General features: G+C 42.7%; 7 protein-coding genes, 1 long non-coding RNA gene and 2 other non-coding genes across 11 annotated transcripts; 5 read left to right on the forward strand and 5 right to left on the reverse strand.

Annotated features, from left to right (window-relative positions):
- The first annotated feature begins 1,211 nt into the window (after window positions 1-1,211).
- Window positions 1,212-34,605, forward strand: LOC108702807 (proton channel OTOP3). Its single transcript, XM_041577970.1, has 9 exons — window positions 1,212-1,283; window positions 8,483-8,551; window positions 14,611-14,708; window positions 26,006-26,362; window positions 26,455-26,591; window positions 30,284-30,342; window positions 30,522-30,631; window positions 30,820-31,868; window positions 34,345-34,605. Exons 1-9 carry the CDS (start codon window positions 1,216-1,218, stop codon window positions 34,513-34,515), a joined length of 2,118 nt encoding a protein of 705 aa, XP_041433904.1. The 5' UTR covers window positions 1,212-1,215; the 3' UTR covers window positions 34,516-34,605.
- A 1,309-nt stretch (window positions 34,606-35,914) lies between these two features.
- hid1.S (HID1 domain containing S homeolog) lies at window positions 35,915-53,949 on the reverse strand. Its single transcript, NM_001105274.1, is given in 19 exon segments — window positions 35,915-36,293; window positions 37,204-37,362; window positions 40,055-40,146; window positions 41,997-42,062; window positions 42,161-42,294; window positions 42,632-42,859; window positions 43,031-43,195; window positions 44,106-44,184; window positions 44,397-44,548; window positions 44,674-44,764; window positions 45,438-45,578; window positions 45,882-45,938; window positions 46,019-46,241; window positions 46,401-46,520; window positions 47,314-47,420; window positions 47,566-47,682; window positions 48,619-48,789; window positions 48,934-49,083; window positions 53,852-53,949. Coding segments are annotated over 19 exon segments (2,382 nt in total). The 5' UTR covers window positions 53,918-53,949; the 3' UTR covers window positions 35,915-36,229.
- A 770-nt stretch (window positions 53,950-54,719) lies between these two features.
- cdr2l.S (cerebellar degeneration-related protein 2-like S homeolog) lies at window positions 54,720-62,672 on the forward strand. Its single transcript, XM_018238506.2, has 6 exons — window positions 54,720-56,593; window positions 58,584-58,696; window positions 59,502-59,650; window positions 59,737-59,901; window positions 60,081-60,351; window positions 60,554-62,672. Exons 1-6 carry the CDS (start codon window positions 56,515-56,517, stop codon window positions 61,124-61,126), a joined length of 1,350 nt encoding a protein of 449 aa, XP_018093995.1. The 5' UTR covers window positions 54,720-56,514; the 3' UTR covers window positions 61,127-62,672.
- A 4,424-nt stretch (window positions 62,673-67,096) lies between these two features.
- On the forward strand, window positions 67,097-71,678 carry mrpl58.S (imitochondrial ribosomal protein L58 S homeolog). Of its 2 annotated transcripts, none has more exons than XM_018238508.2 (6): window positions 67,097-67,370; window positions 67,608-67,638; window positions 67,735-67,794; window positions 68,620-68,702; window positions 69,260-69,429; window positions 71,201-71,678. In XM_018238508.2, the coding sequence occupies exons 1-6, from the start codon at window positions 67,239-67,241 to the stop codon at window positions 71,283-71,285; spliced, it is 561 nt and encodes a 186-aa protein (XP_018093997.1). In that variant the 5' UTR covers window positions 67,097-67,238; the 3' UTR covers window positions 71,286-71,678. The 2 variants fall into 2 exon arrangements, with proteins under 2 accessions (XP_018093997.1, XP_018093996.1); XM_018238507.2 differs by having other exon boundaries at window positions 67,141-67,370; window positions 67,605-67,638.
- A 5,380-nt stretch (window positions 71,679-77,058) lies between these two features.
- trnar-ccu lies at window positions 77,059-77,131 on the reverse strand. Its single transcript has one exon. It is a non-coding gene; the product is annotated as a tRNA-Arg (tRNA).
- A 417-nt stretch (window positions 77,132-77,548) lies between these two features.
- Window positions 77,549-77,621, reverse strand: trnar-ucg. Its single transcript has one exon. It is a non-coding gene; the product is annotated as a tRNA-Arg (tRNA).
- A 3,261-nt stretch (window positions 77,622-80,882) lies between these two features.
- Window positions 80,883-89,699, reverse strand: atp5pd.S (ATP synthase peripheral stalk subunit d S homeolog). The gene is given in 6 exon segments (NM_001091277.1): window positions 80,883-81,125; window positions 81,328-81,390; window positions 81,837-81,908; window positions 82,318-82,414; window positions 83,453-83,583; window positions 89,682-89,699. Coding segments are annotated over 5 exon segments (486 nt in total). The 5' UTR covers window positions 83,575-83,583; window positions 89,682-89,699; the 3' UTR covers window positions 80,883-80,993.
- Window positions 89,700-89,960: 261 nt separating this feature from the next.
- On the forward strand, window positions 89,961-99,775 carry LOC108702809 (BTB/POZ domain-containing protein KCTD2). The gene is made up of 6 exons (XM_018238509.2): window positions 89,961-90,409; window positions 92,210-92,318; window positions 93,007-93,098; window positions 94,923-95,018; window positions 95,548-95,673; window positions 98,431-99,775. The coding sequence occupies exons 1-6, from the start codon at window positions 90,125-90,127 to the stop codon at window positions 98,458-98,460; spliced, it is 738 nt and encodes a 245-aa protein (XP_018093998.1). The 5' UTR covers window positions 89,961-90,124; the 3' UTR covers window positions 98,461-99,775.
- An 8,234-nt stretch (window positions 99,776-108,009) lies between these two features.
- LOC121398970 lies at window positions 108,010-116,061 on the reverse strand. Its single transcript, XR_005964661.1, has 2 exons — window positions 115,803-116,061; window positions 108,010-108,788 (listed from the first exon to the last, which is right to left on the reverse strand). It is a non-coding gene; the product is annotated as an uncharacterized LOC121398970 (long non-coding RNA).
- LOC108702810 (monocarboxylate transporter 6) lies at window positions 108,117-111,649 on the forward strand. Its single transcript, XM_018238510.2, has 4 exons — window positions 108,117-108,303; window positions 108,436-108,579; window positions 109,327-110,142; window positions 111,015-111,649. Exons 1-4 carry the CDS (start codon window positions 108,117-108,119, stop codon window positions 111,188-111,190), a joined length of 1,323 nt encoding a protein of 440 aa, XP_018093999.1. The 3' UTR covers window positions 111,191-111,649.
- Window positions 116,062-116,321: the final 260 nt, after the last annotated feature.

Here is a 116,321-nt window from a genome sequence, read left to right on the forward strand (position 1 = left end):
CGAGGGAAATCCTGGTACACATGTATCTCTGGCTAATTCCTTCCTGTCAAAAGTAGCAGCCGTACTTTTTTTTATGACCCTTGCTATCCCTATACAAAGCATCAAGTCAAACGTCCAATGCTTTCTCATGTAATAAACTGATAATCTGCCATGCCATATGTTCCCAGATCAGGTTGTAATCCCTTGGTGTAGCTTTATCCATGTCTAGGGTTGCCACCTGGCCGGTATTTTACTGGCTTGGCCCGTAAAAATGATGGTTGATCCCAATGTTATTAATAGGGAAAAAAGATAAATATATAGAAAGTCCAGTATTTTTTAACAGAAAAGGTGGCAACCCTATCCATGTCCTGTGAGGCAGCATCCAGCTGGTCAGCACTGTTTTTTAGAAGTTGTGTGGGTGGTTGAGGTATGAAGACTAAAGCACTATTTTTTGAAAGGGGGTGTAAACCAAAAAATAAAAGTTTTGCCTCATAGAAGAAAATGTAATTTTAAGCAATTTGTAAGCAACTTTCCTAAATGCAGCCATTAAACAACGTGCAGGATTTTAAATTGAAAACAGTTTCTGTCTGTGCATTTTTGCACTGCTGGTTCTGTCTCTTGACACAATTTAGCAGAAGCCAGCCTTGCAGATGCTTCATCACAAGACTGTAAAAGGGCACCTATCTTAGCACAATTGTTTCCCCACCGCAGGTGTCAGCTAATAGAGCCATATACTGGTTGGGTAAAACAATACTGATATGCGAGTGATATGCTGGCCACGACAGGAGCTCCCTCACGGCCAATGCATGTGCAGAATGAGTAAGTCTACCCATATTTGCATAATAAGTGAGCTGGGACACTCCTCATTATCAGCTGCCTTTTGCTACATTGTTTCAAAAGTCAGAACCACCAGGGCAGAGAATACAATTGAGCAGTGGCATAACAATACTGGACAGGACCCCTGCTGCACTGCCTTAACTATCCTACCATTCCTCATATCTTCTGCTGCCCCTTAAACTCCCCATAGACGCGACGATTCTTCTTGCCGAACGACTGATTTTAGGGTAGTCCGACCAATCCTTCGAAATTATCGTGCGGTTAGTGGGATTCGAACGAATATTGTATTTGTTGTTGCAAATGTTACTTTGTATTGGTTGCAGGAAGCCGCTTCTGACCTCCAGTTGTAAGATCCCATTAAAACCCATCAGGAGACAACTGTGACCTGTGAGACAGCAAATGCTAGCAGCACAACATCAAGTTGTGAATGTCACAATATACTGTACACTGTCCAGCATGGCTTTAATGTGAGTTCATCTGTAACTGCTACAAATGGTGCAACTAGGCAATTTGTATTGTGTTTTGCGTGACAAAGTAACAGCAACTTTCTATTCACGGATCTGCACACACACAATTTTCTGCAGTGGGGCCCCCTTCTTTTTATTTGTTTACACCACCAATATCAACATTTCAGGGGGTACAACCTCCCTTCATCAGGGGAGATACCATGATCTATTGGGTCTATGCATATTTCAGCTGTACAGCACTACAGGAAATGCATCATGTGTAAAAAGAAAGAACAATATACAGCAGGGCTTCATGGATGTGATTATTATATGCTAGTAATAGAACTCTCATTAAAGAAGCATGCTGTTGGCAGATGGTGGGAACTGTAGCCTTGGCTAGAATATAAGGACTGCACAAAATGATCATTAAGCAGCTTGCATTTTATTTAAGGCATAATGTACCCCCTAATGTAAATTATAAGGATATTAGAAGTCACAGAGGAGTTCTGTGATCATATAAAGGCACATGGCTGCAGGCTGAGTTATACAGGGAACACCGAGTATCATTCATTTATTATAAGGGATAATGTACCCCCTATTGTAAATTATAAGGATATTTAAAGGGCATGTAAAGGCAAAAAAAATAAAATCCCATTTTTACTTTCTTTAATAAAAAAAAAACCCATCTCCAATATACTTTAATTAAAAAATGTGTACCGTTTTTATAAGAAATCCTGACTGTATGCTGTGAAATTCTCCCTTCATTTACTGCTGTGGATAGGAATTGTCAGACGGTCCCTAAACAATCATACTTATTAACAGCAGGGGGAGCCCCCGCCTTACTTCCCAGCCAAGCAGAACTCAAGCAGCTTTGTTTGTTTCCCTGTAGAGCAGCCAGCGACTGTGTTTTGGATTTTATTTTTACCTTTACCTCCACTTTACTGTTTCCAACTCCAGCTGCAGGGACAAAGATCATGGAGCAGTCTGCCTATTCTTATTATTAATCAGTCTTGCTGTATCGGTTTCTGGAAGATATTATTTGACTTGTTTTGATAATTTATGACAGTCCCTAAGCAGCCCAGACCACACTGTGCACAGTCTTGGTCTTGTAAAGATGTTTAACAAAGTTACAAGATGGTGACCCCCTGTGGCCAAATTTGAAAGCATAAATCATTTGTTTGATTAGGCTTCTGGTGCAGTAAATTCATGTTTTGTTTATGTTTAGTATACAAAATACAGCATTTCTAGCCTTATTCTATTTTAGACTTTACTTTCCCTTTAAAGTTAGAGGAATTGCATGGTTTTATAAAAACAAAGGTCTCAGACAAAGTTCAGATTGACTTCTGACATTATTTTATGGAGTATAGTGCACAATTATTCATAATCTCTTACCATTATTAGGGTAGATTTTATGAAAGTGACTGTTGAAGAATTTCAGGACTATAAATGAGGGACTGGGACTGTAGGCAGTTGGTGAAGGGTAGAAGAACAGTAGCGAGGAACCACAGATATTCCCAGTATTTAAGGCTTTTAAGTATTAATACACAGGCAACAAATTATCCCTTGTTTCTTCTCCAGTGGTTAACCCAGGAACGGCTGCTGTAAAAACATACGCAAAATCTACTTTCTGAAGTAGCCGAAACTGTCCTCGCGAGGAAACTTCAGGCAACTTCACGCCACGTATGTTTCCTAAGTGGCGATTCCTATGCTACCTACTTGAGAGGAAACAAGGGACAATTTGTTGCCAAGACTAATTGTAGGACACAAAACATCCCATCTGTTATTGCCCTAATAACTATCATAATATGATATATATGGCTCTTTACTGAAATAATGTCCTGTTCTTAGCAACTTTGTTGTTTTATTTACCTTCTGCCTCCAGTTTACAATTATGTGGTCCCCCAGCAGCCAAACAGCTATTGCTCTGTGAGGCTACAATTTTACTACTTATATTTCTATTCAGTTCCTCTCTCATCCAAACCACTGTTTGGTGGCTAGGGACAATTGAACCCTAGCAGCCAGTTAGATGATGCCGCAGCGTAGATCATAGTAAAAGTTAATTCAAAGGAGAAATATTCCTATAGATGATCTGATCATTGACTCCGGGGTGGCCAAATTGAGCTGAGAGCCACACATGTGATCCCTCCAAACAGATCTGTCTATGGATAGTCACCTTTAGGTGCTTTTTTTTATATATATACTGGAAATTTTGGCTCTTTTAGTTGAAGAGAGAGAATTTGCTCTATCTACACTAACAACTCCCCCGTCATTCATTTATGAATTGATGCAGTCATGCCATATGTTGCTTGCTTAAACACCAGGGTCAGAGCTAGGGTAGAGGCATTTGGCTAGGGCACTTACCTTTTCTGCTGTCTACCCCTAGTCTTCCCTTTTAGTTTACCTTTTCTTCCCTCCCACCGTCAAAGTGTTAATTGACTAAGTTGACTTTGTTGCTTGGCCCAGCGTGGTTTAATACAGATATTCATCTATGTGTATTATGTCTACAATCAGATCTAGTCATTGTTGGGCGGGGGGGGGGCTCATCTTTATTTACGGTAACAATCAAGATCAGTAACAATGGCTAGCAGTAAGGCCCAGAATTGCTGGCCTCTCTCATACAATATCACTATGGACAAACATAAATAAAATAACCATATTGTTTCTACATAAGACCTGAGAGAGCAGTGCGGACCTTTTTGGCTTGTCTATACGTTTTTATGTATTTAAATAATGATCAAAAAAGCCTATATATAAAGGCTAATAACAATAACTGCCTGCCTGCCTGAATTGTTACAGATTTATGTAAAGCATATACTGTAACAAAATATCTTGTATATAATATATGACTTTCTTTCTGTATAGATGCACAGGGGCGTAACTACAGAGGAAGCAGACCCAGCGGCTGCAGGGGGGCCTGGGAGGTATAGGGGCCCCATGAGGCCCTACTCAATGAACAATTTCAATATATATTGGTAAAACAGGAGAACCTGTGGATATTTTGGGGACCCTAAAATAAATTTGCTTTGGGGCCCACTAACATCTAGTTATGCCACTGTACATGCATACATACATGTGTAACTATGTACACAGATACATACAATATATGAACAAACACACAATGCAGACACACAAGCAATCAAATTGCAATGCTAACTAGTACAGAAGGCACAGCCAACCTGTCACCCTCCTGAACTGCAACGCTCAGCGTCCCTGTCAGGGCAGATGAGTTTTAGTTCAGCAGCATCTACAGGCTGACTTTAGAAGTTCTGTTTTGGTCAGTAATCTGTTGGTTTCTATTGTACCACGCTGCAGAATATGTTGGAGCTTTATTAATACTCGTTAGCAATACTAATAAAAATGAGCCTGGCCATATAGGAAAGTTATGAGGCAAATAGCACTAAAGGTGCTGCATTTTAGCATTGAGGAATGTTTAGCAGCATGCGTATGTAACAGTCTGCATATACAGATATTAAGATCAAGTCTTACCTGCCGCTTCCACTTTATCTGCCCCTCTACTCCATGTAACCTGCCTGGTCTCCAGCTTCACCTGTAAGGTCCTCCTCTCTGGCTTTTGAGACTTCTTTGAGTAGAAGAGGGTCATGACGGTGCCCACCTCCAAACTCTGGCACAGATGGGTGAGCTCCGCTTCGCTTTGCCCACTTGGAGCGAATCCATTGAGAAGAGGCAGGGATTCCATGCTGCTCCTGCTGTAAATCCACCAAGTCGGGGAAGAAGAATCAGAGTCCAGGTTCTTCCAGGCAGGTCACCACTCCCCCAGCCATGAGAGGACAATGCAAAGCAGCAAGTGGCTGTGCCTGTGAAATCAAACCAGGGACTGGTGTGAGGAGTGGGCTAACAAACACATTTCCACACCCTCTGCTGGAAGGAGGAGTGGGTTGCTGTTATGGAATGGGCAGCACTCTCTCTTAGCTTTCTTAGTAACAGGGCTCTGGCCACAGCACCCCATAGAGGTGAGAGGAGAGAATTTCACAGCGTTTCACATGATGAAAGATGTGGTGTGTTACTATCACAAGTGGGATGTTTAGATGGTTTTAAAGGGCAGATTTATTCTGATTAGATAAAATGCCTGGTCTGGGGTAAACCTGATGATGATGAGTACTATATGTGACTTATAGCAGATTACTGAAAGTGTATGTAGTGATTGACTGTAGATTGCAGTGCAGTATCTATTAGGGTGGTGGCACACGCTATGATTCCTCACGAGGAAACTTCGGACGACTTTGGAAAATCAACAATCACATTTCAGCAGACCTCCCATTTGAGCAGGACAGTCCCGCTTTTGACAGCTCAACCTGCAGTCCCTGATTGGTACTGAAATGTCCTGAGTTTCTCTTTGATCTGCTGCACTGAACAGCCAGAAAAAGATACAACGTTTCTAACTTAATTGGCTCTTGGCAGAGAGCCCAGGATACATACATAAGATACTTTTGTAACAGTTTTAGATAAGATAAGAACTAAGGCTCACAGCTTAAAGGGCAATGCTGATCAATGATGAAGGGTTATACACTTAAGATCCACTTTTTGGACGAGGTTACCAAACAAGCATATTTTCCCCAATATGCCGCCCTTGGAGGACAATATCAGGATGATCCAATTGTTTAGCCCTGGGACCAGGTCCAGATATTGGTTGCGAGGGATTTTGGTCCAGGACAGAATCAGCAGCTCTCATTGGTCTTTGTATGACCATCGTTAAGGCTCTTACACACAAGTTTTTTTATGTGTTTGTTGCGTGTTTGAGACTCAGGTTTGAGTGCACCTTAACACATCAGCTAATTGATTCCATTATATTCTGCCTGGTTGTACTCATGAGAGTTGCATTTTTCATACACTTGACATGCATTCAAAAGCCAATAGAAGAATTGCTTTTGGAACTGACCAAAACACACTTGGCTGCATTAAAAAAACACATATAAAAGCAATACATGCTTTTTTGTTTTAGCATAAGTTTGTGAATAAAAAACAATTGCATGTAAGAGTCCTATGACAGAGCTATCAATTTTTCGGAGCCACTTGATTAACCCACTCAACCCCCCAGGGTATTGCACTGCACATGTGCAGTGAGCATTCAGTGAGGTCACTATGCATGCGGAAGACCCCCTTGAGCCATGCCCGCAATCCCCAGGTACGGCACCTGTCTATGTTGACAGCTTTGCCTTCTGGTTTTCACTGTATTTTAACTATATAACCATCCCATTTATATAGTTTTATAGTGGCAAATGTACAGTGCTGGAAATCTCCTCTGCCCCAGATCAGGAGGCCGATTGCATAGGGGCTAAACTGGAGTTGTGCAGTTACTTATAGCAGCCAATTTGATTTGATCAGTTTATTACAAGTGAGAAAATAAGTATTTGGCATGGGCTGGTGGGGGGCACTGGTGCAATATACATCTATGTTAGTAAATGGACACAGATATATTTCTTCTCATATTCGGTATAATGGAAAGAGACTTAGTAAATAGCCTTGGGGGTTAGGAGATTTCAGAACAGGCCTGCACAATGTGTGCTAAAAACCTGAAACATGTGTCTTGACAAAAACACGGGTCTTGAAGTGGTGAAGTTAAACTCAGATTGGTCCATGATAATGTACATACACATAACATTCCATGATCATCTGCTGCCTTCTCTTATTTACAATGTGTGGATTGTGCATTTATAAGTATTCCCTGAAGAGATATTTTTAAGGGGTTGTAGGAACAGCATTGGCCAGGTCAGTAGAAGTACAACATAAATGCGTGTTACTGTCGTTTTATATAAATAAAATATGCAGCTTACAGTGCCGGAAGATGAGTGATTACAACAGACACTTTATCCCTTTCATACACACTAACCATGGCAAACACCTTAAAGCTGGATGAGAGTCTAAAGGAATGCTGAACACACAAATTCCAGACGGAGTGGCGTAGTTCTGGGGAACCAGTGAAGGGGTTTGGGTGAACAGGTAGTGGAGCTTGTGAGCCCCTATTTTTGGTAAGGTCATAGGGGGGCTATAGGAAAATATTTTGGAATAAAGCTACAAATATAGCACAGGGCGGGTTTGGCTGATGACATTTCAGGGAAGTGTTTATAGTTTTATTCTGTATCCCTGAGTGATCACTGCCTGAAAGTGCCAGCAAAAAATACAGACCTTCGATGATGTGGCTCTTAATTTCTGGACCAAATGATTGGTTCAGCCCAATGTGGTTTGTTTTGGCAGCTTGTTAAGTGTATGACCAGCTTAGCCATCCCGTAGGTTTACTAGACCAGTGAAAAAAAAGATATAGATAACTGATCCGACTCAGCGCAATCATGTAGTTGGAAACCTGCAGCACTTAATACACAACTGGGTGCAAGGAACTCTTGGCGTCCCACGCCGCACGCAATAGAGGAAAGAAGAAAGGGTGAAGTTCCGCACACCAGACTGTTTGTTAAAAGTGTGTTTTTAATATGGACTGATAAAGATTTTGTCTTTTTACAAACTGTCCGGTGTGAGGAACTTCACCCTTTCTTCTATCCTTTACTAGACCAGTGATCCCCAACCAGTGGCTCAGGAGCAACATGTTGCTCACCAACCCCTTGGATGTTGCTCCCAGTGGCCTCAAAGCAGGTGCTTATTTTTGAATTCCAGGCAAGTTTTGGTTGCATAAACCCAGGTGTATTGCCAAACAAAGCCTCCAGTAGGCCGCCAGTCCACATAAGGGCAACCAATATCCAATCACAGCACTTATTTTGCACTACCCAGGAACATTTTTCATGTTTGTGTTGCTTCTTGACTCTTTTTAAATCTCTATGTTGCTCGAGGGTAAACAAGGTTGGGGACCATCAGGTCCATAACAAAACATAATTGAATTTCTCTAGATTTTCTAGATAGTCAGAGATAATTCCGTTCTAGTGTAAACCTTCCTTTTATTAGTGTTCAGGCCATTATTACGGCCAATTAGTATGTATGCAGCCTGAGGGTTTGGAGTTCTTCAGTTAGGCCATAGCCTCCTTTTCTGGAAAAAAATATTATTATAGTTTTTTCTTATTTCCTATTAATATAATTGACATAAAACATAAGTTTTGCAAGCCAGGTCAGTAAAATGCCAGCCAGGGAAAATATACTGGAGAGAAACCACAATCATTTGTATGGGATTACAGGGTCATTTCCCGCCCCTTTAGGCTCACAGTGTCATGCATGTGTTCCATTTTGAAGTGATTGATTCTGGTCTTTCTACTTTCTAGGATGTTTGTGCAGCACCCACTAGCAGAGGGACTTCAATCCCAGAATCCATCACTTCAAAATGGAACAAGGTGAGGGAGAGTTTGCATAACACTTTTAGTGTAAGAAGGGGTGGGAAATTATTTATACAAGTATGTGGAATCAGGTGTGTATGTGTAAAAAAAAGTTCAAATAGTGTTTCTGCACCATTTCTACAAGCCCATCTGAAGGAGCTCATGTCAAAAATTGGAGTTTTAATCCTTGTAATATACACTCAAGTCTGTTGAAATGATCTGAGGTACATAAACATTGTATTTGCTGTTTTTTAAGAAGAACAATGATGTTAGGGAACGAACATTACAGGACTTTGGCAATGAAATGCATTTTAATGTAGGGATCCACCGAATCCACCATTTTGAAATCGGTCGAACACCCGAATCCTTTGCGTACAATTTGGCCGAATACTGAATCCTGAGAATGTGAGTGTGATCAAGTGCATTCAATATGGCTTCTTAGTTGTAAAATGGATGTACTGATATTAGCAGGAGAACAGGGAATAGTAGGAGTTAAGGTAATATACTCATAAACAAATAAATATGTTTATTAAGGAGGAAGCTCATATCTTATTCACATAGTTTCATTATTTCAATTATTTTCATTCGCATGGTTATTTCCATTTTCATGGTCATTCTCATGGCCATGTCCTGGGCATGTAGCCATTATTATATATGTCTATGTGTAATGATTTATTACTTTGTTATTGTACCAATATAAAAAGGAGCTCAGCTGGGGGTGGGGCTTCGGGACTTCATCTACAAGCAGACGTGTTGTGTAGAATAGTTGGTCTTGTAAGGACCATTGGCCAATTGATGTGCTCTGGGAGTCGCTGTATTTGATTTGGGCCCAGGGTCCCCCAGCTGATGTTCCTCTCAGAAGTCTGCCAAGGGAAGCTCGGCTAGACGTTGCGTTGTCTTCAATCGGTATTGTATTACTTTTCTTACAATATATTATTCTTCTTTAATGATGATCAATGTGTGTGTGTTTTATTTCCACCCCTACAGTCTGCTGGGGGAGTGCTCAGTTAGACATTTAGGGGCAAATTCACTAAGGCGCGAAGCGCCGAACGCTAGCGTTAATTCGCTAGCGTTTGGCATTTTCACTACTGCGCAAATTCACTAACGAACGCTGGCGTAGTTTCGCTAGTGTTACTTCGCAACCTTATGCCAGGCGAAGTTTCGCTAGCGATGAAACTACGCAAATTAACTAACTTGCGCAGTGTACTGAACGCTACCTTTTACGCTAGACTTCCTTCGCCACCTCAGACCTGGCGAAGCGCAATAGAGTAGATAGGGATTGTTTAAAAAAAAAGTCAATTTTTTTTCTAAGTCCCAAAAAAACGCTGGCGTGTTTTCTACATGATGGCTGATAGGCTGAAAAAGATCGAAAAATTTTTGGGGCTCCCCTTCCTCCCCCCTACATTTCCTGACTCATGGCAACTTACCTAGACAGTGGGCACATGTGTAGGGCAAAATAAAATTTTTATTTGCTGATTTGAAGGTTTTCTAGGCATTTGTAGTGCAGATACGTGTTCCTCCATTGAAATTTGAATTTCGCGCCGCATGCAAATTAGCCTTCGCTAGCGTAACTTCGCTTTATATAGCGAATCAACGCTAGCGCAACTTCGCAACCTTACGCTACCCCTGTGCGCAACTTCGGATTTTAGTGGATTTGCGGAGCCCTGGCGAAACTACGCCTGGCGAAGTTGCGCCTGGCGCAACTTCGCATCTTAGTGAATTTGCCCCTTAGTTTGTGATAAGTCTGCCAAGGGAACTTGTAGCAAGACACTGTTTTGCCTGGAATAAATCCTTTTTGGTCAGGGTTGATTATCATGGTGATTACTTTACTAAGTCACTTGGCAGGTATTTTGGGCAGAATTTTGACATCTGCTGTGAGGAGGGAGATGGGTCTATATGAATCACACAGCTTCTGGTCCTTTCCTTTTGGTAGCAAGGCTATCGCTGCTTCATACATTGAGCACGGCAACCTCCCCTCTGCCAGTGCTGCGTTAAAGGTCTCCAGGAGATGCGGTGAGAGGGTTTTTACATGCCTTTTGTATACCTCTATGGGAATCCCATCCGCCCTTGAGCCTTACCATTAGGGAAGGACACAATTGCCATTACAATTTCCACTACTGTGATCTTTTCATCCAGAAAAACTCTATATTGGGGAGCCAGTTTAGGGGTGTTCAAACCGTCTAGAAAGGTGTCAATCTCAGAAAGCGGTTTTTGCAGCTTCGAGGAGTAAAGGTCTGTATAAAATTGCACCAGTGTTTGTTTAATTCCCTCAACATGAGTGATGGTATTGCCTGACATGTCCTGCAGTGCCGAAATTGCAGGTGGGGATGAATTCTGTTTTGCTAAGTGAGCCAGCATTTTCCAGCTCTTTCCCCTTGTTCATATATTTGGGCCTTAGTAAACAACTGGTGCCTTTGAGCCTTTTGAGTCATATACTGATTGTACTCTTGCTGTTTTAATATTAAGGGTATTAAGGTTATTCCCTGTAGGGTGGAGGGCAACTTGACTTGCTTTTTAAATGCAGATATCTCTGGCCCTAGATGGCCTCTTATAAAGGCATCCCAGACTGTGAGGGCGTCTGCGGTCCCAACGTTAATATTAAAGAAGTCGTGTATAGTAGCATCTAGTGTGGTTTCATTGTCTAATATTTTTAGCCAGACCGGGTTCAAAGACCATCTTGGCTTTTGAACCACACACTCCAATTGGAGGACTATTTCTAAGGGTGCATTGTCAGAAATCCCCCTGGGGAGATACTGCGCTTTTGTAATTAATGGCAAGGTTGGGCTGTCCACCGGGGCATAGTCGATTCTAGACAAAGACGTATGCGATTGTGAAAAACAGGAGTGCTGTTTAGTTTTAGGGTGAAGATGCCTCCAAGCTTCTACCAGTCCCAACCCTTCTAGGTTTCGCTGAAGGCCTTTGTCACCCCTGTGACAATTTTGTTCATGTCTACATTTAGAAGTGCATTATAATCTCCCATTGCAATTGCCTTTGCATGTGGATATCTGGCCATACTCTGCGTTAGCTTAATTAGGCAATCCTCCTTAAACGGGGGACGGACATATATATTCGCATGGATTAGTTCCACATTATTGATGAAGCAATGTATGAAAATATACCTTCCCTTAATATCCGTCTCAATACTTTCCATCACAAAATTGACTGTCTTGGATTAGAGATGTACCGTAAGGCCCGCATTTCAGTGGCGATCGGGCTGCCGGGGGGCTTTGAGGGGGTGCGGGCCCTGGCCCGCTCGCACCCCCTGCTCCCCCGGTAGTTCCGCCACTGGATTAGAGTGGAAACACCTGAGAAATAACCGGAGTGGGCAGATCGGTAATCCCAGCCCAACCACTGCTTTATTAATGCTAAGGTTTTTCCTCCAACCAAGTGGGTTTCTTGCAGGAAAGCTATCTTAACATTCTTTTGCTTCAGATAGTCCAGGACCAGCCTCCTTTTAATGGGGTAGTTGAGACCCCTCACATTCCAACTTATTGCTATCGTACCCATTGTCCCTTGGTGTGATATAACAGTAACATATGACAAGTATAATTCAAGGAAAAAAAACACATCTTGATCAGTAACTTAAACCATTGAAATTCCCACAAAACGTAACACTGCATTGGCTTTTTCAGTGTCCCATATCCAGTTCCACCCCAACCCCAACAGGGGGTAGAATTAATCCCAGAATTAACCAACAATTGTGTAGGTGTGGCGCTAAAACCAGATCCCATCTGTGGACTGTGAACAGGTAGTCTCAGTGGGGTAAGACTCCTCTTTTCAGGGCCAGTTGCGGGAAGTGTGCAGGGCCCAAATAGGAGAAGAGTGGCCTTGTCGTGATTGGCCTGCTTGGGGCAAGACATATGGGCAGCTATTAGTTGGCATCTCCATGAAGAAAAAGCTGTGGGGCAATTGGATACAACTGTTCAGAGCGTCATTTTGTTAGAATAAAGTACAGGCTGGGGATAGTGTATTCAAAACATAGTTATCTCATGGCCCCAAGGATGCCATGGTAGGATATTACTGTAGTGCCGGAATGTTATTCGCGTCCATCCAGTTGCTCGCCTCCTGTGGGGACAAAAAAAAATGCGCTGCTTTAAGGCCGCCCGGTTACGTGCCATGGAGAGGATGGTGTCTCTGGCGTTTAGGAGCCTCGCAATGAACGGCCGAGGGGTTGCCCCCGGTGGCCCAGGTCTTGTTGGGATCAGGTGTGCTCTTTCTACAGCAAAGGTGGAGGAAAGGTTCGCCCGGTCAAAGGTTGCAGCCAGCCAGTCCTCTATGAAGTGCTCCGGCTTGTCCCTTTCGTTCTCTCCGGAAAGCCCACAAACCACAAGTTGTTGTGGCCATACGTTATAGTTCCTGGATGCGCTGTGGTAGTGGCCAACAGGGAGGGAGGAGAGGGAGGCCTGCTAGCAGAGTTGCGGTCGCCATCTTGATTTTCCTCAAGTGCAAATTTATCCAGCCGCCCTGCCGTAGAGGAGGCCCGTTTCTGGGCTTTATTCTGCCCCATAAGGATTCTCTGAGGTTGCCGCTGCAGGTCCAGCTCTTCTGCAGCCATTGTGGCAATGTTAAGTGCCCTGTAAAAACAGAATTATAGCGGCCCTGAGAGAGGAGCTCTACTCCATGTGTCTGTTCACATTGAGCATTTGATCATTTCTTTATTATTTTGCTAATTTCAAATCGGGAACACTGACGCCATATAAAAGAAATGCTCTGTAAGGCGACAAATGTATTGTTATTGCTACTTTATATTACTCATCTTTCTATTCAGGCTTCTTCTATTCATATTCCAGATTCTTATTCAAATCACTGCATGGTTGCTAGGGTAATGTGGATCCTAGCAATCAGATTGCTGAAATTACAAACTGAAGAGCTGCTTAATAAAAAACTAACTTAAAACCACAAATAATAAAAAATGAAAACAAATTCAAATTGTCTCTGAATATCACTCTCTACATCATACCAAAACTTACAACTTCAAGTTCTTATTCTGGTCTCACACATTCAGTAGTTTGGCTATTAGTGGCCCAGGGGGAGCCCACAGGGGATTACCTTATAGGGACTCTGTGTTCCCTTTCAATGGAAAAAGTGCTTGAGAGTTGTACTACACCACAAGTGTCCTTAAAGGAACAGTAAAAAAATGAAAGTGTTTTAATGAAAATATCATGTAGTGTTGCCCTGGACTGGTAAAACTGCTGTGTTTGCTCCAGAAACACTACTATAGTTCATATAAACAAGCTGCTGTGTAGCAATGGCGGAAATTGAAAAAAAGGCTCTATGGCACAGGATAAATAATGGATAACAGATACCATTATGTTCTACAGAGCTTATCTGCTGTGTAACTTGAGCCTTTTCTCCTTTGAATGGTTGCCCCCATGATCCGTTATCTGGAAACCCAAAACCCGTTATCCATAAAGCTCCGGATTACAGAAATGCCGTCTCCCCTAGACTCAATTGGAATCAAATAATCCAAATTTTAAAATGAATTCCCTTTTCTCTGTATTAAAACAGTACCTTGTACTTGAGCCAAACTAAGATATAATTAATCATTATTAAAAGCAGAACCAGCCTATTGGGTTCATTTGGGGGCATATTTACTAAGCTTGAGTGAAGGATTCAAAGTAAAAAAATGTTGAATTTCGAAGGTTTTTTTTGGGTACTTTGACCATCGAATAGGCGACTACGACCTTCGACTACGACTTCGATTCGAACGTTTCAAACTAAAAATCGTTTGACTATTTGACCATTTGATAGTCGAAGTACTGTCTCTTTGACCACTTTTTGGCCACTTTAAACCTACCGAGCTACAATGTTAGCCTATTTGGGACCTTCCCCATCAGTTTTCTAAGGTTTTTTTGATCGAAGGAAAATCCTTCGATCGATCGATTAAAATCCTTCGAATCGTTCAATCGTATGGTGATCTCAAGCATCTGTGTATTTGTTTACTTTAAGCTCCTTCTGATCCTGTGCTCTCTATATACACTGGTGAAAACTAAGACTTTTTCCTTGAACTCCTTTGCTATTGTGAAAAGGTTACAGGGTTCCTTGAAGTATGACCTGCCATTTCCTTTTCCAAACAGGAGATTCGGTTGTATGCCACATTACATGTATGGATCTCTGCCCTGCCCTGGGGCACGCCAAGGGAGGATAATCCCTCATATATGCAGAGAAAGGAGGGGTGAGCTAACTGCAATTTCACAGTAGGGAGCAAATGGGCAATTAATGCAATGGGAAGATCATGATGAAAGCAAACAAAAAGAAAAAAGACTTCAGTGAACAAAAGTGGCTGCTATAAAGAGAGGAAACCACTGGGAGCAGTCAGAGGGAGCCTGCTTTATCTCTGGGGTGCCGGCATGGAGACATCACACATCACAGTTACAATGGAATCGACAAATACAGGTAGGCAAAATTCTATAAATTCTATATTCATGTATAATCACTAATACACTAAACTGGAGCAACCAGTAACCTGTTTGGGTGCATTTGCCTGGTTATTCCAGGGTCCCAACTAGGGGCACTAGTTTAGGGCAAACCCATTTTGGAGAAAAAAGGGAGGGTGCAATTGCAGAACAAAAAGTTGAAAGCATTGAAGTATCAATAACTACTGCTTCTTGTTTGTTCTCTCCTTCCTTATATAAGTTGTGTGATGTTTGCCAGTAGCACTGCCAGAGAGCAGGTAAATGCATGGTATTAGCATGCACAGATTGCCGCCATACTTGCTTTGGCTGCCAGTGATCGTTGACCTGGCTGTGGGTTTTCTGTGGGCTTGGAACTGCACTTGCACCAAATAATTGCTTCCCATGTTTCAGTATCTGAAACTCATATTTTTATAGTACAGCCTGTTTTATTTTCATAAGGAAGAAAATGTACAATCAAGGCAAAGATGAGTTTTGGGTTCATGGAACTACAAAAAACAAATTGCATGCAAAAAATTATGAAAAATATGAAATGTAAAATTGAGGTTCAATTAGTGGGATAAATAGAAGTTACTGGGCGATTATTTCATAATATATTCACATAGGAATAACTAGTGCATGTTATAAGCTGATGTATACTCTACAGCAGGGATCCCCAACCTTTAGAACCCGTGAGCAACATTCAGAAGTTAAAGGAGATGGGGAGCAACACTAGCATGAAAAATGTTCTTGGAGTGCCAAATACAGGCTGTGATTGGCCATTTAGTAGCCCCTATGTGGATTGTCATTGAGGCTCTGTTTGGCAGTACACCTGGTTGTAATGCAGCCAAAACTTGCCTCCAAGCCTGGAATTAAAAATAAGCACCTGCTTTGAGGCCACTGGGAGCAACATCCAAGGGGTTGGAGAGCAACATGTTGCTCACGAGCTACTGGTTGGGGATCCCTGCTCTACAGGATTACTTAGTGCAAATACACAGGTTTTTGTGCTCTAATCATTAGTTCTGCTCTGCAGTATACACAAAGTAATTTACCATGAGCAGAAAACAATGCTTGGTGCCACTCTAAGTCATATTTGTTGAAAGAGGAGAACACAATTGGAAAGTATTATTTTCACACATCAGGTATATTATGTATCATGATGAGGGGTGCAGAACCTGTGCCAGCAAAGAGCAAGCCTGATGCACCTTACCAAACAGGGGTTATTTAGCAGACGCAGCGCAGAATGTAAAGTGCAAAAAAGGTCCACAATCCACCATGTTTTTTTTTTAACAATTCTTTTATTGTGCAATCATAGCAATACAGAAATAAAGTCGTATAATAGCATTGCATCTCAATTTTCCTGCACATTAACCAAATAAACAATCATTACAAACATTAACCATCTTGATGTCATCCTTCAACACAGATTATTATACACAGGTTCATTCCAAATACTGTGCCATAGAAAAATAATAAAAGAAAAACCAAAAACAGTGTAATAGACAGGTACATTCATCTACTGCAGTTAGCCCAGACTCTCATCCTCCTCCGACCAAGGTGCCCAAATTTTATTAAATTTCTCCAAACAGCCCCTTCTCATATATGTGAGTTTATGCAGGGGGAGCGCATTGTTAATGAGTTGCTCCCAGCCCTGTACCGTTGGGCCCCCTCTAGATTTCCATTTCAAAGCTATAGCTTTTTTTGCGTACATACATAAAGTGATCAAAAGCGTCCTCTGCGCCCTGTTGTGGGAGATCTCCCCTAGCAGATTCAATATCAACACCTTAGGATGCAGTGGCACCGGGATACCAGTTTTTACACTAATGATTCGGCTGACCTCTCCCCAAAATGTCTGCATAACCGGGCAATTCCAGATCATGTGCATAAAATTTGCCGGCGAGTTAGAACATCTGGGGCATTCATCCCTCAAAGCATGGTTCATTTTATTCAGCCTGTAGGGAGTAAGATATATTCTATGCAGGTAATTCAATTGGGTCATTCTATCCCTACTGCAGATAATCCCATCCAGACTCAATTCCAGAATCTCCTCCCATTCCTCCGAAGTAAGCCCCGGGATATCCTGTTGCCATCTAGCTAGCAGTTTGGTGAGTGAGGGACTACCGACCCTGACCAATTGGGCATAAAAATATGAAAGAGGTTTCCTAATAGCCTCTGAGCGAATATCTAATTCTACTTTCCTGGGGGTAGTGTCCGGTGGGCCAGACTGAAACTGAATAGCTATAGCATGCCTCAGTTGCAAATACCTAAAGAGCATTGGATTAGGGAGAGAGAATCTCTGCTTCAAGTCTTGAAAGGAACTGAGGTTACCATCAGGCATAACGTCGGAGATGTACTTAATGCCATAACGTGCCCATAGCTGCGGGTCTGGGATAGTGCGGAGATGCTGGAGTCTGGGATTACACCACAGTGGGGAGAATCCCGAACAGTGTGGCTGACATTTGGGGTAAAATTGCAAAACAGTGCGCCACACTGCAATTGTGGTAGACATTAGGGGAGACAAGGTCTGAGAAAGGGAGGTACCCCTATATAGCAGATTCCTCAAACCTTCCCAAGACCCCACTATTTGTGCTTCCAGGAGCGTCGCCGCATTAGTGGGAGAAGGAGTAACCCAGCTTTTCGCCACCACCAATTGTGACGCCAAGTAGTACCAGAAGGGGTTAGGAGCCGCCAAACCACCCTGAGTAATAGGGAGCTGCAGAGTGCTCAAGGCTAACCTGGGTGGAGCGTTGTTCCAAAATAGGGACAACATCGAACTCTTTAGTTTGGTAAAAACAGCTTTGTGTATGCCAATCGGGGCCTGTCGAAATACATATGTGAGTTTTGGAAGGATTATCATCTTAAACAAGTTAATTCTACCTAATAGGGTAAGGGGAAGATGCACCCAAGCCTCCCTTCTCTCCAGTATATATTTAAGGATGGGTTGTACATTCAACTCAACATATTTCTGGAGATCCGAATGTACCCATATGCCCAAGTATTTAAAGGTGTCCGCCCACTGAAGACCATGGACATTCTGAGGTAGGTTCGGCGGGAGGGGGTCAATGGGGAAAAGCACTGATTAGACCAGTTAATCTTCAACCCTGAATACCTTGTGTGTAAATTTATAATGGCCAGTGCTCCAGTGAGAGCATAATTCGGATTAGGAAGATAAAGGAGAGTGTCATCCGCATACATGGAGATAGTTTCCCTACACGAACCCAGGTGTAACCCCTGCACCTCCTGCGAAAGTTTAATGCGACAGGCCAACGGTTCCATGGCAAGAGCGAACAGAAGAGGGGACAGGGGGCATCCTTGTCTAGTGCCCCTTCCAATTGCCAAGGCCTTTGACACTTTGGTGTTGGTTCTAATTTTGCCCACCGGGAAGCGGTAAAGTGCCTGCACCCATTTGATGTAATCTATGGGCACACCCACCCTCTTCATTGTGGCCCATAGATAGTGCCATTCCACCGAATCAAACGCCTTCTCATTATCCAATGACGCCACCACCCTCTCACCCCGGGTATCATGTACAACTGAGATATTAGTAAACAGCCGTCGGATATTAATGTCAGTAGTGCGGCCCGGCATGAAGCCCGTTTGATCCGGTGAAATAACCTTGGCCAGGTGCGGTGCCAATCTATTCCCAAGCACCTTTGCCAGAATCTTGGCATCCACATTAATAAGCGATATTGGTCTATACGAGGAGCATTCTAAGGGGTCCTTGCCTGGTTTGAGAATCAGTATAATGAGCGTTTCCCTCATAGACTCTGGGAGGGGTGCCCCCACCCTGACATCATTATACAAATTAACCAACAGAGGGGCTATCTTTTTAACATTTTGCTTATACCACTCAATGGGGAGGCCATCTAAGCCTGGAGTTTTACCCCCCGGGAAGGCTCCAATCGCCACCTCCACCTCCTCTTGAGTAATTGGCTCGGCTAGCTGTGCTATTGTACCTACATCAAATTCCGGTATGTCCGTGTCAAACAAGTATTGGTCTACCTCCGCATTCGTTACCGTCATCTTGGAAGTATAGAGATCTGCATAATAACTCATAAACCTACCATTGATACCCTCTGGAGTGGAATCAACAGCCCCATTGGAAACTTTTATCGCTGGTATAGCCATTGAACCCCCCGCTTCTTTGGACAATAGAGCCAGTAATTTTCCATTTTTATCTCCAAACTCAAAAATATTAGACCTCTGATAAAGGATATGCTTTTTTGTAAGCTCCACCTGGGCCAACTGTAGCTCCCTTTGTTTATCCTGCCATAATTTTTGAGTTTGGTCAGTTGGGTGTGCCACATATGTAATCTCAGCTTCCTGCACCGCCGCAGATTTTTGCATCAAATCTCTCTGGTAGCTATCTGACAGCGCCTTAATATTACTGATAAACTCCCCCCTAATAAAAGCTTTAAAGGCATCCCATGTTATTTGTGGGGAGACTTCTTCCTTGTTTAGTGCCAGGAAATTTTCTATGCTAGTATGAATGGATTCCTGAAGCTGGTCATGCTTAGCCCAGTAAGGACTCAATCTCCAAATCCGATCAGCTGGGGATTGCGAGGCCGACATGGTGAGCAGAATGGGGGAATGATCAGATATGCCTCGCGTGAGTATTTCTACCTTTTGAACCCATTTATTAAACTCAGGGCAACCTATCGCCAAGTCAATTCTAGACATATTATTGGAACCAGGAGAGTAACACGTGAACTGCCGCGCCCCCGGGTTACGCACCCGCCATAAGTCTACCAGTTGAAAAGTGTTCAGCCATCTATTCAAAATTGCTGAGGACACTCTGGGGGGGTGAAGTTTATCTATATCCGCATTAGCTACCGCATTGAAGTCACCCATGAGGAGTAGCGGAGTCACTGCAATGGTCAGAAGTTTGTTGGTCAGTTCCTGCAAAAAACCATCAGATAGCGGGGGGGGTGCATACACATTAATCAGAGTTATTTTCTTTCCCAACAAAGTGCCTTGCACTATTATAAACCTTCCAAGTCTATCTGAAATAATCGTTTCCGCTACAAAGGGGCACGATCTACATACCAGAACAGAGACCCCCCTAGAATAGCTGGAATATACTGAGTGGTACATCGTAGTTATCCAAGGCTTTTTCATGGACAGCGTTTTCCCGCCCACTAAATGAGTCTCCTGTAAGAATATCAATTGAGGTCTATGCCTACGTATAAAATCAAAGACTAATCTTCTTTTTATGGCGTCCCCCATACCCCTCACATTCCACGATAAGATGTTAACCGAAGCCATGTTTCTCAAGTTTCCTAACTGATATCTTACTAGATATCATGGGCAGTTGTCTGCCAAACCGCAGTAGTAGAACCCTACATAACCTTCCATTACATGTGACATCAAGCAACAAAACATTCATAACCAAAAACCCTTTTCCCCACCCCCACCCCACCCACTGCATAAACATAGTACAAGTGAGTTTACTGCCCATAACTGAAACAAGCCTTAACTTTGTCGTGGGGTTAGTACCCGCACAGAGTCCAGTCCAGGAGGTGCCCACCGACAGTCCACACCGGTGACCTCCAACCCGGGGCAAGATAGTTATACTGAAAATGTGTCCCATTAGGCAGTAATATAAAGACCATTACCTGTCCTGCGAGAAGTCACAGATGTAACCAAGTAGAAATTTGAATAAGCGAATGTGTCCACCAAACCCAGGACAATAAAGAAAAAGGGGAGCCGGATCCTTAATGCCAATCGCAACCGCCCACACACTAGGCATGGCACCTCCATATTCCAAGCTGCATGCAAATCCTCATCAATCTCTGCGCGGGGAGCCGCGTGGTCTCTCCTCCATCCATTGTATGACCTCCTCCGGCTTGGTGAAGAAATAGGCTTTACCACTGAGATTGACCCTCAGTCTCGCCGGGAACAACATGGCATATGGTAGCTGTTTCTGCCGCAGGAGCCGCTTTGCCTCTGTAAACCGTGCTCTCTGTTTTCTCACCTCTGTAGAGAAGTCGGGGTATAAAGAGATTCTTTGATTTTCATACAGAATCTCCCCTGCTTGTCGAGCCGCTGCCAGAGCCGCATCCCTATCCCTATAGTTTAGCAAACGTGCTATTAGGGGTCGCGGGGGGGCCCCAGGCGGAGGTGGCTTCCCTGGAACTCTATGAGCTCTCTCCACTATGAAAGCCGATGAGAATGACGATTGGCCAAAGGTGCTAGTAAGCCACTGTTCAATGAATCTTTCAGTTGCAGCTCCTTCTGCCCTCTCAGGAAGCCCCAGGATCCTGATGTTATTCCTTCGGAGCCTGTTCTCCAAGTCATCCGCCTTGGCCTCCAATAAAGCAATATGCGATTCTGCAGCATTTAGGCGGCCTGGAATGGGGTGAGCAAGGTCTTCCAGATCACTGATCCTCCTCTCAGCTTCCCCCGTTCTCTCTCTTAGCTTTTGGGTGTCATGTTTCAAAATCGCAAAGTCAGTTTTAAGCTCATCAATCTTCCCCATGAGCACAGTGTGATTAGCTGTAATTGCAGACAGAACCTCATTTAACGTGGGTTCTATAGGCTCAGGGCTCAGTGAGGCCTGGGGTAATGGATCAGGCACTGCGGCCTTCCCTGGAGTTTCAAACCGCGAGGAAGCAGTGCTCTGTGAGCAACCAGTCTCACCTTTAGCAGGCCGTGGAGCTTGCGGGTCTCTGACAAACTGCGCGAGCCTCTGTGCAGCCGCATCCCGTGCACCCAGTGTATGTTCAGGCGTCATGCTGCGTGCAGACGGATCGGCGCCATTTTGATTCGACATGGTGCGCCTCGATGTTTTCGCTTGTGCTGCGCTTTTGCTCCGACCTCTCCGCACCATCGGGAGTAGCTGCCACCCTGGTAAGGTACTTGCCTCTTAAGGGGATTGCAAATTTCGCCGGGTATCAACAGGATAAAAGCAGTATTTTTGCGCCCCAGGTCGGAGCTCACACGGCACACGTCCTAGCCGTTCCCCATGCAGGCCACGCCCCCAATCCACCATGTTTTTCTTTGTGCTCTGCTCATAGAATTGCTGCAGGTCTCTGTATTCATTCACACATGCAAATTAGGCACAGTCCAAAGGGGGCCCTGTATTTGCTGCTTTGCACCTGCCAGTGCTACTGTCTACACTAAATTTTTCTTTAACGCAAGGTCCAGAGCCAACGGACTGTGGACAGAAGTGCTTTTTTAATAAACACTGTAGGTTGTGCTTTTGTGCTCTTACACTTTTGTCTGTGGTCTGGGTAACTTACTAACATGATATATGTATAATTATGATTTTTACACAAAGGGTCTATTTGAGAAGGAGCTAGTCAGTGGTGTATAACTACAGAGGAAGCACACTCCGCAGCAGCAGGGGTCTGTTCCATTGCAGGGAGGGCCATCTTTGAATTTTTGATGTTCGGAGTGCAGGTATCCAGCAGTTTCACCCAGATGAAGTGGGGGCTTGGAAAAAATTGTGGGGGGGGGCACTGGTCCCCAAACTTATATTACAGGAGACTGTGTTTGCTGATACAGTAGACCAAGGACATGTGGATACACCAACCATATCCCTCTTTTATATTGGATCATTGTCCCACTGGGCCTCTTAGGGCCACCCAGATACCCCCTGCATTAATGACCCTCCTGTCTAGGCCCAAGGTTAAATAAGTTCTAAGGAGGAAGCAACAATGCAGGCAGAGGAGTCCAAAATGTGGTTTCCAAAGGGTTAAGAGGCTCAAAGCTGAGATTCAGGCAAATGTCAAGGCAGACAGCAAACAGCAAAGTCAGGAATAGAGCAGAAGCTCCCAATAAGACCTATATTCTGGCATTGAACTTGGGTCTTCAACATCTTTTTATTTAAAATTTTCACTCCAAAACAAGCTATGAGTGCCGCCATCTGGGATACACCAGGAAGAACCATCCACTGCCAAAATTTAAGAAAGGTTTGAAGGGAATTCTCCTTGGCTGGGAGCCACTGGGAGATACTCTGGTAATCTAGACTAGGGTTGCCACCTTTCCCCCCGGGTAACTTTGGGTGGGGCCATGACGTAACAGTGCAGATTGATGATGTAGCGGAGTGAGTCAAAGACGTGTCGGGTGATTACATCAGGGCCGGGGCTATGATGTGGTGGTCAGCGATTGGTCTCTCTAATCCTGTCACTGGACAGGTGGCACCCCTACTTCAGACTGTTCAAGTCCATATTCGATAGTCTGTTTTTTAAAATGTCCCTGAAAAAAAATACCCACTGTGATTTATTTATATTATACACTGGCAAATTTTGTAATTTACTAAATTTTATCACATATGGATTAATTTTTGCCCAGACTCCCAGGTGCTATTTCCAGATTAATGGCCTCTGATGACCATAAAACTCCATGTTCCCGATCAATAGCCATGGTTCTGATTTTGCTTCCAACGAAAGTTTGTAACTCTGGATACTTTTTTTGCCATAGGGCGTATGTGTAGCGTAAATAGTTCATGCAGAGTCTTTCTGCTTTTGGCATGAAGATCAAGTAGTAGACTAGTCCTTTATTATGCAGATACCTGGCCATACCTGATTTACTAGTAAAACAGATTGAAGATTGAAAACTGAAACAGATGGAAGCTCACATTATCCTTAAAATGATATAATACATTGAGTCTTCTTATGATTCAGTCATTAATAAGAAACCATCAATGATTACGTTAGGAAAGAGAGGTTATTAAATTATTATTATATTAGCAAAATATATAAATTATGGAGAGAGGATTGCTACTTTATCCACTGGGGGCATTATTGTGTCAAAGTAATTTATTAATATTTCATTTTTCCTGGAATCAGGGTCGGACTGGCACACCACGAGTAAAAGGAGGTGCTACGTCTGCATTAAAGGAGAATGTCCTGCTTGTCTGAGACACATTTCTGTAGGTTAAGGTGGTCATGCTTGGCTGAAAATTGGTTGGACAATCTGGCTGATAAGATGGTCAGCTTTAACAGACCATTCTGTGACCCTATTAACTCTCAGTCAGTCTGTCTACACAGAACATTCCATCTGACAATGTCCCTTATTGGTGTGTGGATGGAGCACTGGCAAATGAAAGGACCTACAGCTTCCCTTCACTCCCAGTCATAAGGGTCATTGGCCTGAAATTAGGGAATAATGCACTTTGACCACATTTACTCAAGGACACTCAGTAATGCTTCTACAAATGGTTGTGGATGTTGCTACAAAACACTAGTGCAGGACAGGCTGACATCACGGATATCCTGCTCTGCAATGTCAATCAGTCTAAGCAAACAAATTTGGCAACATCCCAAGTCATGTTACACCCATTTTTTTCACACCATCCTTTAGTAAATACCTCATTTTCACAAAAAATACTCTTACAGGTTTGTTTCCATGTCATATCAGTAGATACAAGGTCACATGTGAAGTCATGATCCATAGCCTGGTCTTGAAAAAGCACTCTGTGACCTTTGCTATTTTGCCATAAAATGGAAGTTAGGCTGCAGTACAGTACGTGCATTTCCCTCCAAATGTGATTGATTTTGCCAGAACGCGTGGCTTACCCAAGCACTAAATTAGATGGCACGTCAGATTATTGGCTGCCCAGGAACTGCACTACAGTCATCTAAAACTGCCTCATGGGATATTCCATTGTATTAGTGCAATTTTCCTATCTGTGTGTGTGGCTCTAATACCCAGATGATCGCCCCCTACAGGACAGTTGGAAATTAGGTAACTCTGCCCATGTGTGGCCGGTAATCTAGTCTTGGACACACATACAGTACATGGTGTTAGTATTGCTGGGTTTGCTGTTGGTAAAGAGCCAACGTGCTGTGTAACCACTTGTTAACATGACAGAGGCTTCACACAAGCTGCTTTTGAACATAGAAAACACATAGACCTATGCAGAAGTGTAAAGGAGCAGGCAAAAAAAACAAAGTCCTAGTTCAGGCAATTGGTCAGGGCAGTCTGCAAGTAAACAGAGTCCGTGAAACAGACACTAGACCGAGGCAGGCCTCAGAGAAGGCAGAAATTCAATACAAGGCCAGGGCCCAGAAACTGGAAATGAGATCCCAACGGGGGAATAAGGACAGGGCAGGAACAGACTCCAGTAGACAAGGACTTCAGGACACATAAATCCAGGATGCAGGAATACAAGATACTATGAACCTTGGTTCTAAACCAGGGAGTTCCTAACACAGGTGTGAGAGTACCTGGTGGGCTAGTGGGGAGGTGGGGACGCCCGATGTGCTCATGGCACGAACGATCGCCGCTTCCTCTTCCTTCAAGCGCAAATCTGTAAATGACACAAGCTCACGCTGACTCCGGGTTTGAGGCGATCGATGTGTCTGATGTTTGGTAAAAAATTCAAATATTTAAAGGGCCCACGGGCAATACCTCACTGCCCAACGTAGGCCTATTTTCAATCGTTCCTGGGTCCGATTTACTCTGTCTTGTCTGTTCCTGACATAGCCTGTACCTTACTATTCCTGGTGTGCTGCCTGTCCTGACCTCTGCCAGTCTTTCGGATCTCATAATTGTACTGCGCTACTATTGGTTTAACCCCGGCCTGTGACTCCTCTGATTTGGTTCTGCCCTGCCTGTTTGATATTGGCCCGGCCTGTCCCTCGACCACGTCCCTTGTTCTCCGTTCTTCCTGTACACGTTTGTTCCCTAGCTTGCCCAGAACTGTCCTTGGTCCTCTGATATAAGACATGGCGGCATCTGAGTAGCAGAGGGCTCCTCCCAAAACAAAAGGCAACAGTTATAGGCAGAAACGTGAGCTGAGGCCGGGATTTAGAGGTTTGTTCTGGGGTTGGGATACCTTATGTTACAACAGGTGAGGTCATTTCCAACAGAAGAGTATACACCATTGGGTCATCTCTGGGGTCCTCTCATGAACAGAGTTAATCTGTTAATCTACCCAAAAACAAGATCAGACAATGGGCCCAAAAGGAATGGTGTCATTTGCCATCCCTAAAGTTGACCTTGTGTGAGTCTCTATAACATTTATAGATGAAAGCAACACTCTGGTACCACCTGTCAGTGCAGTATTAGAGAATGTGGTTCTGTCAATGTCTCACCTCAACCTGCTGTGTTTTTATGTGCATCTTCCACCTAGGTGAACAAGCATCATGTAGAGACCAATATATGGACCTTGATGCCCCTGGGAGGAATTATGAGAGTTCATGGCTTCATCGTCACTGTACGTCATCCACTACTCTTCACAGAAGGGCAAAAAAAACTGGCAGACTGTTCTCAGGCCTCTTTGGTATGAATCTCATGTTTATGGGAGGTACTCTGGTCACCGGCGTGGCACTGAGTAACAATGCTGTGCCAGAAGGAGACTCACAAATCTTCCTTTGCATCCTAATGTTGTTTAGCTCAATTTGGTCGCTCTACCATCTACTGTATGTCCGTAAGATTAATTATGCTGCACTTCACCAGGACCACCATGCAGGAGCTCTATGGCTAAAAGGTTAGTTAGGAGAAAATACCCTGAAATACCCAGTTGCAATTTAAACCTCTATCACCATCTCTACATCTGCTTCTCTGTCAATATTTCCACAGCCTCCCTTGCCCTTTTTGGGATATGCAGCATCCTGCTGTCCATCTTTAAGATTGGCCACGTCGTGTTACTGCTGCACTGCCAATTACCAATGGATATCATCTACAACTGCATGGAAATACTATTTGTCAGTGTCCAGGTAATAAGCAGAGGTTCCTAAAATAACATGTGTAACTAGCAGCCATTAATTGCATATATTATAATAAAATAGATTATGCCATGCATTCTGTCACAGATCCTATCTGATACTCAGTTTAAGCAACAGCTCTGCCTTACTTTATTGCTGAGATTCTAGCTATCTTCATAACAGATCATTGTGGCACAGATCCTATCTGATACCCATTGTAAGCAGCAGTCCTGTCCTGCTTTGTGGCTGAGATCTAGCTATCTTTATATTAGTGTTTTAAAGGAGAAGGAAAGGTTAAAACTAAGTAAGCCTTATCAGAAAGGCCCACCTAAATATACCAGTAAACCCTCAAAGTAGTGCTGCTCTGAGTCCCCTGTCAAAAGAAACACTGCATTTCTTTCTATTGTGTACACATGGGCTTCTGTATCAGACTTCCTATCTTCATCTTAAACCTCCTTGCCCCGGGCGTGAGCATGCTCAGTTTGCTCCTCTTCCCCCCCCCCATCTCTGCTATAATCTGAGCTCAGAGCTATAAGTGAGCAGGGAGAGACTCAGGCAGGAAGTGATGTCACACCAAGCTAATACTGCAGCTGCTATCCTAAACAAACAGAGAGCTTCTAGAGCTTTTTACTCAGGTATGGTAAAGCATTCTACATAATAAATATAGCATTCTAGCTTGCACTATTGCAGATAATCTATTGGCAATAAAATGCCTCCGTAGCTTTCCTTCTCCTTTAATACTACAATATGACAGGAAGTGATTTACAGAAAAGATTATTTTGGAAATCACAAACTCATCTCACTTTCCATTGTTTGTGCCCTTTGGAAGATAGTTCCATCTTTGTGGTATTTGCTTTGCTTTATGGCAGCTTTGTAACCTGGCACTTAACACTTTTTAAGCAAACTAACCTTTGACAAGCTGCACATTATCAAGATATGCTTCTGGACAAATAAAACATATTTTACAATTCTGTTAATTTGAGCCACTATATGCTAACATGTAACATTAATGATATTTATTTTTAAATAAATACTATTTATGGCAGATGTTCTGCTACTACATTTATAAGCTAAACTACACAGGAGATTCAGTAGGATGGTGCCAAATTGCCATAATTGCATCCTATAAATCGCATGTAGTTGCATGAGTCCAAACAGGGGCAGATTAATGCACAGGCTACCCGAGGCTATAGCCTAGGGGCCCAGTGTGATCAAGGGCCCATTTCTATTTTTTTTCCTTTTAAAATGTATTTTTGTTTTCTCTGATTAATGGGAAAATATAGATTGTTATATTTAACAAAGAACTATTTCTTATATAACCTTAACATAATAATTATCTCAATGAAAAGCATTAAATATGAGGGTGATTTAGAAAAGATGTTTGTAGACAGTGTCTTCAGATCATCAGCTAAAGGTCTACTGGTAGATCCCAATCTAACTTTTGGGCACCCCTGGCCTAGATGCATGCAGATCCAGTGACGCAACTGGCGCATGCCAAACCCAACCTTGCGTAGAGAGCTGAAGTGCACATGTGCCTGGATCTGCATGCATCTGGACCCAGCAGTAACCTAGAAGCCGGCCCTGTGTGGATGTATCCTATGAATTTTGTGGTCACAGCCTCATTGCACCCCCACCTAATGGTTTTAAAAATTAGTGGTGAGCACAACTTTCCCTTGTTTTTTATAGTTTATACAGGAGCAGTGGCCAGCACCATGTTGTAGCTCCCACCCTTCCCAGATATAGTCAGGTGGTGGCCAATAAAAGGGCAACCATGCTTCTAAACTAAGGTCTGTTGGGCTTAATTGGATCAGAAACTGGCTACAGTATCGGGTACAGAGGGTGGTTGTTAATGCTACATTCTCTACTTAGTAAGGTTCTTAGTGGGGATCCCTCAGGGCTCAGTATTGGGTCCACTTTTATTTAACTTGGTCATTAGGGGAGGGTATTGTAAGTAATGTATCAGTGTTTGCAGACGACACAAAACTATCCAGCCCAATTAATTCCATCCAGGATGTGGCACAACAGAACAGAAACTTAACAAACTGGCAATCTGGGCAGCTAAATGGCAAATGAGTCAATGTTGATAAATGTAACGTCATGCACCTGGGATGTAAAAATATCCAAGCCACTTATACCCTTAATGGGACTGCACTAGGCAAATCCATAATGGAAAAGGACCTTGGAGTCCTTGTAGATAATAAACTTGGCTGTAGCAAGCAATGGCAGTCAGCAGCATCAAGGGCAAATAAGGTCTTGAGCTGTATTAAAAGGGGCATTGATTCATGGCAGGAAGGGGTCATTCTTCCATTTTATAGAGCACTGGTAAGGCCCCATCTAGAATATGCCGTACAGTTTTGGTCTCCATCACTCAAACAGGACATTATTGAATTAGAGAGGGTACAGAGAAGGGCAACTAAGCTGGTAAAAGGTATTGAAAATCTTAGCTACGAGGAAAGACTGGCCAAATTGGGGATATTCACGCTGGAGAAGAGGCGCTTAAGGGGTGATATGATGACTATGTATAATTATATAAGGGGATCATATAATAATCTCTCTAATGCTTTATTTACCAGTAGGTCTTTCCAGCTGACACAAGGTCACCATTCCGATTAGAAGAAAAGAGGTTCCTCATAAATAATCAGAAGGGGTTTTTTACAGTGAGAGCTGTGAAGATGTGGAATTCTCTCCCTGAATCAGTTGTACAGGCTGATACATTAGATAGCTTTAAAGGAGAAGGAAAGCTACGAAGGCATTTTATTGCCAATAGATTAGCTGCAATAGTACAAGCTAGAATGCTTTATTTATTCTGTAGAATGTTTTACCATACCCGAGTAAAAAGCTCTAGAAACTCTCTGTTTGTTTAGGATAGGAGCTGCAGTATTAATGTGGTGTGACATCACTTCCTGCCTGAGTCTCTCCCTGCTCTGGGCTCAGATTACAGTAGAGAAGGGAGGGGTGTGGGGAGAGGAGCAAACTGAGCATGCTCTTGCCCAGGGCAATGAGGTTTAAGCTGAAGTCAGGAAGTCTGATACAGAAGCCCATGTGTACACAATAGAAGGAAAGAAATGCAGTGTTTCTTTTGACAGGGGACTCAGAGCAGCACTACTTTGGGGGTTTACTGGTATATTTAGGTGGACCTTTCTGATAAGGCTTACTTAGTTTTAAACTTTCCTTCTCCTTTAAGAAGGGGTTGGATGGCTTTTTAGCAAGTGAGGGAATACAGGGTTATGGGAGATAGCTCATAGTACAAGTTGATCCAGGGACTAGTAGCTTCAGATTGGTTTTTTTTGCCAGTTAGGCAGGTTAAAATAGAGTTAAACGATTGAACTGGATGGACGTGTGTCTTTTTTTCAACCTAACTTACTATGTTACTATATTTGGGAGTTTTAACTTTGAAAGCAGCAAGTATGTTGCAGGTCAAACTTAGTCCCGGTAGCTGACAGAAATCTTTTAACTTGTCTGATCGACTAAACGACTGATCGATATGGTACGAAAAATGTCGGGAATCATACGAAACCTAAATTTGTACAACTATATCTTTGCGTCTATGGCCAGCTTTGTAATACAGCATAATTCTTTCTTGAATTTACCTTGAATCAGAGTCCACCCACTAACCCCCAAGATGGGACTTGGGAAATGTTGTGAGTTCACTTACAGATCAAAAGGTTCAGCAGGTTTTATATAATATTGTGTCTCTTCCACAGACTGTTCTGCTATGGATTTCCTGCAAGGATTGTATTCAGCTGCAGCACAATGTTACCAGGTATGTCTGATGGGACATGAAATCATGGAGCTTGTGGAATGGGATAAAGACTGTCGATGACTGGGAGTAGGAAAAAGTAATCAGGGATTGAGGGGATGATAAAAAAAATCGGAGAAGATAAACTGAGCAGATGGTGAAAGTGTCTGCTTTTCTCGCATTGTCTAATTGAACCATTCTAGGTACGGCATCATGTTGACACTAGCCACCGATATGCTGCTCTGGTTTACAGCTGTAATTGATGATTCTCTGGAGCAAGATCTGGCGAGCTTACGAGGAAACGCAACACAAGGTAGGACATTCCACCTCACATCCCCAAGCTTTTCATATTGGTTTATCTCAACAACGCAACTGCCAAGTACTAGACAAGTCACAGATCAGGTTTAATATTGGACCGCAACTCTTAAATCAATTCAGCAGTCTATTGATCAAGTCTGTACAAACCTAAATCTGATGCAGTGTCCCCTCTTTATTCCTCAGATCAAAGAGAAGATATGACACAGTGTCAGTGTCAAGCTTCCGCCATGTGTTGGGCATTTAAGCAGGGCTATGTAACCATGTACCCCTTCAATATTGAGTACAGCCTAATCTGTGTGTCATTGCTCTTTATTATGTGGAAAAATGTTGGAAGGAGAGAAATGCCTCATTCCAAACCACACCAGACTAGGTTCCAGCTGCGTGGAGTAATATATGGACCCCTGACAGGCGGTGCTGCTCTTCTGGTTGGGATCTGTATATTTGTTCACTATCAGATTGAGGCATCTTCTGGGTTGGTGTCTTCTCTGTCATTTCAAATGTATTACGGCTACAAGCTCATTATCCTGCCTCCCATGATAATCTGCAGTGTGGTGGGTATCCTGGTATACAGCCTCAGAGAGAAGGAAAAGAGGGATCAAGAGAAAATTAGCAAGAGTGACCAGGACTGGCTTCAAATGGAAGATATGGGAAGTCAAATCCAAGACAATGACTATAGCTCAAGGCACTATCAAAGCAGTGAGGAGCGGAAAAAAATTAAAGAATATAGCATTGCACAATTTCACTATACAAAACATGGGCAGGCACAGAGGACAGACCATAAACTGGAACAGGGGGAGAAATTAGACCATAGTCAGGAGAACATAAACAAACACAAAACCCACCATGGGAAGATTTCAAAAAACTACACCCGTAGATTGGATGTAACCCTGCTGCTTATTTCAGCAGTGGGCCAGGTCGGCATCTCTTACTTTTCAATAATAGCCTCAGTGGTCACCAATCCATGGACCATGATGAGTGTCCTCAACTTCTCAATCTCACTGCTCATGATCCTCCAGTATTTGTCTCAAACAATGTTCATTATTGAGAGCATGAGGGGCATACAAGAGGAAGAGAAGGAGAGACCAGGACATTGTGAAGAATTCTCCAATCAGAAGTCCATACAAGAGATGCGCAGCGTGTCAATTTCCTCCAGAGAGAATACTGGTCATCTCAGTCTAAGCCGAAGGGTGGTGAAGGAGACTGCAATGTTCCTAATGACCTGTAATATCATGGTAACTTAATTTTCGCAGTCAGCTTTTTTAACAAATTTTATATGATTTTTTGAGTTCTGGTCAACAGAATTTCTGCTCATCAGTTCTGGAATTGTCTGTGATTGGTCAAAAATTAACACAGCCAAATGGCATGCATAAAATGTTTGTACCATGTATATAAATTATGCATCAATATAGTTTGCTACAAGAGCTTACAAAGGTTTTGCACAAAGACAGGCAAAGGTAGCTTTGCAGTTAGCATCAGCCAGCCAATCACCAGTGAGCTTTTAATAGCATGCAGCCTGTATTAATAATGAAACTAAACCTCTGATTGGGTTACAGAAGCTCATAACATTTTTTCCATATGTCTTTAATAATTTAGCACCAAACATTATAAAGTTATGTTCAGAATAATAGCAGTGTGTTTAAAAAAAAGTGAATAAAGCTCAATATCCTTAGAACAGCTTTTATTACCATACGCGCAAATGCATTGGGAACACTGCACATTCTATTCCAAATCAAAACATGAAGAAAAATGTATCAAATTTGTGTTAATCCTTTACAGAAAGTGAAGAAAATGGAATATTAGGCTGTTCCAAAAAATAGCAGTGTCTGCATTCTTCTTTACTAACTCTTCTTTACACTGTATAAACTGAAACATGTTTCTAGATTAGTTTTTCTTTGAATCACTGAACTAATATTTAGTTGTATAATCAGTGTTTCTGAGAACTGCTGCACATCTGTGTTGTATGGAGTCCACCAACTTCTGGCACCTGTTACATTCCACAATTCTTCTGCATTTCTTAGTTTTGCCTCATAAACAGCATTTTTGATGTCACCCCACAAGTTTTCTATTGGATTAAGGTCCGGGGATTGGGCTGGCCACTCAATAACGTCAATCTTGTTGGAACCAAGATGTTGCTCATTTACTGGTTTGTTTGGGGTCGTTGTCTTGTTGAAACCCCCATAAGGCAACATGACCTCTTCAAGTATTTTGATGGATTGCAACTGACCTATGATCCCTGGTATGTGATAAATAGTCCCAACACCATAGTATGAGACACATCCCCATATCATGATGCTTGTGCCACCATGTTTCACTGTCTTCACACTGTACTGTGACTTGAATTCAGTGTTTGGGGGTCGTCTGACAAACTGCCTGTGGCCCCTAGACCTAAAAAGTCCAATCTTGCTTTCTTTTTAGGTCAGTCAATGTGTTCTTTGGCAAATTGTAAGCTCTTTCACACGTCTTTTTTTCAACAATTGGACTTTGCGGGGGCTTCTTGCTGATAGTTTGGCTTCACATAGTCGTCTTCTAATTGTAACAGTATCACAGGGAACTTTAGATCTTCCTGGAGCTGATCATTGGCTGAGACTTTGCCATTTTGGCTATTCTTCTATCCATTCGAATGATAGTTTTTGGTTTTCTTCCATGACTTTCAGGTTTTGGTTGCCATTTGAAAGCATTTGATATCATTATAGCTGAGCAGCCTATAATTTTCTGCACTTCTTTATTTGTTTTCCCCTCTCCAATTAACTTTTTATTCAAAGTCCGCTGTTCTTCTGAACAATGTCTGGAACAAGCCATTTTACTCAGATTATCAGAGAGAAATACACTATAACCAACATGCACAACATTTGCAGTTTTCTGCTGTTAAGAGCACCAGCCCGGGGTTTCACTACTAACATTTGGCACCCCAAGTGGTAAACGACTTTCCTTCTCCTTTAATAACATTGGGATGAATCTTAATTTTTACGGACCAGGCCAGTAAAATACCAGGCAGGTGTCAACCCTAGTTGCAGGTAAAATTTAGTCTCTGTGTAAAAAGTGTAATGAAGCAATAGAATTCTTAATGAATCCGATGCAAGTTGAGTGTAGGACTGGCCATGCCAGGAATGACTTTGACATGGATGGCCAGATTAAATATATTGAAATATAGAGACAAACAATCCGTTTTATTTAAAGGGTAATGCATTTTTTGGTTGTTAAAGGCACAAAATATCTCAATGTCTTAAATATATTGTAAATGAGTTGAGTGCAGAGGACTCATTGTACCCCCTCATTGCACCCTCACTTAATGGTTTAAAAATTAGCGGTGAATACAAACTTTCCCTTGTTTGTTATGGTCATTACTTTTGGGTCTGTTGCTTTTCTATTACTCTACTACACCTACTAGTAAATCATTTGCCGCGTAGAAATAGAGTTTCTTCCAGAAACAGTGATTTATCAAGTTAGTGATGTCAGATTGTGGTGTGCTATACAATTCAGAATAATAGCAATGCTTTAATATCTAATAATGCTTTAATATCTAAATCGGACACCTGCACACCATACATTCCCTTTTGCCCATAATGAATCTGCTCCATTCAGTCAGCGTATCCCAAATATCAGGATTATAACATTTATACAGCCTGCTATTCCTGCTGGTTTATCAAACACACACTCATACGAGATGTCACTGCAGCATTATAATATGTTCCCATTTTGTTCCTGCAGTGTTGGATCATGGGAGCCTTCGGAGCACATCCTTTGTATATGAATGGCTTAGAGAGGCAACTTTACGGATCTGGCATATGGTTAGCCATCCTCAATGTTGGACTGCCGCTGTCAGTCTTCTACAGAATGCACAGTGTGGGAATCCTACTAGAAGTCTATCTCCATGCATGAGGCGACATCCCTCCCTGAGCCCCCTAAGCACTGAAATAAAGCAGTTGGGGGATTTGTAAATATGAATCTGATAATAAAGAATAAATCATATTGTGTGTGTGTGTGTGTAATTAGCTGCTGAATTCATCAAAAGAAAAATGGCAGGGGTACCATATCATTGCTAGAAACTAAAGAGATACAATACTTTCTTGGTGACAATGTTTAAGGATCATTGGTAACAATGAACGGGGAGTTTCACAAGGGAGCTACATATACTGTCCAGACTACAGAGACCCTTGTACCACTTTCATTTGGCCACCCATTTTACATCAATAAAGAAAACGGTATCCAAAATAAGGATTTAGAAGGTGCAACTGTAGACCACGGTGCTCCCAAACTGCAGTCCAGATCACAAAGCGGCTGCACCTTGAGCCCACCATAAAAGAAATAAGTGGCGTGCAGAACTTAGAGCCAAAAAGATTAAGGGTGAAGGAAAGTTTCAGCTTGTCAATAGCAGCAATGATCCAGGACTTCAAACTTGTCACAGGGGGTCACCATCTTGGAAAGTGTCTGTGACACTCACATGCTCATTGGGCTCTGAGCAGCTGTTGAGAAGTTAAGCTTAGGGGTCATCGTAATTTATCCATTAGAAAATGAGGTTGGTCTGTAATATAAGATGATGCTACAGGGCTGATTATTAAATTCTGATGCTAATTGCACTGATTTCTGTGCTGCCATGTAGTAGTTATCTGTATTAATTACTAATCAGCCTTATACTGTGACATTTCTATTCTATTTGTACTGTATATTGTGAGTCAGTTCCTAAGCTCAGTAAGTGACAGCAGCACAGAGCATGTGCAGTGAATCAGCAGAAAAGAAGAAAGGGAGCTACTGGGGCATCTTTGGAGACACAGATCTTTACTGCTAAAGGACTGGGGTTGGTACAAAAGTCCAAAACATAATGTAAAACATTTCTAGTTTACTTCTTTAGTTTAACTTTCCTTATCCTTTAAGCACTCATGTACACAGATCCAATACCTATCATGTATTAACATTCAATACAGATTTCAGTGGATTAGGCACTAAAATCACAACTGCAAACACCATTTTTTGGAAAGCAAATGTCACATGGAATTTAAGCCTGGTGTTGTGTCACATCAAGAATGCAAAATGACTAAAAAGATCAGGTAATACCCCTTCCACCATGCTGCTGAACCCATTTTCCCATTGGATGCATCAGGAACACACACAGGCAAACATTTACTGTATTGTATATTGGGCCAATAACACCATCTTGAAGCTATATATATCAGGTAATTATCAGAACAAGCAACATATGGCTTTATAGAGCAAAAACTGTAACAATGCTCAACCTTTGCTCCCCATAAGTGGTCATTAAACTTGCTCAATACACATGAGGTTACTAGTTATAGATTTATTCATATAATTTAATAGTTTACATATGATTGTAGAGAGACTTGTAGTGGTACAGAGGCACTGTCATCACAAAAAGGGCTCCCACCACTAAGGGTGGATAGACAGAAGGATAGGGGCAAAGGAGGATTTATGATTGGTCACAACATAGAACATTAAAAAATATATATATAAAGTTAAATGAGGAGCTGGGAAAGGACTGTAACAGGCTGGGGTTGTGGGGGTATCCGAGACTCTGCTGAAGAAATCCAGTGTATAAGACCAGCTGTGGGACTGACAAATGGGTTTTGGTGGCTAAAGACTAAACTCTCTGAATCTCAAACAACTTGACGTCTGTGTCATACCAAATAGGCGGGTCCATGTTTCTACAAAACAAAATCCACATTCATTAGCTCAACAGTTTGGAAAACAGCTCTCCCTTCATCTGCCCCCTACTTAAAACACAGTCCAAAGCTAAAAAAAACAAACTTGCCTTCAATGTATAATTAAGGGTTGATATGTGTGTTGGTGTAAAGTATGTATCAAAATGATTTAGCCCAAAATATACCATTGGATGTCACTCTGGTTAAAAGATTTATTGCAGCAGGCTGCAGATGTATCATGCCTGACGCGTTTCGGGAATCACTAACCCAATCATATGATTAAGGGAGTGATTCGCTGAAAATGTGTTAGGCGTGATACATCTGCAGCCTGCTGCAATAAATCTTTTAACCAGAGTGCTGTCCAATTGTATGTTTTGTGCTCTATTGCTACAGTGGGGATGCTGTGGACTGAACACCTGGTCTCAAGGAGCTGCTTTGAACGGGGGGGGGGGGGGGGCTTGGAGTGGTCTCTTTCATCTGTTTGCAGCTGGTATACAAAAAGATAATCACCAGTCAGCAGCCCCCCCTTCCCTACAACACCCCTACATCCCACAGGTTACACAACTCAGTAGTTGGCCGTTAAACTGTTAAAGATACATTGTGTTCAAAAGCACTACACTTTATATGGGGGATAGAGTTTGGGTGCATGATAATGTGCAGTAAATATTTAACTGCACTGAACGCACTTGTCTATTGCAAGAGACATTTAAATGTGTGCAGGTGCAGTGTTTTATGCGGTTTCCCAACCTCTGACCCCAATAACCTGCTGAACACATGCAGTGCACCTTCAATGCACAGGCACCACTAAGCTTATGTTTGTTATCATACTGTTTGTTGTCTATGGCTGACTGCAAAAATACAACCAGTCACCGCATAGCAATGCTGATTTACACCCAAACGTGTCCTGGCTCACCTCAGATAGATGACTCCCCACATGTAAGTGCGAAACCACATTGCAGTGCCGGCATTAGCTTGATATTTGCGGATCAGGATTGGGTGTGGGACGGGCAGCAACCCCACCAAGGTGCCATGTTGCAGGAACTTCAGGATTTCCGATTCATCCGTCAGACCCCTGCAGGAGGCAAACAAAGTAATGCGTAATAAGAAGAGACAAAAAAAGTACAGGTGCCATACAACTATATATAAAAGAGCAGAAACGGATACCAACACTCAGTTAAATGTTGTTTTTGTGTAAAGGTTTATATATTTCCTTAAGGCAACAGACATGTCTGCCTTTTTTCTTTTCATTTTTTTTTGTTATTTGTGCCCCCGAGGAAGACCAATATCATCGAAACACGTTGGGCTCATTTTTGTTTTTTTGTAATTTTTTTTTCCCCTTTTTTTCTTATGTAATAAATATACTAGATCATTTTTTAAAATAATGAGCGTGCAATCCTTTCTTGATTAGATACATGTTAGATTTGGAGATCCACATGGGGAGTCTCCCGATGGATTAGCACCTCGCATTATACTTTTACGGGTGTGCGCCCTCTTCTCTAACTTTTATGCCCATGAGAACCACACAGATTGGTTTGAGGTCTGGATAGTAATGCTCCAACTGATGATAATGGAAACATCAATTTAGCATTTAACCCTTGTTTACTTTTAGAGCAGTTTTCCCATTTCTAAGCTCTGATCTGAACAGCAGAAAGGTGGCCATACTGTGCATGGCTAGTCGTATTGTACCAGTCTGTTTGATACCAAATAGAGTTATTGGCCAGTGTATGGTCACCACAAACGGTTGGCATTTGTCGACTACCATCACCTAGGATTAGCCAGGAACAAGACATCTGTAATGTATGTGGCAAGCCCAGTCTCAAATAAAAATGGGCACATAAATATTTAATATCTGGTGAATTTTCTCATCGCACTTTAGGAAACCGAGGCCCCGTGACAGCCTGCGTGTGTTTGTACAGTGAAGTAACCAAATGTGTATGAATCAAGAGTTACTTCCCTCCGTTAGATTTACTATGTATAATCAATGGACTGCCTAGGGAACATGTATAGTGTATACCAAAAAAACCTTCAACAATGGAACATGATTTTGCCCAGAATGTTTCTGCTAAGCACACTTTGCTCTCAGAACAACAATAAACAATATATTCCCACAACCCAATAAGCTGAAAGACTTGTCATGTCATGTCATGTGGCTTCTTAAAAATCACATGACCAGCTTTCTTAATTCAGCAATGATTCTTAGCAAATTGATATTGTTAGAATCTATATTGTAATGTACCCCCCCCCCCATCAGTGATACTAGTTGCTTGCTCTCTACTGCAGGCTGATGCTCCCATCTGGGGTACTAAGTCTACAATATTTTACTGCTTTCCCAAACACCCCTGTGCCTATTAATGCTTGGCTCATGCGCAATACAGATATTGCCAATGAAATCCTGTACGGTACATGTATTTGCTGAGGGTGTTGCAGGGTATGCCTGAGAAAAGCAAAGAATATGGTGTATGCACTTAAGGAAAAATAAGGAAATAAGTGACTAAGTTACTTGGGCATGCCTAACAACCTGACCATCAAATTACGCAATATTGTTTTCTGTAAGGAGCAGAGTAATTGGTACGTACTAACAATACACAAGCAGAATGCACATGAAAGCTTCTCACCTGACACCTGCTGGTGGGGCTAAAGGCTGGCGGCTACAATAGGTTGGGCTCTACATAGCACATTCCCATAGCTTATGGGGCAAATTCACTAAGCGACTAAGCGCCTAACGCTAGCGTCAATTCGCTAGCGTTGGGCATTTTCGTTACTTCGCAAATTCACTAACGAACGCTGGCGTAAATTCGCTAGTGTTACTTCGCACCCTTACGCCTGGCGAATTTTCACTACGGACGTAACTACGTAAATTCACTAACGCACGCAGTGTACTGAACGCTAACTTTTACGCTAGACTTCCTTCGCCACCTCAGACTAGGCGAAGCGCAATAGAGTAGATAGGGATTGCTTAAAAAAAAAGTACATTTTTTTTAAGTCCTAAAAAACGCTGGCGTTTTTTCTATATTATGGGTGATAGGCTGAAAAAGATCGAAAAAAATTTTGGGGCTCCCCTCCTTCCCCCCTACATTTGGACATGTGTAGGGCAAAAAAAAAGTTTTATTTGACGTTTTGAAGGTTTCCCAGGCATTTGTAGTGATTCTACGTATTCCTCCATTGAAATTTGAATTTGGCGCCGTATGCAAATTAACCATCGCTAGCGTAACTTCGCTTCGCTTAGCGAATCAACGCTAGCGCAACTTCGCAACCTTACGCTACCCCTGTGCGCAACTTTGGATTTTAGTGAATTTGCGGAGCACTGGCGAAACTACGCCTGGCGAAGTGCGGCGAAGTTACGCCGGGCGCAACTACGATTCTTGCATGGTAACTAAAGGTTCCAGGGTCACAGGGCAAAAAACTTGCACCTCCCACCACCATTGGATAAAGGCTACAGGTTTTACAAATATTTATTAAATGACCAGAGGGCCCTCCGTATTCCTGGGTGCCTTAAAGGCCGAGAGGTCATATATTGTTATATTCCTGGACCAAGGCCAGGAAAGAGGCTCATTAGATCTTAAGTTCCTAGATGGGTGGGAGTCAATTAAGACATTCAACAAGGAGTACTGAAAACAGGGTTTTCTTTCAAACAATGTGCATTTTGGGAAAAGTAGACACATACAATTAAAACAAGGTGCAGTCATAAAATATAGAATAATCGAACTGCTAGCACTCTAGCCTTTATGAAAGTGATATATATATATCCCTAACAGTGCTCTCACTTGTCAATGCAAATCTTCTCCACTTGTGGCACAAGGACTTGAAGGAGCCGCATAATGGTCTGAAGGGGCAACTTCACTTTCCAGGACATGACCTGAGGAAAAAATAGTAATGAAACCACCATACATAATCGATCCAAAGCATGTCCAACACTGAAGTAGGTTTAGAACTGCACAGCAGAAGAGTGTAGAAGGGAACAGCAACACCAACAAATGCAAGTGTATTAAATTAATGAAAATATAATGAACTGTTAGCCTGCACTGGTAAAACTGGTGTGTTTGCTTTAAAAAGAATACTATTGTTTATACAAAAAAAAGCTGCTGTCAGTAGGTCTGACACCATTTGAGCAACTTTGTCGGAGAGGTCCAGGACAAAAGAAAGTTATCTCTGATATTTATAGGATGTTGATAAGTCTACCTACAACGGATTTCCCCAAACACGATTACATGACATACTGGGAGAATACGTTCCCAGCAGATATGAGTCTCACCACTTGGGAAGCTATTTGGGATAATGCGAAAAAATCTTCTATTTGTGTCCAATACAAGGAGAACATATATAAAATTTTGTTCAAATGGTATTATACCCCTGAGCGGCTCCATAAAATTTACCCCACAATTTCAGATAGATGCTGGCGGAATTGTGGGCAAGTAGGTTCTCTACCACACTTACTCTGGGATTGCCCCATTATTACCCCCTATTGGGAGGAGGTGAGGGAGCTTCTCCGGAGGGTCCTTCAGTTGGAGGTTCGGAAGGACCCTTGGTCATTTCTATTAGGGAAACCCGATACCAAATTTATTAAGCCAGTCAGGAAACTGCTGAATCACATTTTGTCAGCAGCCAGGAGATTGCTCTGTCAGAAATGGAAACAACCCAACAAACCCACGATGGGGGAATTGCAGAATAAGATTGTGGAAATAAAGCGTATGGAGTACCTCTCGGCACTTAGTAACGCGTCAATGCCCAAATATATTGAGACATGGAGCTCCTGGGTCTCCTGCTTCCCCGACAGTTGATTTATATTATATTTGACACGCCTGTTACCACCTGACCTTTGATATGTTACTTGAATATCACCCTCAGCCTGCCTATATGATTTTTTTTTTTTTCCCTTTTCCTCTATATTGGATAAGTTTATCTGCAGCACTCGACAATGCTATAATTGTATTTTTCACAATATTTTCATGATTGTACCATGTGATTTTTCTTACTTGTTACTCAATAACTGAAAATTATTGTCACAGATACTTGATGATATCAGTTGTTTAATGAAAATAAAGTGTTTCAAAAAAAAAAAAAAAAAAAAAAGCTGCTGTGTAGCTATGGGGGCAGCTATACAAAGCTGAAAAAGTAAAAAAGACACAGCTGATAACAGATAAGCCCTATAGTATACAATGAGATTCTACATAGTTTATCCGTTATCTAACATTTGTGTTGTGTTCGAATGGCTGCGCCCATGGCTACACAGCAGTTTGTTTATATAAACTAGAATAATCTTTCTGAAGCAAACATACCAGTTTTACCAGTGAAGGGCAACACTACATTATTTATTCATTACTTAAAAAAAAACAAAAAACGTCTTTTTTGTCACTTTTCCTTTAAGGTTATTTTTGCAGCCATAATTCAATGACAGCCTGTTAAATAGTATAGGCAGGGCCGGATTTACCCTTCCTGCCCCCCTAGGCCCAGCTACTGTGGTGATAAAAAAAGAATGTCACTAGGAGTTCCTTCACCATATTAGGCAATTTATGCAAAAGCCCAAGAAGTTTTTTTTGTTATTCATCTCAAAGTGACTTCTTAAATCCCTACTGTTTCGAGGAATCATGTGACATGACTAATTACTGTCTAGAAGGAAATATTCTATACAGTGTGTTCGTGGCTCGTTTGTTCCTAGACAACTGACATCTCGGCCTATAGCCACAATTAAAAAGCATCCCCTCTTACCCAGTCTGTTGTTGGATTCCACTGAGATAAAGAGGAGCTGGAGCGCCGTCTGTTCTGCACAACTTCCTATAAGAACCAATCACATTCAGAGGTTAGGAGCAGTGCAATATAGACCTCGAACAAGCTACACAAATGAAACAATTCCTGTTACACCAACCACACACCCCACTATGGGACTCCGTGTCGCTCTGTGGCCGGGAAGGGCTGACTTCTCCTGGAGACAAAGGAACTTCAGGATCCAATGCTCGTAAAGTGCCATCCTCCGAAACCTGGGCTTTTTCTGTCAGTTTCTCAATTCCTGTTGGATGGGGGGGGGGAACTGATGTTATAGGAATTCAAAATCTTAGTTGATAACATATATATATTTTTTCTTTAGTACTGTTACTAACACCTAGGAATTTCCTGGAGAGGTTGCAGAACTTACTGCCAGCACTTCCTACTTGTGGACTGATCTATATCCACTGTTTAGTCAATGTTTTGGAATGTGTCAGTGACATCTTTGTTGAGCTATGCACCTGAGATGCCGGCTTTGCAGAAGTTGGGACATAGTAGATTTAGAGAACCAATAAAATGGCAGCTACTAAAAATGACAGGTGTTACATTTACATCCGCCTGACACACACACACAGACTAACCAGGGGTGGCCACCAGGCTAGTCTTCAGAGTGCCAGGTTCAGCAGGGGCAGCAGGGCGAGAACCTTCCATGGAATTGCCATCTTGCGAGTTAGTGCGGGAAATGGGCTCAACTGGTTTTTTCTTGCGTTGCAGGGCACGCTGTATGGAAGGAGTGTCCGAAGGGAGGTTTGCAAGCAGGTGAAAGACAGCCCTCTTGCGGATGATAGCATATACCAGGCTTGAATTTCCTAAAGGAGAAAATGGTGGGATGAAGTAGAAATAGGTGGCAGGAATGGAAGTATGAGGAGAAAAGGGTACTTTAAGGCTGAAATAAAGAAGGTCAGTACAGGAAAGAGACAGTTCCAGAACGAACACTTCATATCAAGGGGGAAAGTAAATAAGCTCAAGGTATTACTGACCATCAAACTGGTACTGGATGATGTTGTTAAACACTTCAAGCAGGAAAAACGCAAGATGATGATTCTGTGGAGAGGAGAAAAGGAACCAGGTGCTGGAGAAAGCTTCCAGTAGGTGCAGCAGCTTGTTAGAGGCCACCATTGACAGGGACTTCAAGTACGGGGAGACTGCCAGAAGAACAAAAACAGGTATGTGTAGCAGACAGGAATAACACATTGAGGGTCATTTATCAACACTGGGCAAATTTGCCCATGGGCAGTAACCCATGGCAACCAATCAGATTGCTGCATTCATTGTTCTACTTGCAGATGGCTTTAACAAGCTAATCACTGATTGGTTGCTATAGGTAACTGCCCATGGGCAAATTTGCCCAGTGTTGATAAATGAGCCCCAGTAAGAGCAAACACATAAGGTAAAAAATAAATATGGAGGACAGGCTAATCCTGCAGCTCACAGGGCCTGTCTTAGACAACTGGAGTGCAATTCATGAGTACAGCCAAAACTATCACAAAGTTGTATATATAATACGAATTACAAATCAGACACACTATTACACAAGAAACTCTGAGTATCACTCATGTATTATAAGAGATAATGTACCCCCTACTGTAAATTATAAGGCTATTTAAAGTCACTGAATAGTTCTTTGACCATATAAAGGCACAAGGCTGTTAAGGTTATCGACCTCAGGGAACACTTCTATTCCTATAAAGGGGATTTGTGACCTAGGAATTCGTAACCAATAATTGCTCCCCATGATATTTTGCAAATGTCTACACAATCCTGTTTAATATGGTGAAAATAGTTCCTACAATGGATAGGAGTTATTAAAGGAGTTGCATAATTCATTTTAAACCAAATACAGGATCAGAAAACTTAACTGACTCACAGACTTACTATGGATCCCTTGAATGGGTGGGGGGAATCTTTGCAAGGTAATCTACAAAAATACTTCTAGAAGTTCTACCTGCTGGACACACTCCTTTAATTTCAATTATCACACCACTAGATTGCAAGTATTACAGTTGTTTTAAACATTTACATGTGTTATTTTCAACCCCTGCATTAGGTATGTACCATTTACAATGATGGTTAGGAGACAGTCATATAAAGGCTGCAGTCTCTGGTGCCCACTGGTGATAATCTTGTGGAATACCTAGGAAAAAGAAAGATAGAGTAAGGTAAAAGGGTTGTTCTTCCTAGCTTTGGATTGGTCAGTACCTCCATTAGGCATTTAATCTAAACCTGTTGGGAACTGCAATTCCCAACAATGCAAAACAGATGTAGTGCACAACAACACAAGCACAGTGAGTCGGAGAAGCCTGCGGGTGACACAGCACAATGATATGCGGAAGTAGGAGCACTTACCACAATAAGGAGATCAGCATGTGTCCCTGTGAACACTGGGATATCCATAGGGACTCGCACAGAGTATGGCTTGTTTAAACGAACCCCAAAATTCCTCTCTCCGCTAAGCAGCAAGAGGATGAACACCCCAATGTGCATGAGGCCAACACGAGCTGGGGAAGAAGACACAGTATAGTGACACAGTATAGTGACACAGTAGCTGGAGGAAGCAGGGGAATTCGCAATATCAACAAGAGCAGCCAACACATTAAGAGAAGGGAGGCTGAATTAAACCTACACTGATCTGCCCGTGTATCATTCAGGAAGAAGAGAATGGGAACTAGAATGTCCAAGACATCGCTGCTCTTCAACACAAAGAAAAGGAATTTCTGCAAAAGAAAAAATTAAAAGACAATGAGGGATAAAAAAAAAAACATAAGCATATATAATGAAGCCTCTTAAGGCAATCACAGCTGATTTTGCAGATATCGGAGCTTGTCACTAGGTGATTGGTTGGATACTGTACAATTTGGCAACACATCTAGAAAGGAGAATTATGCCAAACAATTTGTTCAGCCAATAAGGCAGCAAGTGTCTGTCATTTCTAGGATCAGAAATGTCCCAATGCAAGCGTTAATGTGTGGAATTTCAGGAGAGACCAGCTGTGATGGGTGAGATTGGTTGACAGTCGGTCATAATGGTCTTCTGTGGAGCGACAAGGGCCGCCATCAGGGGGTCACAGGGGGGGACAGTTGTCCCGGCCCCGCAGGATTTTGTGTCTAAGGGGGGCCCGGTTAGCATTTTGTTTTGTTGTACAAGGCCCCATGATTTCTAATGGCGGCCCTGGGAGCAACACACAAATAATAGGTAGGAACAATCGGCCTACCCAACAAAGATGGTACTGAAAAACCGACATCACAAATATCTGCACACAGGCACTTTAAGTAGTGCGCAACTGGCAATTTGGGGTAAGTATCTAAGTCCTTGTCTGTCCACAAATATGTATGCATTTGTTGTAAGGAAACAAGGCCAGAGAATAAAGAGAAACAGGTATGTGGCCACCTTGTTGTAGTCACAGAGCTTCCAGAAGAGAACAAGTAATTCCTGGTGGAAATTGATTTTTTTGGTGGAGTTTGGCAGGTAAGTCTGATTGAGTGGATTGAGAAGCAGTCGGGCAAGGCCTTTTAGAATAAACTGAAAATCCTAGGAGGGAAAAGGAAAGAGACTGTGAGTATGTAAAACACAGTATAACAAAAGGATAAATAAAAGGTCAACAGTTGACCTAAGCAACACACAGACACACCTGAATCTGATACTTTTAAATCACCCTATATCTGACAGTATCCAGAACTTCTAGTTCATCCTCAATAAAGAGTGCTGGAAGTTCGGTTACTGCCTGCTTCCCCATATTGTGAACAGCCACACAACTCCTTGGCCAGGAATTTTAGCTGTACCATAAAAAGTGGAGCACACAAATAATGCACATGCTTCTATGCTTTTTCCTACCTCCTCCCGGTGGATCCGAGAAAGATAATTGACGAAAAGATTGTCTGGTGTTGGGCTCTGCAAGGAAACACAGTAATGATCAGTTCTTATAGAGAACTTGGCATAACAGGGACATCTCATGGACTCTGGTGATTCACCTCTGTTTCATCCATCGCAGTGCTAGTGGTGGTACCATCCATGCTAGGGCTGGTAGTCACAGTGGGGTCAGAATCCAACGTAACAATGAGCAGCTGAGCAGAGACCTCGACCAACGGTTCCCGCAAATCCCAGAACAGCAGGTGGTTATAGGGGATCCCATATCCAACAGGGTCATAGGCACACACCACATTTAGGAGTGAGGTAAAAAGAGGGAGAGCGTGTCTGCAGGGTGTGTGGGAAAGAAAGGAGATAAAGTGAGGAAACAGAAACACAGAACTCAACAAACTCAAACTCTAAAATCAAAAGAAAAAAGAGTGATGGAGTAGATTTAGCAGAGAGGAACAGACTAAAAGACTAGATAACTGTTGCCCCTCCCTTTACCTGTTCTCTGTAGAGCAGAAGAACTGTACCCAGGGGTTAGATGTGTTGCTGCTCTCAGAGGAGGGTGGCAGGTACATAGCCTCAGAGAAACATGTCAGTAACAGCTTCAGAAGTTCAGTCCTGAAAAAGAAGGGCCACCATTTCACCATAACAGCTTCCCTGTTAATTTCCCTCTAATACATTCCCACCATACATTCATTCAGTGTGGTACATTAGTATAGATGCATTTCTTAGTATAAATACATATCTTTGCTACTTACGCCATCATATGTTAGCAACTACTGCATGAAAACTATTGGCATGAAATGGAGGTATGATAGGGAGGCAACCTCTACTTTATTTATGCACACTGTATTCAACATTAGTGCGATGAATAGGGCTCGCACTAAATATGGTTTTTGCCTATTGTTTTCATTACAAAATATGTACTTTTTTTATTATTTCTTCCACCAAGAGCAAAAAATTAAACAGTAAAGTCACATTCTACATTCTGGTCTCAACTTTCACAATCAAAATAAATCAGCAATCGTCAGAGAAGCCAGTGTATAATAAGCTGTTCATTATTTAAAAGCCTAACATGCTCCAGTGGGACAGGGATATGTTTAATCATACAGTGGTCTGATAATTTGTTTTGATTACTCGTTGGGACCAAGAAAAAAAAAATATGTGACTTCGGCACAAGCCCCACTCATTAAGCTACTGTTAAAAAAGAGTATTTACTATCATTAATATGCATCCTTTATAAGTGAAGTATATTAATAATCAAGTGTGTATCAACTCTGCACCTCCTTTCCGGGTTACTGACAAAAGAACACAGTATGAGATGGATTTATTAACCCTGTGCCAAGGTTGAGCCCTGCACATGTATAGGACAGCTGTGGTGGACTGACCTGTAGAATGTTCTCTTACTCACCTATTGAGGTCATGAGTGTGGTTAAGAGGCGGGGCGTGAGCGAAGCCCACACCAGCCTCCCAGATGTATTCACAGCTGTCCAGTGTATGGATATCCTCTGTAGTATCCTAGGAAGGCAAAAAACATGAACAATTTACCTTATAAAAGGAGAGATATTACATTGACAAATAGGACAAGCTGCAATAGAGAAATAATTAGGTTCATAAATACTTTGATATGAGATATGTCAATAGATGATAACAGTTTTCTTACCGTTCCACTTTTCCTGTGACTCTGAACTGTGAAGTCTGGACAGAAAAGAAGATCTGCTATTGCGAGTAGCAGAGACTCGGCCAGGGGCTTTGAACTATCTTCTTCCTCGTCATCTTCCTAAAAAAAAAAAAGCAGACAAGTTAGACAAGGAATTAATGCAAAAACAAATCAACCACTCAGCCAAAGAAAGACCGTAGGGAAGACTGTAAGGCAGAAAAATACTAATGAACGGTGTATGTTCAAAAGTGTATGTTCAAAAGTTCCAAATAAAGTCCAAGGCACCTCACCTTGTATTTTAGACAATTTGTTTTTAAAGTAATAGTCCAAGGGAATTCCAGTTTTCACCCCAGTCCATGGGTGTATATGACAATTAGAAAATAAAGGTATTTGGTGTTTTTTTCCCAAGAAAAATCTGACAAAAAATGTCTAAAAAATGTAAAGCCATTTATTAGAACAAAAAAAGGTTCCGGCCTATTTATTAGGAAAAAAGGTTCTGTCCAGAACCATTTTTGTCCTAATAAATGGCTTTACATTTTTTGTCTTTAATTTGAAAAACCTTTAGTTTTAAAGACTAAAAGGCAACTGGACAATTTAGGATAGAGTCATCAGGTGGTTGCTGTTACTTTCCAAGTATCATAAGGCTGTATCAGACAAACTGTAGGTCAAGGGGTGCTAAAAGGAAAGCACTATTATATTTGGGGCCAAGCAGAGTCCTGGCAGGCCCTAGATTATGTGATAAAGGAAGTGGCCAAGCCTAGACATTCTCTGAGAAGAGGAAGTACTATACAGAGCCCTGGAACCAGTTTGCCAGAAAACAGAGTGTTGGCAAGTTATATAGGACGTCACTGGAGACAGTTTTGCCAGATGATAATGTAAGTGCTAGAGAAAAAGTATGTGTCTAGTAACAGACTAGAGCTATGGGGAGAGCCCAGAGAAAACCCTTGGTGATGCAAGTAGATCAAAGCAAGCAGAAACCCCTACAGGCACAAGAAGATAAAGATAGAGGTGCACCATAACAAAGGACATAATAATGCAGAAGGATCAGTGAATGACCTGACTACGTCCTGCTCCAGGAACCGAAGACCAAAAGAATCCCCTCCAATCTGGATCTTCAAATATGTACGGCAGAACACGGGTCAGCAAACGCGCACAGTTCAAAACCTCCTGCTTCTGCTTATCTGAATGGCACCCACTGTCCGAACCCGCAACAAGCTTCTCCACCGCCTGCAGAAACAGTTATATCAGCAGCTGCTCCATAGAGGACCAGGGAGCCCTTCGACAATTCCAGGCTGTTAAGGACTAATTAGTGCCAAGTTGCTGTTTCCAAATTTACATGGACCACAACCACCATCAATATCAATTCCCCACCTTATAGCAGAGTGTGGCGAGGTTTGATGGAGATTCTTCGCGCACTGCTCGGATCTCTGCTGCTGGGATTAGTGCAAACACGTCCTGCACTGAGGTGGAGGAGTCGGACCAAAACTGGTCCCAGAAGACATCATCTGTGGCTTCCACAGGCTGCATGACAATCAGAAGAAGGTGACAAAAAATAAATGGATAAACAAGAAAAGGGGAAAAAGGGAGGCAAGAAAGCAAAAGTAGGAGAGAGAGTGAGAGAGAGAAGACAAATTAGTGACAGCGAGTGGAGAGTTAGGAAGATGTTAAGAAGAAATTGAGTAGGAGGAGGAATGGAGTTGGAGATTTTAGGTAGAAGGTGGAGAGAAAATGGAGAGTGAGGGGTAATTTGATAGAAAGAAGTTGGAAAGAAAATGAAATTATTATCCATGGTAATAGAATCATGATGTCTACCTTTCAGGATATAGACCTGCATAAAGTTTATTACACACCTCTCACACAGAATCTATACGTATTGTAATGTCTCATTCTCTACACCGCCCTTTGCCTGTTATGGAGAGTACAAAGGAACAAACAACTTCTATGTCCAGTTATAAAAAGGACCTGTAACCATACACCTTGTACTGCTGCCTGTGATTGTGCATTAACTGATTCCTTGTGTGCAAATCAATGGGTGCCAGGCAGCAAAGGGGATTTGCTTTTATTAGCAACCAGTGGGGAAACAAAGAGCAGGCGTCAGTGAGTAGCAGAACCAAAGGTACGACGCTTTGGAAATAATATAATCCAATTTCCTAAGAAAGAAAACATTTTGTTCCTGAAACCTGTTCCTGTAACCTTTCTCCACTATATGAGTCAGAAATGGAGTAAAAGGAAAAACAGTAGCCTGAGGTATTACCAACTAGGGCAGGAGTAACTGCTAATCCTGTCCTTCAACACAAGAGGGCAAATGTACATCTACAAGTGCTGTTCTGGCCCACGCAATTTCACTCCAGTCAGTTGCATGTAAAATGCACTCCTTGTACTTCTGTATAGTTGCTCTTGGCGACACTTTTCTGATATCCATTCTGATTTGAGTGCAGTTGTGCCTATTGAACCCTTGAGCTTCTGGTACTTCTGGACAAGGCTGTAGCTCCAGAATTCCATCAGCACCCTGTGTCAATCACTGCACTTCAGTTGCACTGAAAGAATAGGGCACACACTTGCACACCAAACACAGTAAATGAAAGACAGATTCTACAATTGCCCAATTTGCGACAAGCTGCACACACAGTTGCACTGGTGCATCTGACACAATTACAGTAGGCGCAGCGCAACTGCATCAAGAGCATTGCCCCTTTGTGACCGCGATGAAACTGGAATTCTGGGAATAAACTCATTAAGCATTGTGAGAAAAGAAAAACATGGCGAAATCACTTAAAATTGCACTTCGCTTACTGCACTTGCAGACGTACATGTGCCCTAAGATGTAATACGACACATGACTCCCACAGTGTGTTTAGCCCAACTATGATAATGACCTTGAGTTGCTACAGGGAAGCTGCAAACACCTTAAAGGATCAGTAACATCAATTTTTTTTTTTATTAAAAAATGAGTTAGTGTAGAATGAAAAAAAAAAACACAAAGACATATTAAACTTTTAAATTGCTACGTCTTTATTAAGAAATAACTTAGCGAAACTCCACTTGCTCTCTTCTTCAGAAAAGGCGACGATTCATCATGCGGCCCTCGATTTCCCCTCCCTGGCTATCTCCTATAAAGGAAAGCAGGGAGGAGATATCGAGCGCCGCACGATGGATCACCGGATCGCCTTTTCTAAAGAGCAGCGCAAGTGGAGTTTCTTAATAAAGACTTACTGATTTAAAAGTTTAACATGTCTGTGTTTTTTCTTTCGTTCTACACAAACTTTTGATGTTACTGGTCCTTTAAACCACATAGTACATGACTGGATAAGACTTGACCTAGAGAGGTATAACAGCAACATTTTGCCCCACCACCCTAAATTTAAAACGTATATCAGTTATCCCCTCAAACAAACTAATAGTAATATCGCTCAGATGGCTCTTCTTAGGACTTTTGCCCTTTATATAAATTTTTCTCTAGTTTTCAAAATGTTAGCCATTTTTTTTTTAACTGCAAATATACTGATACAACAGTACGATCTGCTGACCATTTCATCCTTCTAATTTCCTTCGATGTGGCTCTGCACAATACTGATCAGAGAAACATCAGATGACTCTACTCCCCTCAATAACCTTTTTTTCTTAGTGGATCAACATTGTGTGACCCTTTTTTTACCCAAAGGGAAATTCAAGGTCATCTCAGATGACCAACAGTTCCAACGTTGAACGAAATTCAATATATTAGCGTATAAAAAGCGTATGTCTTGAAAACTAGAGAAAAAATTATTACAGCAAAAGTGCTTAGAAGAGCTCTCTGTAAAGTTTTATATTCATTTATTTTGAGGTCTTACATTTAACAGTAAAGCACACCTACCCAACAAGCAGGAAAAAGATCTAGGCAGGTATAATGGAGAGCATAACCCCCACCATGTGAGAGGTCTACACAGGTGAAAGAGAATAATTGTACTCCACCATCATCATCATCATCATCATCATCATCATTAAATCCTTGTCAACCTATACACATTATGACAGAAAACCTGCTGCCCAGTTGAGAGGTACCTGCACAGGTGTTACCAGGAAACTTGCCCACCAACATGAGAATTGACTACACAGATGCAAAAGGATAACTTACCCACCAAAATCACACTGGTCTAGAAAACAAAATACAGAAGAATTTCCCACATAATGACAGTGGCCTAGAAAGGTCTAACAGAAAGTTACACTTCCCTGCGACCTCGTTTGCGCACGGCTGCGCGGGGCACACACGAGGCCGGCTGGGTAGCCTCAGGCATCCAGCCAGCATTGCCAACTGGTCTAGACAGGTGTAAAGGATACAAATTCCAATCATGGGTGTATATCAGAACCAAATCTTGTCTCTGTGCAAGAATTTTTAAACTACACACATAACAGGAAGCAGCGTGAAGACCAATCTCCTGCATTTTCAATATATATATATATATATAATCTTCCAAAGCAGAGACCGCACTCACAGGGCGTTTACGAAAATATAAAGTATTTTATTGTAGAAAACTAACGTTTCGGCTGTGTCCCAGCCTTTGTCAAAGTCCTCAGTATTAGCAGGTAGTCTTCAATAACATATATTTCAAGCACAATGTACACGGGTGCCGATATATACAGATATAGATATATATATATATATATATATATATATATATATATATATATATATATATATACACACAATATATATATATATATATATATATATATATATATATATATATATATATATATATATATATATATATATATATATATATATACACAATATATATATTACAATACTCAGCACGCTGAGCCTGGCCCCTTTGTGTCTGAAGATCTGTTTCTGTGTCACTCTAGGGGTTATTTGTTACTTTTTTTCTCCTAATTATTTCTAGTATTAATAGCTTGGTCATGTCAATCTCAGTGCATCTGGATAGCCGCCCCCAAGTACACAGACTGTATCAATGCACCTGTATAGCGATACCCCTTCTCCCAAACACTATCCGTGCACCTGTTTGGCCAAATCCCTTCCCCCAAACAACAATTCCCCCCACCACCACCGCCGTACATGTCAAATGTCAAAGTACCTGCATAGGTGAACAATAGGAAGATCACTTACATGGAAATCCTGGCACCTTGCCTTTTCAAATCTGTCTGTGGCTTAAAGTAAAGGGCATAATTCCAGGATTTTCATTTAAGTATTGTTCCTAGTGATCTCGGATACTGTTTTGGTGATGTTGAGCCTGGCATCCAGGAAAGCACCACTAAAAAGCATCCAATACATAATCCCAATGATTGTCCCTGTAGATAGACCAATCAGTGCACCTGTACACAGACCTTATATGAGTGCACCTGTATAACCAGCCCCCCGGTACACAGACCCTGTATCAGTGCACCAGTTTAACCAGCCCCCAGTACACAGACCCTAGATCAGTGCATTCGTATAACCAGCCCCCAAAACACAGGCCCTATATCAGTGTATCTGTATAACCAGCCCCCAGTACACAGACCCTATATGAGTGCACCTGTATAACCAGCCCCCAGTACACAGACCCTATGGGGTAAATTTATCAAAGAGTAAAGTTCCGCCACTAGAGTGAAATTCCGCAGCTCTCAATTCATTTCTATGGGATTTTGAAAGGCGTATTTATCAATGGGTGAAAGTGAAAGTTCACCCTTTGATAAATACGCCTATAAAAATCCCATAGAAATGAATGGAGAGTGGCGGAATTTCACTCTAGTGGCGGAACTTCACTATTAACTTCACACTTTGATAAATATACCCCAATGAGTGCAGCTGTATAACCAGCCCCCTTGTACAAAGACCCTAGATAAGTACATTTGTATAACCAGTCCCCCAGTACACAAACTATATATCAGTGCAACTGTATAACCAGCCCAAAGTACAGACCCTAGATCAGTGCACCTAAATAACCAGCCCCCCAGTACAAGGACCCTAGATCATTGCATTTGTATAACCAGTCCCCCCAGTACACAGACCCTATATGAGTGCACCTGTATAACCAGCCCTCCCCGTACACAGACCATATATGAGTGCACCTGTATAACCAGTCCCCCCAGTACACAGACCCTATATGAGTGCACCTGTATAACCAGTCCCCCCAGTACACAGACCCTATATGAGTGCACCTGTATAACCAGCTCCCCAGTACACAGAGACAGAGTCATACTCAGTGCACCAGTATAACCAGTCCCCCCAGTACACACAGACAGAGTCCTACTCAGTGCACCTGTACATATATATGACGTGCCACAAGGTGCTGGGCGGTGCAGCAGGTACCTGAGTCTTGGTTGTCAACTGGATCACGGCCTTTCTGAAGTTCAGCTTCGTGTCCGTGTTTCCCATCCCGTTACCGGCTGGAACCCTGATATGGCCCGTCCACTCCCTCCTCCCCCGATCAAGAAGGATTTAATCCGCCTAAAACAGCTGGAAAACCGGATCCGTCAATCACCCGCGGTGATCCCTCCCACTGAACGTCTGAATGCACGCCCACGGATTCACGCCTCTCTACCGTCACCAACACCAAGGGACAAAACCACGCCCCCTTTGTCCTGCAGGCCCAGCCCATAAAGTTACAGGAAGTAGAAGAGATGACGTATCATGTGTGTGTAGGTGGCACTGGTTACACTGTGACAGAGTTAAAGCTGTGGGATACTACTGTGTGTGCTGTTCCAATAGCAACTAAATGCCCTTCAAATAACTTCAATAACTTTAATATGTTCCACCTCAAATCTACTGTGTCCTTTATGCACTGGATCCAGCAGTGGTATGAGCTATTGAGGCACTTTTACACTTAATAAAAGAGGCAGAAGATCTGCTAATTGCTCTGCTCAGTATAAGTAGGACAGTGACCTCTCACACCCTTATGGTAGATGTGATTGCTGCCCTACCACAAATAAATCATTAGAAGTGTTTCTAAGCCTTGCTTGACTAGCAACACAGTTTCACAAAAAAAAAAAAACATTTTAGATGGTATCAGTTTGGCATTCACTTTAAATCTCCCCCTAACTGGGCTTCAGGCTGGGCCCCGTTGGCTTATATAGACATTGCCTGTGAAACCCATCTGCAGAGAGAACATGAGCACAGGAAGGGTTAAAGATGCAGGCTCTGCTGTGACGACAGGGAGGCGGGGCCAGACGTAACCAATCAGCCGGTGCTTTGCTGTTACTGGTAGGATAATGAATGTAGCCGGTCCAGGCCCGGGGATGCTGCGGGGAACTGACTGAGGGAGCCGGGGAGACCGAGCTTACTGGTACATCGCAAAGGAAGTAGCGAGACACCGGCGGGACTGACGGCCCAGGGATTTGCAGATACACGTTGTGCCATTAGAGGGCGCAGGCATTAAGGGACCGCAGCGAGTTCATGTGGGGCTTATTTACATTGGGTCGGGATAAGGGTTATTTATTGGTAAAAATCGACAAAGCCTAAGGGGCAACTCAGAAACAGAAGTGTAAGGGCGGCTGTAGTTTCGTAACAAACGGGCTAGGGATATTGGATGCCAGTGACAAAAGGTTAGGGGCCAATAGAGCCCAGTAACATGAATAGGGGCTACAGGAGCTCAATAACAGACGAATAGGGGCTACTGGAGCAAAATAACAGATGAATAGGGGCTACTGGAGCAAAATAACAGATGAATAGGGGCTACAGGAGCTCAATAACAGATGAATAGGGGTTACTGAAGCTCAGTGATAGAAGGTTAGGGGCTACTGAAGCTCAGTAATAGAAGGTTAGGGGCTACTGAAGCTCAGTAATAGAAGGTTAGGGGCTACTGGAGCTCATTGATCGAAATCTGGGGACTATTGGAGATCATTAAAAAAGTAATACTGGCTTCTAGAGCTCAATAACAGACAGGGGCTACTTGAGCTCAGTTTTAGATGGTTATGGGTTTCCGGAGCTCACTAACAGAGCAATAGGGGTCATTGGATCTTATAAACTCACTTTAGGGGCTACAGGAGCTTGGTGCAAAAGGAGTTACAGGCCACCCAAGCTCTGTGACAGAGAATTGGGGGCTGAGGGACGTAGGTTACTGAATCTCAGTGACAGAAGGTCAGGTGATGTTGGACCCTAGTGACAGAAGGTTCTACTGAAGCTCAGTGACAGAAGGTTACAATTCTTCTGGAGCTCAGTGATTGAAGGTTAGGAGCAACTGGAGCTCAATTGCAGAGAGATAGGGGGCACTAGAGCTCAGTGACAAAGGGTTAAGAGCTTCAGGAGTTCGGTGACAGAGGAATAGGGCAGGTCTGGACTAGGATTCAAACTAGGCCCTGGCATTTCAAGTACACAGAGGCCCATATAGCCCCCCAATAAATAGTGACTGTCTATGGCATCTTACAGCAGCCCCTCTAGCATCTGCCAGAACCCACAGATTGCCTGCCAGGGCCTTGATAGGGGCCACTAGTTCTCAGTGAAAGAGGGTTTGGGGCTACTGGTGACAGGGTCTTCTGTAGCTTAATAATAAGGTTAGGGAATACTGGATCTCTGACACTGCACTAGACATTATAGGCTTCAGTGACAAATTTAGGTATTTGTGGGGCACAGTCATTCATTGACTGGATACTGGGACACAGGAGTAATTTCCTGACCGGATATATATATATATATATATATATATATATATATATATATATAGTGGAGCCAATCTCTGTAGAAGTGGTACAACAAATAAGGTAATAACCAGGGGCACTCACACAGCCAGATAAATCATTGAAGCAATCTAATGGAGGGTCAGAGGTCACCAGAGTCAATCACTGTCACTGAAGCAATCTGACTGATTGGTAGTGGCTACTACTGGTGGTTATTACTTAACTACGGACTAGTAGCCAACTGACTGCAGTGACTCCTTGACAGATACACAGGTTATTAGCGCACACACAGACATAGATAGAGTGATAACTGTTGGGACTATTAGCGGCAACTCCCGCAACTCCCGACCACCAGGACAAATGCTGGGAACAGGAAGGATGGAAGAGTTTCACAGCGAGGAGGAGGAGCCATGGTATGACCAGCATGACTTGGAGCAAGGTGAGTGATCACTGCAATGCTTGAATGGATTTTTAAAGGAATAATGAGCAACATAGGCAAAATAGTTAAATTAAAAGGATGATATACACCTATATTGAACCTGATCCCAAAAATAGGGTTGGTGTTGGATATACATGGTGTCTAGTTCTATAAATATATTATTTTCATGGTGTACTAAACAATACATACATGTGAAATGTAGAATAACTTTCCCTTTAGTCTCAGATTTCAACCCCTTGTACCATGAAATCATCTGTAGGCCCAAGAGAAAGGCAGCATTGTTGGGAAGTAAGAGACTACAAGTCCAGAGTTACATTTGTATGTACCTTTTTAAGGCCATTCATGCTTGGGCAGTAAAACTATTAGATATGTGGCAAGATTAAGGTGCCAAATACAAGGGGTTGTCACACCTGGGTTACTTTGTTGGGTTCATGTGTCTGATGCTCTCTTCAGCGCAACTCTTTGCTAGATAGTGAATGGGCAGAGCTTCTGGGAATTCTTTGGGAAATGACGAGACAGCAGTAAGGGCTTCTAGCTTTGATTGGCCAATGAGTAGGTAATGAATTACATAGTGTGACAAGGTGTCTGGGAACCTATAGTAGCGTCGCGGCGCGGAACCAATTTTGTAAGACCCGAATTGCAACCCGCATATTTACCCACTTTGATCCACTGGACCCGCAACTGCCTTATCCAGTGACGTCATCAAAAGTGAGCGGGGACAGAAACAAGTTTTGCAAACTTTAAAAGGAGTAAAATATAGACAATATTACATAAGATAAGAAATTTATTTGAGACCCGCAACCCAACCCACAGACCCGTGGGTATACCCGCACCTGAAAATCCTCCTCTCATTCCGCAGGGTGCCTGCTTTTTTGGCGGGTAACCCGACCCACTGCAGGACTCTAACCTAAAGGCTTAGAAATCTGCCCCAAGGCACTCAGGAAGGAGGAAAAAAAATAATACAGCAGCTGTAGGGGCAGGTTTACATAAGTCAGGTAGATTACAAAAGAAGTAGGAATTGGGTGGGCGTTGTAGTTTCACAGAAACACAGAAGAACAGAGCCAATCTATTCATTTCTAGCTGCTGGATGCAGCGTGAGACAACAGTTAGAGGCTACACAGTTGCCAGTCTTATACAGTTATACTGAGTGAAATTCATGATAAGCTACATCTGTAAGTAGGGTTGCCACCTTTTCTGGAAAAGGCCTTGCTTTATATTTATCTTTTTTCCATATTAAAAACATTGGGATCAACCATCATTTTTACCGGCCAGGCCTGTAAAATACCGGCCAGGTGGCAACCCTATCTGTAAGGGACTGCCCTAGCTAACAGGCAGGGACAGCATGGATGTGACAGGGAGCCCTTGGTGCCTGGAGGAGATGCAGCACAAGGGGTGTGGGTAGACATCAGGTCTAGGTGCATGTGCAGAGCAGATGGTAATGGTATAATGTGTGTGCAGGGCAGATGGGATGTTTTTGACACAAGTCCTGCGTACACAAATGCAGTATGACAGTATAATTAGGTCTCTGTGCAGGAAAGGGCTGCTGTTGGGGAGGAGAGGCCCAGCAGCAGATAGTAACAAGTTGCACAGATTAATATCATGGAACAGGAGCCATATGAACGAACAGCATTTTTCTCCAGTGTATAAACAGCTGCAGGGTGCAAAAGTTCAAATTAGTCATTGCAAGCCAAATAATTGTAGGGGCAATATAATAAGACTTTTCAGTCAATTTTAAAGGACACACTAACTTTATATTACGTTTAGCATGTATAAATAATCCAGTTTTTTGGTAGACCTGCTACCATAAATGCTAGAGGTGCTGCTGTAAGCTGTCATAGAACAGTGCTTAAGGTTTGGCCTTTGAGAGTCTGCTTTGTACTGAAATGCAGGGGCCAATTTTCAGTCCAGATGGTGCATTTGAGGGAGGTGTAGAGTAAGCCCCCGAAGCCAAGTTACAGTGTCACACTGATAGCCTTCCTGCATTTTATAGACTTGCATCTGGCAGCCGAGCTGGGTAAGACTCTCCTGGAGCGCAACAAGGAACTGGAGGTCTCACTGCAACAGATGTACCTGAGTAACGAGGACCAAGTACAGGAGATTGAGGTAATGGGGCAGTGAGGTGACTCAGAGGAGCAAAAATGACTTCCCTAGATAACCCAGGTATCCCCTTGAGTAATACTGTACATAAAGTAGGGATGCACCGAATGCCTGGCCGAACCGAATCCTAATTTGCATATGCAAATTAGGGGCGGGAAGGAAATTGCGTGACTTTTTGTCAGAAAACAAGGAAGTAGAAAATGTTTTTCCCTTCCCACCCCTAATTTGCATATGCAAATTAGGGTTCGGGTTCGGTATTCGGCCGAATCTTTCGCGAAGGATTCGGGGGTTCGGCCGAATCCAAAAAAGTGGATTCGGTGCATCCCTAACATAAAGTTAGGTTGAAATAAGACCCGCGTCCATCAAGTTCAACCTTTTAACTCTATTTTAACTTGCCTAATTGCTGGCTGAACCAGAGGAAGGAAAAGCCATCCAAACCCTTCTTAAAGGAGAATTCAACCTGTAATAAAAAAAACCCCTCCCCCCTACCCTGGGTAGACCCCCTCCCTCCTCCCGTGACTGAACCGTGGGGCAAATATCCCTATATCCTCACCTGCTGTTAGAAAGTTCCCCTGTGTTAACTGATCTGGAGTCTAGCAAAGGAATAATGGATACCCACAAAGAAGTGGGGATACAACTTAATTTCCACATACATTAGTATGTAGAATTGACTCCCTGGCTAAATGTGCTGAGCCAGTTGTTTCTGTTCTTAGATCATTATGGAATTCTGAATTCCCTTTAGAGGGAGCCGTCCAAGTGCAGAGAGTAGGAATATGCCTTTTAGTTATCCCTTTGCATCCTCTCTTCCCAGTATCTCAGCAAACAAATGGAGATGCTCAGGCAGGTGAATGAACAGCATGCCAAGGTCTATGAGCAGTTGGACACAGTGGCGCGGGATTTGGAAATGACCAATCAGAGGCTGGTACAGGAGAACAAGGCAGCCCAGCACAAAATAATGAGGTGAGCGCAAACACAGGCATAATTGTGCCTGGAGGGCTAGTGAGGTCCTCAGAATGTGTCATCATTGCCAAATCTGTCTCCGGCAGTCTCACAGACACTATTGATGGGCTTCAGAAGCAGGTGGAGTCTCTTCAGAAACAGGTGGAGGATCTACGCAGCATGGAGCAGGTGCGCATAAAGAGGGATAAACGAGAAAGGCGCCGCACTATCCACACCTTTCCCTGCATGCGGGAGCTGTGTGCCAACTCCAGGTGAGTTCACTTCAAGTTTGGGAGCACATGAAGAATAGGTAATATTCAGAAGACAGGACTGATATTTACATCAAGGGTTACATCAAGCGACAAGAAGATGCACCATTCACCCGGTTTTAAGGCACAAATAAACCTCTGTTCTCTCTAGCTTATTCATTTTTGTCTCTATTCCCTCATAGGCATGAAGAGACCCTGTACATGCACAGCTCCTGTTTAGATCTGTCCCAGAAGCCCTTGCTGAGGGAAAATGAACGCCTGCAGAGTGCTGTGAACTCTCTTCGTGCCCAGGTAGCTGAGGAAAGGCAGCACAAAGAGAGAGCTGAGCGGGAGTACCAGGCTGTGGTGCAAGAGTATTCCGATCTGGAGCAGAGAGTGTGTGAGATGGAAAACTGCAAGCTGCGAATGCGGGAGCTGGAGGCAGAGCTGGTGGAACTGCAGCAGATGAAGCAGGTGAGGGATATTGTGGCCTTTAGCAGTAAGTTTCAGAGCACTGCAAATGAACATTACAGAATAACAAAAAACATTAAGAGAAAACTGAAATATTTAGCTTTGTGGGTGGGTTGCGTAAGCATTACGTTGCATGTACTTGGTTTGCTGTGTGCATTTGTATGGTTTTATACATTAGATGTTTCACATCCTTCTCTGTTTACAGGTGAAACAATACCTGCTGGGCCGAAGTGACAGCCTTTCCCAGACTCTTTTAGAGCCCCTTAATAAGACCCCAGAGACAGATGATCCAGAACCCCCTGAAGAAGGCCAAGTAGATGTGAGCAGGGGCCCCGTGATTCCAAACTCAGTGGTCAGGAAAAGCTGCAGTGACACAGCCTTGAGTGACATTGTGGGAAGGGATGCAGTCAGCCGGCATGAGGGTAATTATACCCTACATGCCAACAGCACCCGGCGCCGAGGCATGTCCATACTGCGAGAGGTAGATGAACAGTACCACGCTCTCCTGGATCGCTACGAGGAGCTGCTGGCCAAATGCAGGAGGCACGAGGACAATCTTTGTCATGCTGGAGTGCAAACATCCCGTCCAGTTTCAAGGGACAGCTCCAGCCGAGACCTTCCGGCAGAGGAGGCCGAGCCTGAGAGAGCACTGACCTTGCAATTGGAAGCGGCAGACCGGAGACTGGAGCAGAGTCAGCCAGAATACAAGGCTCTCTTCAAAGAGATATTTAACCGCATACAGAGAACCAAGCAAGATATCAATGCCGGGGGCAAGTAAAAGACATTGTGCCTTCTTCTGCCTCCCCTCTGCAATGAATGCTGCCATGGGATGCCTACTTATAGGCCAATCATTATTTAAATACCTTTGTATTAATCTTTCTGCCTTGCTGTAGCAAGACTCTGCACCATGGACTCTGCTATGCATATATATTTATATCCTATGCCTAGAAAGTCAACCTTGCCTCTCTTGAACTACAACTTCCATCATACTCTGACAGCCATAGATGAGGGACTCAGGATGTATTTTACCGAAATGCTGGGCACACTTACACTTATTTATACTCACACTATGGTACACAGAATGGCACACAGTTTTATATAGATATACACACACTACCAAGCACATGTGCACGTGCAGATATTTAGGTGCCTAATTGGCACACAAGGCACCAGTGCAATATACACACTATGAATACACTCTTACAGTGCTATACAATTACACTACACAGACAGTGCTATGCTGTCATGAGCGTTTCTACTTTTCCTTACTAGTATAGTAATAGTAAGTAATAATATATTCTGTGCACTGGATCTCAGGGGCTAACCATTTTCATCCTTCTAGTTTCTAACATAGATCTTTGCGGAATGGGCCATTGCATTTTGGGTTACAGACTAAAAGAGAAAGGATCATGTGACTGTACAAAGTCCAAGTTACCCCTGTGCTTGCTGTCTGCCTTTTGTTTTGAGAATGATCATACAATTTTCTTTTACTGCACAATCTGGGAGTAAGGACAAAGCCATTCTAGTTGGCACCTGAGATATACTGTGGGAGCCAAGCTCTTATGCAAGAGTCTATACAATATCAACCCTCAGTGGATCACATTATCTGCTGCCATATGTAGGTCACATGAACTGGGTAATGATTAACCACAATCATGGAACCTCTCAAACACAAGTGTGTTGATGGGTGTGTTACACTGATAGTTCTATCACCTTGTTTTTCAGGGGTCATCCCCCTCCCACTGTTAAAATACAGTTGCCAGAAACCCTCATGTTGATGTCCTGCCCATAGGACTGGCTTACTGTACCAGGGTCATAATTACAGTGGGAGCAGACCCTGCAGTAGCGGAGAGTCTGAGTAGTGTAGAGAACCCAATGAGGCTCTAATAAATAAGCAATTTCAATATATCTTGGTAAAATAGGTCAACTTACAAATGTTTTGGAGCCCTAAATTGCTTTTGCCGTGGGCCACTGCTCTTTACCTCTCACATAGACCTGCTCAGAATTTTTATGAAAAAAATCAAGGTTTCAGGACAGTTGTAGAGCCTCTGCCCTCAAAACAAGCTGTAGTCAAATGAGGGGCAACAGTGACCCCTTTTGCAAAACTAATACTGGTATTACTATGCTAGGGCAATAGCTAACCCTATGTATTCCATGCATTCCATATGTGAAGACCTTTCCATTTTAAAACCCTGCTGGTTTGACTAAACTGACAAAGTATTAGCTCTGAAAGGCCATCCTGGTATAACATGGTCTGGATGAGCCTTATATGTCTATTTAAATGCCTTTTCTCCCATGTCAGTAAAGATTCTGGATTATTCTAATGGCCTGGTGTGATGAGTCTGTCTAACCTACCTTGTATATTTATATATAACCACAGATCGCTATCAAGCGCTGACCAAGAACTTCAGGAATCCAGCACAGTTATCATCAAACTTCGGCTTTTATTCGCACATAAAAAGGATTACAGTGGAGGGTGTACAATTCTAACGCGTTTCATGCCCCATAGCTGGGCACTTCATCAGATGAAGTGCCCAGCTATGGGGCATGAAACGCGTTAGAATTGTACACCCTCCACTGTAATCCTTTTTATGTGCGAATAAAAGCCGAAGTTTGATGATAACTGTGCTGGATTCCTGAAGTTCTTGGTCAGCGCTTGATAGCGATCTGTGGTTTTTGGATTGGAAGTATTAGCCGGTGAGGAGTGACCGGCTTATCGCGAGAGCTGCAATCAAGCAGGAAGACACGTTGATCCGGGTGAGCTCCGCCATTGACGCTCCGTGAGTAAAACTTTGGTATATTTATATATACATCAGTATAATGTACAACTGAGCACAATACGATAGAATCAGTGAGCTTCCATGCTGAAGTGCGTTCAATCCTGTGTCTCAAATGTGATTCAAACACATAAAAAACTTGTGTGCTTAAGGATCCAGAAGCAGGCTGGGAGAAACCCCAAACATTGCAAAAATGACAGGTGATATTCATTGTCCCTTGTATTTCAAGTACACAACTGCCTCACATAGAGCTAATATAAACTGTCAGTCTATGGCAGTGAGCAACATGCTGCTCTACACTCCCATTGATGTTGCTCCCAGTAGCCTCATAGTAAGTGTCAGTTTTGAAATTCCTGTCTTAAATTAAATTTTTGAAGGCATAAAGCACAGATTTACTCAAACAAAGACTCCTACAGGCTAGCACATGGAGCTATCAATTAGCATACCACAGCCCTTATTTGGCATCACCAAGAATGTTTTTATTGCTTGTGTGTTTCCCCAACCATTTTTACATTTGAGCGTGGCTCAGGGGGTAAAAAAAGGTTGGTGACCCCTGGTGTATGGTATCTAATGTTTGCCAAGCTTTTACTGATTGCCAGCCTTGGCCCGGCTGTGAAGACTGAATTGGACCATAAATGTTTGTGAAAATGTGTAAAATATATTAGCAAGAGGATTTCTGGAGAATCTAACAAATCATGTAGATCTTTTCTAGAGATGCACTAAATTAGAAATCAATCCATCAATGTGGTTTAGCCAAATCTAGGCACATGGGAGTTTTGAGTAGGAAAGACTCACAGAATCAGAGCTATACTATAGCTGGCAGAACTAGTCAGTAGCACAAATGGCAACAAATCTAATATCCATATACCCAGGGGTACTGAGACTGCAGCACATTCGGTATGCCTATACAGACATGGGATGCATTGGGTATGTACAAATAGTGCTTGTGGTGCCTAAATGAAATAGGGTGCAGTTCCAATAATACAGCACTTAAGTTGATGTCTGTGACTTGACATTAGGGCCTAAATGGTTCTGGATCAGCACTGAAAATCAATTCATACCCACGAGATGTTCTTTTCCTGAACTGAAGCATGGCAGTGGACACTAAAGGGTTATACAGGACAGGAAATTAACTAATTAATGAATTTAGAGTCCCCCCCCCACCTCCATTCGATACACTGTACAAGACATAATTCCCCAATTAGGGAAGGAAACCCGTGCCTACTGCCATGCTTCAGTCCAGGAGTATGAATTGATTTTCCTTTACTTCACATGGCAGTGGGCACTAAAGGGAAATCAAGGGCTAAACAATCTTTATTTAGGCCACAAAGCAGCCTGAAGGACAGAATGTCCAAAAGAAGCTCTGTCAGATGAACATAAATCAAGCTTGTAGAATTTGACAAAAGTAGAAGACCAAACAGCCTTGGCTTGGCATGCCCAAGATGCCACTGCAGCCCTAGTAGAGTGAGTCTTAATTGATTGAGGACAAGGAGCTGCACTGACCCTGTAAACTTCACAAATAGAGGATTAAATCCAGGTTGAAACTGTACACTTAGCCACGTGGGAGCCCACTCTCGGTCCTCAAGACATCATCAGCAGATTATCTAATTTCCTTATAGATTCAGTTCTTTCCAGATAGGTTTTAACACAATGAACTACATCGAGAGTATGCCATGTTCTCTCCTCCTCAAAATTAGTAGATGGATAAAAGGCAGGTAAAATAATCTCCCAATTGATGTGGAATTCAGACACAAAGTCGAAAGTCCTGAGGTAATCTAAATATCAATTTATCTTGAAAAAAATCATAGTCTTGATTAATCCTCAAATCTAGGATTTCTCCCACTCTGCGGGCTGACGTGATAGGCAATAAAAATTAAATTTTTAATGAAAGAAACTTAAATTAAATAGTTTCCAGAGGCCCAAAAGAGGTCTTAGTAAAGGCTAGCAACACCGGATTAAGATCCCAAGGAGGGGCTCTTGACTTGATCCTAGGCTTTAACTTCTTTAGGGCCAGAAAAAAACTGGCTACCAATGGAAGATGCCCAAGAAACTGGCTGGACTGACCTTCTCAAATTCTGCTTCTGTAGTTACGCCCCTGGGGCTCTGCAACCAGCTTATTGCTCATGCGCCTATTTGGCTTCGCATCTTGTAGCAGCTATGGGCAACAGCAGGCCATTATTCCCTAAAGGAGGTGCACAGAAGCCCAGATTCGGTTTGGGATTCAGCCATATCTGAGCTTTTTTTCAGCTGATAGGCTAAGCCTGGCCAAATCTGAAACCAGTGGCGTAACTACCGGGGAAGCAGGGGGTGTGATTGGGCCAGGGCCCGCACCCCCTCAGGGCCCCCCCGGCAGCTCACGCGCCACGATTCCCAGCCGTTTCCGGGTGTACGGAGGGGGGCGGGGCCCGGCAGCGCGTCCCGCGCCAGGGCCCGCCCCCCTCTAGTTACGTCACTGTCTGAAACCTTTAAATCATGCGACTTTTGGTTAAGTGAAGGCAAAAGTAGCAAAAATTTCAGTTTATTATTAACCCGTCAACAGATTTAATGCAGGATTCTGCCAAATCCATCATGAGTCAGGATTTGGCCAAATCCCAAAGGCAAAAGTAGCAAAAATTTCAGTTTATTATTAACCCGTCAACAGATTTAATGCAGGATTCTGCCAAATCCATCATGAGTCAGGATTTGGCCAAATCCCAAAATAGAGGGTTAGGTGCCTTCCTAGGGTTGCCACCTTTTCTGGAAAAAAATACCGGCCTTCATGTATATTTATCTTTTTTCCCTATCAATAACATTGGGAGCAACCATCATTTTTACCGGCCAGGCCAGGTGGCAACCCTATGCCTCTCTCCAGGGTTGGACTGGGTCGGCACCGGGAAAAAACGGTGGGCCCCTCCGGCCCAGTCCTGTTCCCTGCGGTAGTCTTTTTGCCGCAAGTCACGGCAAATACAAGGTGCATGCATGCGCGTGTTTGGCGAGGGGGGTGCGGCTCGACGGGGGAACCCAGCAGCAGGGGACCTGCCTGCCTCCCTCTCTGCTCAATTGGCTCTACAAAGTATAGGTTACAGTCAGGGATGTAACTACAGAGGAAGCAGACCCTGCGGCTGCAGGGGGCCCCAGGAGCCAGTGGTGTAACTACTGGGGGAGCAGGGGGTGCGATTGGGCCAGGGCTAGGGTTTCCACCAGGCCAGTATTTTACAGGCCTGGCCGGTAAAAATGATGGCTGATCCCAATGTTATTAATAGGGAAAAAAGATAAATATATAGGAAGGCTAGTATTTTTTCCAGAAAAGGTGGCAACCCTAGCCAGGGCCCGCACCCCTCTGGCATACCTCCCAACATTTTGGAAGTAAAAAGAGGGACAAAATGTTTTTTTCACACGCATCACAACAAAATGTTGTGGCCACGCCCCTTTCTGTGACCACACCCCCTAATTACCATGTTCATTTTACAAAATTTGGCAGGTTATGGAAGTTTGAAAATATTTCTCCTTATCTAAACTGTTTTTTTGTGTCTCAAAATTGTTACAAAGTATCTTATTTGCACTTGTTAGCTGTTCTGGGCTCTCTGCCAAAAGCCAATTAAGTTAGAAACTTTGTTTCTTTTTCTGGCTGTTCAGTGCAGAGAAAATAGGGACATTTCAGTACAAATGAGGGACTGCGGGTTGAGCTGTCAAAAGAGGGACTGTCCCTCCAAAAAAGGGACAGTTGGGAGGTATGCCTCTGGGCCCCCCAGGAGCTCCGGGCATACGGAGGGGGGCGGAGGGGCCCCCCTCTAGTTACTACTGCCAGGAGTTATATTAGTAAAACAGGTCAACCTCTGGACATTTTGAGGGAATGAAAAATAATTTGCTGTGGGGTTACAGTGGCTGCCCTTAAGAGTTTGGGGGGGGGGGGGGCAGAACAAATAGCACCAATTTGTAATACAGCTTCTAATTTATTTTGAATTTGACTACCCTTCCCTGTTGGCCACCTTCTTCAATTACAGAAGGGGGGATCTCGAAAATCTCAGCGCTTACAGAAAAGAGTGATATGAATGTAATTTCCCGGAACCTTCGCTTTGTGGCCTGTTTCTCGTAGGGACTCTTCTGGGCGAACACCGCAACAAACCTACCAAGATGGCGGCGCCGAGTGTCCTTGTGCTGAGTAGGGCGCTGCAAGCGATTCGGGGCTCCCGTTTCTCTTCCACTTACCGCAGCGCTTACAGCTTGGACCGTCTGTACCCAGGCAGCGATCTCCGGACTGTAGCGGTGAGTGGGGCCCACTAATAGGTACATATTGTGTGTGACAGGTGCGAAAACCATTGAGAGAAACTTGTGCAGGTAGGATCGATGTGGCAGCAGTTGTTCTGTTTACAAATAGATGACAGCCCACTAATTGGTTCGCTCTAATCACTAAGGGATATGATTTGCAAAGGTAACCAATCAGCAGTTAGCTAGTAATGTTAAATAGGGCGAGTAATCAAACTGTGCTCTTTATTCCAGCAGGGAGACCAGGGAGAGCCTGACATTCCAGTAGGTGAGTAACAAGAGGCAAGGCAGAAGTACTGCTCATGTATATATAATACATATATGGTCCAAATAAGCCTTTCCTAATCTCTTCTTGCATCTACAGATCGCCTGACGATCTCCTATTGCAAAAGTAGTGGCCCTGGAGGACAGAATGTCAACAAAGGTCAGCATGGTGCAAGATGGATAAAATAGCATTATGTTAATTCTGGCTCACCAGTAATATTGCTGGAACTGTCTGATAGAATAAGTGAGCGTCTCCCTGTTCCAGCCAGTGCCATAGTCTCACCTGCTGCAGGTTCCTCTGTTACTTTAAGCAGTGGTGCTGCTGTGCAGATGGCTAGTAGTACTGGAAAGCCGTGTAAGTCCACAGCCTTTATATCAAAGAGGAGTTAAATCCTAATTGTTTTTTAAAGGAGAAGGAAGGGCTTTTTTTTTCCTTTACTTTTGGGTGACAAATTGTTAGGCACCCCCAAGTGATTGTATTGACTTACCTGAAACCCCGGGCCAGTGCTCCTATCAGCAGAAAACTGCACCGGCCCAGTGAGCACCACGGATCGATCTTCTTCCGTCTTCCTCCTTCTCCGCGTGGCTGCGCATGCGCAGTAGAACGAAAAGTCGAACTTTAACTGAAAAACCGGCTATTTCGTTCAACTGCGCATGCGTCTGCCCCGGGAAATTTGAAGACAGAAGAAGACGGAAGTGGATTGCTACATGGTGCTCACTGGTATAACCACGGGCCGGTACAGTTTTCTGCTGATAGGAGCACCGGCCAGGCTTTCAAGGAAAGTCAGTACAATCACTTGGGGCTGCCTAACATTTGGCACCCCCAAGTGCTGCAAGCCTTTCCTTCTCCTTTAACATGCATATTATATGTGCAAATTTGTATGTGGAGCTGTTGCTATTCTGATATACTAGACCATTTTGTGTTATATTTATAGCTGTGTGTCTTGTTGAAGAATAAAGTTCGTATTGTGCTTTTCTCACACAGTTAACACCAAAGCTGAAGTCAGGTTCCACTTGGCCTCTGCGGACTGGATTCCAGATGATGCCAGGCAGAAGATCTCTGTACAGGTATTCAATCCAGGCCCAGCCGAAGTTTAGGAAGGGGTTAGCTTTTGGGAGCCCGGCTACAGTGCATAGAGAAAGAGTTATATGTGCTGCATTGGTGACCCAGTCCCAACTCAAAGTAGTGGCCAGTTTTTCAGCCCAAGAGATGGGTTAATTGAAGTATTCAGGTCATCCTGCATATAATTAATTCCTGACTTCTTAATTCTGCATTCATTCTTTTTCTTTTCTATGCATTGCTTATCCTCACCTCAGTCCCCTTCATTCCTTCTCTGTTAACTGTCACAAAGTACCCCTATTTCACTAACCCCATCAGATGCTCGTGTTTTTTTCTGTCCTGAACTCTCACTCACAGCTCACACCTGCACATTGGTTATCTGTCCCTCTATTATGTTCTCTTCTGTTTTCCTCTATTTCTTTTTCCTGGCTCTACTTGTTTACTAAATGTTTCTTAATTCTCTTCAATTTCCTATGATCTTTATAGCTAACTCTTCATGTGTTAAACTGATGTCCTGTCTAGGTATATTATTACTTGTCCATGGCGAATGAATGTTTTTCTCTAGTGTAAGAACCGGATCAACAGAAGTGGGGAGTTGATTGTGGTTTCTGAGCAAAGCCGTTACCAGATGGAAAACTTGTCTGTGTGTCTGGAAAAAATACGAAGTATTGTGTCAGATGCCATGAAAAGGCCAAAAATGCAGACCAAAGAGGATGTAGATGTCCGCAGGGCAAGGTACGCCACTTAGTCTGAGGACTCTTAGAATGTAAAATCTGAGTGTCAGGGTTTCTTGAGTGACTAACAATTAGTAGAGAGCTGCGTGACTTCATAGAAGTTTACTGGATCACCACTAGTATGTGTGGGCCGACTCGAAACCCGCGGGTTTGGGCCAACTCCTGCACAAAATCTTCAGGTTGCGAGGGGGTCCAGGTTGAGCTCTTATCCTGCTCTCCCCGCCCTCGACCTAGCAGTTTCGGCTTCCCGCGCCGGAATTTACGATTTCTGCCAGCCCCCGTCCCTTTTGTGGCGTCACTGCGGGGCGTGGCAGGCACGGGTCTATAAATAGAAGGCATCAACGGGCCAGGGTCGGGTGCGGGTCGAGAGATTCTCGACCTGCACCTCACTAATCACCACATATCCATGTTGATGAACATAATGTGCACAGCAGAATACTGTGATGCTTATCTGCGTGGAAGCATAAAGGGTTAACTACAGCTCACTAAGTCTATAGACAAGTAAACTGATATTCACTGTGGGGTTGCCATTGTGCTAGCTGCATCTAGGGTTGCCACCTTTTAAAAAAAAAAAAAAATTACCGGCCAGTGGTGGGGGCGGGAACTAAGGGGACGGAAAAGGGGCAGAGCCGGCGAGCCGTGACGCAAAAAGGGGCAGAGCCACGGGGTAGTGCTGCAAAAGGGGCGGAGCCACATCGTCAGAAGCCGAAGCAAATTTAAGTTTTCACCGGCGGGCAAGGGATTTTGTAAATGGTATTACAAATTACCGGCAGCTACATTGCCAGTAAATTTGTAATACCGGCCCCAGCAGGTGTTTTACTGGCTAGGCCGGTAAAATACCGGCTGGGTGGCAACCCTAGCTGCATCCCTCCCGAATATAATCATTAACCTTAAACACCAGGGTTGGTGCTCCTGTCCACTGAAAAGTGCATTCACCCAGGGTTATATCTCCTCTCCCTCGTCTGTGCCAATTCACCAGCGATATTCTCCTGTGTCCTGGACACTGTGCATGCACAGTAGAGTGAGGAGTTATGTAATTAAGTATACTAAACATTGTATACTAAAAGTTGCGACTTTTAAGTTAAGGTTATGACTTTTACCCCCATGTGTAATAAAAGGCACTAAGTTTGGCCAGGAGCAGTAACGCAAAGCAACCAGTCAGCAGGTAGCATTTACTGGTCACCTGTTTAAAAGCAAACCTGTTATTGGTTGCTATGGGTTACTGCTCCTGGGCAAACTTAGTGCCTTTTATTACATATGGGGGTAAAATTCATAACTTTAAATTTAAGTCGCAATTTTAAGTATACTGTGCATGTGCGCTATACTGAATAGGGCAGAGGATCTCTGGAGCATCAGAAAATATTGGCATCATGCCGTTCAGGGTATGGTACACCAGGCCTGTGCACTTTTTAGCAGATACACACACACACACACACACACACACATAATAACTGTACCTGCAATTATTATTTTTTAATTAACTCATTGGTTTTTGTAGATAAGGATAGATCTGTTGCTGATAAAGTGATTTTTGGTTACTACCGTCTTTGACCCCAGCAGCCTGTTGTAGATCTCTCCATAAAGAGCAGGGACAGTTGCTGGTAACCTACTACATTTAGTTATAGAACCGTGGAGCAAAAAAACTAATACTAATCATAAGCATACATTCCCTCTGGTAGTTAGCAAGGAAATATCAGGTTTTACTTTGGGGGGGGCGGGGTGAGCTGAGCTTTTAGGAAGTCTGTTGCTGACTAATTCTTTTAATTTTACAGAGTAGAAAAAAGTAACCGGGAGCGACTGCGACAGAAGAAGATTGAGTCTTCCTTAAAACAGAGCCGGCAATTGAGCGTGGACTGAGAGAGAGTGTTAGAGATGTTAGGACTGCAGGCTGAACATGCCTGATCGAAGTAGTATTTCCTTCTTATGGACCCAACTCTTCTATTGACCATGATTTTGGCTAGCAAAGGATATTATACACAGCATAATTTGGAACATATTAAAGAGATACTATCAACATATTAAAAAAGAATGTATTTGTACCTGAAAAGAATGTATAATATTGTTTAATATAGTATGGGGAAATGCATTTCCTTTCCTACTGAAGATGTTGTTGGCAGTGGGTCATATTGATACCTGAGTAGCTGAGGCTAAATGTGATATGTTGGAAAGTGGTGAGTTAGGGGTGCTTGCTGATATCTACACCCCAAAAATTCCTGAAAGCACAGCAAAATAAACTCATTGTGAACTTAATTGGTTTTGTTTGTTCATTTATATCTCAGCATCTGGGATAAATATCTATTTGTGGGTTTTTACCTGTTGTAATATACAAGTATAAGATCTGTTATCCAGGAACGTGTTATCCAGAAAGTTCCGGAAAGGCTGCCTCCCATAGACTCCATTATAATCAAAACCAGCCTATTTGTTTTTTTTTTTTTTAATGTTTACATGATTTTCTAGTAGACTTAAGGTATGATGATTCAAATTATGGAAAGATCCATTTTCTGGAAAACCCCAGGTCCCGAGCATTCTATGTAACAGGTCCAATACCTGTACACTATTTTATTTATAATAATCTGATTATGTTGATTTTAGATCTGGCAGATCCAGTAATCATGATAACATGAAGACTATACAGAATTCTACTGCTGTGCTGTCGGGGCATGTAAATGGAATGGATGGAAACTGAAGTCTACTTCTGCTGATTAACATCATTATTCTAGCACTGCCTTGCTAAAGCAATCACACATTATGCATACCTTCCAACATCTGAAAAGCAAAATTAGGTCAGGCCATAATCCAAATCTGCTACACCCAGTTACTTGGAACTTACCCAGCACTCCTCTCCCAGCTTTGTAATTTGGGACTGTCCCAGGGAAAGCAGGACCATTTGCATCATGGGCTATCTAAGCTAGTGGTGGGCAGGATAGGTCAATCATTCCACAACTACATACTCAACTTCAGGTAGCATCTGTTCTTCTACTTCCTATCTGCATTAATTGCTTACACATAATCCTCTTTACCAGTCAATGTCATTATTTCAGTGCCCTCAGTCTGTCATTTCTGTTCTGATGTATCAGTAATCTGCATCACAGACACTGGGGTGTAGTTCAGTAACAGCTGGACAGACTGCACTGCTAAGCACACATGCACTTATATACTGTATATTTACACACACACATAGATAGATTGGGTTGACAAAAAGACCAAAGTCCATCAAGATCAACCTCCAAATTAAACCCAGCATCCATCCATCCATACACACACTGACACTGACTCCTCCCTACTTTCACATAAATTCTATATACCCATACCTATACTAACTATAGATTTTAGTATCACAATAGCCTTTGATATTATGTCTGTCCAAAAAATCATCCAAGCCATTCTTAAAGGCATTAACTGAATCAGCCATCACAACATCACCCGGCAGTGCATTCCACAACCTCACTGTCCTGACTGTGAAGAACCCCCTACGTTGCTTCAAATGAAAGTTCTTTTCTTCTAGTCTAAAGGGGTGGCCTCTGGTACGGTGATCCACTTCATGGGTAAAAAGGTCCCCTGCTATTTGTCTATAATGTCCTCTAATGTACTTGTAAAGTGTAATCATGTCCCCTCATAAGCACCCTTTTTCCAGAGAAAACCTTGACAGTCTACCCTCATAATTTAAGTCTTCCATCCCTCTAACCAATTTAGTTGCACTTAGTCTCTGCACTCTCTCCAGCTCATTTATATCCCTCTTAAGGACTGGAGTCCAAAACTGAACTGCATACTCCAGATGAGGCCTCACCAGGGACCTATAAAGAGACATAATTATGTTTTCATCCCTTGAGTTAATGCCCTTTTTTATGCAAGACAGAACTTTATTCGCTTTAGTAGCCACAGAATGACACTGCCCAGAATTTGACAACTTGCTATCTACAAAAAAAATTCCTAGATCCTTCTAATTAAAGGAAACTCCCAACACACCATTTAGTGTACAACTTGTATTTATATGTTTTTGCCAAAGTGCATAACCTTGTATTTACCAACACTCTATAATAATGTAGTCTATCTTTTAGCCAGTTCTCTATCCAGGTACAAATACTATGTTCCAGGCCAACATTCTTTAGGGTCAGTCGACACGAGGAAACTTCGAGCGACTTTGGAAAACAAAGCTCCGCAGGTGATTTTCATTTAAGCCGGCGGAGGGCAGGGGGAAGGCAGTTCGGGGAGATTGTCGCCCTGAAGATGAGGCGATTTGTCGCTGGGGCGACTAATCTCCCCAAATCTGCTCGTGTGGACTGACCCTTAATGTAACCAGTAAACTTCTGTGTGGTACTGTGTCGAATTCTTTAGCAAAGTCTAAGTAGATCACATCCACTGCCATCCAAGAATCAAGGTCCCTGCTCACCTTTTCATAAAAGGCTGGGAACAGGAACCCTTTTTCAATAGCTGCACCATATATTAGCAATTTGCCAGTCTACAATAGACTACAGCTAACAAAACACTCATTACAAAAGGTAAAGGAAGTGTGTTGTGTACTGGTGATCTAATTTCTACCTTACATCAACTTCCCTCAACCCCATAGCTCAATAAATAACAAAAACTAAATGGTTTCAAGGTTCCTATTAGTACCCAACCTTTGGAACCCATCCTCCTTTCCAGATCAATAAACACTATAATTACCAAATAAAGTTGTGCTATATCACAGTGAACAATCTGGTTCCTGGCAGGTTAAGCAGCGAATCCTGCATGGGGAGGTTGGCAGCCAATAGGGCACTGTATCCGGGAGGAGTCAATTGCATCACAAGGTGTTCACATTGACCCTTCATACTCGCCTGCAGATTGGCTGGAGCGAGAATAAAAGGCAGCCGCAAGAGTGGCTTAGATCATTACCTCCTGCCAGGGTTGGACAGGGCCAGACACACTCCCTAATGCTGCGCTCCTTACCTCTCTCCATTACCCCCAGTCACTGCCCCGGCCTCTCTCCCTGGTCTGTTCGCTGCAGTGAATTATATAGGTAAGCGCAGCGGGGCCAAGGGAGGGTTGCGACTTGGATAGGTATCCAATTCATACCATCCTTTACATAATTTATATACCCAATTGGCCTGTCTATCAATGATGGAATTGATAAAGAACCATGTTCTATAACATATACGTCATTTGAATCTGCATTGATCATGCTCAATAAATGTGGTCCACGTGCACTAATGTCAAAAATTGCTATTGAATCAGCCTTTTGGTTCCTGTTTTAAGGGTCCGTGAAGCTATTTCATCAAAATGCAGAACAGGAGGTTTAAGCAGCACCTCAGTTAGCACTATTAAGGGAAGTCTTAGAATTCTCATTCCAATAATTGGCTAGGCCAGTTTGGTAATATTAAACTAGGCCTGTTAAGACTGTTCCAGACTGTAAGAATTCCAGGGCCGTTGTTTGGATGGAACATTCTTATCTGTGTTCTAGCTCAACATGGTCCTGGCACAAGGCAAATGGTCACCGGCTGAGATGGTAACAGTGGTGGGTCTAGTTTACTGCTTATGAACTGGATTATAATGGTTTAAGTTAGTGACCGGCAGTTTTGCTTGGTAGCATTGTTACTATTGCTAAGCTGATTATAATAAAGACGCCATGGCCTATTTTCTCCAATGAAGTCTTAAGGTATGTGTTTTATTGGGTACAAAAACAAAATGTTGTCTACCTTCCCCATGTCATCAGTCATTCTGTAGCCTGATTTAAGTTGGGCCAACAACAAGATATGGCTGCCTTTCTTGGGTATGTTAGCTGTGTCACTTGCAAACCATATTGTTCTGTTTTTAGCACATCCACATTGTAGCGCATTGGCCTTGTGTCTACATGAATACTGACCACAACTTTACCCTTGTACTTAACATGCCTTTACTGATGGACCAGCCTTACTTACGGGCATGTCTTTCATTCCAATGCAAAAAAATCCAATGGCACACAGGTCTGCTGAAGCACATCAAGTGTTTATTGCGGAGTGCATTGCAACGTCCAATCTTGATCAATCCTCCTGCCTTCATAAACAAGAGAGTTGATCAAGATTGGACATTTTACACTGCTATTTTTAAAGGATTTTAAAGGTTTTTCCCTAGGTTTTTCTAAGTGTTCTAGCTCATAATGGAGGGTGTCCCCCTCTGAAAGTTGCACCTTAGCGTTTGGTGGATCAATTATGACATGTTAATCGGATCATTGTTAGTCTATTTATAGGCACTTCTTTGTATGGTTCCGTATGCTTGACAAAGGGGTCCGTCCCGAAAAGCTGCACTGCACTCCGCAATAAACACTTGAAGTGTTTCAGCAGACCTGTGTACCATTGGATTTTTTTGCATTGGATACTGTTGGGAGGTGGAAGAGCCTCCACCTGTGTGCACCGGGCATCTTTGTACCGCCTATAGGCAGGGTGTGCGAGGTCCTACAGCTATTGTATTACATGTCTTTCATTCCAACATCTGCAAAAAAAAAGGCAGAATATGAACATTCTTAGTAACTACATCAGATTTATTGGGGCATATTGAAATATGGGTGATAGAGATTGTGAGCAAGTGTATGCAGCAGGCAAAGCTGTGTGGGCGGTACAAGTCAGAGCTGGGCACTCAAGACCACCCATTGTCAACCTCTGGCCCTTTTGCCCAACACAGAGCCAGGTCAAGTATTATTTCTGCCTAAGGCAATGCTACCTGCCCCAATACCTTTTCTTACTGCCTGCAATACCCCCCCCCCCTCGGCTCATGTGCAAATTCCCTACATCTGTCTCCCCTCTGCCAGTCGTTCATCCACCCACCATTCCACCCAAGACACATGTCCAGACCTGGACTGGTAATCTGTGGGTTCTGGCAAATGGCAGAGGTGGCATAGACAGTCACTTTTTATTAGACTTTTGGGGGACTATTTGGGCCTCTGTGTACCTTAACATGCCCGGGCCTATTTTGAATCTCATTCCAGACCTACATGTGCCCCTTCTGTCTGCCCCTAGTTCTGGCCGTAACCTCACTACACCATCTGCCTTCACGTCTTGCCCACTCGGCTCTCTGCCAACCCCCGGCCTCATTTGCCTGTCCCTCGGACTTGCTGTCAGGTGTCCATACCAAGCACTAGTGAATCAAGTCCAGTTTTATGGTACATAAAAAAATATTTTAACAGTTGTAATTGTTATTATTATCAATAATAATAATTACATGCATTTAAAAAGCACCAACATATTCCACAGCGGTGAACAATGGAATGGACTTAAACATGGAACATAGAGATAAGAGAAGCAATACACAGTAGCGTAACTACAGAGGAAGCAGACCCTGCGGCTGTCGTGGTGCCCAGGAGGTATAGGGAGCCCACGAGGCCCTAATTAATCAGTGTTTTTAATGTATTTTGCTATAACAGAACAACCACTGGATATGTTGGGGGCCTTAAAATGTATTTAATAATAATAATCCCTTTTAACATCTATTTATGACACTGCAAATACAAGCGGTAAAGAGGGACTTGCTCAATAGGGCTTAAAATCTATTAATAAATAAAGCATATGTAACTTTCATATTGATGTTTAACAACAAGGTTATAATAATAATAATAAAAATTATGATGATGAATAGAAATTGCTCAAGTTCTAGTAAGGGTTAAAAAAATTTAGCTTCCCACCCCAGATGGGACTCGAACCCACAATCCCTGGCTTAGGAGGCCAGTGCCTTATCCATTAGGCCACTGGGGCTGTACGTAGTAACATGTAGCTGGGAGTGTATATAAAGATATCAGTCTTCCGGTAACATTACAGTGCCTGACCTCAGCAGTGCTTGAGTGTGTGAAGTTAGGAGAGCCTTGTTTTATGATAGCTTGCTTGGTGGGTAATGAGCAGCACAGGCCTCTGCTTCTAATGTGCTAAAGTAAAGCAGGAAATCCTGGTAATGCGTTCCATGCCTGCGTTCCAAGCCCCTCCCACAATGCCTGACAGGGCTGTAGTAACAGTGACTGCGTCCTTACTGCTCGGGTTAGGGCTGCATACCTTTAGCAGCACATATACATGAAATCACTATGTAAGGAGTCACAATAAAAAAAAAAGTGAGATTGAACAAAAGGCAGAAAATGTAATTTAAAAAAAAAACAAAACAGCGCAAAAGAAGAAAAAAGTCGACCACGAAGGGACTCGAACCCTCAATCTTCTGATCCGAAGTCAGACGCCTTATCCATTAGGCCACGCGGTCAGATTACGATTGCAGCGCATGTGGCACAGCCCTGATTTAAAGTGCAACTCCGTAGATCTAACTGGTGTAGCAGTTGTTGCCGACTCAGACTCATCACATTTACTAGGCACCTGCCTTGCTTTTACTCACATACAGATACAGTGGTACAGCTACAACAAGCCCCAGTCCCCAACAGAAACAATCTTTAAAGGAGCCAGCGTTCTGAGTGAAAAGCAACTTAGTAACGTGACACTAAACCTGTACATTCCTTCCTCTATACTTACACCAGTGAACAGATAAATGGCTATTTATTGAAATACCTGTGCTACTCTAAATCTCAGTTAATGATTTACAGATACTTCTGGGGCACCTACATATCATTCACTGACACATACTACCAGGGCACCTACCTAATCTTATTATTCACTGACAGATATCAGGACACCTACCTATTTTATACTAAAAGATAACAGGGCACCTACCTAATCTTATTATTGATTTACTGACTGATATCAGGGCACCTACCTAATCGTATTATTCACTGACTGATATCAGGGCACCTACCTAATCTTATTATTCACTGACTAATATCAGGGCACCTACCTATTTTATACTGAAAGATAACAGGGCACCTACCTAATCCTATCATTCACTGGCGCATACCAGGGCACCTACCTATCATTCAGTGACACATACCAGGGCACCTACCTAATCTTATTATTCACTGATAGATATCAGGGCACCCACCTACCATTCATTGACAGATGTTAGGGCACCTACCTATTTTATACTGAAAGATATCAGGGCACCTACCTATCCTTTACTCACAGATGTCAGGGCAACCACCTATCATTCACTGACAAGGGCAGGCCCGGACTGGCAATCTGTGGGTTCTGGTAAATGCCAGAGGGGCTGCTATAAGGTGCCATAGAAAGTCAGTATTTAGTGGACGGGTGGGGGCTGTTTGGGCTTCTGTGTGGTCTGATTGGGCCTCTGTGTACCTGAAATGCCAGGGCCTGTTTTGACTCTCAGTCCAGCCCTGGACAAGGGGCATTGTATGGTATTAAATCACTGGGGCATTGTATGGTATTAAATCACTGGGGCATTGTATGGTATTAAATCACTGGGGCACCTACCCTGCAACCACTGATTCCCAGATACCTACTTGCAAATTAATACTGGGGCACCACCTACCATTTTCTGATACAGAGGGAGCAGGGCTCCTATTGCAACACAAATACTGGGACACTGCCTATTTAAAATACACATTAATCAGGCACTTACCTCCCATTTACAGGTTCTGGGGCAGCTAATAGACCCTTACCTAAATGGGGGCACCTACCTAGCATTTTAATGAACAATGATCAGTAATTTACTGATAAACAGCTACCTGGGCACTTACTTACCATTTACAGAGACCTGGGTACTGAATTAACTACATGTACCTGCCATTTATTCTGATACTAGGAGACATATCGACTATTTAATAACTTTCAGGTACAGAGGCAGCATTATGGAGATAGTTCTTTCAGCCATTTACTGATGTACAGATACCTGGGTACCTACCTGCCATATACTGACATGCATGTATGTGGCCAGCTACCCAGCATTTACTGTTAGATGCTGAAGGACCTGCCATTAACTTATTTACAGTTACTAGGGCAGCCTTTTAGTCATACACAGATACTGAATACCTACCTACCATTTATAGACAACAAAGACTCAAACCCTCAGTCTACTGAACTAAGGTCATGCATCTCATTCATTAGTCAGTCAGAGTTCTGCTCAATGCACCAAAGCATAATCATGACTGTTAAAGTAACTACCGTCCAGTTCTAAGAATCAGGGAACTCATCCGAGGAAGCACCTATTGGCCATTTACAGGTACCCTGACTGCAGCTCACCTACACGGTTTTATGGATATAGAGACAGTGGGGCACCTGCTTTTACATGTCCGTTACCTGGTGCTAACACCTTCAGGTAATTACCAGGGGACACTGTATGGCAATGTGGTATATTTTGGTCCAGCATGTTCCACTTCTCCCAAGCATGTGACTACCACCATCGTGTTTGATTGTATGCAAAAGTCAGTGCATGTCACAGCCATCAATACACCCCAAAACTTTAGGTATGATCTTTACAATCAATGCCCTGTTCCATCTCATTGACTTAACTCCAGCTGGCCAAACATAGAAGACATACTAAATAATGTACATTATTAAAGTACTGCCCTATCTGTACTGATGCTAATGTTACTGGCGTGTGCCTGTGCCACTAAGAAGCAAAATATATGTGTGTTCATTGGCTTGAAAGATCTGAAGGGCAGCATCTGAGAGCAAAGCAGCAGATCTGACTGAAAACAGGACCTCAAGAAGGTTCACTTTGATAACTGATACAGTCTTTATCTGACCAGTTGCTGCAGTCCCATTGTTGGCCGAGCATGCGGTTAGCCAAATTGATCAAAGATTTGATTTGGTATAAAATAAATGGATCACTGGATGTGGAGGAGGATCTGGTGAGGGTCAGGTTATTCCTTGCATGCAATTACAAGTATTGGATACCTTACCTGGAAACCTGTTATGCAGAAAACTCCAAATTACAGAAAGCCAATTCTCACAGAGCCCATTATAAGCAAATAATGCTCATTTATAAAAGTTCTTCATTTTCTCAGTAATAGGATCAAGTACAGGAGACTGCTTCATTATCTAAAGCTATATGAATCCATATTGGTGGCAAAACCAGTGGTGTAACTAGAGTGCACTGGGCCCCCTTGTAAAAAAAAAATTCTTTAGAGGGGCCCAGCACACTCCACCAGGCCCGGATTTGTAGTGAGGCCACGTGTGCATCCCCATTCAATAACAGCTGCGCCGGCGCTTTTTCGCCGGCACGCTGGGAAGGGGAAGTGTAGGCGGGCGCTAGTATCCCTGCCGCAGTTAAGAGAGTGGCTGGGGAAAGGGGGTTTCAAAGAAAAAAAATAGAGGAAGCAGACCCAAGAGTCCGCGCCCTTTTCCCTGGGACCCTCTGCAATTGAGGGGTCTGCTTCCTCTATAGTTACGCCACTGGGCAAAACAATCCTATTGAGTTTATTTCATGGTTAAATAAGTTTAGCAGACATAAGGTATGGTGATTCAAATTGCAAACAGGTCCCTTATAAGGAAAACCCCAGTTATACCTGTAATCTCTTCCCCAAACCAGAACAAATTAGGGGCATACAGAATCATACATGTATTTATAATTTGGCACACGATCAGTGCCCTGAAGTTGTCAAAAGAAACAGGAGAATAAGCGTACTAAAATGTTTTAATGCAAGCATTGACAAGAAGGCAGAGCAAGTGAGTAATACGCTCTCTGTTTTATTAACTAGAAGGACAGTTAGTTAAGTGGTCAAACATGTTACAGTTCACTGATTGGCTTGTGTGGCCAGTATGGATGCTTCTCCTTGTCCAGTCTGGTTTCGGGGAAAGCTTCATGTAGATCCTCAAAGGTCATCTGGTCAAAAGGTATCATGTTTACGTACCTCTCTAGCTGCAGGAGGACAGGAAGTTGCATCAGCAAAAACATACACGAATTACATCATCAGGATTTTGTTGAGGAATACTAACGCCAAAATTACAATACATGATAGCTACTGAAGTATGTAGCAGCCACTTACAGGCCTACAGCAATTGAGGGCAAAGTAAACAAGTTGTAAAGTCTAGGACTTGTGATGATCACTAGGTGGACTTACCTCTTTTTCATACTGAGACACCCGAGTCTTGGATTCTTGAATGTAGGTTTGAGCATGCTTAACCTAAGATCAATACAAAGGAGCAATTTATAATGGAGACTGGACAGTAACAGTTTAAATTCTTAATGAGACTACTCTTCTCTGAATATGTTGATTAATACATATAGGTGGAAGCCGCCATACTGTACATCATTAGTACTGGCTAAAACTGTTATATGGAGAGGAAAGAACATTCCTTTTCTATCTGCATCTATAGATATGACTACGCTTCATATTGTCAGTCTCTCCACTCCGTGGCATTGCAAATGATTATGAAGCTTGTCCCAGCTGTCAAATGAGACAGCCATAACGAATACTGTAGCAGCATGGCAGCTCCACTTGTGTATGCATTAAAATATACAGAGCTTTCTGTGGACAGAATACCCACTGTTTATGTATTAACACATAAATGGAAGTTAAACCCAATTATTTCTCTCTGAACCCCATCATGAGATCAACTTTGGACTCACAGACTCTTGTTCCTGTGCGTTAATCTTCTCAGTCTGGGTATCCTTTGGAACAGGGACAGTGATGGAGCTAAACTGGAAGTTTGAAGAGAAAGGAAAGAATGCCATTAAAACCAAACAGTCAATGAAGTGCAGATGCACAGCTGGTCCCTATTTAACGTTCACGGTGTATGGGGCATAGGAGGACGGCACCTCCAGCAATAGAAACAAAATAGAGTACTCCAGCACACGTAATCTGCTCAAGGGTTATTACCCGTGTTTAATGTCAAGCTAAACAGGTTACAACGTTTCGGGGGCGTACCCCTTCGTCAACGCCCCTGAAACGTTGTAACCTGTTTGGCTTGACATTAAACACGGGTAATAACCCTTGAGCAGATTACGTGTGCTGGAGTTCTCCATTTTATTAAAACCAAACAGCCCATCCCAATGAATGAAGGGAGGGGGGATTTAGGGACCAGCAGAGGATACAAATGGCTTCACCCACCTTCTTCTCAAATTCATCGACCATACCAGCTTTCTGAACTGCAGCACGGTAGAAGGCCCAGTCGATGGTTGGAGGCTTTTCTGGAAGGGAGGCTAACCTGGACAGACAAGAGTTCCCAAGATTAAAGGTCTTCTTACATATTCCAGCCAGACATATATTGGGTGTTCGCTATATTGAAACAAACCATTAATCCCCAGCTGCTACTGCTAAATGGCTCTCAGTGACAGCCAGATAACAGCCATAGTAACCGGTTAGTAACCCTCTTATTTAAAAACCTGCACTTATTCAAGTAAGGCTGTCTTGCTACACAGGGCTCTGGTATTTCCCATCCATGTGAAGGCCTAGATTTGCAATCTGTAAATGACCGTCATATATACAGTAGGTTGTTACGAATTAACAGGAACAGCGAAAAGTGTGGAGATGTTGTTAAACTATAACAACTAGTATAAGTTAACTATTCGTGAATTACTTCAGCGCACTGCCAAGAGGGATAAACTGGTGCTTCTTTCCTCAAAAGACTGAAATGGTTCAATCAGATGAATGAGGAGAGCAATCCAAACAGCAGAATTCCTGCTACAATGAGATTTATTTGCAACTACAAAAACAACATGTTTCGGGCCACACACGCCCTTTATCAAATAAATGACAATTGTAGCAGGTATTCTGCTGTTTGGATTGCTCTCCTCATTCATCTGATTGAACTAGTATAAATTGGCTGGCTGAGGAAAGCAAGAAATGTAATTTTCAAAAGATATTGTAGGAGCTCCCTATTACAGAATTACATATAACGTTGAAACTGGAACATGCTGGTCCTGCTGGTTTTATTTTAATATATCAGGATTGCACCGAATCCAGGATTTGGTTTGGGATTCAGCCGAATCCTTTTGCGAGGCTGAACTGAATCCTAATTTGCATATTCAAATTAGGGGCGGGGAGGGAAATAGTGTGACTTTTTGTCACAAAACAAGGTAAGTGTAAAAAATGTTTTCCTCTTCGCACCGCAAAATTGCATATGCTAATTAGGATTCGGTTCAGTATTCGGCCGAATCTTTTGCAAAAGATTTGAGGTTCGGCCGAATCTAAAATAGTGGATTTGGTGCATCCCTACTATATCACCAGCTATTATGAAACGTACTTTCCAGCGACGGCGTCGCTTCTGGTCTTGAGGGCGTTGAACATTGCCTTTTGATTTGGTGGGACCCTCTCGGCAAACGCCATCCAGTCGATTGCTTTGAGTGCAGCTCTGCGTCCGGCCATGGTTACGTTCTGCAATAAAGAGGAATTATAATAGGGAGCAAATTAGATTACGGTTAGAGAAATAAATATCTACTCTTTGGATTCAACAAATTGACTAGATTTTAAACCCCGCCCCCCACCCCAAGTATCTGACTCAAGTTCCCTTTAGTTGTTGTTGAACTATAATGTGCATTCCTTATAAGTCCTATATTCAGAGCAAGGGGATAACAGGATTTTTTGATACTCACCGTTAAATCCTTTTCTCTGTAGTCGATAGGGGGACACAGGGACTCTTGGGGTTTAAGCTCCACCCTCCAGGAGGCAGGACACTATTAATAAAATTAAAATTAAGTGGGCGTGCCCATATAGTGGCTTAACCCCACATGCTGTAGCATTCCTTCAGTTGGTACCAAAGAGACTGCTGAAAGACAAACTGTATTAACACTCAACTTGCAAAACCGTAAATCAGGAAAACTTTTCCTTAAGACCAAGTGGTCAACATTTCGCTCAGGGTTGGGAAGCCCTGTGTCCCCCTATCGACTACAGAGAAAAGGATTTAACGGTGAGTATCAAAAAATCCTGTTTTCTCTGTCGTCTAAAGGGGGACACAGGGACTCTTGGGGACTTAACAAAGCAGCCCCAGACAGCAGGGTGGGAGCGAATACAGATAAGGTAAAGACACGTTACTGTACCACAGTGTGTAGTACTGTGCGGCCAAAAGCGGCCTCCGCTGATGAGAACGTGTCTAGTCTGTAGAATTTAGTGAATGTATGAACCGAAGACCAGGTGGCTGCTCTGCAGATCTGGTCCAAGGAGGCCGAGTTGCGCCAAGCCCAGGAAGCACCCAAGGATCGTGTGGAGTGAGCTCGAACATTGGCAGGAGGAGTTCTGCCCTTAGCTAGGTAGGCTTGTCTGATGGTTTCTCTGATCCAACGTGCGATGGTAGTCTTGGAAGCTGACAGGCCCCTCCGAGGCCCGGACGGAATGACAAAAAGGGCTTGAGAGCGCCGATATGATTTAGAACGGTCAAGGTACCAGCGAAGTGCTCTGACCACATCCAGACTGTGAAATCTCCGTTCCTTGTCATTCTTGGGTTCTGGACAGAGAGATGGAACCACAATCTCCTGGTTCACGTGAAACGATGACACGACCTTAGGCAGGAAGGAAGGCACAGTCCTCAGGACTGCCTTGTCCCTATGAAAAACCAGCAGAGACGGATCACAAGATAAGGCACCTATTTCCGATACCCTGCGAGCAGATGAAATGGCAACAAGGAAGGCAGTTTTCCAGGTAAGCCACTGTTCAGGGACGACACCCAGAGGTTCGAAGGGAGGGTCAAGGAGAGCCTCCAAAACGAGGTTGAGATCCCATCCAGGGACTGGTGATCGATAAGGTGGAACGATATGTTGTACTCCCTGTAGGAAGGTGCGGACTGAATCGTCTAGGGCTAGACGAGACTGGAAAAGGACAGAGAGGGCAGATACTTGGACCTTCAAGGAACTGAGCTTCAGACCGAGTCGAAAACCTCGCTGTAGAAAGGATAAGATCCTGGGAATATTGCAGTCATGGAAGGAAAACATTGATTCCTCGCACCAGTTCCAGTAGCTGCGCCAGACCCTGTGGTAGGCCTTAGAGGACGTAGCCTTGCGTGACTTCAGCATAGTGGCAATCACATCGTCCGCTATACCCTTACGTCTCCAGATGGCCGCCTCAACAGCCATCCCGTCAAAGCGAACAGTCCCGGATTGTGGTGAAATATGGGACCCTGCTGGAGAAGGTCGCTCCTGGGAGGGAGGCGAACTGGTTGAGCTATGGACATGTCCTGAAGATCCGTAAACCACGTTCTCCTGGGCCAATACGGAGCTATCACTATGACCGTCGCACAGGATTGCTTGATTTTCTTCAGAACCCGAGGAAGCATTGGAAACGGAGGGAAGACGTAAGCCAGGTTGAAACTCCAGACTTGTGTCATGGCGTCCACCCCCAGCGCCGTCGGATCCCGAAAACGGGCGTAAAAGGCTGGAACTTTGCGGTTGGCTCTGGATGCCATGAGGTCGACTTGAGGACGTCCCCACCTTTTCACTAGGTCTGTGAACACTGCGGGATGAAGTTCCCATTCTCCCGGATCCAGCTGGTTCCGACTGAGAAAGTCTGCTTGCGTGTTGTCCACTCCCGGAATGTGTATGGCAGATATCCTGACTGAGCTGAGCTCTGCCCAGGCTAGGATTTGTACCACCTCCGCTAGGGATGCTTTGCTGCGGGTACCTCCTTGTCTGTTGATGTACGCGACGGTTGTGGAGTTGTCGCTTTGTACTCGGACAGACTTTGTTTGGAGTAGGGGAGACCAATGTCGTAGGGCAAGCTTGACTGCTCGAAGCTCCAGGACGTTGATGTGTAGCCTCGTTTCTGTGGGAGACCAACGGCCTTGTACCGACGAGTTGTGCCACGTGGCGCCCCACCCGAGGAGACTTGCGTCTGTCGTAATCACGGTCCAGTCCGGAGTTGCCCAGGACTGGCCCGTCGTCAGATTGTGGTGGTTCAGCCACCAGAGGAGTGACTCCCGTGTTGTTTGCTGTAGAAGAATCCGTTGGGACAGGGGACCCCCCTTTCCATCCCGACAGAACGTTGGCCTGTAGAGGTCTCAAATGGATCTGAGCAAAGGGAACCGCTTCGATGGACGAGACCATCAGACCGAGTACCTTCATTGCGAGGTGGACTGTGGGGTGCCGGTCTTGAAGGAGGAGATTGACTTGCGCTCTGATCTTCCTCTGCTTGTCCAGGGGCAGCGAGACACGTTGAGTCAGTGTATCGAATTGGAGACCCAGGAATAGCATTTGGTGACTGGGTGTCATGCTGGATTTGTTCCAGTTGATGGTCCACCCGAAGCTCTGAAGCAGCGATATCGCTTGTTGCATGTCCCTTCTGCTCTTTTCTAGTGTTGGAGCCTTCAGGAGAAGGTCGTCCAGGTAAGGTGTGATTGAGATTCCGTGGAGTCGTAGGGTTGCTGCCGTCACTGACATGAGTTTGGTGAACACTCTGGGGGCAGAGGAGAGGCCGAATGGGAGTGCCACAAATTGGTAATGGAGATTTCGGAATGCGAATCTGAGAAAACGATGGTGAGGAGGCCAGATTGGAACGTGGAGATACGCGTCCTTGATGTCGAGGGACATCATCAGTTGACCTGGTTCCATTCCTCGGATGACTGACCGGAGAGTTTCCATTTTGAACCGGACTGATCGTATGTGTTTGTTGAGGAATTTCAGGTCCAATACTGGTCGGAAGGACCCGTCCTTCTTTGGCACCAGGAACAGATTGGAGTAAAAACCGCAAAATGTTTCTGACGGGGGAACTGGAATGATCACTCCATTCTGTTCCATGCTCGTAATGCAGTCCAAGAAGGCTCGGCCCTTGGCTGGGTTTGAGGGGACTCTGGACATGAGAAATTTTCGGGGAGGAAGAGAAGCGAAGTCCAGGTGGTAGCCCTCGGAAACGATTTCGGTTACCCACGCGTCCGACGAGTATCGTGTCCACACCTCCCGGAATCTCAGCAATCGTCCCCCTAGCGGTTGCAGTGACCCCGGAGGGGGTGACCCGTCATCCTGAAGTGGCCTTGTCGGCTGGAGACTTGTTGTGGAATTTGTTGTTCTTCCACGATGGCCGTCCCTTGTCGTTTGGTTTAGAGCGAAACTGAGAACGTTGGGGAGGACTGTGCCGTCTGGAAAAACGTCCAGCGTGGCCGCGAAAGGACCGACCGCGCCTGGAGGAAGTCGTGGGTCTTGACTTGCTTTGGGGGAGGAAGGTGCTCTTCCCTCCCGTGGCCTGTGAGATTATCTTTTCGAGCTCCTCACCAAAAAGTCGCTGTCCCTTGAAGGGTAGTGAGGTAAGGGACTTCTTGGAACTGACATCCGCAGACCAGTTCTTCAGCCAGAGCGTTCTGCGTGCTGCGACGGAGAGAGCTGATGTGCGAGCAGTAATCTGTGCTGTATCGAGGGAAGCGTCGCACAAGTAAGCTGCTGCCTCCGCGAGGGACTGTGCGGAAGGTAGGATGTCAGCTCTGGGGATGCCATCTTGAATATCGGCAACGAGGGATTCTGCCCATGCCTGAATGGCTCTCGCTACCCAGGCTGAGGCGAGAGCTGGACGAAGGGTTGAGCCAGCGGATGAATAGACTGCCCTGAGGAAACCTTCCAGACGTCTGTCAGATGGGTCCTTGAAGGCTGCGGCGTCCGTGACTGGTAACGCTGTGGATTTAGATAATCTCGAAACTGGTGCGTCCACAGTTGGAGGCAGTGACCATTTCTCTACCAAGTCCTTGGGGAATGGATAGGATTTCGAAAATTTCCGAGTAGCTTGGAACTTGCGCTCCGGCGAATTCCATTCCTCTTGTATTATGTTAAGGAGTTGGTCATGCGAAGGAAAACATGCAGAAGCTTTGTGTTTTCTTTTAAACAGGTTAGAAGATGAAGCCTGTTGTTCAGGCGTCTGTGTGATTTTTAGCACGTCTATCACCCCCTTGATAATGCCCTCTACGTCGTGAGGGAGTTCCTTGCTTTTGGAATCTTCCGCATTATCCTCCTCTGCTTCTGAGGAAGCATCAGAAGGTGGGAGTTCCCCCTCTGAATGAGAAAAATCCTCTCCAGCTGACGAGACGTCAGAGGGGGTATGGGTGTCGGTGTCACCCCTGGAGCTGGGAAGCCTTTTACGCTTTCCACTGGCTTTGTGACCTAGTTTGGCTAGGGCTTTGCCCAAATTGGTGGCAATGGAAGGAAGGCCCTGCAGGGATGCCAGGGATTGGGAAAGTTGAATGGCCCATAGGGGGGCAGGGGGTTCTGAGGAAGTGCCCGCTACCCCATCCATTGCATCCAAATCCTGTGCGGTTTCCCCAGATTCAGGGACCGTTGGGATGGACCCCTGGGTGGGCGCTGGACCCTGCCCCTTTGAGCAAGATCTGCAGAGCGGGTCAGCCTGGCCCCCAGGGATTTTTAGTTGGCAGTTTTTGCAGGTAAAATAGGTCACCTGTGCTGCTGGTGCTCTCCCCCCAGCCCTGGGGAAAAGTCCCCCTGACTTACCTTCTGCCATACGAACAGTGGCTGAGGTACCTGCTGATGAATGTCAGTCAGCAGATATGCTTTGCAAGAGTGCTTTTAGGCAATCCTAGACTGCTGCCTGAAGGTAGAGCCTAATCCCCAAAAGCAAGAGAGGCTCCCGTGTCTCCTGAAGTGCTGCTGGCAGAATGAGGAAGCGTCAGCTTAATGTGGCTGTGTAGAGTGGCGGGAAGGAGTTAGGCGCCTTCGGAAACCACTTGTACGCTTCGCGCCGAAAAAACAAAATGGCGCCTGGAACGCATCAGCGCGATGCGTTCCACTGCGTGCAGGAGAAGGGCGCGCACTCACTAAGCAGCCCGTCAGTGTGGAAGAGCGTCGGAGAAGGCAGACAATGCCACCTTGAATGCAGCTAGGTCTGGGCTGACTGAGGGGGTCCCCACCCGGGGGGGGGGGGGAGGGGGGGGGGAGAGCAGGCCAGAACACGAGTAGAACAACTCATACTCACTGCTGGCGTCTCAACCGGTCAGAACATCTGCTGGCCCCAGCGGGTTGCAGGAATCTTTTCTGTGCGGGTCGGTTATAGCCTAGAGGGCTAGCATATGACCCCGGTGAGAGATCCCTCGAGGGGGGGGTACACACAAAGGAACAGGCAGTCCTGCCCTGGTGACACCCCATAGCATGCTTCTGTGTTGAAGCTGGTATCCATCCTCCTTGAAGCAGGACACTTTAAAAACTGAAGGAATGCTACAGCATGTGGGGTTAAGCCACTATATGGGCACGCCCACTTAATTTTAATTTTATTAATAGTGTCCTGCCTCCTGGAGGGTGGAGCTTAAACCCCAAGAGTCCCTGTGTCCCCCTTTAGACGACAGAGAAAATAAACGTGGCACAAGTGAACGTGAATTCATATCATGATATAAAATGTTACGGAGTAATCAACTCGCAGTTGCATTAAAAGCTCGAACGTTTTAGCGATGATTAAATCAATTTTAAACAGGTCACACCAGCAGATTTGCCTAGAATTTACAATGATTTAAAAAAAAAAAATGTGCATATAGTTTGAGGCAGCAGAGACTCGTTTACCTTTTCTTCAGTTCCGACCTCCAGTCACACTCCCGGGACACTGCAATGGCTGCCTCAAAGCGGGGGGGGAACTCTCAACCTTGCATCCCTAAGCAGCCAATCACAATACGAAGCTCACTAGCTTTCTAACTAATCGCCGAGCGCTACTGACACAAATTAACAGCTATTGGCTTGTACAAAACACGTGGTGAGGGCTAATGTCATCCGTGGGTTGTGAGCCGGCTTTCTGACCTTGAGCGGCTGCGCAGAGAAAACCAAGTGGTGTAGGAAGATGGCGGTCAAGAGTTTTTTTTTGTTGGGTGTAGCAAGATGGATCGCATGTTGACAGCACGGATCTCAGCTCAGGCAGCTGTCGGAAGTGACGCCACCCACCCCCGGAAGCTTCTCTTTCCTTGGTGTTATGGCTCCTCCGTTGTCCCGGTGCTGCCCGGTGTGATCCAAACATGGAAGAATTGCATCGGGAAACCCTGGAGCCACGAGGGGCTCCCGCTACTCTGAATATCCCCAGCCCCAGGAGCGGCCCTCCTAGCCCTGGACTCGCCTGCTCCGGCTCCCGTTCTCCTCGCAGCCCAGGACCCCAGGAATCTTCAGGTCGAACAGGAAGCAAATGGGTCCGGTTGAATGTTGGCGGCACGTACTTCCTGAGCACCAAGCAGACCCTTTGTCGGGATCCCAAATCCTTCTTATACCGCCTGTGCCAGGAGGACCCGGACCTGGATTCGGACAAGGTGTGTGGGTCTTATACCGCCTGTGCCAGGAGGATTTGGCCAAAATAAATGAATATATATATGAAAAAATGCCATTTTCACTGATTAAGAAATTTTTCCATGAAGCAAAATGGGACAAATGAACCCATCACCAGGGGTGTAATGTAACTACAAAGGGGGCCCAGGAGGTATGGGGCCCAATAAAGCCTTAATACACATACAATTCCAATAAAAATTGGTAAAACGGGTCAACCTGTAGACATTTTGGTGGCCAGTATATTTTTGCCCCAAAATTGACAATTGACAAAGTAAAGTAAAGAATGCTTATGAGGGAGGGGAGACTAAAATCTGGTAACTACACACGTGAGTCCCATTGCATGCTGGATATTGTAGTCTTACAATAAACTTGATAGTCTGCAAATTAAACAAAAACTACATTACCCAACATGCACTGGGAGACACAGGCTTGGCACATTAGGGCAAGAAAACTTTAGCTGGTTTCCAAAGTAACAAACCAGCCAAAAGCCCAAGAAGTAGCCCAAATCTGTACCTTGGCTAGTTTGTACTTTCAAAACCTGCCTGGGCTTTACATTAGTAGCCCAGTTTGGCTGGAACCAGGCAACCCTGGTCATTGGCCCCATTCTACCCTCACTCTGTACGTGTGTCTCACCAGTACCAGTGGTAGGCAGGCAGCACTCAACCTCTATTACCAATAGCTTTATTAGATCTTTGATACTGTGAGCACTTTTAAGCAGGGCCCTCTGTACCTCTTGTATTGGACCTTTTTGTGAGTATTCTGTATGTTCAATTCATATATCTATGCAATCTTAATGTGCTAAGGAATATGTTTGTTTTTAAAAATACATAATGATAATGTTACTGGAAAGTACACGAAAAAAAAAAATAATAATTAAAAAAATTTTTTTTGGGGGGGCAACCCACACACCTGCAAACAATGTGCGGAAGTTGGCCCAAACCCACCTGACCTGCAGGTAAACCGGGTGTATCAGGCCAACCCGTACGATTGTACATAACTAGTGTGTATGGGCACAAAACTCATTGTACAAAGAGTGTTATACTCCCCTACACTCCCATAAACCCCTCCACATCATTCTTGATATAATGACAAGATCAGTTTCGTAAAACTGGATGATGGATTTTAGGTCAGAGGTATTTATAAAATGAGGTTCCACTGAAACTAATTGAATGCAGATTGACATTTACTGCATTTTCTGCGGAAAAGCATGACCATACAAGTCATACTGTGCTAAATGTAAAGGTCAAAACAATATACCCATATCCCTTTTACAACTTCCCCCTCCTTTCCCAGCTGTATCAAGTGCCTTCAATGGCCTGAGAATAAAGCTTAGCAACATTCATGTCTGGTCGCATCATATCTGGGGCTCCTCAGTGAGAAACAGCACTGAAAGGAAAATTGATCATGGTTTCTATAATAACGTCTTTTTAAAGTCTTCACTACATCTTTTTCAGTGCAAATTTTAAACCCTCAAACATCAGAGCTGGAGCCAACAACCAGAGATGCACAAACATCTCACACTATGCACATTTACCTTTTCTGGACTGTGAGCAGCATGATTCTCATTCTCAGTCTTGCGAGCACTGAAGTAAAGTAAATTCACACATTCTAAAACTTGTGGACCTGTTTACAATATTGTCTACTATAAGCTCAGTTACATTGACATTTTTTTTATCTTTGGTCTATACATTTTTAATTCTGGCCAAATAAATATCATCATTGCTCCACGGACACACTTCCCTTTGATTTTGCTTAGGATTCTGTCTGTTTTGTTGCCTACTTAGGATGAGACGGGGGCATATCTCATTGATCGAGACCCCACCTACTTTGGGCCCATCCTGAATTATCTCCGGCATGGGAAGTTGATCCTTAATAAAGAGCTAGCAGAGGAAGGTAAGCTGAGAAACTAATTGATAATAACATGACCAGCATGTACTGGCAGATCTTCTTCCACAGCACTGGCTGCAAGTGAAAGGTACGGAGGGTTTTGATTTATATCAGCTGAGGTAGATATGAAGAGAATATACACCCTGCTCTTGTCCAAGATGAAATATAATTTAATGTGTAGTTTAACAAACATTCAGCATATCATTCTTCATTTAAAATCTGTGTGTGGAGGGGGGACTGTTTAAATATAGTTATATTTAAAAAAAAACTACACTGACAATATAGCAGGGTTGTTCACCTTTAAATTAACTTATAGTAATTGGTTTTCATTTTTTATTATTTGTGGTTTTTTGAGTTACTCTGCTTTTTCTATTCAGCAGCTCTCCAGTTTGCAGTTTCAGTAACCCAGTTGCTAGGGTCTAAATTTCACTAGCAACCATGCACTGATTTGAAAATGAGACTTGAACATGAATGGAAGAGTGCCTGAGTAAAAAAGTTGCAATAACAATACATTTGTAGCCTTACAGAGCATTTGTTGTTATATGGGATCAGTGACCCCCATTTGAAAGCTGGGACAAGTTAGAAGTAGGCAAATCATTTCAAAACTCTACAAAAAGGAAAATGAAGGCCAATTGAAAAGTGGAACATCCCTTTAATGTTTATTCATTCTCATTGCGGGTTTGTGTCTTCCCAGGTGTCCTAGAGGAAGCAGAGTTTTATAACATTGCCTCTCTGGTCCGGTTAGTTAAGGAGCGGATCCGAGATAATGAGAATAGAACTTCGCAGGTACAGTGGGTGGCAATTAATGTACAAAGATGACCGGGGTCATAACTATGCACTTATTACATTGCCTATTTATAAACGTGGTTACATTTATAAAGTAGCAGTTACACCTAAAGGACATGCAGAAAATAAATGCATTATATTTAAAGCTCTGTGCTTTCCTTGAACTTAAATTTTATATGTGAGACAAGGTATATATAATATAATATATATACATATACAGTGGTGTGAAAAACTATTTGCCCCCTTCCTGATTTCTTATTCTTTTGCATGTTTGTCACACAAAATGTTTCTGATCATCAAACACATTTAACTATTAGTCAAAGATAACACAAGTAAACACAAAATGCAGTTTTTAAATGAGGGTTTTAAATGGGTTTTTATTATTAAGGGAGAAAAGAAATCCAAACCTGTGTGAAAAAGTAATTGCCCCCTGAACCTAATAACTGGTTGGGCCACCCTTAGCAGCAATAACTGCAATCAAGCGTTTGCGATAACTTGCAACGAGTCTTTTACAGCGCTCTGGAGGAATTTTGGCCCACTCATCTTTGCAGAATTGTTGTAATTCAGCTTTATTTGAGGGTTTTCTAGCATGAACCGCCTTTTTAAGGTCATGCCACAACATCTCAATAGGATTCAGGTCAGGACTTTGACTAGGCCACTCCAAAGTCTTCATTTTGTTTTTCTTCAGCCATTCAGAGGTGGATTTGCTGGTGTGTTTTGGGTCATTGTCCTGCTGCAGCACCCAAGATCGCTTCAGCTTGAGTTGACGAACAGATGGCCGGACATTCTCCTTCAGGATTTTTTGGTAGACAGTAGAATTCATGGTTCCATCTATCACAGCAAGTCTTCCAGGTCCTGAAGCAGCAAAACAACCCCAGACCATCACACTACCACCACCATATTTTACTGTTGGTATGATGTTCTTTTTCTGAAATGCTGTGTTACTTTTACGCCAGATGTAACGGGACGCGCACCTTCCAAAAAGTTCAACTTTTGTCTCGTCGGTCCACAAGGTATTTTCCCAAAAATTATTGAGATGTTTTTTAGCAAAATTGAGACGAGCCTTAATGTTCTTTTTGCTTAAAAGTGGTTTGCGTCTTGGAAATCTGCCATGCAGGCCGTTTTTGCCCAGTCTCTTTCTTATGGTGGAGTCGTGAACACTGACCTTAATTGAGGCAAGTGAGGCCTGCAGTTCTTTAGATGTTGTCCTGGGGTCTTTTGTGGCCTCTCGGATGAGTTGTCTCTGCGCTCTTGGGGTCATTTTGGTCGGCCGGCCACTCCTGGGAAGGTTCACCACTGTTCCATGTTTTTGCCATTTGTGGATAATGGCTCTCACTGTGGTTCGCTGGAGTCCCAAAGCTTTAGAAATGGCTTTATAACCTTTGAAATTGAACTCAGGTGTGATAAACCACAGTTAAGTTATTTTTTAACAAGGGGGGCAATCACTTTTTCACACAGGCCCATGTAGATTTGGAGTTTTTTTTCTCCCTTAATAACGTAAACCTTCATTTAAAAACTGCATTTTGTGTTCAATTATGTTATCTTTGACTAATAGTTAACGGTTTTTGATGAGCAGAAACATTTAAGTGTGACAAACATGCAAAAGAATAAGAAATCAGGAAGGGGGCAAATAGTTTTTCACACCACTGTATATATATAAAAAAAATCTGTGACTGTGTGTGTGTCTCAGTTTGCAGTTCTCTAAACACTATGCAGACAGGCAGTTTGCTTATTCTGCACTATGGGGGGGGGTTAATATTGAGAACACATTTGAAGCCCTCCTGCATGTTAACTGAACAGCTGAACTCTTCTTTATCTCCTCAGGGTCCTGTGAAACACGTGTACAGAGTATTACAATGTCAAGAGGAGGAGCTTACACAGATGGTGTCGACCATGTCCGATGGATGGAAATTTGAGCAGGTGACCGTAACCGAGAATCGAGGGAGTTGCAGGGACTCTGCCTCCTTATCTTGCTGTGGCAGGAATCACCCCTGTGCTAATAAGTTATACACACTCTTCATCCTCCTCTTTTCTCTCATCTTACCATGACCATACAAGTCATGTTCCTGTATCTGGGCACATTGCACCTGTTTTTTTGTTTTTTTTCACTTGGACTTGACTGTTGAAGATAAATAAGCAACTCCCACCTAATGAGAAGTTAATGTCTTGTGGCACAAGCATGGTGTTTCTCTGATCTCTTGTGGTGTACTGTGTATCCATACATCGTGTCCATGATTTCTATGCCTGCATGACCCTTTCTCAACAACGCCATAGTGATGGGTAGAGCGTCTCGTTCCATCCGTTGGCATAATTATGCATGCTCACACACCTGTCATCTCCCTGTTAATGAGTTAGGTTGTGTCTGCCTTTGGAAGTCTCTCTTTGCTGCTGTTCAAAAGGACACTGGATCCCACAGGTTCATTACACAAAACTACCATTTTCCCCTCAGCTCATAAGTATTGGATCTTCCTACAACTATGGAAATGAGGACCAGGCAGAGTTCCTGTGCGTGGTGTCCCGGGAGCTCAACAACTCCACTAACGGCCTGGTCATTGAGCCCAGTGAGAAGGCTAAGGTGAGGATTTCCTTATTTACACAGCAGTTCATGTATGACATGTTTTTGTGTTGATCCCTGTTATATACAGCCTGTAGTGGAATGTTATGACAGATGTATCACAACGACATAACAGTGATTAAGGAAGTGGTTTTTGGACTTTTTCAGTTCAAGCTGCTTTTGGAGGCCCATCCTTGGGCCACAGCCTCTTTTATCCATTTTGAATCCATTCAGCCGTAGTTCCAACAATATCTAGGACAGCATTTAGGATTTGTCTCCAAATTTCAATCTGGGCTCTTAGTTGTCTCTAGGAAAGCAAATAGGCATTGTTCATAAATAAACTGTAGCTATGCAGGCTCTTGCTACTGGGCCAGCTCCACTGTTCTAAGGCAATTGCTTTTATAGTTTTTAGTTTAAAGAAAATGTATAGGATAAATCAAAAAACCCTAATTTTGTAGGAAATTATGTGAAATGTTTTCACATTGTGGTAAAATGAATACTATCTTTAAAAAAAACAGCCCCTATATTAGAGCTCCCAATAGATGTTCACTGGTCCCTGTCGTGTTTCAAATGAGAGGTGGGCGTGTCCGAACGGTCCCTGACAGAAGCATAGTAGGAGAGGAACGGCCAATTGCAGCCTTGCAGTCACACAAGCAAAGACAGGCTTCAGTTCCCTATCAGGTCAGCCTAGGTTAGGGTTGCCACCCGGCCTGTATTTTGCCACCCTAGCCGCTAAAACACCTGCCGGGGCCGGTATTACGAATTTACTGTCAATGTAGCTGCCAGTAAATTTGTAATGCCCCTAACAAAAGCCCTTCGCCTGCCTCAAATCCACTAAAAACTTACCTTTTTGCCGGCTTCTGGCCATCTTGTGTGGTGGCTCCACCCTCTCTCTCTTACATCACGGCCTTCCCCTTTTTACATCACGGACCGCCCTTTTGTTCCTGACCCCACCACCAGCTGGTGGAAATTTTATTAAAAGGTGGCAACCCTAGCCTAGGTGCTGATTGGTTTCTATCCTACAGTGCAGTGCTGCCGGCTCCCCTGCAATGCCAGACAATTTAGCGGGCAGGAAGTGAAACAGATGGTTGGAATATGTAAAGAACTTGTACTTATTCCTCTATGGTTTGGTTTAAGTATCGCGGCACCTTGCTTCCATCCAAAGCCAGTAATAGTGGTTCAAAAAAATTATAGGTGTCGATACAAAACAGCGCAGAGGTTCTGCTGCAAAATTGCCTTTATTAACACGACATGTTTCGAGCACCAAGGCTCTTTATCAAGTGTATATATAAGCCAAACCAGTGTACAACATTAAATACAATAAACCCCACCCACCGTCCATCTGATTGGTCAGTTCAGCAAGTGCTGAAAGGGTTTGCAGCTTGGCTGCTTTAAGTAAATCAGTCATTAGGAATCCCAGGTGATGAAACCAAAGTCCATGGTTTTTTTACTCCAAGTGAAAACAAAGTCTTAAGTCGCTGTGTCGTTTCTTTGTGAGGACTGTAAAATCAATAAGAACTATTTACAAATGAGCACCAGCACTGCTACTTAAAGCCTGCTGGAGACACTATTATTTGAAACATAATTTACAAGGTTGAACATATTAACATTTATTTTCACAATGTTGCCATAATTGTGAGAATGCTGCCAAGCAATTAAATGTAGCTATGAAAAGTTACTAAGGTATCTTACCAAACAGGAGAATCAATTCAAAATTCAAAGGCAGCTTTATCTGTTAAGGGAAAAGGAGCAAGGTTAATAATTATATTCTACAGGAAACACGCCAGTTGTGAAGGCAGTTCGGGAATATAGTCGCCCCAAAGAAGAGGAGATTTGTCGCTGGGGCAACTAATCACCCCGAATCTGCTAGTTTGGCCTGACCCTAAAAGAGGTATTTGAGGAAGGAGGAGGATTAATACACATGCACCTACTTCTTATTGGAATCTATTCTGCATGTCTGCGTCACAGCTGTGAGCAAGCAAAGGGGGGGAGAGCTGTTCAGCATCAGCGCTGTTCTTTTTAATGCGGTTTATTATTGAGCTATCTACGGGCTAAAGGTGGCCATAGATATAACAATTACAATCTTTCTTGGAAAAGATCTTTCCAAGAAAGATTGTTTGTTTCAATACACACATGTACAGCTGAATCCTCAGATATACAGGTAGAAACAATAGAATTCTACCTGTATCTTACGATTCAGCACTAACAATTGGGTGATGTTTGGGTTCCGCCTGGGTCGTTTGACGAGCCAACCTTTATCCAAAGCATCTGCCGATATTGGACGGCTCGTCTCCCGCCATACACTCACTGAATATCGTACGAAAATTTATTTCGTATGATAAGATCTGTGCGTCTATGGCCACCTTAAGGCTGAGTTATTTTAGGTTTGGATGGGTCAAATGTAATTGTATGTAGGGTTTTTCATGGCCCGGGAATGCTTTATTTCAAACTTTGATTATATGATTGAGAATTGCCCGTGCACCCCTGAGATTGCTTGATTGGAGTGCGGATACTGAAGATATATTATTATATATATCTATAATACACAAAAGCCATGAATATCCTGTAAATGTTATCCTTATAAACGGTGAGTTATGATGTCATCAGTTATAAACGGTGAGTTATGATGTCATTTCTGTCACATGACTTACTGAAATGTGTGTATTATAATAAATGGAGTACCCCCTGTTGCAAAATTTGCTGTTATTGCAATTTATTACTTTTTTTTTTTTACTATACATAAGTCTTTGCTAATATTTTCTTTCCACCTTTCTCCAGATACTTCAGGAGCGCGGATCCCGCATGTGAGAAGATGTTGGGAATGTGATCCAAGGCTGGGTCAAACCCACAGGCTTTTCACCAAAGCCCTCAGTGACTGTGGAATTTAAGCGCTGTATTGCTTTGTTTCCCCACTCCCTCTGCAGGCCTTAATGTCCCTCGTGCTGAAGGGAAGCAAAGTGTGTGTATGTGTGTAGTAAAGAGGACTATGCCCTGTCACTGTTACCTCACCCCTATGGGCTTGTGCTGTTTTTGTTGTTAGGTTGTGTACGTATAATGTCCGATATGGGGAGTTAATAATGAATTGAGGGCTGTTCCCTTCTAGGGTTGGGGTTTGCTGTGTTCCTCTCTGTAATGTTCTTTATGTGGAGCCTGTCCTAAGGAAGGAAACAAACCCTGCTCTACTGTCAGAACCTGGAAAGGATTTCAGAGCCTCAATGGAGAAACTCTGGACATTCCCTGGAATATATTTTATATTTTTGACAGTTGCCAAACATCTTGCTTTGTTTTCTGTTCAAAGTGCTATGTCCTGAGCTGTCCTTTCATACTAAGTCGGGGGATAAATATTTTCTAATAGCCTTGTGCACTGGCCTATAACGACCTCAGTCTGTGTTGTGGGGATCACAAACTGTAAACTGAACCCTGTAAAGGCAAAAAATGCTGCCTACTTCATTATGTTTTCTGTGAAGATTGCACAAAGCAGCACCCTGGATATTTGCATGCTTACCCATCCTTGCACCCTGTTCTGTTTTGGAGGCAGTTTTACCTTTTTTGGTTGCCTATTCCCATCCATTAAATCAATGTATGTGGGACGCACTGTTCATTGCAAGGCTACGGTGAGGACCTCTTTTATATTGTCATCCTATGGGAGGAATATTAACAGTCTTCCCACTAAAGTTGTCTATTGCCAAAGCTAATGTGAATTATATTGCGAATGCCTGATTGGAATACCCCACAGTTACCAGCTCGTTGACTGTATAGTATAAACTATTAATTAGACTTCATGGCAATGCCTACCCCTACTGTGTAATTAAATTATTTGTAATGTGTCTTTAAATTGCATGAGCATATTAGAATCAGAAAAAGATGCCTTTGGAAGCAACTGAACAGGAGCGATAGACAACTAAGCAAGTGGCTGTGCTGTTAGAGATGTGTGAACATTTGTCTCTGATTGTAAAACTTCTGCAATCCTTGGCCATCCTGAATTTTCAGATCTTTATTCCACTGGTCAGAGCTACAGCAATCCCTGTGGTTGTTCCCCCTCTGAAGTCCCATCTAGTGCATTCCAAACTGTTCCTATGCAGTTTCCTCATATTTGCCTGTATTAAATATAATATCTTATATATTCATGTCTATTGCCTGGTTTGATTTCAGTGTTACCTATGATTAGAAAAGACCAATGTTGTGACAAGTCTCCTTGGCAATGTAGGCAACAATATCTGGCCAATGTTTGACTTAAACAAAGGGAGATGATACGGGAGCACTCAGACCTTGTAGATAATCCTCCTGCTGTGCTTTCACGTGTGACGAACGCTCCCGGCACGTACAACCTTCAAGTAGATACATTGAACACGGAGCACCAGCAGTGGTTAAAATCCATATTTTATTAAATCTTCATTAAGAGTATAAGCAGATCATATATCCATATGTACATCATATATGGACTAAGCCACTTTCTCAAAAGCTATGCTTAGCCTGTCCAGGTGAGCATTTAAAAAGGTAACCCCACACCCCCTTAAAAACATTAACCCTTACATTACTGTTGCTCAGAACCCTTAGAAGCTTATGAGTACATACTATAGCGAGTGAGAAAGGGGGCTGAATCATATTAGCCGTATTTTTCATATAATCCTATTACGGTGTCATATATCTCTCAAGTTACCATTCAGTTAAAATGTCATATTGGTTGAAAACTCTGTCTATTCCTATAATAAATAGTTAATAATGACATTCACGGACGTAGTTATCAAAGGGAAAATATAGATATGAAAAACAGAGGGGTCGAAAACCGACTAAAGAATACATATACATAGTTAATGTGAATAATTAAATATAACGAGGCATGAGGAAATCATTAATCAATTAATGCAGATATCTACACAATTCATACAAAATATCTCAAAAGGGCGCATATACAATTCCATAAATCATTTACTTATTTAAAAGGTAGATTTATTCTACTGGCAACTTCATAGAATGTTCTAGAATTAATAGAAACATGTCCGTTCACATTCACGATTCAGTCCACCATTGATGTCTATTGTTTTAAGTTGATACATCCAGTACACTTCCATCCTGGATAGGATTTTATCGCTATCTCCTTGTCTCACATTAAATTTAAGTTTATCCATTATCTGAAAAGTTATTCTGGAGACACCGTCATGCTGTTCTACAATATGTTTGGCAATAGCCGATTTTTTATCACCTCTCTCGGCTGCCGACAGGTGTTCCAAAAACCTAACTTTATCGGGGATAAAGTCTGTATGATTTCGGAATCAGCATCAGAGTATAATGTGAATGACTGATGTCGGTATATATTGCTTATGCATAGCTGATAATTGGTATTGTGGGTGGGTTAGTGGATAATCATAACTAGTTAGTCTTTTAGGCAATTCATATAACATTCATTCATACTTCCCTGAAATGCATGATTATTAAAAGAGATTAATTTAAGAAGGCACTTCGAAATTGAGCATTTTGGTACTTACACAATTTAGGGTCTGGCCACACGGGCAAATTCGGGGAGATTAGTCGCCAGGCATGGGCGGATTTTAATGGAGGCTAAGCCTCCCCAAACCAGCAGGGTAAATGTCCTTTGAACTGGGGGATTTGAAAGACCGATTCAGACGTCCACATCGTGCGATAGAAACTTAGCAGTGACTTTATTTCACTTGCAGCTCCGTAGTCTGTCACAGGCAGCAGGCTGAGAGATCAGCTGACTGAGGAACAGAAGGGGGCGGGACCTGCAGAGCTCAGAGCTGATCTCCCTGGAAGAAGCACTGCATGCCAATGAAACCTCAGGTTTAGCCCACATGTGCAGCATCTACAGGACTACAGTGAATGAAAGAAATCCCAAGTAGTTATAGATATTCATTTATTCCACAAACCAGTTTCTCATTTAGATTTATTTATGATGTCACTGAAACATTTCACATATATTTAGACAATTTAAGATGAAGATGGAACAATGATTTGCTGTGTGTATAACACGTATGTGCAGCTCCTGGTTAGAATTTATTTAATCAAAGTCGGCTTGCTGCAGTTTTACCCCTTCCATGCCAGGATGTGCTTGTCACATGGAATCCTGGTGACAATACTAGAGGACTGTCAGGTGAAATAAAGCAAGGAAAAAGGTTTTTTTTTTTTTATATTTAGAGACACTAGCCTTCGTCTGTATCTGTTTCATGTAATCACATGACTTTATATTTTGGGGAAAATATATTTTTTGTAGGTGAAGGCTTCCTCTAGGTTCACAAAAGAAATTTCTGACATATACTATGCTATATTTGATGTTTACTCTGCAATTATTTTTCAGTGTTTGTCAGGGATGTTATACACGGAACTAGTTTATTTTATCATGGCTGTCACTGGATTTTATAGAAAAGCTGGAATACAAAACATATATAAAGAGAGAGAGATAATTCATGAAGGGTTACTATTAACCATAACTTTTGGTTTAAAGGATGCCTATAATCTAAAAAACTATTTCACGAACCAGAGATACATTCCAGATGGGGCACACAATAATATTTGTTTTAAATGAGAACTAAAGCCTAACTTAAAGGGATACTGTCATGGGAAAAACATTTTTTTTCAAAATGAATCCGTTAATAGTGCTGCTCCAGCAGAATTCTGCACTGAAATCCATTTCTCAAAAGAGCAAACAGATTTTATATTCAATTTTGAAATCTGACATGGGGCTAGACATATTGTCAATTTCCCAGCTGCCCCAAGTCATGTGACTTGTGCTCTGATAAACTTCACCCTTTACTGCTGTACTGCAAGTTGGAATGATTTCACCCCCTCCTGTTTCCCCCCCAGCAGCCAAACAAAAGAACAATGGGAAGGAAACCAGATAGCAGCTCCCTAACACAAGATAACAGCTGCCTGGTAGATCTAAGAACAACACTCAGTAGTAAAAACCCATGTCCCACTGAGACACATTCAGTTACATTGAGAAGGAAAAACAGCAGCCTGCCAGAAAGCATTTCTCTCCTAATGTGCAGGCACAAGTCACACAGGGCTGGAACTAGGGGTAGGCAGCGTAGGCACGTGCCTAGGGCGCAAAGCTGGGGGGGGGGCGCCAGACATGTACCTTTTCTGCCTCCTCTTACTAGTCTGGTCCCCTTTCTGCCCTTTTGCCGACTGTGAGCACGTCCATTTGCGCTGGTCTTCATGTGCATCTATCTGCGCTGGTGCGCACGGTCATCTATCCACGTTGGTGTGCATGCACGTCTATCCACGCTGGTGCGCACGCACGTCTCCTGGCGCTAGTGCGCATGTGTGTCTTTTGGCGCTGGTGCGCACGCGCATCTACATGCGCTGGTGTGCATGTATGCGGCTGTTTGGCGCAGCTCCCGGCCAGGTTGCCTAGGGCGCCTGGCTGGCGAGGCCCGGCACTGAAGTCACATGACCAGGGGCAACTGGGAAATTGACAAAATGTCTAGCCCCATGTCAGATTTCAAAATTGAATATAAAAAAATCTGTTTGCTCTTTTGAGAAATGGATTTCAGTGCAGAATTCTGCTGGAGTAGCACTATTAACTGATGTGTTTTGAAAAAAACATGTTTTCCGATGACAGGATCCATTTAATAAATAAGCTAAAAGTGTTGTATATTATGTTTTTGGCTTCTGTACCAGCCCAAGGCAACCACAGCCATTTAGCAGTAAAGATCTGTGTCTCCAAAGATGCCCCAATAGCTCCCCATCTCCAGCAGCTCGCAATCATTTACTTCACGGAACATGCTCTGGGCTTAGTGACGGACACACAAGGGGGGGGGAGGATGTGTGTGTGTGTGCATGTATCTGATTAGTACATAATTCAGATTATTAATACAAACCAGCACAATTAGCATCAGCATTTAATCATCAGTCCTGTAGTACCAGCTTATATAATAGGCCAACCTTATTTTCTGATTTGCAACAACCCCTAAACCTCTAAACAGCTGCTCAAATGATCCTTGTCCATTCGTGAAAAAAATAATGAAGTCTTTATCGAAAAGAAAAGGACCTTCAAAAGGCATGGCACAAAGCTTGTTCTTTGATTCTATGTCTGCTGCCCAATGTTTAACACACATCTACCAGCTACAGCCAGAGCAGATCTAGTTACCATTCAAATGCTATCCAACGAAGCATCACACAAGTAGTCTGCCGCTAGCTTAATAGTTTCCATAGAAGATTTTATATCCTCACGGGAGACACCATCTTCCATATCTTGATCCACCTGAGTGAGCCAAAGCCTAATAGACTGGATGACACAAGCTGTAGCCACCCCTGGCCTGAAGCTTACCGCAGAGGATTCAAAGAGTCTTTTGAAAGCAGCATCTGCCTTGCTATCCATTGGATCTCTCAAGCTGGTTCCATCCTCCACTGAAATAGTTGTCTTCTTTGCTAATCTGGCTACTTCCACATCAACCTTAGGCTGAAGGTCCCAAGCGGCCGCCACCTTATCCTCAAACGGAAATAACTCCTTAAATTTTTTAGGCAGTGTTACCCACAGCTAGGGTTGCCACCTGGCCGGTATTTTACCAGCCTGTCCGGTAAAAATAATTCTTGATGCCAATGTTATTAATAGGAAAAACGGCAAGAATATAAGAAGGCCGATATTTTTTTCCAGAAAGGTGGCAACCCTGCATGCAGCTAGGGGTGAGTTGAAAGGGTCGGACCACCTGTCCTGCCAACCCTATGATGCCAGGAATCCTGCTGGACCCCAAAAAAAAAAAAAAAAAAAAAAAAAAAAAAAAACTTACCTTGCTCTTGGAGGACAGGAAACAAGAACACAGGGGATAGCGGGGGGTGTTTTGTTTTTTGCTTCTTTTCCTAGGAGGAGGGGACATCTCTCTTGTGCTGCTGCCTGGCGACCTGAAGAAAACAAAGATTCTGCACAGCTGCTCCAGCCCTGCCAAGTTGTCCATAACGTTTTAAGCGATCCATTAAACATACTGCACAACTTAAAGTAGAACTAAAAATGTTTGCGCCTAGGGGGTTGGATTCTCCTTAAACCAATGCCAGATGACTAATATTTTGCATTAGGAGATTCATTATCCTGTATATGTTTGTGTGGATATATACTAGCGTGTATTAACAGAGCAGTGAAACATGACTAGCTAATTTATTAATTTTTAACTTTTCTACTAATAAATATATATTTTAACTGAATATCTCTGGTTCTGTGGATCCGTTCGAGTGCCGGTCAGCTCTGCTTCTCTGCTGTACCACTCCCTAAAGCTGGGGGTCTGGGGCTGCAGCACCCGGACCACTTTCACTATTTGGTGAGTTACTTTACATTTAATACTGGAGCACCTTGTTCTCCCCTAACCATTTGAATTGAATTTATTAACATAGGTGCTAAATTTCACGAGTGCAGTTGCCCTAACAACTATTCAGGAGTTAGTTCTGGCAAGACTAATATAATTAGAAACTGGAAGCTAAGATCTGATTGGTTGCTTTCTGCAACTGAACTGGTGCAGTTTTGAACCTATGGTAGTAAATCAGACTAGCTTTGGTACCTCCGTCTAACGTTACATTTCCTTTCTTCTGACCCAGTGGATTAACTAAAAGCATTTGGACCTCATGGGCCTCACTTTTACTGTTGTCCCCCCCCCCATAACATCAGCTACCTGCTGCAACCCTGCAGCTCTTCAGGGTTCATGGTACTTTTCCCAAATTTCAGGCTACATCACAGCAAACACCCAGTGGAGGTGACACATCTTGCCCCTCCGTTAGTTACACAACTGCTCTGACCTTGGATAACACTTTATATTTCCTTTCCCGCAAGCTGCCGATTGTGCTATACACTGTCATTTTATGCCAGAAGTCTCCCAAATTCAGGTAAAGTTGGTCTAAGCACAATAGTGTTGCTCAGAAGAGTATGAGACATACGGTTAAATATATCTGTCATCCTTCAAACAACTGAGGTTCCTCCCATTCAAGTATTATGCAGGAATGGCAACTCTGACAATTTAAAAAAAAAAAACCAAGAAGAGAGCAAAGACCTTTATCCCTTAGCATACAGGAAGAAGCGAGTGGTGTCACGGGGTTATAGTGGTGCAAGACTGTAAGTACAAACTTGCTATATCTTTATGGATTAGCACCTGTGTATTTATATAACGTTTTCTCTGCAACTGTAAAAGGACAAGGCAAGTAAAAGTAACTGTTAAGGACAAGGCAAGTAAATAGTTCTGTGGAGTGCCCACTTCTTAAGCATGGGCTTAATATCTAACTCATTTTAGGCTATCCGTGACGGTTTTTGTGCAACAGATACTAGTTTAGTATACTGTATGTGTAAATTGTATCTTTATCTTTTAACTTTGTGTTAAAGTTCAATGATTACCAACTACCTGAAACTCAAACAGAGCAAACTAAATTAAGAAGTAACCAGGAGCTGGAGTGGCTGGGGTGTCCACAAACAATTAATGAAATATAAATAGGGCAAAATTAGGACTTAACCCCCAAAGACTCCTGCTGCTGGGTAATGCAATATGACAAAAGATATATCAATATAGTATTAAAAGGCAATAATAATTATTCACAACCATTCCATGAAAATATATATAAAATCATGTTAAAAACAAGCAGTACTGCATCTGAAAGGAGGGATCCCCCCCTTTTTTGAGGTTCCTAGACTACACCACCTAATGAATGAAACCAGATGTAAGAAAAAGTGAATGGTGTGGACTTGAACTTAACGCTGTATTGGTAGCTCGATAAAGTTCATGCTACAGTGTGTTAGTGAGCATAATAGCCACTTTTTTAATGAGCATAACAAAGTTAGTAAGCCAACGTGAATCCAGTTAGGCCGGTTGGCCTCAGCTTCTAAATATGTTTTACGGAACAAGCTACATTAATTATTGAGCACCCCAAGCAATTAACCCCTGCACACCAACATCAGACTAACTGGATTCACGTTGGCTTACTAACTTTGTTATGCTCATTATAAAAAGGTTTAATTATTGATCCTGTATTGAATGTATTCATATTTGTATTAATTAATATGAATCAAATTATTAATATTTATAAAGGTTCACCCCTTTATTACACAAGCGTATGAGTAAATACGTTTCGATGAAGCCTGTATATCGTTGATGTGCTTGTAGGTTTTCTTCACACGGTGTTTGTAGGAAAATAATTAATAATTAGCAAAGCTCGTAAAGTTTCTTACATAACTGTCAAATTGTCAGAGGAGTCACATTTAAATGTAAAAGAAGTTGGAGAGCAACGTAAACATGTAATAAGTTCCTGGGGGTACCAAATATGAGCTGTGATTGGCTATTGGTAGCCCCTATGGGGACTGTGAGCCTACAGGTGGCTCTGTTTTTTTATGGAACTAAAACGTGCCTTCAAGCCAGGAATTCCAAAATAAGCACCTGCTTTAAGGCCACTGGGAGCAATATCCAGTGGGTTGGTGAGCAATATGAAGCATGGCAGTGGGCACCATTGGGTTAATCACCCCCCCCGCCATTTGAAAGGAAAGGAAGATTTGTTTCAAAGTGACCTCCCTGCCCCCTTCCTTCCTCTCCTTTTCCAAACCAAAGCGGACAGTGCATAAAATATAAAAAGAGCAGGTACTATTACAAACAACACACAAGGCCGCAAACCGTTATAAAATAAAAAGGGATACAAATACAGAAACCTACATATATCACCTACAGAAGGATTTTATAGGATTTCCGGTAGGAAATGGAATTCTCTTTCCATGGAGACCAAACATCCCAGGAATAACATATATTAATCTGGCCTTATCAGAATAATACACTGAGAGGAATTGTCATAATGTGGGAGTGTTTGGACTCATTGAGAACTGCTAGCTATAAGGTAATTAATGGGTGCAATGATTTTTATCTGTATTAGAGGATATTTACGTTATGAGCCTAAAACAAAATTACATTTAAATCTGCCCTGAGACAGACCACTCCACTATAGCATTGGTATGATAATTGTGTTTTCAGTCCCCTAGCCAGACAGTCTGTCCTTTTGTCATTTAGGGAGTATTTGTGAATTACCCCCTTCTGTGAGGTTTCCTCAGAATGTGGATACTAGAAGGCTTATTGAATTGGGAAAAAGTGGAAAGTCGAACCCTTTCTATGCTGGAAATTACGGTTCCATCATGACACCAACACAAACTGAAGGGAGGAGCTTGAAGGGGCTTATGGGTATAGAAGTTCAAGCACCATTTTGTTTGTTGTCCACTTGATAAAGGAAGGCATCTCGTAACTTATTGTGATCCACCCAGTAAAAAGGTCAAATTGAATCGAAAATCGAATTCTATTCATTCGAAAATCCACCTTGACCTTTTTTTGATAAATCTGCCCCTCCGTGTAAGTGCACAAAAAGTGGTATGCAAAAAATGGTATTTGTATCTGTATATAGATAAATATATATATATTTTTTTTTCTCAGATATGTATGTGCAAGTTCAAACAAGGACATAACAGAAATTGAGAGGAAATACAAAAACAAGGAATCAGAATGGAGGCACCAGATGGACCATGGGCATGGGTGGTCCTGGCAGCCGTTATGGTGACACAGGGGTTGGTCTTGGGCTTCCCCTCTTGTATTGGGGTCTTTTACACAGATATTCAGTCTTCTTTTCAAGCCTCCAACACAGAAACATCTTGGTTTCCTTCAATTATCATGACTGTCCTGCATGCAGGAGGTTAGTTATAGCTGGTGTCACTGTCAGATGGCAGAAACCAGGCCTTTTCTCCTTATTTCCTACTGCAACTCTTCATTACATCATTTTTTGCCTTCTTTGAGCACGACATATTCATTCTCACCTTTTGCTCAGGTCCACTTTGCACTATCATGGTGGAGAGATTTGGCTGCAGAGTAACAGTCATGGCTGGAGGACTACTGTGTGGGGTGGGTTTGGCCACCAGCTCCTTCTCTCAGAACATCATTCATCTGTACTTGAGTGCTGGGCTTGTTGGAGGTACGTCATCTTGTTTCTAGCCTGCATTTTTGTGATTGTCCTTTTTCTGATTAAGAAGCTTGCCATTCCATTGATGTTTCTAGATTTTGTGATTAGTGTACAAAATCAGCCGTCAGAATGCCTTTACTGATATTAAATGAGGGTTTATCAGTACAAGACTCTATGGGCATGAAGCCTGGATCTTCTTTATCCGAGTTACCTTTTACCGCCTGGCAATCAAAAAGATAAAATAAATATATTTCTATACTGTATATAGTACATTGCTGGGCTATAGTCATGCATAATAATCGTCTCCTCATCTAAGTATTCTGATTTATGGCATAGGAAATGTTCTACCTAGTGGTCACCTCACTCTCTGCAGCGCTGGATACTGACACTAAACAAATCAAACTGCTTACACTTATAACAACAACTGATAAAAACCTCCAGCAAAAGGAATATATAAAAGATTTATCTAGGCGCCAGGCCCAGACTGGCAATTTGTGGAATCTGGCAAATGGCAGAAGGGCTGCTATTAGATGCTATAGACAGTCACAATTTATTGGGCTGGTGGGGGGCTGTTTGGGTATCTGTAATTGAAATGCCAGGGCCTTTTTTAATCTCAGTCCAATCCTGCTAGGTGCTTATGGCATTTTAAGGCAGAAGAGGGACATTGCCAGAGCACATGGCATCAGAATGTTTTAGTTGCATACTTTTTTAGGGGTGAATACATTTATCATAACCCCCTCTTTGTTTTATCCTTTACAGGTTTGGGGTTTTGCTTTGGTTTTCAGGCCACTGTTACTGTTTTGGGATACTACTTTATCCGACATCGCACTTTGGCAAATTCCCTTGCTGCCACAGGTGCATCTATTGGGATGGCATTGTGGCCTCTGGCAGCTCAGTCTCTTCTAGAGCCACTAGGCTGGAGAGGTTCCTTTCTCCTCTTTGGGGCAATTCTACTCAACTGCTCTGTTTGTGGTGCCATCATGAGACCTGTCAAAGTCCCAAAAGCTGCTCATGAACAGGAGGCACTTGATCCAAAGACAAGCAGTGAGACTGACCAAAGGGAGGATGAAATGAAACACGGCAAAGGTCTGAACAGATACATTGCTTTTGACCTCCTACTTAAACACAGGCGCTACCAAATCTTCACAATAGGAGTCACCTGGCTGGTACTTGCATTTGTATTACCACTCTTTTATTTGGTGCCATATGCAACCAGCAGAGGTATGGAAGAGGCCAAAGCAGCACTACTGTTAGCTATCATTGGCTTCATTAATATATTTGTTCGCCCTGTGGCTGGGTTGGTATCTCAACAGAGGATGTTTAAAGGACGGCTTATTTATCTATTCAGTGTATCAGTGATTTTAAATGGACTCAGTAACTTGGTTTGTGCAACATGGGTGTCTTTCCCAGCCTTGTTGGCTTACTGTGTCTTGTACAGCATAACCATGAGTTTTATTGGCTCACTGGTCTTCCAACTGCTGATGGATACTGTTGGGATGAATAGGTTTCCTGGAGCTTTTGGCCTCTTCACCATCCTTCAAAGTATCACCATTATGGCGGGACCGCCTCTGGCAGGTTAGTAATAATCGTAGACTATATAAATGTATTAAGAAGTGCACACGGAATGTTATGGTAGCGTCACCTCTGTGATGAAATCTTGTCATGAATTTGGCATTTCAAAAGCAATTTTGGAATTCAAAGCAATGGAAATATGATCATCTTGCTGTACCCTGAGTACAGTTTGTGGTTCACCAACTAGTTTAAGAATGCAAGGTTACACTAATATAAAATATAATATAATATAAAATAATTTAAAAGGCAATATTAATATTATCTTTGCAATATAATGGAGTAATGTTGTATAACCCTCTCCTGTCCATAATAAAGGGTCACTATAACCTCACACCATAAGGACAATATAAAAGAGTAAAAGTACCAGCTGCCTGTGAGATGGGAAAACAGCCATGATAAGAACTAGGAGGTGTAAAAGCATAATATTTTTAATTTAGCCTACATCTCAGGGCAATCATTAGCTTGGCACAGGGGATACAACAGTTAGGGGCTCTGTGGCAGAGGGGGCCCCATGAGACAGGAAGTTGTGTTTAACAAATGGGAAGGGGGGCTTGTGGGAAAGGTTTGGTTGCATCATGGGTGGGGTTTGGACAAAGAATTGCCAGTGTGGATCAAAGATATGGATATGTCTGCACAGGCAATTCTTTTTAAGTTGGGACCCATCCAAAGGTGACCAGTGGGATAATAATTGGGGAATGGACCCTGCTTACTTGGTAATATGGGGCCTCATGATTACTGATTGCGGACCTGTTCAGACATATTTATTTGACATTTGCTAGTTAAATATGGAAAGCCAAAATCATCCACACAGTCTCTCCTGCTTTATCCCACACATTGATAACAATTATTTACAGATTTTTTTTCTTTTTAATCAGGATTGCTGGTTGATATTACACATCAATATGGCTTGGTTTTCTATGCCTGCTGCATTGCTGTCACCTCATCTGGACTCTTCATGGGTTTGGCCTCCTTTGCAATAAACAGGAAGGAAGCAAAGGTAAAAGGGAACATGAAAAATACTAAAGAGGCCACAGCTTGTGAAGGGCTTTAAGATACAGAGGAGGACCACAGAAGATTGTTTCCAAATATGTTTGTATTATCAGCACTGTTTAGGATGCCAACGATGGGAAACAAACTAATGTTACTAAGACACTGTTCCTAAATGGTTTGGATCTGATGTTAGTTGAGATGAGCATAAATGATGCAGCAGCTTGTGAGAGAGATTTCATTTACAGCCCTTGATGGATGAAAATATCTCAGTAAGGATTCAATCAATCTAGGTGGGTGAGGTTCTTGAGTTCAGAAGAACATCTCAATTATCTCTGTAGGATTTAAAAGGTTGTTGTAATATTTTTCTAGATGTTTTATAAACCTTTGAGCACAGGATAGTAAATTAGCTCCTCTTTTTATGGAAGGCATACTGTCCATAAAATAAAAACTCCACTGCTAGCTAAATAATTGCATACTGTAATGTTTCACATCATTAAAGAACTACATTAGCTTTTAAAAATTCTTTCTCCCTATGTGTTCACTTTTTCAGTTCAAGTTTGTTTTTTTTAAAGCTATGAACATATATTGTATTGTACAAATATATGAAAACCTATTTTACCAAGACAATAGTCCTTACATAAACTCAGGTATAGCAGAAAAGAATGAACCTGGATGGAGAGGATGAAGCAGGATGGACTGGAGGTGTAGGGTCAGAACAGACTGGAGAAGGGTGCAGAAGCAGAACATACTGCAAACTAGATCAAGAGCCAGGAGAACTGGAGAAGCAACAGCTAGGGACAATGCTCAGGTTAGGGACTGGTGTTGGGGAAAAGTTTAACTATGTCACATTCAGCTATGATTGGCTGGACCTTACTAACCAATAATGCTGCTGAGATGCATTAGACATAATATTGATGGCAGGTGAAAATATCAAATTCGAAGACCAAGCTAGGGAAGTCCTAAGTTCAAAGCAGAGCACCTTGATGCACCTTGAAAGCAGGCACACGGGACATATATTTACGCATATCAATTAAATTAAAGGCTTGCCGGCTACACATGCCCAGAATTGTTTCCTCTTCTTCTGAAATTTTCTCCAGTGTAAAAATGCTAATATCTTAAAATGTGAACGGAATTAAAAAAAAAAAAAAAAAAAAGGAATAATTAACCCTCGATATTCGACCCTTAGTAAATGTGCCCCTTAATGTAAATGGACTTAATAGTCCTAACAAAAGAGCCAAACATCACTACTGGGCAAAACAAAGCAAAGCGAAAATAATATGCCTCCAGGAAACACATTTAGCTGCTAGACAGCCAAATAGACTAGAGAATATGGAATATCCTAACCAATACTACGCCAGTGGTCCATCAAAAAAGAGTGGAGTAGCACTATGGTTTCACAGATCATTCATGCCACAAATACTCAAACAGCAAGCAGATCCAGGAGGAAGATATTAACAGTTCGAATATTTCAAACAATCTTTACCATTGCATCAGTGTATGTCCCAAATATCAAACAATCAGCTGATTATAGAATTTTTTTTTAAAGCTTTAGATAAGCAAAAAGAGGGACATATATTAATAGGAGGCAACTTTATCATCCCATTAAATCAAAACTTAGATGTACAAACATAAGGAATTACTGTCCTGCGACAAGAAACTTTGACACATGTGACAAATTTACAACGTTTATTGAAACTTCATTCCCTCTATGATGTAGGGAGAGAAACACATGCAACGGAAATAGACTTTTCCTACTCTTCCCACCCACATGCAAAATATACAATAATCGACTATATATTAGCAGATAAACATCTACTCCAGCAAATCTCCAAAACAAGTATTGGACTCAGAACGTGGTCAGACCACGCTCCAGTAACAGCAATAATAGCAACTAAGTCAAATACGGCATATTGGAGATTAAATAAATCTCTCCTGCGTAAACAATAACTCAGCAATGTCAACAGGCATTAAAATAATACTTCAAATTAAATGCAAATGGGGAGGTGACAATAGGAATTATAAGGCAGTGATTTTGGAGCAGATGGCAATGTGGAACTTTCCCACAATCCAAAAACATTGGCTCTATATAGAACAAGAAGCAATTTATCCACTTACACTACAACAAATGATGTGGGCCAATAATATAAAAATTTCTCAAACAAAGGCAAAACCTTATCACAATACAACAACAGCATTGAGAATATGGAATCGCACTAAAAGTGAAAAGAGCATTCATCTTTTCCCAGCTAGACAAACCCCTATAGGGGTATTAGAAGCAATGATTCCAGGATTATCAACAAGAAATTGGAATTTAAATGGACTAAAGAAAATTGAACAACTGATCCACTTGAATACACTAAGATCATTTGAGGACCTCCAAATCCAATATAACTTACCTAAATATGACCTATATACATTTCTACAAATAAGGCATTTATTATTCACTTACTTGAAGGACTTTCCAGCACAGCCAACATTTGAGCAGCTGTGCTTTAAAAGAAAGGATTACCCAAAGTATATAATATACTAGCGAATCAACCATTAACGGAAAAGCCACAACAGATCATTAAATGGGAACAAGACCTGCAAATATCAAAAACACTTCTGCAGCCCAATTTACCTCTTAAATATTCCAGATGTACGAATCATATGGAGAACCAGAGGAAAATAATGTACAGATGGTATATAACGCCAAAGGCACTACATCAAATGTACCCAGAATTACCTACGACATGCTGAGATGTAACAAAGCAGAAGGTACACTACTTCACATATGGTGGGTATGTCCAAAAATAGTATCTTTCTGGAATGAGGTATCACTTTTACTGAAAAAAGTAACAACAACATCCATTAAACTAATACCAAGCTTAGCTCTGTTTAACCTTGAAATACAAGATTACCAACCCGAATGTCAGAAGATTAGTGTTCCGCATACTTACCTCAGCTACTCTATTGATACCAAGAAGGTGGAAGACAACAGAAGTACCAACAATGGAGTAATTAATAAGTCTTACAGACTCAAACCTCACCTATGAGAACATGGCAATTACAAATAATTTTACGAAGAAAATAGATACCACGCACATGAGATCTGGAAACGGAACGAACAGTCCAACCAGCAAACTTAAATGACTAGATAGACAATTAACCAATGCTAATGTAACTACAAGAAGTAATGCGGCAAAACAAACTTTTATAGCAAACCAAAGATATCCAATCCCTTCTCCTAAACTTCTCCCCCTTTTCTTTCCTTGTTTCCTCTCTATATATTCCTGCAAGCAATGAGTACATGTTGATTCTTTAGAGATCTGAAAAGGAATAAAATAATTTTTTCAAGCACTGGCACTAATTCCTTAAAATAACACTGACACTTGTCCTTTAAAATAACACGGGTATTGGTTCCCTATAAGATCACGGACACTGGATTTCCAATATAATACGGTCACTTGTTTCCATAATAATATTAATACTTGTTTTTAAAAATAACACTGGCACTGGGCCGTTAGTATAACACAGGCACTCGTTCCCCATAATAGCACTGGCACTTTTTTTTTTATAGCAACACTGCCACTTATTTTTAATAAGAACAATGACACGCGGCCCTTAAAATTAAAACAAGAACAACATTGATACAAGCCCTCTAAATAACACGGACACTTAATCTCCACAATAACACCAGTATTTACCCCCAAAAATCGCACGGGCACCTACCTCATATAGTTTCACGGGCACCTGTTCCTTATAATAACATTGGTATTTGGCTTCTATAACAACACTAGCACCTGTCTTTTAATAGGGAAGGAAGGGAATTTATATAAGTTGATGGACTTGAATCTTATAGGATGTAATGTTATTTTTCTTAATGGTTTCTTTTTTCTTAAATAAATTTACTGTCTACAGGAATCTTTATTTTTCTTCTTTTGTTTTGTAACTTGAAAATTAATAAAAGAAAACTTAAGTTAAAAAAAAAAAAATATCTGAAGATATCTATGGGTGACTGTCACAACTATTTCAGGGACATAACTTTTGTACGACTTTTGTCAATCAATGGCCAGAACATTGTCTGATTTTTCCTATAAGTGGTTAGTTTAAGATCAGGGCATTGACACAAACAATTGATATCTGAATGTTCAATGGTCAAAGAATAAAACCTGAACGTCTATGGACAGCGTAAGGCAGTCAAACTATTACTACAATATTTGCTTCCATTTCAAACAGTTCTCACCATGAGAAGATAGTTCACTTTATGGTTGACTTCCACAATACTGGTGTTGCATGCACTAAAGCATGTGTATAAGATGAAGGCAGGCTACCTTGGATCTATCGTATTGCTTCAGTGTCATATGATATTTGTGTGTGTATATATATATATATATATATATATATATATATATATATATATATATATATATTATAAGGGTTTAGGTAGCTGGAATCCGTTTCCTGGGGATAGCACAGCCCATGGCACAAGCACAACTCGTGAGAGTATAGTCTCTTTTTGGCATTTTATTATCACTTGCAGCAGAATAAACAAAACAAACAATTCAAAATAAAATCCTTGCCACTTAACGGGCTTCTAACTAATACAGGTCAGTTCTCCTAACTATCCAGGAGTAGGCCTACTGCATGTCTCCGCAAACCAAATGAAAAGGTAGTACAAACAAAGTTCCAACCTTGTAGGGATTCCAAACTCTCTCTGCGCTCACACAGACAGCTTCCCTGTGTCTTTCTTTCTCAGACTGCAGCTCTCCCACTCTGGCTTGAACTGCCTTTTTAATTATTCACCTGAGATGCCTCAGGATAACACAAAAAACCCGGGCTGGATTAACAGTCCCGGAACAACTCTGTTAGGAACCTGGGGCATAAATAAGCTCCGTCCTGGACTTTCCCAGGTATCCTAGTGGTGACCTTACCACAATATATAGAGGTAGATATAACTGAACCCTAAAAATGAATGGCTATAAATGCCATATTTTTTATACTGAACTTATTGCACCAGCCTAAAGTTCCAGCTTGTCAATAGCAGCAATGATCCAGGACTTCAAAGCTTAGGGGTCGTCACAAATTATCCAGCAGAAAATGTTTGTTTGTCTGTAATATAAGCTGATGCTACAGGGCTGTTTATTAAATTCTGATGCTAATTGCACTGGTTTCTGTGGTGACATGTACTAATTATCTGTATTATTTTCTTT

The sequence above is a fragment of the Xenopus laevis genome, chromosome 9_10S (assembly GCF_017654675.1).
Source record: "Xenopus laevis strain J_2021 chromosome 9_10S, Xenopus_laevis_v10.1, whole genome shotgun sequence".
NCBI lineage: Eukaryota > Metazoa > Chordata > Amphibia > Anura > Pipidae > Xenopus > Xenopus laevis.

Excerpts from the sequence above, each read along its gene's own strand:
- LOC108702809 (XM_018238509.2), top strand. The coding sequence starts at position 90,125 with ATGGAAGAATTGCATCGGGAAACCCTGGAGCCACGAGGGGCTCCCGCT. Across the intron at positions 92,319-93,006 it reads TAAAGAGCTAGCAGAGGAAG|GTGTCCTAGAGGAAGCAGAG; the intron begins GTAAGCTGAGAA and ends GTGTCTTCCCAG. Across the intron at positions 95,019-95,547 it reads ATGGATGGAAATTTGAGCAG|CTCATAAGTATTGGATCTTC; the intron begins GTGACCGTAACC and ends TTTTCCCCTCAG.
- mrpl58.S (XM_018238507.2), top strand. The coding sequence starts at position 67,239 with ATGGCGGCGCCGAGTGTCCTTGTGCTGAGTAGGGCGCTGCAAGCGATT. Across the intron at positions 67,371-67,604 it reads GCGATCTCCGGACTGTAGCG|CAGGGAGACCAGGGAGAGCC; the intron begins GTGAGTGGGGCC and ends TCTTTATTCCAG. Across the intron at positions 67,795-68,619 it reads AGGACAGAATGTCAACAAAG|TTAACACCAAAGCTGAAGTC; the intron begins GTCAGCATGGTG and ends TTTCTCACACAG.
- LOC108702807 (XM_041577970.1), top strand. The coding sequence starts at position 1,216 with ATGCTAGCAGCACAACATCAAGTTGTGAATGTCACAATATACTGTACA. Across the intron at positions 14,709-26,005 it reads TATATGCAGAGAAAGGAGGG|GTGAACAAGCATCATGTAGA; the intron begins GTGAGCTAACTG and ends TCTTCCACCTAG. Across the intron at positions 30,343-30,521 it reads CTGCAGCACAATGTTACCAG|GTACGGCATCATGTTGACAC; the intron begins GTATGTCTGATG and ends GAACCATTCTAG.
- LOC108702810 (XM_018238510.2), top strand. The coding sequence starts at position 108,117 with ATGGAGGCACCAGATGGACCATGGGCATGGGTGGTCCTGGCAGCCGTT. Across the intron at positions 108,304-108,435 it reads GACTGTCCTGCATGCAGGAG|GTCCACTTTGCACTATCATG; the intron begins GTTAGTTATAGC and ends CCTTTTGCTCAG. Across the intron at positions 110,143-111,014 it reads GGCGGGACCGCCTCTGGCAG|GATTGCTGGTTGATATTACA; the intron begins GTTAGTAATAAT and ends CTTTTTAATCAG.
- cdr2l.S (XM_018238506.2), top strand. The coding sequence starts at position 56,515 with ATGCTGGGAACAGGAAGGATGGAAGAGTTTCACAGCGAGGAGGAGGAG. Across the intron at positions 56,594-58,583 it reads CCAGCATGACTTGGAGCAAG|ACTTGCATCTGGCAGCCGAG; the intron begins GTGAGTGATCAC and ends TGCATTTTATAG. Across the intron at positions 59,902-60,080 it reads GAGCTGTGTGCCAACTCCAG|GCATGAAGAGACCCTGTACA; the intron begins GTGAGTTCACTT and ends ATTCCCTCATAG.